At 39.8% G+C, this 144,179-nt stretch overlaps 1 protein-coding gene and 1 long non-coding RNA gene across 5 annotated transcripts; one reads left to right on the top strand and one right to left on the bottom strand.

The window, feature by feature from the left end:
* Nucleotides 1–68,970: 68,970 nt before the first annotated feature.
* Nucleotides 68,971–143,701, top strand: LOC127652401 (serine/threonine-protein kinase LMTK1-like). 4 transcript variants are annotated; one of them, XM_052138520.1, is made up of 14 exons: nucleotides 68,971–69,444; nucleotides 97,991–98,124; nucleotides 111,341–111,482; nucleotides 127,787–127,866; nucleotides 128,110–128,228; nucleotides 128,371–128,458; nucleotides 130,535–130,668; nucleotides 131,075–131,159; nucleotides 131,287–131,408; nucleotides 131,527–131,676; nucleotides 136,393–139,660; nucleotides 139,797–139,941; nucleotides 140,046–140,246; nucleotides 140,922–143,701. In XM_052138520.1, the coding sequence occupies exons 1-14, from the start codon at nucleotides 69,363–69,365 to the stop codon at nucleotides 140,948–140,950; spliced, it is 4,779 nt and encodes a 1,592-aa protein (XP_051994480.1). In that variant the 5' UTR covers nucleotides 68,971–69,362; the 3' UTR covers nucleotides 140,951–143,701. The 4 variants fall into 4 exon arrangements, with proteins under 4 accessions (XP_051994480.1, XP_051994479.1, XP_051994481.1 ...); XM_052138519.1 differs by having other exon boundaries at nucleotides 140,043–140,246; XM_052138521.1 differs by lacking the exons at nucleotides 68,971–69,444; nucleotides 97,991–98,124; nucleotides 111,341–111,482 and adding an exon at nucleotides 126,919–127,288 and having other exon boundaries at nucleotides 140,043–140,246.
* Nucleotides 77,710–79,095, bottom strand: LOC127652405 (uncharacterized). The gene is made up of 3 exons (XR_007971703.1): nucleotides 78,960–79,095; nucleotides 77,994–78,139; nucleotides 77,710–77,881 (listed from the first exon to the last, which is right to left on the bottom strand). It is a non-coding gene; the product is annotated as an uncharacterized LOC127652405 (long non-coding RNA).
* Nucleotides 143,702–144,179: the final 478 nt, after the last annotated feature.

Raw genomic sequence — 144,179 nt, 5'->3', positions numbered from 1 at the left:
AGTTAGTTCACCTCACCTCCTTTTTCTCCGCCTCTTGTGTCATCGGGTTCGAACTTCAAAACGTTAAAAATACTTAGTTGTCGATGTCGACTCGTCAGTGTCTGTGTGTCGGCCGTGTGGTGTGACACAGCAGCCAGTGCACTCACTGACTGCATGCACATGCAGCATACCGGTCCGGATCCGGAAAGATAAATGATTAGTTCAAGTCTCGACTCTCGAGTCTTCGGGTTTGGGTTCGGCCGGGTCCGAGTCTTTCGTTCTTCCTGTCAGTCCCATAGAGACTATGCTGTCAGTACCGGAAAGAGAAATGATTGGTTCGTCTCTTCGGTTCGAGTCGTTCGTTCTTCAAGTCAGACTCACAAACCCATAGCACTATGCAGAGACAGAAATGATTAGTTCATCTTTCGAGTCTGAGTCCTTCGTTCTTTTGTCACGTGACAGCCCTATTAAATACTTAACCTAGTTCATAATTCACATCATTCTTACAAACATGTTGTAGTTAGTTTTTTTATTTGATTTTTACTTTTACAGTTACATGTTACGTTTCTGGTCTCAAATTGTATCTTTTTTCATATGTATTTGTGAATTTCTGTCATGAAGATTCTTTTCTATAACATTGAATGTAGTAATGTAGAATGTAGTAGCCTATTCATGCATTTTTCCATTCACTATGTTTTTTAGTCCATAAAAAATCACCTAAAAAGTCTACGAGTTGTTTTGTGAAAAGTCACAGTATATAACTTAAATATGCAGTTATTTAATAAACCTATGAAACCTACACCTTTGTAACATAGCTTATTACAACACTGTACACACTATATTGACTGGATGTTTATTGTTTGTTTATTTTTTGCCAACAATGCTTTAAAAAAAATTGGATAACTATCCAAAAAGGAATTAAATAAAAATAAATAAAAAATAAATAAGAATGAAAAGGACACTATAAAGCCACAGAGTAACCATATAACTTAAATCACAATATGCAAAATGCATAGTGCTATGGGTTTGTGAGTCTGACTTGAAGAACGAACGACTCGAAACCGAAGAGATGAACTAATCATTTCTCTTTCCGGTACTGACAGCATAGTCTCTATGGGACTGACAGGAAGAACGAAAGACTCGGACCCGGCCGAACCCGAAGACTCGCGAAAGATGAACTAATCATTTATGACTTCATGCACCTTATGCGATGTTGCGCGCATGCGCGGTCAACACAAAATGAACGAATCACTCTCTGAGACAACTCGGTAGTCCCGAGTCATATTAAAGATTCGTTCAAAATGAACGAATCGTTCATGAACGACACATCACTATTCGTATGCGAGAGGTTCGCATGTGGATGTATTTGGATCTTTGAGACAGGTATGAGCTGATTTGAATTAGTAAATTGTTTTAATATGGTGTGATTGTTTTAATATGAATAATAAAGGTGTTTTAATGTTTGTATTTTCAGCTGTACGGAGCCCATTTGTTGCTCTTGTTGTATTTGATTTAATTTTTTTGGTTTGTTTGTTAGGTTTTTTTGGGTAAAAGTGATATTGTCTAGTCCGCCCGGGCACTTGGGCTGGTAATCGGGCCAAAAAAGAAATTGGAAAGGCCTTTGGGGCAGACTAGTTTTTCTTTTCCTTTTGTTTGTTTTTTGTGTATTGTTTGTTCCCCCACTATTCATTACTACAGCATGAGGACGCTACGGGCTCAGTGGTTGAACAGAGGAGCTACTTTTTGCATGTATTTATGTTGGATTAACTGAGTGATTCACAAGGTTTTGTTTAATGAATTTAACTTATGAATTGTTTTTTTACTGTGGTTGGTTTTTATTTATTTATTTTGCTGTGTGGTTTAAAAGGCTCCTTCTGTTCAGGTAGTTTGGGATGAAAGCGTCCTCGTGTGTGTGTGATACTTTTGTGTAAGCCAAAAATAAATCTTGGTGATTTTTTTCTATTTAGCGAACCTGAGTCGTGCTTTTGTCTAATTAAGGGTGGTACGTGTAACAGTCTGGCGTAATCAGAGTTTTTTCCAAAGATAGTTAGTGGCAAAGTATTATAATTGTAAGTGGGGGAATTATTTTCTTTCCTGTTTTTTTTACTTTTTTTTTGGGCTCAACAAGAGCAACATTGGGCCTTTGTGCTTCTACAGCAGACAAGTTCCAGGGTCATGTCTTTGGAAGGAGCTGTAGGAGGCACCATGGATCCTGAACAACATGCACAAGGATTATATTCACCTACTGCTCCATCTGGGCCTTCAAGCAGTAGTGTGGATAGTGTGGGTTCAGCTGCAATTGAAGTGGAGAGAGGGAGATAAGTGGTGTTTATTCAACAAACTGAGAAGGTACCCAAGTTTTCAGGAAATTTGGATAGGTCTGATTCTCTTACCATAGAAGAATGGATTGAATTGGTGGAGATCCATATTCAAACAAAACCTACCGAGAAAGAAAAGGCTCTGTGGGTATACAATCATTTAGAGGGTACTGCTTGAATAGAGATAAAATATCTCCCAAAGGTGGAAAAAGAGTGTGTGGATGATATATTTAGAGTGTTGAGAGAAATTTATGGGTGTTTACATTCTCATATTTCCTTGCAGCGTCGTTTTTTTAATCATAAGCAACAAGAGGGAGAGTCTATTTTAGATTACTCCCATGCATTGATGACTTTAATGGATCAAATTGTGAAGTCAAATGAATTGGCTCATGTTAAATCTCAAAGAGATCTTCGTGATCAGTTTTGTGATGGGGTTAGAGATCATAACTTGGGTGTGAGATTAAGAGACCAAGTACGTGCACATCCTGACTGGACTATTCGTGATGTCCGTAGGGAAGCTGTCCAATGGATGGCACAATGTGAAGGACAGTCTTTTAAACAAAAACAAAATGACCCATTGTATTTTTCTAATGAGGCCCAAGTTAAGGTGCTTAGTGAGCCTAAAAGTGCAAATCAGTTTGAATATTCAGAGCTTAGATCTCTTATTGAAGCACAACAGAGTCAGTTGGACTCATTGATGAAGGCGCTGAGCCCTTTAAAAATTGGAGCAAATGTTTCTACTTTCTCTACTCGTAGAAGAAAGGCTGAAAGTGATTTAAGATGTTTCCGTTGCGATCAGTTGGGGCATATTGCACGCTATTGTTTAGCCCCTCCACAGACTAGACCTGCACAGACAGAAAAAGAGAATGTAACTCAGTCGGAAAACTAGAACCTGCCAGTGTACAGAGCCACACACTGGTAGGGGTATCGTTAGGCTCTGAGGCACATACTACATCCACACTGGTGAGTAATTGTCCAGTGATAGAAGTTAAGTTTGGGGATGTATTGATTTCTTCATTACTGGATACAGGTTCAATGGTTACCACTATAACTGAGAGTTGCTATAATAAACATTTTGCTCACCTTGAGAATGTCCCACTTCATGATTGCTCATGGTTAGATCTTAGAGCAGGAAATGGCTTAAAATTGCCTTATTTGGGCTATTTAGAGTTGGACATCACAGTTCTTGGAAATTGTATGCCTACTATGGGTATCCTTGTAGTGAGAGATCCCAGGGACCCTCAAATGCAGTGTAAAAAAATGAAAACTCCTGCTGTATTAGGCATGAATATCATTAAAGGGTTTTATCAAGAGTTATTTCAACAGCATGGCTCCAGTCTTTTGATATCCCTTCTGTGCAGGATTCTGCTCCAGGATGGAGGCAAGCCTTGAGGCATTGCCAAGTTGAGGAAGCTATATTGAATTCTTTGGAAGCCCATAAGGTAAAAGTACGGGGTGGGTCTTCAGTGTGTGTTGCTGCAGGTGCCTTAACATTTGTTCCAGTCACATGTCCTAAGGTTCCCTCACAAGAACAAATTCAATTTTTAGTTGAACCACTAGACTTTGATGAGGGTGTCTTACCAGAGGGGCTGTTGGTTTCTACGGCTTTTGTTTCTTCCGAGAGGGGGATTGTTTATGTACCTGTAACCAATGTCAGTTTTTCTGATGTTTGGTTGACCCCACGTAGGGTTATAGCAACTGTTTCTGTGGCTAATGTGGTGGCTGAGCAGGATCCACAAGCTGAGTTTTCTGAGAAGGTGGGTGGCAATGAATGTACGGCTTGTGTTACCTCTCAGCAAGTTGAGCACGTGGAGGAAGAGTGGATGGATTTTCCATCTTTTGATGGGTTAGATGAGACTGAGCAACTGAAGGCTAAAGCTTTATTAATTAAATATCGTTCATTGTTTGCTAAGACTGATATGGATGTTGGTTGTACTAATCTGATAACTCATGAAGTCCCTCTTTTGGATGACACTCCAGTTCGCCAGCCCTATCGCCGGATTCACCCTTCGCAATATGAGGCAGTGAGAGCTCACATTAAACTACTGTTAGATAGCCAAATAATAAGGGAAAGTAGTAGTCCCTATTCGTCTCCAATTGTATTAGTACAGAAGAAGGATGGAGGTCTTCGAATGTGCGTAGATTATCGGCAGTTAAATACAAAAACCAGGAAAGACGCTTTTCCTTTGCCACGGATTGAAGAGTCATTGGACGGTCTTACTGGGGCAAAATGGTTTTCGATGCTGGACTTAGCCAGTGGTTATAGTCAGGTCGAGGTTGCTGAGAAGGATAGGGCTAAGACAGCTTTTTGCACCCCATTTGGATTATTTGAATTCAATAGGATGCCGTTTGGGTTGTGCAATGCTCCTAGCACTTTTCAGCGCCTCATGGAGCGTATGTTTGGTGACTGCCGGTATCAGTCAGTTTTGTTATACTTGGACGATTTGATTGTGTTTTCTTCCTCTGTGCAACAGCATTTGGAAAGGTTGGAGGAGGTGTTCTTGCGTCTTCAAAAACAGAGTTTGAAGGTTAAACTATCTAAGTGCCATTTCTTTCAGACTCGGGTTAGGTACCTTGGTCATGTGGTCTCGGCGGAAGGAGTTACTACAGACCCAGATAAGGTGGCAGCAGTACGGGATTGGAGAACCCCAAGTAATTTGGTAGAACTGCGATCTTTCCTTGGGTTCGCCAGTTACTATCGTAGGTTTGTTGCAGGGTTTGCTAAGATGGCAGCACCATTGCATCGAGTGGTGGCCCAGTTAAGCATAGCAGGGAAAAAAGGTAAGACTCCAAGGAAGCCACTTGGCTTATATTGGAATATAGTGTGTGATGATTCTTTCCATCAGTTGAAACAAGCTTTGATATCTGCTCCAGTTTTGGCTTATGCTGATTTTCAGAAGCCGTTTGTTTTAGAAATAGATGCTAGCCATTCGGGTCTTGGAGCCGTGCTGTCACAGGAGCACGACGGCAAGTTACGACCAGTTGCTTTTGCTAGTAGGGGGCTTAGACCATCTGAAAAAAACATGCAGAACTATAGCTCTATGAAGCTAGAGTTCCTTGCCCTTAAGTGGGCAGTCTCCGAAAAGTTTAGGGAATACTTGCTGGGTACATCTTGCATGGTATATACAGACAACAATCCATTGTGATATCTGGATACTGCCAAACTTGGTGCGGTAGAGCAGAGATGGGCTGCCCAGTTAGCTGCATTTAATTTGACTTTGAAGTACCGTCCAGGGTCTCGAAATGGGAACGCAGACGCATTATCCCGTCAGTATATGGAGCCGCAGTTATCTGAAGCTCATAGTGGAGGGAACATGGTGGAGAGAATACCTTGGTGTGGTCAGTCCGAGATTGTTACTCTTCCAGGTTGTTCGGGGGTAGATCTTGCTTTGCTGCAGAAGCAGGATCCAGTTATTGGACCTTCTTTGGTTCATTGGATGGAAGATAGATTTCCGGGTCCAAAGGAGCGAGCTAAATTTGGGCTAGGTACTAAGGAGCTTGTTCGACAGTGGGAGCGGCTTAAGGAGAAAGATTCAGTGCTGTATCGGTGCATTTATGCTCCAGACGGAGGTAAGGAGGTCTTTCAGCTGGTTCTACCTCAGTGTTTGCAACAGAATGTGCTTTCCAGTCTTCATGATAACCATGGGCATCAAGGCGTGGAACGCACTTTACAGTTGGCGCGATCGCGCTGTTATTGGCCATGTATGGCAAAAGATATTGAGAAATGGTGTCATGAGTGTGGAAGGTGCATTCTTGCTAAGGCTGTGCAACCTAAAGTTAGGCCCTTCATGGGGAGTATTCAGGCCAGTCATCCACACGAGGTAGTGGCAATAGATTTTACCGTGTTGGAGCCAGCAACGGACGGTAGAGAGAATATATTGGTATTAACAGATGTTTTTTCCAAATATACTCAGGCTATTCCCACAAAGGACCAGCGAGCTAGTACTGTAGCTGATGTGTTGGTAAAGCATTGGTTTAATTTGTTTGGTCCCCCTAGTAGGATACATTCAGATCAGGGCAGGAGTTTCGAAAGTACTCTGATACAGCAGCTCTGTAAGGTTTATAATATTCAAAAAAGTCGTACAACACCATATCATCCACAGGGCAACGGTCAGTGTGAACGGTTTAACAGTACACTGCATGATCTGTTGCATACTTTACCCCCTCACCAGAAGAGGCGTTGGCCACGGTACCTTTCCCAGTTAGTTTATGCCTATAATACTACAGTTCATCAGTCAACTGGTAGGTCTCCATATTACCTGATGTTTGGGCGAGAGCCTTGGTTACCTATTGATTTTTATTGGGTGCTGAGGCAGAAGAGGTAGGAGAAAGTTCTGTGGAAGAATGGGTGAAAGAGCATCAGGAGTTATTGGAAGGGGCCTATGATCATGTGAGGCAGCGGTTGGAGTCTAGGAGGCAGCTGAGAGATCAAAGTTATGAGTCCAAAGTTACAGATACAGGTATTGGAGAAGGTGCTCTTGTTTATACACGTAATCATGCAGTGAGAGGTCGTAACAAGATTCAGGACATGTGGGACTCTACTTTGTATAGAGTAGTGCGACAGCCTAAAGAAAGGGGGGCTCCTTACTCAATTATTCCAGTAGATCGAGATGGTCCAATATGACAGGTACATAGAACTGAGCTTAGGAGTGTGCCAATGGCCACATTTGGAGTTGATGAGATTCCTAGGGCTGGTATGCAGAAACGAGGGGAAGTTGCAGCCGACGATGATGGGATAGAATTTTATCCTTTGGGAATGGTGCAATTTGAGTCGTCTGAAGACGTGGGCCCTTCCTCTGAACATTTGGGCTCTCCCTCTGAACATTTAGGGTTGTCAGTATTGGAGGATCTAGATCATGTGATTGAAATTGAAAGGGGCCCTCAGTTAATAGAGGGAGGTCCTCGGAGATCCTCTAGAAGGACAGCAGGTCAACATTCTAATCCCTATCAATTGCCAAGATCGGTAGCGGAAGATGATTATGTGGAAGCTTGAATTATAGTTTGTTTACATCGTCGGGTCGTCGATGCATTTTGAGGGGGTGGAATGTAGCAGGTGACATCAAGGGAGTAAAGTTGTCAATCAAGGGGGTGTGGTTAGCCTATTATAAAGAGCAGTGGTAGGAACGAGAACAGTAGGTGCGTTTGTTTCTGGCCGGCGGAAATTAATCGACGTGCATGCAATTCGTATGCGAGAGGTTCGCATGTGGATGTATTTGGACCTTTGAGACAGGTATGAGCTGATTTGAATTAGTAAATTGTTTTAATATGGTGTGATTGTTTTAATATGAATAATAAAGGTGTTTTAATGTTTGTATTTTCAGCTGTACGGAGCCCATTTGTTGCTCTTGTTGTATTTGATTTTTTTTTGGTTTGTTTGTTAGGTTTTTTTGGGTAAAAGTGATATTGTCTAGTCCGCCCGGGCACTTGGGCTTTTAATCGGGCCAAAAAAGAAATTGGAAAGGCCTTTGGGGCGGACTAGTTTTTCTTTTCCTTTTGTTTGTTTTTTGTGTATTGTTTGTTCCCCCACTATTCATTACTACAGCATGAGGACACTACGGGCTCAGTGGTTGAACAGAGGAGCTACTTTTTGCATGTATTTATGTTGGATTAACTGAGTGATTCACAAGGTTTTGTTTAATGAATTTAACTTATGAATTGTTTTTTTACTGTGGTTGGTTTTTATTTATTTATTTTGCTGTGTGGTTTAAAAGGCTCCTTCTGTTCAGGTAGTTTGGGATGAAAGCATCCTCGTGTGTGTGTGATACTTTTGTGTAAGCCAAAAATAAATCTTGGTGATTTTTTCTATTTAGCGAACCTGAGTCGTGCTTTTGTCTAATTAAGGGTGGTACGTGTAATATATATATATATATATATATATATATATATATATAGCATGCAGTTTATCAAGAATAATGATTGATCAAACCAGACAAATTTCCATTTGGTGTTTTAATTCCACATTTCAAAGTACAGTAACTGTCATTGAAACAAGATGTCAGATCACTGAAATATAAATAACAGAAAAATACAAACATTATATATATACACACATACACTTAAGAACATGCAGGTTTCCAATTCAATTTTTTTTTTTTTAAAACACTATTGTAACAATAATTTTTAATAATATAAAGAGGTCAGCTCTGGGATGAAAAGAATTACCAGTAGGCCTAAACACAAGCAATGAGGATATTTGGTACCAAAGAAAGTGCAGGATACCAAATAAATTGAGGTATAACATCATATTTACAAGTCATTTCTAACAATAGGTTAAGTGGTAATAATTTAGAGTAAAGCTCTGGAGTAGAATACACCATTATAACTACAATGCTGACCTGTGGCACAAGGATTTACAAGCTATATTTAACAATAGAATAACAGTTAAGCACTGTGATGGAATGAAAGTATAATTTTTGGTACTAGTTAATGTGCAATATCAAGTATCAGAGGTATGAAATAGGATTTACAAACTATAATAGAATTGTTAAGCTCTGACGGAATGAAATAAGCCAATACTAAAGTCACAGTAAGTAGAATATTTGATACCAGATAATGTGCAAATATCAAGTATTAGATGTATAATCTAGGATTTACAAGCTATATTTAAAAATAGAATATTTAAGCACTGTAACAATGAAATAAGCAGCAAATTGTATATGAAATAATTGAGATCTTTGGTATCAAGGAATGTGCAGGATAACAGGTATAATATACATTTTGACATTCAACTTACACATGACAACAAGTGGGAATAAATATAATTAACAGCAGAAAATCTGGCTGTAGAGAACACAGTCAATCAGAATGTCTGGAGAGGTTGGGGACTGTGTGGCGTAGTGGGCTAAGAATCACCGGTTTCCCCCGACCTCCAGAATGAGGCAGTGCAAATTAGCATATCTTCAGTGATTCCTCGTGCGCCTGTATAAAAGGACAAACCATCCCATATTCATCCAAGGAGCTGCCCTCAAAGCAGGGTCACGAGAAAAAAAAAAAAAAAAAAAAAAATGAGCAATTTCCACAGTGAACAGTGTGGATTGGGTGAGTGTAGTCTGACACTTTTAGCAGGCTTTTTAGGGGTCTTGATGTTACTGACTGCAGGATAAAGAAAGGGTTCCAGTTGTCAGTGATGCTGGGGTGTCAGTAGTCAGCCTAGGTTTAAGGGGTCGGCTGTGGGTCCATCTCAGCTGTGCGGCGCCTTTTCCACCTTCATGTTCAGATGCTCCTTTCAGGTAACGTTAACCTGGATCGCCTCATCAGTGGCATCCTGTGTTGCCGGGTTCTTCCGGATGGCTCCTGTAGAAAATAAAGATCTGTCATTCCATTTGAATGGCATAAGGTCATACACATCTACTTAAATATAAAAAAATATCCAACTTACTTTGAACAATGGTCTTCAGGAACATGTCTCTAAAACATGCTTTATCCCCTACACCAGTCCAGGTTGTATTGATGGAAAGGTGATTAGAGAAGATACTCTGAAGCATTCGCCACACGGTTGTCTTTAGGTCCCTCCCACATATGATTGCCATAAACCGAAGCTGAAAATACAAAAAAAAACATGTTACAAATTACATTTCTCTGAAGCTTCTCATAAATTTAAAATGTGACAGGCTGTGGATTCAGACTGTAGAATATGCAGTACACGATCTTAATTGTACTTTTTAGATTACCCTATACTGTTATAAACGAAATCGGCACACTTACAAATCGTTGCTGGAGCTCTTTATCCTGCCTCAAACTGTTGTCAAGCAACGCCAAATCTTCCTGGGTGTCTAGGGGGGAGTAACAGATCCCCTGGCAGGGATAACTCTCCAACAGACACATTGGCACTGAAACGTTGCAGCATAGCATTTTGTCATCCATGCTATGCACAACATCGCCAAATTCCAAGACGTCGCAGCATTAGGGTTTGATCTGCACATACAGGGGTTCCCAGAATAAAAGAATAAAGTAGTCAGTCCTGGTCCTTCAACTACTAAACTATGACATTTATATCTAGGTCTACTACATGTACAGGTGGCCCCAGTGGGAATTAAACCACCAACCACAGGTGTTGTTTGCAAGTTGTACCTGATTGCCCAGTGCGAGCAAATGTCTTCAACATTGTCCCAACTTGCTTCACCTGCTCTTGAAGCGAGCCGCTGTCATCTGGGAAGTAACAATATATTGATTAGCAATACACTAAATATAATAGTAATATAATATAACCACAATTATCATACCAGTAACTTTCCCTGTAATTTCTATCCACAGTATGTTATGCATGGCATACAAGTTCATTATGAAGAACACATTTGATAACATCAATTTCATTTTTTTTTTTTTTGAAGCAGAATATTTGTTTGTAAAAGGGGAGGAAAAAGAAAATGAAATATTGGTATACAGATTTTGGTTGATATATCATACTGTACAGTGAAATGTGCTATTGTTATATCCCTACTCACCTGAAGGACGGATAGATCAGGCAAATCTCCAGTCAGGCCTTTGTAGAGTGTGTGCTCCTTTAGAATAAATCTTTCATTAGTGGGAAGTTGCATATCCACAGGTATTTTAATTCAAACATGCAACATATTGTAATAAATCTACAATATTCAGCCTTTACCTTACAACCTCGGTTGTTGCTCTACACTTTTATTATATTAAATACTTATTTATATAGCTTGCTCACTGTATAATCATGATAGCCTAATACTTATAACACAAGATTGCATCTTAAACGAATGACTGAGTTGAAAACTTGAATAAGAACGCATTTTACACAGAGGGGACCAGCTAGGGAAACTTACCTGCCTACAATAACTGTTTTCATTTAATTTGAGTTACATTAAACATGAATAACCTTAGCCGAGTCCCCAGGAACATCGGGCTATTAAAGTAACAAGCCTATAACTGCGGTCTTATTAATTCTAGCTTCACCATACACTCAAACTGTGAGGTTTATCTGCTTTTACTTACATTGCTCTGTACATAATATACTGTTCTCTTACGAGAGGTTCTCTCGTATTGCGTAAGCTAGCTTACGCTACGGGAAAGATTCATCTTTTCTGAGATACTGAAGCCAAAAAATTATCCTTAATTTTTGTATCCATTGTCAACGCAGTGCGGCAGCTGCAGACCTTGAGCGGGCTAGCTAGCGAGCTCATAGGTTGCTCTGTGGCAACTGCTGCAGCCTATAGACGAGCTTGGGCTGAACTCAGCATCCAATGAGAGGCGTCCGCGCTCACTGCATCAAAGCCCGCCAAAATGGGCGTGACTAGAGTGCATATAAGCGTAGTTCGTAGGCTGGAACCCTGATTTTCATCTCTTCAGCGAAGCTCTCCGCATCGCTGACCTGGAAGCCGCGTCGCCGTTCGAGGGGCATCTAGCAAGCGTGGACAGCGCTAGAAGAAGCCGGCCGTCTCAGCCACCTTCAGCCATCCTGCGAGCTACGCCATCCGACGACGTATCCTTTTATTCAGCAAGCTAGTTCTCACGAACTATTCACAAAAGAGTACGAGCGTCTTTTTCAAGATGCCTCGCTCCACTTGCGCCTCATGTCGCGCCCTTCTCAGCACAGGAGACCGCCACATCATCTGCGCTCTCTGCCTGGGACTGGGGCACGCAGAGCTCGCCCTCACTGAGGGCGGATGCGATTTCTGCGAGGAGCTACCGATGTCGACCCTGCGGGCTCGACTCGAGCGGTCAAAGCAGAAACCGCCGCGCCGCCTTACCCTCAGCCAGCGCAGGAAGAAGCGCCGCTCACAAAGGCTGCCGGAAACTGTGGTTGAAGCGACTGCCTCGCCGAGCCTCTCCCTCGAGCATCGCTTTCACCCTCCCCGCCCCGGACGCCGCAGTTGCCGACGAGCAGCCGCGACTGCTGCCATCTCGGATGACGAAGCGGAGGATAAGGGCCGCTGTTCCATCATGGCTTCGGACAGCGAGGAGTGGACAGGCTCCCAAGCCTCCTCCTCGGCCCAGGAATCCAGCAGGACCCGCGCCGAGTCGAGGGGAGTTAACACGCCTCCTCACACAGGCCGTCGACCGCCTCGGGCTCGAGTGGTCACCGCCCCTGAGCAGGCACCCAACAGACTCGACGGCTGCTTTCTTCAAAGCCATCGCCGCTCTACACCCGCTGCCCGGGCCGCCCCTTCCTGCCGGAATTACATACGGAGCTTGCAAAGTCGTGGAACGCTCCTTTTCAGCCAGGACCCGTTCACACGTCTCCACCTCTCTGCGTCGGTGGACGGCGCCACTGAGAGAGGCTACTCCTCCATCCCCGGTCGAGGACTCGGTAGCAGCACACCTTTGTCCGCCCTCCGCGAGATGGCGTTCCAAGCCTGTGCTCCCGCTCTAAGGCCTGCAGAGCGACTTCTGCCTATATTGGCGCGCCTATTCCGCCGCCAGCCAAGCCGCATCTGCTCTGCACTCAATGGCCGTTTTACAGATCCTACAAGCAGACCTTCTTCGAGTGGGATGAGAAAGGCAGGCACCCAGAGGCTGTTACTGATCTACTAGCGCGACAGACCTCGCCCTTCACGCTACCAAAGCTGCAGCCCAAGCTCTAGGGAAGTGCATGGCCTCGCTGACTGTGACCGAGAGACACTTATGGCTAACACTAGCCGACATGGGAGAAGCAGAGCGCTCCACGTTCCTCAACGCACCGCTCTCTCCGACCGGTCTCTTCGGCTCCGCGGTGAGTGGCATTGTTGACCGCTTCTCAGAAGTCCAGAAAGCCACCCTTGCCATGAACCTCTTCCTGCCGCGTCGCGCTAGCTCCTCTGCAGGCCGCTCACGTGATCAGCCTCCTGCACGAGCCTCTTCACAGCGCCCAGTTCAACAATCTCAGACTTCTCAGCGTCGACAGGGCGGCCGCCCTCGATCAGCGCTCAGACAGCCGCCGCGAGACCGCCGCCCCGCGGGCCTCGATCTAAGGTAACGCTGAAACCCGAGCAGCCGAAGTCTTCCTAACTGTGTTGAACAAGCGACGGCTCAGTCCGCCGCGGCCGGACCACCGTCAAAGCTTTGCCCCTGTCAGTCCCCTTCTCTCAGGCTACTACAGTGGTGAATTTAGCAGCCAACAAACCGGTGACACTGCCCACTTGCTCTGCACTCAAACGCCGCTTTCACGGCTACCCAAATAAATCTTGTAAAGAGCAAACATGTCTTATGTGTAGAAAAAGTGCCCACAACCCAGTGTTCGCCCCTACACACAAGCATAACACATCCCGTGCCCCTATCAGAGCACGCTGTCATAAAGCGGTTACTGAACCGCTCGAGTGTCAGAGTCAATGAAGGCGCCCACAAATGCGTCGCTGCGCCCATTCTCTGCCCGCTCTGTCACACCGACCAGCCCTATGTGTAGAAAATGTGCCCACAATCCAGTGTTCACTTCTGCACACAAGCACTGCATGTCTCGTGTCCCCACCAGAGCACGCTCACATAAAGCGGTTACTGAACCGCTCGAGCGCTAGAGTCAATAAATGCGCCCACAAATGCGTACGCGCGCCATTCTCTGCCCGCTCTGTTACACGGCCAGCAACCATTCCTCTGTGTGTAAGTCCGTGCTTGACGCATCACGTAACAGATGTGACTCTTTCCCCATTCATTCCAATCGGGAAGTCACTCACAAAACAGCCTGTTCATGCTGTCTGCGAGCAATCATGCATGAACACACTAAACGCGCTCACACATTTTGTTCAGCGCTCTGTGTGCGGCAATCAGAGCGAATTGGCCATTCACCCTCTAGCGTTACGCTTCAAAGCGTGGGAAGCTATTCCAGGGATATCCAAGTAGGTGTTAAGCACAATACAACAGGGCTATTTGCTACAGTTCAAACCACTGTGAACACGGAAGCAGCGAGCATGCTTCGTTCAGAAATAGCAAGCCTTCTGTGCAAAAGGGCCATAGAAAAAGTGCCACCCTCTCTGAGCGAGTCGGGGCTTTACAGCCGTTATTTTCTTGTTCCCAAGAAAGACGGCGGCCTCAGACCCATATTAGATCTCAGGGTTTTGAACAAGGTGCTTGCAAAAGACCGTTCAAAATGCTTACAATCAGGAAACTCCTCGTGCATGTGCGCCAGGGGACTGGTTTATTTCTCTCGATCTGAAAGATGCATACTTTCAGATTTAGATAAATCCCGTCACAGGCCATTCTTGAGATTCGCTCGACGGCCAGGTTTATCAATACACCGTCCTTCCGTTCGGCCTGTCCTTAGCACCCGTACTTTCACGAAGTGCATGGATGCGGCGCCGCACCCCTCGCGGAGTCAGGGTTTGCGAATTCTGAACTATTTGGACGACTGGCTGATTATGGCTCAGTCACATATGGAGCTTCTGTCTCACAGAGCAGTTCTCCTCAGCCATCTGAACAGTTTGGGTCTTGCAGTCAATTGGACCAAGAGCTCACTACAGCCCAGTCAGACCATTTCCTTCCTGGGAATAGAACTAGACTCCGTGGCAATGACGGCTCGCTTATCTACACAGCGCGCATGCCGTGTTCAGCTGACTAGCCGCATCTTTTCAGATGAACAGCCTCACGCCTCTGAAGAAATTCCAGAGAGTGCTAGGTTACATGGCCTCAGCCGCAGCAGTACTTCAGCTGGGTTTACTGCACATGCGCCCGCTTCAGCATTGGCTAAACACCCGCGCATCTCGCCGGGCTTGGGCCACAGGCCGCCAGCCCATCAAGGTGACTCAAACCTGCATATCAGCTCTGCAGCCCTGGACAGTGGCCGAATGGTATCAGCGGGGAGTGACAATGGGAGCTGTATCTCGCCGCAAAGTCATCTCGACAGACGCGTCCAACACGGGTTGGGGCGCGGTCTGCGAGGGCTCTCCGGTTTTCGGCCTATGGTCAGTTCAGGAAAAGCTCCTTCATGTAAATTGTCTGGAAATGGTAGCGGTCGAGTACGCACTCGTGCGCTTTCTCCCGGTCATTCAGGGTCACCACGTCCTGGTCCGTTCGGACAACAGATCTGTGGTATCCTACCTAAACCGTCAGGGCGGTGTCAGATCCAGGAACCTCTTCCATCTGACAAAACGCATACTGAGTTGGTCCCAGTGCCACCTGCGCTCGCTGAGGGCGACGCACGTGCCAGGCCACCTGAACGACGGCCCAGACAGACTGTCCAGAGACAATATTCCCCAGGGAATGGTCCTGCACGCTCAAACAGTCCAGACGTTATGGCACCTATTCGGCAGAGCAGAGATAGACCTCTTTAGCGTCCAAAGAGAACTTTCACTGCCCAATATTTTTCTCGAAGCGAGGACGTGCTGGCCCAGGACTGGCCCAGACGCCCGCTTACGCCTTCCCTCCCGCCTCGCTATTGCCACAGGTAATGCAGAGGATCAGGAAACGCGTCACTCGGTGCTCCTCATAGCCCCGCATTGGGAGAATCAGACATGGTTCCCGGAGCTTACGCAGCTGTCACTGACAGCGCCGTGGCCCATCCCAGTGAGAGCAGATCTCCTCTCTCAAGCTCAGCGGCACAATCTGGCATCCCCACCCAGAGCGCTGGGCTGCATGCGTGGGTGATCAACGACTACCCGTCGCTCTGCCAGAAGGAGTAATAAACACCATCATACACGCTAGAGCCCCTTCCACGAGAAGACTCTATGCGTCAAAATGGTCTGTGTTCTCAAAATGGTGCACCGACAGAGACCTGGACCCGCGGACATGTGGGGTGTCGTCGCTGCTCAGTATTTCTACAAGAGCTGCTGGATAAGGGCAGATCCCCATCCACGCTCAAAGTGTATGTGGCAGCCGTTGCGGCATTCGCTGAACCCCTGCACGGCCAGTCATGGGGTAAAAGCGAGCTGGTCATCCGGCTTCCTCAGGGGAGCTAGAAGGATGAACCCCCGCGCCTCCATCGGTTCCTATCTGGGATCTTTCTATAGTTCTCGAAACTATGAAAGCCCCCTTTCGAACCACTTCAATCCGTGGATTTGAAATACCTTTCACTCAAAACCGCTTTTCTGACTGCCCTGTCATCAGTCAAACGTGTGGGGAGACCTTCACGCGCTGTCTGTCAGCGCTGCGTGTCTTGAGTTTGGACCAAGTGACTCCAAGGTCATTTTAAAGCCTAGACACGGCTATGTTCCCAAGGTGATCGGTACTCCTTTCAGAGCACAGGTCATTTCCCTATCGGCGCTGCCAGCACCGGATAGCGAACGCGACGCCAATCTCCTTTGCCCGGTCAGAGCACTGAGATTGTAGACTGCGCGCTCCGCTGCTTTCAGACGCCCGAGCAGCTTTCGTTTCGCTCGAGGGCGCACCAAAGGTCTCGCCTCGAAACAGACACTATCTAGATGGATAGTGGACGCTATTGCTGCTGCATACGCCGTCAAAGACCTGCCATGCCCGTTGGGCATTAGGGCTCACTCCACTAGAGGCATGGCATCCTCGTGGGCATGGTCCAGCGGAATTTCCATTCACGACATATGTGTGGCAGCGGGATGGACTTCCCCCTCCACCTTTGTCAGATTTTACAATATGGAAGTGCCCGCTCTGCAGGCAAAACTACTAGCGGTTTAAATACGCTACAGCTCCCCTGGTGAGCTGCACTGATGGGACACATTCCACACAGACCGGCACCGCCGCTCTGTCGTTCCCGTCCTACTATGTGCTTATGTATTACACAATCAATGACCCGCATTCTTGCCGGCCAAATATTATTTCCCCACTCATAAGGGCTCCCCGGTCCCCCTTAATTCCCTGGGGCTCATACAGTGGATGCTTGGCGCGACGGCGTTGACAATGGGTTCCCGTAGCATAAGCTAGCTTACGCAATACTGAGAGAACCTCTCGTAAGAGAACGTATCGGTTACCTAACGTAACCTCGGTTCTCTCTAGATGAGGGAACGAGTATTGCGTAGCCGGCCGTGCTTCGCGCCACGCAGCGACTTTTCGCTTCAGTCAATGAAAACCAGGGTTCCAGCCTACGAACTACGCTTATATGCACTCTAGTCACGCCCATTTTGACGGGCTTTGATGCAGTGAGCGCCGGACGCCTCTCATTGGATGCGAGTTCGCCCAAGCTCGTCTATAGGCTGCAGCAGTTGCCACAGAGCAACCTATGAGCTCGCTAGCTAGCCCGCTCAAGGTCTGCAGCTGCCGCACTGCGTTGACAATGGATACAAAAATTAAGGATAATTTTTTGGCTTCAGTATCTCAGAAAAGATGAATCTTTCCCGTAGCGTAAGCTAGCTTACGCAATACTCGTTCCCTCATCTAGAGAGAACCGAGGTTACGTTAGGTAACCGATACGTTTTTTGTTCTTTATATACAGCTTGTATTAGATTTGCACTACGTGTGTGTATGTGGGTATGTATGAAGGTGAGTGTATGTACGTATATGTATAATTATTTATTTTGTGTTCTTTTTTGTTTTTAATTACCCATGTCTTGCTGCTGTTTTTTGGTATTGTTTGTATTGTTGTTGACTGGTAGCTCCTGTCACCTAGACAAATTCCTTGTATGTGTAAGCATACTTGGCAATAAAGCTGATTCTGATTTTCTCATGGACCTGTAACACAATGCCCTGACAGTGACTTCACCGGTGTCCTGATCTTTATTAGAAACTGAGAGGAGACCAAGTTAATATAAATGATATCACAATTATCACAAAAATTAACAAACAGTCTGCTTTAAAACTAAGAAAAACAAGCTTCTATACTAACGTTCCATTAAAAATGAACACGTGGCTGAACTAGCTTAGCCGCTATCTGCCGGCACACCACATTAGATTAAAATACTTACCCTTGTAGTTGTGCAGATAACTCGATATGTAGAGTTTAAAGCCCTTGTCCCTCTTGCTTGTCGGAGCAGGGGACCAGGCATCAACAATGCGATGAACATCGCTGACGCCAGTATTTTCGTAAGATTCTGGAGACATCGAGTAAAAAGACATTTTGGGCGACGCGCAAGTAAACCGGAAACAGATATGGCGACAGCGGAACTTCACAGTTCAGTCTTTGTCATGTGTTTTAGCAATAAATTTTTAACATTTATAATGCGTTTAGATTTTTTTATTGCCTTTACAGGGACTTTAACACTTTCTTAAACATTTGTACAGGTCATAATTGCAAAACCTGTAAAAGGTAAAATAACAAAAAAAATGGAGGTTGGAAAAAATGTAGACTTAAACGAAATTTCTGCGCAACTGTGAAACCAGAGGATAATTTCGCTTTTTCATTGAGTTTATCCTTCGCGTCAAAACAGGGATTTTCATGTTTATGATAGATATCACCATGGTTGCAAATTAATAAAAAATAATTAAAGTATACCCGATATTTTGGCCATGTTGCAGATGTCTTTCACTGTTCACTGATACAGGCATTGGTGAAAAGTCTAACTTCATCAATCTATTCTGCTAAATTGTTCATACCCAGTATTAAATATCTATTTTAAAACCTAATCAGAATCAGAAAGATATTTATTGCCAAGTAAGTTTTACAAAAAGGAATTATTTTTGGTTTATTGCATGTCTCAATGTGCATCAATCAAAGAAATGTAAACAATTTTCACCATATAAATAATTCAATATATTTTACATATATTACTGTATAATCGCTTCAGAGTTTCAAAGTAATTTAAATGTCATTTCCTAAACCTTACCTTATCATGGAATCAAGAGTCAAGAATCTGTTATAAACCCTAATGGCTTTGGAGCAAAAAATAATAATAGCCAACATGGCTGGTCGATTTTGAGAGTCTAAGCTGTCCTTGTAGGCTATTTCAAAGCGGCTTGCCGCCGGCCGGCCGCGGTCGATTGCCGCGAGGCAACCGCCAGAGAAAATGAAGCGGGCGGCCCGCCGTCTGACCGCCGGCGGCATCTCGCAAGAAATGGGAGTGACGAATTCGGCGGCAAACGCTTCATCCCCGCCAGTGGGACGCACCTATAGCCGACAGCTTGGGGACGGCGGCAAAAAGAAGCCGTGCGGACATTTTTTGCTATCTGAGTTAGCACTTGGACCAGCATGCTTCTCATCGCACTTGAAGATAAACAACGGCTACACATTTCGAGATAAGTGTGCCCATTTCTAGAAAAGTGTAGGCTACATAACCTTGCTATTGTTCATGCTGTAGGTAGCCAGAAACACTAGTTTTATCCCACTGCACTGAATACTTTCCTTGTTTATCAGGTGTTGTTTTCTCTAAGGATAACCAATAAGCATTAAAGGGCACCTATTATGGAATTTTGAAAATTACCTTTCATATAGTGTGTAACATAGATTTAAGTGAACAAAAACATCCTGCAAAGTTTTATATATGAAAGTTCACTGTAAAAAAAGTTATTGTCTCTCAAAAGTAGGAGTCAACTCTGAGTCAATTTAATGAATCGTTTTTCCAATTAGTTATTTTCCTTTTCGTTGTGAGGTCAAGACGAAAAATTATCAAATTGGCCGCGCCCACTCATCGCCCACGCAGACACCAGGGAAAACTTGAAAATATCATGTCGACTGTCGACAACAAGACACTGTGTTCTGAAGTGCATATCAAAAGCGACCTTTTTTTCACTGCCCAGGGACGAGCATGTGAAGAATCAGTGGCTAGAGTTTATATTTACAACTATACCACACAAGTATAGCCCGAACCTTGTGCTGTGTTCGCGTCATTTTAATGACGATTGCTTTACGAACATGAATGCTTTCAAGTGTGGATTCGCGAGCCGGTTGATACTGAAGGAAGGTTCAGTACCAAGTTTATTTGGATCAGCTTCCTCCTCCGAATCACAACCTGTAAGTATTATTAATAATTGTTGCTTTTATGTGTTTTCAGCATGGTTAATAAGTATTTGTGTGTGTTGTGTAAGTTACGCTCAGCGCAGCTTCTAGGTCTCCAATGTCAATTTTTTTGAAATATGTGAAATGTTTGTCGATGTTATTGGAGTTGTCATAAAGAATAGAGCAATAACTTGTAGTAATGCAGTGCTTTACCAATATGTTTATGCGTTGGGCTAACGCAAACAATAACTGATTGGGTGTTTACCACCGAACTTTGGGCTATGATCGCTAACATAAATCAACTCAAATTCCTTCTCTGATTTTGATTTTTTTACTACAAAGCGGTGATGGGCGTTCCGTTTCCAATCACAACTGACTGGGTCATCTGACCAATCACCGCAGATTCGCGTCACGCAAAGGAGGGGTTTGGAAAAATTAGTCGTTGAACAAATCATTTGGGAGTTGGTGAGCAAATCAGGTAAACATAAATGCATATTATAAGACAACAAAAGTGTTTTTTGTCATTGCATGCATGTAAAACTGTTGTTGGGGATTCCCAAAACAATATTAGGAACATTTTAAATGCCATAATAGTTGCCCTTTAACATAAAATGTATGTGTGACTTGTTTTGTGATATTAGTTTGTAGTAAATATACACTTTGATTTGATTAAATGGTTTTGTAGAGGGTAGCAAAGATGAGCTACAGACTGAGGAGCAGCAGCAGCTGCTGTGCCAGAATCAGGCATAGAAACTGGTAACAATTAATCAGTCACTTTACTTTAGAGAAAGTTAAAAGTGAAACATTGTTTATCCTAATGATCCTAATGAAAGAATTATATGCAATTCGATGCCATGGTGTGTCAGTGAACTTAGACTAAAGTCATTCATGTATTGCTTTAATTTAGGATTATATTTTAGGATTAAAAATTATATATATATATATATATATATATATATATATATATATATATATATATAAAAATATTCAGATAATTAAAATGCATTACATTCTTGATAAGATCATTGATAAGACAATACAAAAAGCGTATGTAATATATTGTTTACTACAATATTATTGAACATAAGCCAATCATTGACATACAGTTCACAGCAATCCATTTCACAAGTGAATTTGTCAATCAGTTGGAGATTTATTATGAGGGCTTGTTTAAGGACCTGTCAATTTACACCTGCGTTAGACATTTTTTAAATTTTTTTTTTTAGAAACAAGCCAGGGGTACACACAGTACACAATACTACAGATATATTTTACAATAATGCATTATATTCATTACATAGTGCAATGGTTTTCAATGCTTTGGTGTTGTTGGTGGTACAAAGAGTATTTAAATAATATTTCAAGTCTTTACAAAATGTGCAAATAGGGGCTTTATAGACATACATTTACACTTATGTATAAAAAAAACTTGGCAAGAAAAATAAACAGATTAATCAGAAAATATTAACTTATCAAAACTGTGAAAACCAAATAAAACGTCTTTATAAAGCAAAAACAAACTAGCTAAAATAGAGGTACGTACAAACAAACACTTTTCTCCAAAATACTACAGCATGGACACATTCCCAAAAAATTTGAGGGGCAGATTAATCTACAGCATTACAGGAGCAAAGTGGATCTATTTCAGGGAGCATGTTTCTTAAATAAAGATTGACTGGGTAAACGGTGTAACAGTTTAAAGGACACCTCCTTAACCTTGTTGGTAATTAAATATTTGTGAGGTAAAGACCGTACGACCTGCATCAGACATGCTTGTGTCACGTCTCAGGTGCGTTGCATCATAAAAATAAAATGTTTAGGTCACTGTGTCAAGTTAAGTATAGTTTAATACTCAATCTTTAAACACATCTTGAGATCCCTTGGTACGAATTTGCGCTCCTTCAAGTGTTTTGAAGGCAAGAACATAATGCACGTTTGTGTTGTGTGTCCGCTGAAGGGTTGTTAATGTTTTGTTCACTGTAATAAACTGTGTGTTGCTCATACAGCTGAAATTTCACTTACTGCCCTCTGGAGTAAACGGGTGGTACTACAAGCTTGCATTTCTCAGGAAAGAATGTGTCAATTTTTTTAACTTTAAATTAATCGCACGTTATTAACGCGTTAAATCGGCAGCCCTAATATATATATATAATATAATAATATAATAATATAATACAGTATTAACTAACAATAGGAAAAAGAATAGCTGTAAAACAAAAATGTGCATGAAATAAAACAGTTAACTCTTAGCTGACTGGACAATATTTATTCTTGGGCTGTTCTTTTCATGCCATGAAGGAAGCCTGATGTAAGATTAACTAAACTGAGAAAGAGCAGTTGTTGAATGGATATGTGCCAGATCATAACTCCTAATCTAGAGTGAAGCATAGAAATGTATTTTACTTCATACAGAGAATTTATACTTTCAAGAGGTATAACTCTGCTTAGAGTTAGGCAAGGCAAGGCAAGTTTATTTATATAGCACATTTCATACACAATGGTAATTCAAAGTGCTTTACATAGAAGAGATTAAAATAAGAATAAAAAAATAAGAATAATTGAAACAGTTTAGAATAAAATAAAATAAAATACAGTACAAACAGTCGGACACACAGTGGCACAGTGCTCATTCAGTAAATGCACAGCTAAACAGATGTGTTTTGAGTCTGGATTTGAATGTGACTACTGTAGGAGCACATCTGATCTCTTCTGGAAGCTGGTTCCAGCTGCGGCTGGCATAATAGCTAAAAGCAGACTCTCCTTGCTTAGAGTGAACCCTTGGTATTTCTAGCTGATGTGATCCTAATGATCTGAGTGATCTGTTGGGTTTATATTCAGTGAGCATATCTGCAATATATTGAGGTCCTAGCCCATTGAGTGATTTATATACCAGTAATAATACTTTAAAATCAATCCTAAATGTAACTGGGAGCCAGTGTGAAGACCTGAGGACTGGTGTGATATGTTCATGTTTTCTGGTTCTGCTCAGAATCCTGGCAGCAGCGTTCTGTATGAGCTGCAACTGTCTTATGGTCTTTTTGGGAAGGCCAGTGTGGAGTCCATTACAATAATCCACCCTGCTGTTGATGAAAGTTTCTCTAGGTCTTGACTGGAAACAAAGCATCTAATTCTTGCAGTATTTTTCAGATGATAGTGTGCTGATTTAGTTATTGCTTTGACATGACTACTGAAACTAAGGTCTGACTAGAGACACACCAAGATTCCTGACTTGATTTTTAGTTGTTTGACCCCTAGTGTCAAGGTATGCATTCACCTTGAGAACTTCATCTTTGTTTCCAAAGACAATGACTTCAGTTTCGGCACATCCAACTGTTAACTTCATCAATGCATTGGCACAGGGAGCCAATGGGGCTGTAATCGTTAGGTGATAGGGCTAAGTAGATCTATGTGTCGTCTGCATAGCTGTGGTAAGCAATTTGGTTCTTTCTCATTATTTGGCTCATTGGGAGCATATACAGGTTGAACAGGAGTGGTGCAAGAATTGACATGTCATGGACGTCCACTCAGACTTATGGTCTCCTATACTCACGTAATAACCTCTCCCTTCTAAGTATGACCTGAACCATTTTAGGACCATCCCAGAAAGCCCCACCCAGTTTTCCAGCCTGTCAAGAAGTATGTTGTGATCGACAGTTTCAAATGCAGCACTGAGGTCGAGTAGTACCAGTACTGATAATTTGCCTGTATCAGCATTTAAGCGAATATTGTTTATTATCTATATGAGCGCTGTCTATGTGCTGTGATGCGATCGGAAACCAGATTGAAAATTGTCAAAGTATCCATTTGAGTTCAAGAATTTGTTCAGCTGATTGAAGACAACTTTTTCAATGATCTTGCCTTTGAAAGGAAGATTTGAGATCAGTCTATTGTTGCTTAATATGGTCTTATCCAGATTGCTGTTTTTCAAGAGGGGCTTGACAACTGCAGTTTTCAGGGAGTTTGGAAAACTCCCAGAGAGAAGTGAGGAGTTTATCACTTCTAGGAGATCTGCTTCTAAACAGTTGAACACACTTTTGAAAAAAGATGTGGGAAGTGCATCAAGGGCGCAGGTTGATGTTTTAAGGTTAAAGTTTATATCAAAGTGACGAGTAAGAATATTTATATTATAAAAAAATTATCACTTTAAATGATTGAATTCCAATTGGGAAATCACATGATCTGGACAAACAATAAAGCTTTGAGTCTAGTGTATTGCATTAAACTAAAGACAAATAAGTGATTGGATTTTAAACAAAGGTTGTATTTAAGAAAAGTGTTGTTATATTCAAGCAAATGGCAAAAGAGGACCAAAGATATGATGATAAAATAACTAATAAGAAAATTATATTTTGTAACTTATGAAAGTAAACCTTAAATGTGTCCGTTTTATGTTCCGTCTGGTCCAGTTTATGAGAGAATGCTATTTTAACATTATTAAATTAAACACTAGAAAGTTGTTTTAGATTTTTCTATGATTTTAAAAACGTCTGGAGAACAATTTAAATGTGAGTGCAGCGTTATTAAACTAACAAAAGATAGGCAGAGATTTTTTGGGTACACTGAGAAGCTGCCTTTAAAACTAAAATTAAAGGACAATAAATTTAAGAATAATTGGGATCATTTAAAAATGGGTCTTGGGTGCAGGTGAGCCCATGGAGAAAGGTTAAGATTAAATTGAACATCATAACTTCCTCAAATGTGAATGTTATATAATTTCATATTGATGTGTCTATTCTGTTTCTTTTGTCATCATTATGTTGTTTCACAAACTCATTCTGGAACTAGTTTCTCACCATTGCAGACGGCTGGGCAAGATGATTTTATAGAAGTTACTAATACTGCAGGAGGAAATCTGGAGACAAAAATGACTGAAAATGATATTTTATATTGTTATATTTATATTGTTTTATTTTATTTTAGTTTGATTTGATTTGATTTTTGTATGTAAAATTATGTGCTTTGACAATAATGTTAGATGATATGAAGGAGATGTTCAAACAGATTTCCTCATCAATGATTAAAGATTTGATATATTCAGAGGGCAATCGAAAGTTAAGGGTTTAGACTAAAGATAAGAGATTAAGTTGAATGAATAAATGAATAAATGTAGATTAAAAAACTATCTAGAGACTATTATTGAATTAAGGTGATGTTTTTAAATTAAGCTTTCTAGAAGCTTGACAGGACTTTGTTCTGATGTTTTGAACCCACCATGATACATGGTCTTTTATGATGTTTGCTAAAGTAGCAGAATTTAACCATGTTTTGAATTGTCTCCATATTTAAGCATTTGTAGATGTTCCGTTGGCTGTGTCGGTTCTCTGGTGATACTCCCTGAAATAGGAAATATCTGTTTACTGATACCAAATGATTAAGGATTGAGGACTGAGCAGTATCAAGACCAGTGGCAAGAGGTGATGACCCAATGACAGGTAAGACTCTCCAATGGCAAAAAAGGTTGAGCGACCTAAGGCAGGGCTTTACCGCCCTGGAAACCTGCCCAAGAAGGTTTGAAAGGGGGTTAAGGAAGTGGATGAATGCTCTTAGATCAGAGGCATCAAAAGGGAGGTCTAGAAGAGATCTGCCCAAAAATGTAAAGTTCCACTCAACCCGACTGCATTTTAATAACCGCTTTACTAAAATAACTTATAACAGTGTTAAATACCAAGCATTCTGTCACTGTGTTATCAGGGGAGTTATCACTGTGTTATCAAGTATGAGGAGATTAATTATATGTTATATATTTGATCATTCTTTTATTGATTTAATACTCTGAATTACTCTGATGCATTCTGAAACTATGGAAAACAGGTTAGCTTGCAGTTTCTCCATGTAAGGCCTTTCTATGTTAAGGGAAAATTAATTAATCTGATACAGACAGTGTGAGACCTTGGGAAACAGGAGGAAATGGAATGTATGTGATAAGTGAATGAGTAGGGAGTTTTAAGATAATGAACAACTGTGGTAGTTTACCTCCTCTGAGGATAATTATAACCTTTCTGTGAATGACCCTGAAAAATGTTGTTTATAGATACTAAAGTGATTATCTAATGTTTTTAATTGGAACAAAGCCAGGCTCTGCATGGCACCTGTCTGGAGGAGGCAGAGGACCCATGTGTTATTTAATGCTACAAACGAGATGCAACAAATGTATGTGGGTGTGCACACATTTTCTATCTTACAAGAATGTGTGTAGCCAATGACTGTAATAAGGGAAATCATTTAATATATTAATCAAATGAATTCAGAAAGTAATGATTGTTAGATAATATAAAACATGCAACCATATGAGGTGATTACAGTGTGCTTTATGCATATAAACTCAAATAGTCATGCTGTTGCCATCATTGAAGCAAGTTAGGTCAGGATGACCAGCTGAAAGAGAAAAGGTGGAAAACAATTGCAGCCTACATTACCAATGAATTAGAAAGGAATATGTACCAGAGTAAGACAAGTTCAAGAAATAACTATGTTGACATGGGACCCATGAAGGATCTGAAATTCAGACTGCATCTAGAAAAACTGTGCAAAACACACTTTCCTAAGGCCTTCATGCACATACAGTAAACTATATGTTTGCCTGTCAGATATAACTGTGGTACAAATTAACAATGTTTACATTGATTATACCTAATAAAATCTCCTAAATATTCCCCCCTTTGTGACTTTTTTAGAGTCACATCCCTGAGTGCAGTTTCATAATTCAGCCGCTTTAGCTATGCTATCTAGTGACTCAATTAAGTCTCACCATTGCACTACCAATGACCCCATTATGCAACCGCACTCCGGTGGAGATTACAGAACCAAACATCTCTACTCAAATTGTTTCAAGAGCAGAGTAAAAGATCCTGTCTCCATTTTCTTTTAATATACAAGCATGTTATAATCTTAAATGTCCAATTGGTTCAGCTTGATTGTGATGGTTCAGCTTTAATTGTGTTTGCCATAGTCTTGTGGAGTACATAATCAAACCATCCATCATATCATTAAAGTATAATGCAGATGTCTTCAACCCAGATACTTTACGTATCGTAGAGGGCCACCCGTTGGGGAGAGGTTAGGCTAGCACTTTCACCCAGGGTATGGCTCATCTTTTATTCATCTTCTTCGTCTTCATTGGAAGTGCTTGACTCCTCATCCAATGTTTGTGAATCCCAATTTGGCTTTTTAATCCAACCCTGATGCTCTACTATAACTCTACCATTATCTTGACATCTTAATAATTCCATTTGCTTAACTGTGTCTTTAATAACTTATGACCTTAATAAAGGCAGCATACAACAAAATACTAACACTCCTATTACTATTGCAATTCCCAAAAACATTCCTAATTTAGCAAACCATGCTCCCCATGCTCCTAACTTTAAATCAAACCAATCCCACATTTGATTATCTCTTCCAGCATTTGATTTAACTTCGGTTCTTAAGCTTTTTAACTTAATCATGACTTCACTAAATGTTCCTCCTGGTGCTGTATTGTTTGGTATGAAAGTACAACACTGATCTCCAAACATAACACATACACCCCCTTGTTTTGCCAATAACCAATTAAGTCTGTTTTGCCATGTCATTCTACTTGTTTCATGTACTTGCTCTCCTAAAGCAGATAAAGCATCATCAGTGTAATTAATAAATCTTTGTTGATTATAGTAAATATAATTGATCCACTCTGCATTCTTATTTTGTGTAATCCAAATTAATATTGATTCTATCCCTGCTTTGACCTCATCTCTAGCCTTAAATTCATTAGGTATACACCTAGGTTGACCAATTGAGTCTAAAAACACACTAGGGTCTGTTTTATATGCTCTTTTCGTTCTGTTTCTATCTTCCTTTATGAATTGTCCTGCTTCCCACTGTGCCATTGTAATTTCCTGAATCAATCGTACTCTTAATACATATCCCTTTCCATCCTAGTGGTAACGATGCCATAAGTTGTTCTTTCCCACAGACCCAGAAAAAATCTGCCACCACTAGTGTTTGATCTTCATATAATTCTATCGACGGTAATGCTATAGTTTGATTCTCACACTTTTCTTGATTTATTTGTATTCCCTTTCTTAATCCTTGTGCTTGAAGTTCTGGGGCTCTTACAGGTACATCTGAGTTCCAAGCATTTGTTTTATCTAGGTTCCATGTAGTAGCACATTTTCCCATGAATTCTCCCAAATCATGAACTCCTTTAGGTTTACTATAACACTCAAACTCTTGGCTATAATCTATGTCATACCATTTTGGGATTTCTACTTTTTCTTTTTTATTTTAATGTTTTCTTTTATATCCCCATATCTACACCAATCTCCCCAATGCGGTTTATTGAAGTGATCCTTAAGAATGGAATTTCCCAGAAATGCCAAACATTCTGCTGGGCAGTATGGTCTAACATGTTTTCATAAATGACAAATGTTTCTATTAAAGTTGGCACACTTTTGATAGTCATGCTGATTTGGAATTACCGTTACCTTATTTAGGGGTGATTTGGAGCATAGTAGGCAGTTTTCCATACCTATTTCTTTTGCTGTAAAAGTTGCCCATTCATACCATTCATTATTTTGTGCTATTTCCCATAACCTATCTAATTTCCTAATATTTCCATTACTCTCGATCTTATTTTCAATGTTTCTACGTTGTTTTGATATCTTTTGTGTTTTACCTAATTCTTGATTTGTTTGTGTTATTTCTGAATTGCTGCTAGGTTTGACTGAGGGCTGAAAAATCAATGATAGGGAAGTCTGGTTGACTTCCTGAGTAACAATGTTGGCTGTGGCTTGAGCTTGCATTGCCAGATGCAATAGGTATATGATGATTATCACAAATGTTATTGGATTAATTTCTATTGCTTTCTTGATCTTCTCTGCTTTGCTCCACTCCCTGTGTAACTTTTCTGAACTTTTAACATTCTGTACCTTTTCCTCTTGTGTCTCTGGTCTTACCACACTTTCTTTTGTACTGTCGGGATCAAGTTTTTCTCCTTCTCCTGCCTTACTTACTTTGGGTACCCTTGTACAGTGGTTCAAATGATACCAGGTGGTACTTCCTTCCACTTGGACCGCTGTTGGAGTAGCTGTCACCACTTTGTAAGGTCCCTCTCTCCTGGGCTCATTCCATTTTCTTCTGAATACTCTCAAATAGACTTTATCTCCTGGAACGACTGGACAAGATGTCTCTGTCTCTTTTTCAGGCTCTTTTCTCTTTTCCTGTAAATAGATAGCTTTATGTATTGCAGTTAGTTTTTTCATATACGACTTCAGTTCCATTTGCAATTGCTCGAGAGGGGGTCCTTTGTACGGTCCTCTGCAATATGGCACAGGCATGGGTCGACCTGTAAGCATTTTATGCGGTGTTAAATGCGTGCTTCTGTTAGTTTGCATGCGATAACTCATTAGCGCAAGAGTTAGAGCATCAATCCAGTTGAGTTTAGTACTTTCACATATTTTGTTAAGTTTGGCCTTGAGGGTACCATTTACCCTTTCCACCAGCCCTTGAGATTGTGGGTGGTAAACACAGCCTAACCTCTGTTTTATTCTTAGTTGCTGTAATACTTGCTTTACAGTTTTTTGAATAAACGCTGACCCGTTATCTGAACTTATTTCTGATGGTATTCCAAATCTAGGGATTACTTCCCTTGTTAGAAACTTAATAACTGTTCCTGCCCCCTCATCTGCTGATGTTATTGCTTCTACCCATCTGCTAAATCTGTCTATTACCACAAGCATGTATATTTTGCCTTGTACTTGCTTTATCATGTCCACATAATCCATTACTAAGTGCTTGAATGGTCCTTCTGGTACTGGTATGTGGCCTATCGGTGTGGTTGTTCCTTTCCTAACATTGTTTTTGGCACAGATTTCACATGTGGACAGAAATTCGTCTATCATTGCATGTAAGTATGGTGACCAATATCCTTGCTGCTTAATTTTCCTTACTACTTCCCCCCTTGCGCAATGGTCAAATCCATGCACATCTGTAATAAGTATGTTTAATAGTGTAGTTGGTGCTACTATCTGTCCTTCATGTGAACGGCAAATATCGTGTGTCTTTTTTTGCTCCTCTTTGATGCCACATTGTCTGTTCATATGGACTTGCTTGTTGTTGAATTCTAATTATATCCTCCATCTGAGGTTGTGGTTCTATTAAAATTGTTGGAGATAATACTGCCACCTTACATCCTGATGCTTTTTTAGCTTCTAAATCAGCTGTGTTGTTACCCTTAATGATATAATTGTTTCCTTTTTTATGAGCCTGACATTTGATAACAGCTAATCGCTTTGGTAACATCATGGCAGAAATTAACTGACCTATCTGTTGAGTGTGTTGGATGGGAGTCCCATCACTCTTTTTGAAACCTCTTTGTTTCCACACAGCCCCAAATAGATGACATACACCATGAGCATAAGCTGAATCAGTAAAAATATTTGCTATTTGTCCTTTTGCTAATTGGCATGCAATTGTGAGAGCTTTTAATTCTGCTAATTGAGCAGAACATGGCTGTGCACAATGTTGGAATATTACTGGTATAAATTCATCCTTGTCTTTCTTTGTTACTGAATATCCTGTATGAGTTCCTATATAATCTCTAACACTGGAACCATCAACAAAGTAAATTACTTCTGCTCCAGCGATCGGTGTTGACTCAAGATCCGGTCGTAGCCTAGTGAATGCTAATGAATTAGCCACACAATCATGTGGCGCACCTTCAAAATCCAGAGGAATCAATTCAGCTGGATTGATTGTATTACATCGTTTAATGGTAACATCTGGATACGTCAGTAGTGACGAGTATGATAAAATACGGGCTTGCGTTAAAACAAATTTTCCTTGTTCTAGCAACTCTACAATTTTATGATGCGTGTAAATGATTACTGGGTACCCCATAGTCAATGTGGATGTCTTCTCATAAGCAAAATATAATTCTGCAAGGCCTTGTTGGTAACATGGTGGGTAACCTTGTGCTACATTGTCCAACTTAGTGCTATAGTATGCTATGGGTTGTGTTTTCCTGCCACTACATGTCTCTTGCATCAATACAGCTGATGCATAGCCATCAGTTCTGTTTGCCACATACAGGTGAAATGGTATAGTGTAATCGGGATTACAGAGGGCAGGTGCTTGTTGTAATTCTTTTTTTATAGATTCAAACGATATCATTGCATCTGCATTCCATTTTAATTTAGTATTTAAATTTTGCAATCCTGCTTGTTTCATGATCTCCCTTAGTGGAGCTGTTTTTACTGCATATCCCCCTATCCAATCAGAACTGAAGCCTGTCATTCCTAGAAAGGTCATCATCTGCCCTACTGTTTGTGGCAATGGTGTTTTACTTATGCCTTCTAAATGATTTGGAGCTATAGCTTTTGTACCATATGAGATCAGTCATCCTAAGTATTCCACTTGTGGCTGGCAATACTGTAGTTTTGTTTTGGATGCTTTATGTCCTCCTTGTGCTAACCTAGTAAGTACTTTAATAGAATCTTTATGACACTGTTCCAATGAGGTGGAGCAGATCATTAAATCATCTACATACTGCAGCATTACGCTGTCTATTGTTAGGTCTTCTAAGTCAGCTTTGAGAACTTGATTAAATATATGTGGTGAGTGTTTAAATCCTTGTGGCATTCGTTTGTAAGTATACTGTTTTCCAGCATATGTGAATGCAAATAAGTATCTACTTTCCTTTGCCACAGGAACACTGAAAAATGCAGAACATAAATCAATCACGGTAAAGTACTTGGCATTAGGTGGGACATTTGTCAGTAGTGTGTGTGGATTCGGAACATCAGCTGGCCAATCCTCTACTATATCATTTATTGCTCGTAAATCATGTACTAGTCGCCACTTAGATTTGTTTGCTTTGATTACAGGAAAAATTGGAGTATTACAATAACTACTTGTTTCCACCAATACTCCTGCTTTTACTAGACCATCTATAGTGTCTTTTATGCCCGTTTCAGCTTCAGGCCGTAAAGGGTACTGCGATTTTCTTGGCAGACGTGCACCTGGCTTAAGTCGTATTCTTATTTGACTGGCTGACTTTACCAGTCCTACATCTGTGTCATGCTGAGACCATATCTCATTTGGTACCCGACACTCCAATTCTTTAAATAGTTCAGCATCAATAGTCTCTACCAATTTGTGTGTTGTCATCATTTGTGTTTGCATTTTTTCATTGATGACTATTTCCTGTGGATTTCCCAATAATGATGTCCCACACAAAATGTTTATGTAATTTTTGTCAGTAGAATGGAAAATCAATGGATTTACTGTTGTTTCCCATTGGCACCGTTTAGCTTTTATCATCATTGGCCCCAAATCTTTTGCACTTGAATTTTTACCTAAATATAAAGGTATGTGGAGCGGAATCTACAATATTTAACCACTTTTTTACAAATTCATTCTCTGTTATATTAAAAGCTGCTCCCTGTTTACCTATTATGATGTGTTGTGAGGTCATTTCGATTTTTTGTTCTTTAGTTCCTTCCTGCCATTTCTTTTCTATTTCTGCATCTCTCTCAGGATCGTATATCATTGTACAGTGAAATTCTGATCTTGGCAACTGTGCTTCTGGAATCTGTGCTTCAATAAATTTTCCCCATTTATTTATTATTTGTCTCACTTCGTTTTCTATCTGTCCTATCCAGTACACATTTGCTCTTGGCTCAGAAATCATCATTTGAGTTTCTACTCCCTGTAAATCTATATACACTCCATCTGGAGAACACCAAATTTGAAGTTCCATTTTACACAATGCATCTCTTCCTAATAAATTAACCGGTGTCTGATGTGATACCAGGATAGGTATGGTTGCAGTTTTATTTTTAGTTTGTAGACAAACTGGAGAGGTCATTGGAATTAGCTGCATTTGTCCCGAGAATCCTATTGTCTTTGCACATTTTCCAGACAAGGGGAGATGTGAGGCATAATTTGAATTTACACATGTGTAAACTGCTCCTGTGTCTACGAGCATTGGTATTGTTTTTCCCTCTATTTTAACCTGCAGCATAGGTTCTTGATCAGCATTGGTTGTTAAAATTGGAAGCTGACTCTCCCCTATAGGATTCTCTGGGCATCCCTAATATCTTTGATCTGGTCCTCCCCAAGTATTTACTCGGCCTTGACCTACACCCCGGTAGGGCTGATGCCAACTCCCCCCCCCTTCCACCCCCAGGTGACAGTTGCCATGGATTTATTGGGCAATTCCTTTTGTTATGTTCAAGCTCTCCACATCTCCAGCACCCTCTGCCTCTTATTTTATTTTACATATGTTTTGGTCTAGCTTCCCATCCCATCATCTCTGGATGTTGAGCATAAACTTTGATGACAGGCGCAGGGCCCTGGTGTGTATTTTTAGGGATAGCTGTAACTGGATTCCGCTACATGTTTGGTGTTGAAGCATTCAGAGGAGTCACTACTGTTATTTGCTCTGATTCTTCCTTCTTTACGGTAGCTTGAATCTTTTTCTTGTTCTTTTGTATTAAGTCCTCGACGATGTCGCCGAAGAGGCCGAACTGGGAGACAGGGGCATTGAGGAAGCGCACTGTCGGTCTCACGCATCTCGACCAAGTTCAGCCAAAGGTGACGTTCCTGGACCACGAGTGTGGCCATCGTATGCCCGAGTGACTGCGCTGTGACCTTCGTGGCTCTGAGGTCGATGTCGGTTGCTGAGCGCAGTTCCTGCAGCACGTCGGGATCAGGGCTACCCCCGTGCAGATCTTTGAGTGCCTTGGCCTGGGGGACTTGCAGGAGGGCCATGGCATGCAGGGCGGAAGCGGCATGTCCGGCAGCGCTGCAGGCTTTGGCTGTCAGTGACGACGTTGTCCTATAGGCCTTGGAGGGGAGTACAGGGCAATCCTACCAGGGAGTAGGGTTTTCGGGACACAGGTGGAGCGCAACAGCCCTATCCACCTGAGGAATCACCGTGTACCCGTGGGCCACTCCGCCGTAGAGGGTAGCGAGAGCGAATGAACGAATGGCTTTGTGATGTGTGGAGAGGGGTGTCCTCCATGCAGACGTCAGCTCATCATGCACTTCCGGGAAAAACGGGACCTGGGGGGGCGCGGCTGTGAGTGGCACGGAGCCCCCAGGATCCAGTCATCCAACCGCGATGGCTGTGGGGAGGACGGAGGGTTCCAGTCCAACCCCACGCTGGCGGCGGTTCGGGCAAGCATATCGGACATCTGTGCGTCAGCCTCGGCCTGGGCATGCAGGCCCGAAGGCGGCAGCCCAGGGGAGTCATCCGCGTCAGATGCCGCTTTCTCCGATGCAGCGGCGAGCTCATCCACCTTGGGCTCTAGAGGATAGGCAGGCTGGCTATAAGGCGAGCCGCTGTTGCCTCGAGCACGGATGGGAGTCAACGAGCATGCCGGGGGGCGGGTGGTCCGAGGGATGTACTCGGCGGAGCTGCACCCGCTGCCGTCCCCAGATCGCCTCAATCACCAACCGCACCGTCCTCAAACCCGTGGGAAGAAGGAGCAATGCGGGGGGCTGCTGGAGTGGCGTGCTTTCTGTTGAAAGCGAGCCGCGACCACAACGTTGCCATGGTCATGTTCTCGTAATGAGAACATGAACCATTCACAAACGCTGCCTCAGTGTGATCGCAACCCAGACACACGAGACAATGCCTATGGCCATCTGAAGCGGAGAGCACTCTACCACATCCAGGAACTACGCAAGGGCGGAAGGGCATCTTTACAAAGACGCGTCCTGAAAAGGACGTTCAACGCCAGCTGCGTTTTGCTCTTTTAGAGAAAATAACTCTTTCAGAGAAATTTGCTCTTCGACACAACATCGAGAGAGCGACAGACGGGGAACCAAAGTGTGGCAGCGGGGGCGTGGTCAAGCGCCCGTCCGGGAGAGTAAAGCGGTAAGGGCACTTACACCTGAGATAAATTATGTCTAACACCTGAATCTAATTTCAGTGAGCACGGGAGAGCGGCATAAAAGGGCAGCCAGAAGGCCTCCATGGAAAAAGGAGATGACAAGCTAACCCAGTGTGCTTGTGTTATATTGTGTGTTATTGTATTGAAAAGACAACGGGCATTAAAGGCTTACCTTGCAGTGAAGACTTATTTCCTGTCCTACTTCCTGTGTTACACAAAGTTACTAAGGTTTTTGTACTTCTTCAAGAATTAACGGATGAGTTGGCGGGTTAGTAAAACTGGTGGAACTGCACAACATTAATTATGTCATTTCTTATTATGTACACATGAATAGCCTAGTCTTTCATTCAAGCTGTCAAACCACAAAAAGACATACTTGTTACTTAAAATACATTGTGTAGGCTCTATGAAAGAAAAATATACATAATATATCATCCAGTGATGGCTAGAGTAACAATCTTTATCCTTTGATAATGATTTGCGTTGAATTTAATGGAAAAATATACGCATTGTGCTCCATGGCGCTGCAGATTGTTGACTCTAAGCGTTGGGGGTGTGTTCGTAACTTTGTAGAAAATAAATAATTGTTTCTAATTTTATAATGCACCATGTTATCTGCCAGATGCATCCGGTGTGTGCGGTCTCCTTTAATTTAAACTGCCGCTCACACTTTATTAAAGTTGTTCTGAGAAATATGTCTGAAGAAACAAAGACTATAGGCCTTTATCACAGTGCTCGTGTCGTCACTTCCAATGGCGGATAGTAGCGTAAAGCGACTTCCGGTTTAGTCTGTAGCAATGGCGGCGAGCACAGCGAAGAATTGTTGTTGCGTTCCTTAATGTTCTAATAGTTCAACTAAACAGCCGTATCTCAGTTTCCATTCTTTTCCAACCGATGAAAAAGCTAAGAAAATGTGGAACCATCAATAGAACCATCAGCATCGAACCTTGTGTATTGGTCTAAGGCACAGAGACATAGTCTAGAGACGGTTCCAGGACCAAGCCCTAATAGAAAGCTTCAGCTTTTTGATGAGTTTTTCTTTATTGCTGTCGGCGTGTCTGCAGGTCTACGAGAGAAGGTCCTGGCAGATATATTTAATGTGAGTACGACAACGGTCAGTCGAGTAATCATAACATGAGCAAATTTTCTGTACCTTATTTTGGGGTCTTTGCCTATTTGGATGACCAAAGAGCAAGTCAGAGCAACCATGCCAGCAAAATTTAAGGAGTACTGCCCAGATGTCCGTGTTATTTTGGACTGTACAGAGATCAGATGTGAAAACCCCACAGCACTTACACTACAGTCAGAGATGTTTTCATATTACAAAAACTACCCTACCTTCAAAGGCTTGGTTGGTGTTGCTCCATGTGGGGCCATAACCTTTGTGTCACAGCTGTTCACTGGATCCATCTCAGACAGGGAGATAACAAAACAGTCTGGACTTTTGGAACTGCTCGAGCCTGGAGACTGTTGTATGGCAGAAAAGGCTTTACCATAGAGCCACTGCTTGAAAATGTGGGAGCCAGACTTGTTATCCCTCCATTCAGAAGAGCAGCACAATTTACAAAAGAGACGAAACGTACACAATCAATAGCCGTCTAAGGATTGTGGTGGAAAGAGTAATTCGACCGAATTAAAGAAAACCACATCTGGGACTCTACCATTCCTCTCACACTGACAGGCACATTGAACCAAATATGGGCTGAACTGCTGTTTAATGGCTAATTACCAAGGCCCACTTGATGTAAATGTTGTTGTATAAAATGTATATACAGAAAAGAAACATGATTTAAGTTGCCACCAATCAAATGCCTGTCATTTCATAACTTTAAGTTTAGTTTAATTTGTACAAAAATATTGAATTGTGAAAACTTGCATTTAATGTTGCAACATTTTTTTAGTAAATGAGCCTAAAATTTGCAAACTTAAAAATTGGATTTTTTTTTATTGCACCACTTTTATACATATATGTACAAGTATTGACTGCATTGTGACAATTAAAAAGTTAAGTTACAATTTCTCATTTATTCATTGACAATTTACAGAGAACTTGGTTATGAATAGGCACTATAAAAAATTTAAGACAAAAAGTTGTCCAACCAAAATAGACATTTGAAGAATCTTTAAGAGTAGTTTACCCAAAAATTGAATTTATCAACATCAGCACTCTTAAGAGTTAGTGTGTATATATGTATACATACATATGTATACATGTGTGTGTGTATATACGTATGTATACATATGTGTATATATATATAGAGAGAGAGAGAGAGAGAGAGTGCATCATGTACCTCTAGGATGGCACGAGGGTGAGTAAATTGCATACATTACATTTTTGGGTGACCTATTCTTTAACAATAAACAAACAAGCAATCAATCAACACCAGTATTAGTTTAACAACTCCTAGAGTTAGAAAACACATTCATGTATATATTAAAGAAAAAAATGTCTGCTTTGTCCCTCATCAAGACAATTAAACTCTCATCTCTCCAGTCAGACTCTGTGAAGTGTTTCCCGCACACGTACGTACTCCCTTTTAAAACTGCAGAACTTTTGCCTTCATCTCGCCGAATAGCATGAATCCACATTTTCTTCGCTTTTTCATCGGTTGGAAAAGAATGGAAACCGAGATACGGCTGTTTAGTTGAACTATTAGAACATTTAGGAACGCAACAACAATTCCTCGCTGTGCTCGCCGCCATTGCTACAGACTAAACCGGAAGTCACTTTACGCTACTATCCGCCATTGGAAGTGACGACACGAGCACTGTGATAAAGGCCTATTGTGCAACGAGTAGCACTACTTATATCTGAAATAAATCCATATATATATCGATAATCTGGAAAATGTGTGATCTTTAACCCACACAAATAGTTCATATGAATTTAGAAAAGATTAAATATATCACCTAAGTTAAAGGCGTCCATTGACAATATCAGTTGTTGTTTAGGGTGAGGATTACAGACATTTCAGATGAGCAGATAAGAATTGTAATTTTCTGAAAGGTTTAATCTTTTTCTGGAACATTAAACCTAATGCTTTTTCTGAATGTTTTATATGATACATTGTGTATAATTATTTAAGAGTATGCAAAATATATAATTTTCTACTCATCTGTGCATTAATTTGAACTAGTGTATGCACTCTGTAATGTGTTTGTAATGAAACATTACTCCCCAGATTTGATCCCCCCTAATGTTCAGAACAAATGTACGCCATTGATTTGCACATTTGATGGTATGTATGCTGTTTACTCAGAACAGAACTCCTTCCTGTTTTATATGTACGTTTATTGACCTTTTGTACATCCCCAATGGAGGCCTACAAAATGGCAAAGCTTTTTCATAGTTAACTAAATTAGTTTCACTTAAAATTGTGTCAACTGCTTCAACTCACTCAAACTAGCTTGTCTTTTCTCTTGCAAAGTATTCCTCCATGTACAGTATACTCTTACAAAGACACTGCATATAAGATATAAAAAGTTATATACATATGTATAGTAGATGTATGTGTGTGTGTGTGTGTGTGTGTGTGTTTTAAAGAATTTTATACAGTTTCAGGAGCATATTGCAGCAGCGCCTCCTGCAGTCAATCAACTGCCAATAGCTGATACTTTCTAGATATTCTAGATATTATGTAAGTAAAACACACACTGCGATTCTTACCCCTAGTCTGTATTATTCATGCATCTAATGAGAAGTTGATATTAAGCAAGGCCTTGTCTACAGAATGTAATTAAATACCTCAAGTATCAGACATTTCTTATACACTTTATTTACAATCAATTAATGTGAGGAGAATATTATTAAATACAGAAATATAACATGATTTTACACAACTGAAACAACAACAATTACATTTTCTCAAAATGTATGCCTTTGCACAGCAAAATAGAAATATAATATACAATCTCAAAGTTTGTAGTAAAACAATCATAATTGTGTAATTTTAGTTATGCCACCTGATACCATCTGTCTTAACTACAGTATTCTCAGATTCATTGAAAACATCATGAGACTATTTTATAATCGACATTTGGCTGGACAATAAAAAATCTTGGCACAATTAATGCGATTAGACTTTGAATGGCAGTATTGTATATGGTGTGCAATAAAGCTTTGGCTTAGGACCTTTGTTTTTCAGCTTGTATATGCTAACTACACTGGTTACCTGTTAAGCTGGCATCACACTATAGCGTGTAACACTTACAGACTGTTTTGCTGAGATCTTGCTCAGTGCCGGCACTAGCTGTAGGAAGACTAGGCAATTGCCTGGGGGCCTCCAAATTATATTTGAACTTTGTAATTAGCACACATTTGTGTACAAATTTAATTGTTTAAATGAAAACAAACGAGGAGCAAACAATACAGATTAGTGATTGGTCCTTGGTAACACTGTTTGCATATGCGCAGCTCTTTATGTCAGCTGCTGTGGTGTCAACTGAATTTGCTGCTCCTCTCTGCCACTCACAAAACAGAGTAGATGCGGAGAGAGGCGTGCCTGTGACGGGAAAGCAAGAACTTGTGCTTGTGGGGCAGTACTGAAGACTCTCTTCGAAGGAAAGCAGCTAAGGTTTGTCCAAAATGTCACTAGATTTGTCGCTAGGTGCTTTTTTTGAAGAAAATAAAAGTAGCTAAAATGGTCTGAAAAGGCGCTAAATCTAGCAACGAAGTCGCTAAGTTGGCAACACTGCAAGTGACCATTAACTTCTGATGCCTCATGTCCGTTTCTTTTGCGTGGGCTTCATAGACCATAAATCTCTATCAATAGCTGTCCAATGACAGACCGTCTTACATCTCTTTCGAGTGGGGCGTAGCAAGGTAATTGGTTGCTCCCACGAGATCTATGTTTATATTTTATTAAAGTTCATCACTGAGAAGGTTTGCCTGCAAACTTACTAGCACCAAACAGCCTCAAGAATGGATGCAGAGTGGCCGTATCACATCAGGGCCTGATTAAGGGTGTGTTCACACTTGGCAGGTTTGGTTTGATTAAAACGAACTCTGATGTGATTGTTCTGTTAGTGCGGTTCATTTGAACAAGTGTGAATGCTGCCATCTGAACCTTCTAATCATAGGAGCTATGTTGCCCATTACAGTTCGGTACAGGCGTCAGAACCGCCATCAGCCGTCCTTGCAGCATATCTTCGTTTGTGTGTGTAATGGGTGAATTCCTGGCACTGTTTTGACTCTGTGGCAGCGGGGGCGTGGTCAAGCGCCCATCCGGGGGAGAAAGCGGTAAGGGCGCTTGCACCTGAGCCAAATTATGTCTAACACCTGTCTCTGATTTCAGTGAGCATGGGGAGAGCGGCATAAAAACGGCCTCAGAACCTCCAGACGGCAGAGTGTGACACACGTCAGTCCAGTGTTGCTGTGTACAGCGCATAAGAAAAGTGTTATGTTAATTGAGAAGTTTTGTTGAGAACCAGAAAAATGTTATGTTAATTGTGAAGATTTGCTTGTGGAGGGAAATATGAGTTGTGAGCAGTGCTGTGCCCATTAAAAGCTTACTTGTGAAGAACTCTACGTCTTTGTTCCCTCCTTGTCATCATACATCCTTACAGACTCCTTTACACATTTTGTTATCTCTTTGTTTGTTCTCAGCTGTAGCAGATAGCTTGCAAATTATAAGCTAACTCATAAATACAGAGAACACGAAATGTTTAATTTCACTATAGCTTTGATAATACATTATTATTATGTGTAACATATGATTTAAAGGTCATTAAATGTCATCAATAAGTCATATCCCAGTCAGGCCCATGGGACCATTGTACAATTAACCATTTTTGTATTTATTTACGTATTCATTAATCCTTTGATAATGCGTTTTCAGACATTGTGAAACATACAGTAGATGTCTAGTTCTATTGATGTCAAATCTTTAAATTGATCTCAGCATCACTGTTGGAGAACAGACTAAAGAAGGTATAAAGAAGTATTTCTAAAGAATAAAGATAAGAAATTAATTGGACACCGCTTATTTTGAAGTTAGCATTTTCAATGACAAGACTTTCATAATACTTGTTTTGATATCTGATATATATGTGATAAATTCATAGCTAATTGTGAGATATCACACTTTCTCAGTTAAAGATTCTGTACTTTGTTATATGGCTTTTGCTTAGCAAACTTCTAGTAAAACTTTAACATAATGTTAATGATACGTTACTGTGGCATTTAGGCGATAGTTCAACCAAATATGTAAATTTTATTATCATTTATTTATCCTCAAACTCATAGTAGTTTTTTCTTCTGCTGAACACAAAGCGCTATTGTGACGTGGCGTTAGGGGGAAGCAAGACAAAACTAGTATAGCTGATTACGCCACCCTGTTAAACAGGGAAATATTAATATTTAATTAGATAACCCATAAAGGGCACACAGGTTCACTTGTTTCACAAAGGGACCCAAGACGTGGATACCAAAAATACAAAATCTTTATTTTCTACAATTATCAAGCAGTAACTTTAAAAAAATTTAATAATTAAAACTGTATGACCTGGGCAGTAATTGCACACACAAACACTACAAAACAAGAAACTGAGTTTTACCAGTGGCAGGTAGGCTAGTGTAAGGGGGTTAAGATGGGCAAGGAGGAGGCGAGAACCGGCTTGTCAATATAAATGATAATTTAATGAAAACTTAAACCAAAAGCACAAACATAATCACACACACATGACGGACATGCCCGTAATTCTCTCTCTCTCGAACCGTCGTCACAGGCCGCCTTTATCCCTCGCGTGCACCATCAGGCCGATTGGGGACGGGGCGTGCGCATTCCAGCCCGGCCCCGCCCACCTCCGCTGCTCACTCCTCACGGCGTTACCTCAGGCCGGGGTGCCACCGGCATGACCTACAACCCCCCATCTTTCCCTGGGGAGGGGCGTGCTTTGTGCCCAGTCAGGTCATCCCCGCCTTCCTCGACCTGGGAGGAGACAGGAGGGGAAAACAAGAACAACAACAAAAAACAGGCAAGGGAAAAGGCCAACACGGTGCGACAGAGAGAGAGAGAGAGAAGAAGCTCACTCACCGGTTCTCTGATGTACCGCTCCTCTCCGGGCGAACCGGAGTCAAACCTCCGACCCCCAGCGGACAGAACGCCCCTCCGCTTTCCTGGCTGCACCTGGGGACATTCCTCCGCCCCTGGCAGCGGCCCTACCGCTCCAGGCGATCGGGGAGTTACTTCCCTCCTCCCCTCGTGGACGGCGGTCTTCCCTCGACCCCTCCACGTTTCTGGGGGACGGCAGGGCACTCCTCCGCCCCTGGCAGCGGCTCCATCGCTCCAGGAGGTCGGAGAATCTAGTCCCCACTCGCCCCCGCATCCGGGCGGTTGGGCTACTCCTTCACCCGGCAGATGGCAGCGGCGCTCCCCTGCGACAGGCATCCCTCCTCCTTCCCAGGTTCCTTTTTAAAGGGGGTTAAGATGGACAACGAGGAGGCGAGAACCGGCTTGTCAATATAAATGATAATTGAATGAAAACTTAAACCAAAAGCACAAACATAAACACACACATGACGGACATCCCCGTAATTCTCTCTCTCTCAAACCATCGTCACCGGCCTTCTTTATCCCTCGCGCTCCCCATCAGGCTGATTGGGGACCAGGCGTGCGCATTCCAGCCCGGCCCCGCCCCCCCCTCCGCTCCACAGCTAGCTGATGAGCACAAGGTTCCTATCATTAAATCTTACCACCCAGTGCACAAATCTCACCACGCACACATCAGCACACCAATGAAGTCAAGCATGAACACACGTCACTCAGTGACAGAAGTCCCCCCACCACAAGAGGCTAGCTAGCTGCCTGCCCTGGGTTTCGGTTTCCTGTAAACTGAAACAAAAGCTAATCACAAATAATAATAATAAATGAAATCATGAAAAACACACTTCAACAGCACAAGAATGGTAGCAGTCAGAGCTGGCCCAAGGCATAAGCGAACTAAGCGGCTGCTTAGGGCCCCCGTGGCCACCAGGGGGCCCCCAAGAGCACATGAAATGACAGCTTGATTTTGTTTTTGTGATATACTATGTCAATGGACAATGATAATTATACAAAAAAGCAATATTAAGTTCACGGGCTGCAGGATGCACGTACATTAAGACAGCAAAACGAATAAGACAAAGAATAAAACAGAGGAAGAGAAAAACAGCAAGATAAAAGGTATGTTAAGCAACTAGGCTATGTTACGAGCTAACATTAGCTGGCAAGTTAGTTAACATAGCCTATGTAGCATATCTTCTTTTTTAGGAAAGTTTGATTAAACATCCGTAAATAGCGTTGACATCTTAATATGTTATAGTACAACATATTACTTAGCTAGTTTTATATTAAAGTTTTTGTCTTCTGTGTAAAAATAACTTTCCTGTCTATATATTTTTTGTAATAAAAATAAGCTTCTGTTCCATAAACTTGGTACTGATAACAACTTAACATTATTTACATTAGTCTACCATTTTGGGGTCTTTGCTATTATATCCCAATATCATTATGCCTCAGTTAGCTAGTTATAGATTAAGAGTTGTTGTTTCAGGAGTACAGATGACTTGCTGCTGTGTTTAATAGTTTGTGTTGAGAAAATAACATTCTGTTCTGTCAAATATGTACTCTTATGAAACTTCCCTAGGAGCACTGTTGAAATATTTTGGAGGTGGGGCACAACCAACGCCACCTGTCCCAAGTGCCAGTGCTACAGCTGATGATGATTTTTCAACAATCCCAGATCAATATATTTATATGGATAAACCATGCCTTTTGTGAGACCTTTTTTGACAGCTGCATTACCTTCTAATATGACATCTAACATGGCTAGCTTTTATTATTATTATTTTCATCTTTCATCAGGTCCATCTTCTGCAGACGAGGGGCACTTCCCAGCATGTACATCCACTGATCGTACTGTTCCTTCCATGTCTGTTTCAACCTCAGCGGATGTGGCAAGTTAATAGCACAGCAGCCTTTGTATTTACTCAGTTTACTGTAGAATATCATGAGATTAATATTTCTAATTATAATTATTAATGTAATTTCCTTATAGGTCCTTCTACTTCTGTGGTCATTGGGATCGATGTCACATCTACCCACTTAGCAACTTCCAGCTTACACCATGGATCAGCAGCTCCTCCAGTTGACCCAGCGGAGTTGTCATCTATCCTGTCCGACTCAGAAAGGACTGATCTGGTAAGCAGAGGGCCACTGCCTATAAAGGAAAACTTCACATTCTCTGAAAAACCTGATGGCCGAAGCTTCCACTACCACTACACCAGAAAATTAATTAATGGGGAAATAATGTAAGTGGAGCTGGCTCACTTATTCAAAAAGAAATGATGCAGTCTACAGCTTCTGCTCCAAATTGTTCTCTAGGAAGTACACAAAACTGGTAACAGAGGGATAACAAGATTGGGTAAATATAGGTGTGCTACTGTTACAACTAAAACCATAGAAGGGTAAAATCATGCCAGGCAGACATTGGTATGTTGTAAGCAACACAGCTACAACTAATACAATTGTAAACTATCTCTCTCTCCCGTACAATCCTCTGCAGTCGACCTTTATCCCTCTCTGAGGCTTGATTAGCCTGATAAGAGAACGGGTTTGTATGATAACGACCTGGCCCCGCCCTCCACCCTACCACAATAACTATTTAAAAATACGCCTAAATAGCGACAGTTCCACATACCTTCATGTTGTAACTCCAACTGTAGATACAAATCGCACACCCACGCGAATATCAAAAAGGCATCAACACACCTATGAAACTCAGCAGCGGAGGATGAATGTTTAAGGGAGAATGTTGAGGGGCGATCACTGAGGGAATGACAGCCACCAGCTGACCGCAGCTATAAACAGTCCGTACCGAAGCTTATCGACAAAAAAATAAAAATCGGTTATCTCATAGCATATTAGAGTTAGCTAGTTAGCCAAACAACATACCTTAAAAGCGAAAGGGATCAAAACAAGAATGGGCGGTCCTCAGGCAGTGACATACAAGCAGTGCTCTGACACACAAGCAGTGCCCTACAGTTCCATTTTATAGGATCCCTAAAGGCCTATGATTGGACAACCAATGCACCCAGAGGTGTGCTACAATGATTACAAAGAAATAACTTTGCAATACTCACTGTTTGTCCCACTACACTATGTTAGGTAGAATGTTATTCATTTCTTCTATGGGGTGAATTAACCTTTAACCTTGTAGCGTCTGGAGGAATCAATGAAGGATAATCATTAACTCAGCAGGTTCATGAAAACAAGAACTTACTGTTCCAACTCCCCTAATTACTGCAATAGCGCCAACTAGTCTCCACGAGCACAATAAATGGTCTGTGATAGGACAATGAACGATTGACAGAGAGACACTACCGCTATTGACAGAGGATCCTCGTGGTGCTTTCTAAAAACCCCCGCACATGTGACACCCTGTGCTTCACCACGTGAGAAAAGGGCACGTGAGAAGTTGGCAACAGAGAATATGTGTGTCTTTCAGTTTTAAACTTAGAAATGTATGTCTAATGAAATATGTTTTAATCCCTGTGTGTTTATTTGTCTGATGATAGATCAAAACTAGTTGAAATTAGTTTAGTAGTGTAGTAAAACCTGTTATAGTTAATAAGAGGCCTTATATGTAATAGCCTAACAGTGTATATCCACTTTTAAGGGTACCAAATATACTTTTCTTGGTATCAAATTAAACCTTACGACTTGTCCTAGCGGAATATGAGTATAAGGTCACCTTTGAATCATGTTCTGCTATGTTTACCGTCTTTTGAGTGAGTCAAAGCAAAAGTCCTGACCAAATCATAAAGCATGCAAATGAGCCTTGACCGGACAAAGGGAGCAAATTCGTGCCCAAAACGGAGGGGCCTCATTGGGTCACTTCCCCCCAATGGGGGTGTGACCTCCCTACTTTAAAAGTCAGATCCAGCATTGAAATCGTTCTCTTTTGCTGCGCTCTTCAACTCTTCATCCTCTCTTTTGCTGCGCTCTTCATCCTCTTACTTCCCTCATCTCCTTACAGCTTTGCTCTTCTTCGAACGCTCCGATCTTCTTCCTCTCTCTCTCTTGCTTCCTGCCCTCTTGCTGAATGATGCTGAACTAGGAAGCCCTCAAGGACTCCCAAGCGTGCGCCAGGCTACGGCCTTGTCTTTCCAACTCCCAACTTCACTTCTGGACCTCCCTTGGACTTCCCCTGGATCTCTTCAAGCCATCTCACACTCTCTCACTTCTTCTCCCGATCTTCTGCAACTCCCCGGAACACTCGTCAACTATTCAACTCCACGCTCTGGAAACACCGCACCGAAGTCCTCTGTCTCAAGAACGCCACGAGGACACGCAGTCTCGCTCAAGCAACACAAAAGGTCTAGTGTGCAAGTATGATTTCACCTGAAATTCCAACGCGTTAAAGTGTGTAATTCCAGTTGCTGGCTCTTAAAGGGTTAATTGTTGTAATAAGTTTTGCCATACCTCCAATAATTCTTCACTTTCCCTTACTGCATTTATTTCGTTTATTTTATGCTTATTCTGTGTTATATGTATGTTTGTCAATTGTAAGTGATATATCATAGTGCCTTGTATTAAACTCAATTATACGCGTAATTGTCTGTGTGTGTTGGTTACAGAACAAAGCCTCTTTAATGTGCGATTTTAAGCTACGAGCTGATATTATCAAAGTAAGTTAACGTGCTTTTGATGAGTAAGCTTATAACTAGGAATAACCCCTCTGGAGAATTGATCAAAGTACCGAATAAAGTGGTTCGGCGGACGAACTGACTGGTTGCGGTAGCCTACGGGTCAATTCCATTACGGGGTTATTAAAATTAATATAGCCTGTCTGCATAGAATATATATTCCTAATTAAATATAATTCGTTGTGTTTAATTATCTATATATTTTTGAAGCAGAATCTTGGACTATATAAGCCCGTTTGGGGCATTTTTACATGTATGGGTGTTCGGGTCACACTGTATGATTAATCATTGATTTCGGTCAGTAATATTAATTGTACATTCCCCAAACCTGACCTGTTCACACCCTACAACCTCTTCTTTATTCTTTTGATTCAATGTTTTAAATTTTAGGCCACATCCACCACCTGGACAAGATATTTAGCCTGTTTGGTGACTGGGTTGATATCTGCTTAAAGCAGAATGCCATACACTGAGATTGCTTACCTCCAGTAACAATTAACCCTCTGGGGTCTACGGACGCGCCGACGCGTCCTGCTGGATATTTTCGTCATTACAGCGGAAACAACTTAAAATACTGTCATTTTGGGGCATACAGATAAGTGTAAGACATCTTTAGAGACTATAAAGGGTCTACTTTTATTTGTGTACACTCACAATAACAACAAAATCTTGTGCTTTTGTAAAATAAAGAAAATAAAAAGGGTGAGCTTTCAGCAGTCTCTGTGTTCACAAGCATATTTCAGAAACACGTCACTAAAATGAACAAACTCGGCGAATACTTATCACACAAACATGAAACATAAGTCTAAAGAAAGCTTAAGATTTCTACTTTTAAATAAAACAATTCAAATTTAAAACAAATATTCTCCTGCAATGTAATCTATATGAAATAAAGCGCTGTACAGTTTTTACCGGTCTATCTAATCATAGATAATTTGATCCCACATACGCTAACGTGCTGAAGCGATCAAGGTAAATGGGAAACGCCCCCAACAGTGTTCAGATGTTTGATGTAAACAATTCATTAATTTTACTGCGAGTTTGTAACGATACACAGGCGATGAAACTCCTGGATAGGAAGGAAGAGTTAACATTTTCCTCAGAAGAAGAGCGGGACTCTGATGAACATTTGTATTTTGAAGAGAATTGATCCAGCCGAGGATACAATTTCGGACGAGTAAGTCATTTAGTTTTCATTAGTTGAAATGCTATTTTATATAAACATGTACATATTTTACTAGTGGGATTGTTTCCAGACTTGCCAGCCAGGATTCACAGTATTGAAATTTGAAATATGTCCTAATAAGCAAGTTTTAGTTACATTTAAATGCTGTTTCAGCTAAAGCAGGTATTTAAATTGTATGCTGTATGATATAAATATGATATGTAATATGATATAAAATAATATGAATGTTTAGATTATATTTTAACTAGTGTTTATGCTGCCTCATTATCATCAATGCTTGTGCTTGCAAATATGTGTTCAGGTGCAAATTATTAAAATGCACTTTAAATATGCCCATATTAGAAAATCTGCATATTATAATGATTTCTGAAGGATCATGTGACACTGAAGACTGCAGTAATGATACTGAAAATTCAGCTTTGATCACAAATTGTATTTTACAATATATTCAAATAGAAAACTGTTCTTTTAAATTGTAAAATGAATTCACACAATGTTTTTACTGTATTTTGGATCAAATAAATGCAGTCTTGGTGAGCAGGAGAGACTTCTTCTAAAACTTTTAAATAGTAGTGTAGGTATAAAATTAAGTAAAGTCTTTATGTAAAGATGTAACTTTTATGTAACTTTTTTTAACTTAAAACTTGATTTTGATCATTAAGTCTCCTCACATTCATTCTCTGTCACATTCCTCAGTGATAGGCCCAGAGGAGGGGACTTTTGTACCTCAGGTGTGAATTACCTCAATATTCGTTATAGTTCACGCCTCCTCGCATATGAGCTTTCAACAGTAAAAGTGTTTTTCAAAGGTTATAGTACTATATTGTTTTGTATGAATGAGTGATCAGGATGGTTTTCACATCATTTTGTAGCAAAAACTCTAAGCTACAAGATCCAGTTCTCAAAGTATTGTGGCCAAATGTTTAGTATGTGTTATATGGCCTTATTTCAATGACTTAAAACATTTGTTTTTTCAAAAACCACGCATACACATTATTTTCTCAAAACCTGGACACACATGTTGCTCACATATTATTGTAGCCCAGTTTGTGCTGAATACAGTGTAATCAGACTTTAGCCATTAATATGTTTTTAAGCAACTGAAAAAGCACAAATGTCAAGGCATGTCAAAATTCTAAAAATTCCTCAGACCCCAGAGGATTAATCTAATTTAAATAGTTTGGGAATTATGGCATTTGGTGATTATATTTTACGATCAAAGTTCAATCCAACTGAGATAATGAGTAGTACATGCAGGCAAGTTGTTTTCTCATAACCTGTGGAGAAGGAAAATAAAGATTATTATCAAAACACTTTAATATAGTTTCATAAATATCACTCTTTAAAAATAAAGTTTGTAGATACAGCTTGCTTTCTTGGTTGCTTCCTAATAAAAAAGAGAGATTGAAAACAAAACATACATAGAAAACCCAACTCTGCACCATATCAACAACACAAAATCCTATTAGGACGTAACACCCCCACCCCAAAAAATAAACGTATACATTAGTCAACCTAAAAAAAAATGTAAAAAGGGAACGTGACAGAGCATTTGACAATACGTTGTCTTTTACATTCTTGTGACAAATTTCAAGAATTAAATCCTAAACAGACAATGACCATCATTTTCCTTTTTGTTAAACAGCTGACCAGCATATATGTTTATTTTTAGAGGTGGGAGTGTTATATCCCTATAGGAGTTTGTGTTGTTGATATGGTGCAGAGTTCTGTGTATGTTTTTCTTCCTCTCTCTCTCTTTCATTAGGTGCAGATGATCTTGAGAGCGACATCCACGTGATTTTCATCTGCAACTCAATGTTCAGTGGTAAAGACACTGGCTACCACCCCTGGAGTGCGCTAGTTCGCTAGTTCAAATCCCAGGGCGTGCTGAGTGACTTCAGCCAAGTCTCCTAAGCAACCAAATTGCTAGTTGCAAGTTGCGAAGGAGAGTAAAGTCACACGGGGTAACCTCCTTGTGATCTCTATAATGGGGTTCGCTCTCGGTGGGGCGTGTGGTGAGTTGATCATGGATGCTGTGGTGGATGGCGTGACGCCACCACATGTGCTATGTCTCCATGGCAACGCACTCAACATAAGATGCACGGGTTGACACTCTCAGATGTGGAGGCAGCTGGGATTCATCTTCCGCCATCCAGATTGAGGCGAGTTATGTGGAACATTTTTATCAAGTTAATTATAAATTAATCAAATGTAAATATAGCCATTTTATCCTACAATTATTTCTGATGGTCAAGTATGTATTTTACTGTGTGTGTGAGTACAGAGGTCTGTAAAAATTAGGCCCCTCAGAATGCAATGCGTGATCACATATGGTACTCATATATGGTAAACTTGAGTCTTATGGTTTAACACTATAGAAAATATATGATAAGGCCCCTTAAAGAATTTCCAGATGTTCCCTTCTTAAAATTAACAGAATGAAGACACAGAACAAAATTTATGGAAGGTTTTAGCTAAGCCTTGTTACTCAAGAGTGCAAACTCAAGACACATCAGTGGTTTCTGCAGGGGCAACTCGGCTTTTATCTCTGATAATAAAGTCTATTTTCTGGTGTCAAAAAACTTGTAAAAAAAGTATTTCAGAGTGATTTTTCACAAATTGGCAACCACGAAGGGACGGAACAGGGCAGAAGAGTGACCACAGCAGGTTTGCTGGACGAGCAACACAAAAACAGGTGGCCACCTAAAAGGTAAGCATTTTGCTTATTTAATTTTGTGTTGCTTGCCAGTTTACCTGTGGTGGTAAGAACACTAAAGCTCTTCTAAATTTAAATAGTAAAAGGACTAAAAGGGTTTTTGATTCCAGAAGAGAAATAATTGCATGCAATGATCTGTTTTTACTGTTAATATGATGGAGAGTGATACATAAAAACAGATAAATTAGGCCTAGGCATATTCCTCATTTGTTGAGGAATTCAAAATATTCCTCATGTGTTGACTAAGTAGGCCGAAATTCTGTAATGATCTGTTTTATTAAAAGTAGATAAAAGATGCCGGGTAGGCCAGAAATACTGCAGGTCACCTAAGAGGGGTGGTAGAATAGTTGCGTTTTAGAATTTTATTGTATTTGTTTGAAAGCTCTGTGTTTATAAAGGCCTTGTGTATGTAAAAAGTGTATGTGTAATTGTCTGTGGGAGTGTTGGTGTGACTGTAAGTATGAGAGAATAAAAAAAAAAGAGGACAAAGGATGACTGCATGAGCCTTAAGTAATATAAGGACGAAGAATGAGTGTATAAGCCTTATTAATAATAATAAGGATAAAGAATGAATGTATGAGTATTCCAAACAAATGGGACAAATATAGATGAGAATATATATATATATATATATATATATATATATATATATATATATATATATATATATATGAGACATTTGAGCCCCACACAACAATAAAGGGCCTTTTATGAATTTATGGATTGAATAGTGAAGGTGAAACAAATGAGAAAAATTGTTTCAAGATATAGGCTGTGCTGATTAATTGTAGAAGAACTAAAAACTAAAATTTAGATGAAGACTGATCCTAAAAGTAAATTAACAAACATATGGGAAATGTATTCATGTATGGGGTATAATAATTCATATATTTAAAGTGCATCTTATAGAAGATGATAAGGAAATTGTTTTAGAAAGAAATTAAAATAATTGGAAACTTTGAGAAAAAAAAAGATAAGAGTAAAAACAGAAAAAAAAAAAGAATAAAGAAAGAGCTACCAATGTCCACGAAGGATAAAATTCACTGAGAAATATGAGGCAGGCCAGAAAAACACTGAGGGATGCAGAGGAGGGTTAAATGGCAGTATGTGCCATATGTGTATCCGTATATGACCCCAAAGGTCAGCTCCTAATTCTCTGTAGAAGGTTTAAGAGAATGTGGATGGTGGACTTATAAAAAGAAAGACAAACAAGGGTGAAGAGAGAGCATAGGAGAAATGAGAGAAACCTGCCTTTAGATTGTTATGAACAGGAGAGCTATTGTTTTGTTGTGTACTTCTCTTATTGAGGTCAGTAGTTATCAAAGCCACAATGGAAATGCTAACATGTCAAGATAATGGGAAAGAGATATTAAAAAGAAGGATTTTGTAACTGGAGTATGAAAAGTAAACCTTAAATGAGAAAACTTTACATTCATGTGTCTGTTTTAAGTTCTGTCTATTCAACTTTATGAGAGAATACAATTTTTGACAATACTAAATTAAACACTATAATGTCTTGATATCTAAATGTAAGAACCCATGATTGTATGTTTTGTTTTTTGATTTGTTTAAATATGTCTGGAGAGCAATTTACATGTGAGTGCAACTTTATCGGCGTAAACTTGATCAACCAACAAAAAAAAGACAGGTAGCATTTATTATTTTTGCTAGGGAATGTCTGAATGGAGAGATTAAGTGAGAATAGAAACAGATCCTGCACTCTGTAAGGAGAGTGAGGAGGAGGGGTTATATCATGTACTAAATAATCTCGTCACTCTTGATGTCTCCACTCAAACAAAGGGGCGCCCCGAATTTAGAAAAGATAGAAGAGTCTTTTAAGTTTAGATATTTTTCTTACATTTCTTGTTTTATATATACAGTGTAGGCATTGGTTGATCATGGGTACACTGAGTGCTGCCACTGAGACAAGAATTAAAGAAAATAAATTTAAGAATGATTTAGATCATTTCATGTTCTCTACTTTTCAAATTTGCTTTGAGAAGTTTTTTCCTTGGGTTTGTTCTGTGACCAATATTGCCAGAAAAAATGAAAATAAAGTCCTAACCTTCAATAAGGAAGCAGAACTAAGCAAACGCTATAAACAGTTTTGCTCAGATGCTCTGATATTTAACAAAATAGAAGTTTTCTTCATTTAGAATTGCATAAAATCGAAAATGCTATTCATGCTAGAAGTTCTAATTTGAAGATTTAAGAAATATCTGTGATATATTTAATTATAAAAATAATTGAAAATGCTAATAAAAAAATGGTCAATGGTAGCAGGTGAAACCCATGGAGAAACATTGAGATTTAATTGAATATCATAAATAATTTCATGTTGTCATCATTATGTGTATGTTGTTCACTAACTCATTCTGCAACTAGTCTCTCACCATTGTAGATGACCTGGCCAAATTATTTATTGAAGTGGCTAATCCTGCAGGAGGAAGTCAGAGGGGGGAAAAAAAGACTGAAAGATGTGGCCTATTATATGATTGGCCCTCACACTATCATGACTGCTGGTAATCATTACTGAATTGACATTACAAATGTGGATTAAAATTCTCTGGATAAGATCATTTCAGTCATATATGACTAATTTGATTTTTTACTGCTATCCATGCGTTCAATGTCTAAATTGTTCTGAGGGTGTAAATTTAAATCCAGCATCTAACCGCTAAGTTATTGATTTAAAGAGTAAATATTACAAATTTATGGCAAAGTAAGAGAGCTATTGGATTGGTACTCGCCTACATTTTCCAGAGTGTATACCATCACTTTAAAGAAAAAGGGTAGTGGGTGTTACAAAGAGTTACAAATATTTCTATTTTGAGATAAATCTATGAAAGTATCACTTTAGAGGCATACAGTTTCTGCACATTGACGTTTGTCTCTACTATTTATCTGAATAATTTATCGGCAAATGCTGAGGAATATAAGAGAATAATAACTGACAAATCTTGTTAAATGATGCTTAGCATTAGGATATAAAAGATAAGACTCATGAGAAATTAAAAGGATTTAATGTATTTTACTGATCAATTATTTCAAAACACAAGAGATTTGATGAAATTCAATTGTGCCTCTTTTATACTTTATTTTGATTAAACATTTACTTACCTTTCTGTTAGTGTAAAAAGGTGATTTTTGTTGTTTCATTAGATAGAATGGAACTTCCTTCTCATGAGAGAGAGTAAGAAAACAGAGAAAGTAATCATTAGAGAGTTATTCAACAGAAAGTAAATAGAAGGGATAAGATAGGTGTTGTAAATGTAAAGCTCAGCTAACACAACAGTCACCTAATTTCACTAACACAACATTTCTGCCACCACTTACTGCGCATGCGCTGACATTTTTTTAAACAAGAGGATTGGTCTATAGACCTTATTCACAATAGCGCCATGTTTGATTTTGAATGGGAATGGAAACAAGGCTGTGAGGGATAGACTTACCATCTCTTCAATGGCCTACATGGTATAAAGCTGTAAAAAGCTCTTTGATCACATCTGATTTTCCACAACTCATGTTGTCTGGAGTTCCCCGTCTGTCGCTCTCTCGAGACGTTGTGTCGGAGAAGTGACACTAGGGGTCTCTCTTGAGCGCCGAATATGCCTCTGAACTATGAAAAAAGGCCTTTGAGAAGTTGGCAGACCGTATTTGCATACCCTGCCCACGGACATACACGTATAAAAGTGGGGAAAAATGTCAAGATCGTTCAGAACTTTTCTTCGGAGCCGATGGTAGTGCATGCAGTCTGCTGTGAGTCACACACCCTTTCCTGCATTTCCTCTGAATGCTCTGCATGCTGTTGGATCGACGGCGCATTACAGCGACTTTCTCCTTCCTTGCACGGCAGTGCGGTTTGGCCCCTGGGCACTTTGACAGCGCAGAGAAAAAACTCTGATAAAGAGTTTTGTTAAAAGAGTGATTTCCCTTTTGTGTAAAAGAGTATTTCCTTTAAAAGAGCAAAACACAGCTTTTTAAAGATGCCTTTCCGGCCCTGTGTTGTTCCTGGATGCGGCAGAGTGCTCTCCGCTTTAGAAGGCCACAGGTGTTGTCTCGTGTGTCTGGGCAGTGATCACACCGAGGCTGCGTTTGTGGATGGTTCATGCTCTCACTGCGAGGGCATGACCATGGCAACGTTGCAGTCGTGGCTCGCTTTCAACAGAAAGCACACCATTAATTTTATACCCTGAGATTTTCTCAAATGTATCTAAAATTGACAATGGTTGGCACTGATTGTACGGGGTTGGAGTTGTAAACTAACAGGTCATCGGCGTATAATGATACTTTGTGTTCTTTTCCCCTCTCATTATCCCACCATAGGTTTTAGATGCACATAGAGAAATTGCTAAGGGTTCTATTGCTAAAGCAAAAGGTAGGGGTGAAAGAGGGCAGCCCTGTCTTGTAGAGCGACTTAATAAAAAATAACTACAGTAATATTATTTGTTTGTATAGAAGCTTGAGGGTGGGCATATAGTAGTTTAATAAATTAAATAACATTTTTACAGAACGGTGAAGAGGTAATCCCACTCAACACTATCAAAGGCTTTTTCTGCATCCAATAAGTACCTCGGGCTGGGTGGGATTGGGACTTGGTGTATAAATAATATTTAATAATCTCCTAATGTTAAAAAATAGGAGGCGATTTTTGATGAATCCTGTTTGATCCGTGGAGATCACAGATGGAAGAACTTTTTCGAGGCAACATCAAGTTGATAAAAAACATTTTATTATCAACATCAAGAAGACTGATAGGTCTATATGAACTAGGGTCTTAAGGGTCTTTATGTATCTTGTGTATTAAGGAACTATTTGCCTGATAAAATGTTGGTGGTAAACACCCTCTCTCAAGTGATTCATTAAAAACCTTTAAAAGCAATGGTGAGATTTGATCATTAAAAGATTTATAAAACTCGGTTGTGAAACCATCCGGACCTGGGGACTTTGAACATTGCATATTGGATATCGCTTGATTTATTTCCTTAATAGTTAGTGGCTGCTCCAAGACATCCCTGTCTTCCATATTTAAGGATGGAATGTTAAGCGATTCAAAAAACTGCTATATAAATGATGGGTCATTAATAGATTCTGAGGAATATAATTTGTTGTAAAAACTTTTAAAAATGTTGTTCATTTCTTGTGGGTCAGATGTTGTTTGTCCCGTCTCTTTCCTAATTTCCGTTTTCAATCTTGATGCTGCCGTCTCTTTAATTTGCCTAGCAAGGAGTTTACCTGCTCTCTCTCCATGTTCATAATATGTGGCTTTCGCCGCATCATACGCTTTAAATGCCTCCCAAATTGTGGATTTGGAAACGTCTGTTGAATAGTTTGTCTCTAAATACAATCTTATTTGATTTTTGGTTTGTTCTTCAAATGCTTGTCTGCCAATCAACTAATCAAATCGGTCCGATAATACCATTGCTTCATAATCACAATGTGCGACCGCTGACAGAAGTTTATAATCAATTAAAAAGTAATCTACCTAGAATAGGAGTGATGGACTGGTGAAAAAAAAGAATATTTTCATTGGTTTGGGAAGGTAAATCTCCACAAATCTATTATTTTAAAGGTTTTCATAAAGGTTTGTAACAATTTCGCTGATGTAGATAGGGGTACTGTTCCATTTCAAGATCTGTCTATGACTGGATCTAATATGAAGTTAAAGTCACCCCCCATTATCAGTTTATGCTTCTCTAGGCAAAATGTTAAAAATAGACAATATAAATTGTTCCTCATCTATATTAAGAGCATATATATTAACTAACAATATTGGTGTGTTATTAAGTTTTCTTGCTACTAAAACATAATGTCCACTTGAGTCAGAAATAACTTAAAAAGTTACATTTTGAATGAAAGATTTGTCCTACCCACCTTCCCTTCAATCGGCCGTGGTCTTGGTTCATTATATGCGTTTCTTTTAAAAACGTGATATCTGCCCCTACTGTCCCAAAATGAGCTAGTACATTACCCCATTTTAGAAAAAGTGCCAATTCGTTTTCCTTAACAACTTCAAACAACTTGAACAACTTAATAGCTCAATTTACCTCTCTCTGAATTAGAGGTACACAAAAAAAGAACAGAGCAAGTTTAGAAAACCCGTCTTACCATCAGATCAACAAAAAGGTTGGCAAACAATTTGACTTACCACCTAGCTAATTTCTAAAAACATTAAAGAAAGAAAAAATGCTCGATAGACCTATTTACACTAATGTTTCTTTCACTTTAACATTGTTGGTGATTAAGTTACAGTTCTTTTTCCTGTGAACTTGACTAATATATACTTAACTGCTGTAAGAGTCCAGAAGTGCATTTAAATTTAGTTTAGTCTTTACTAGGGCTGTCGAGTTAACGCGTTAATAATGCGCAATTAATTATACAAAAAATAACGCGTTAAAAGAATTAACGCATTTAATCGCAGTACCACCTGTATACTCCAGAGGGCAATAAGTGACATTTTAGCTGTGTGAGCGACACACAGTTTATACAGTGACGAAAACAACACAGATATGCGTTACTAAGGGTTCAAATGCGAACTAAGGGATCTCAATATGTGTTTAAAGATTGAGTATTAAAATATATTTAACTTGACACAGTGACCTAAACATTTTATTTTTATGACGCAACACACCCAAGACGCGACACAAGCATGTCTGACGCAGGTCGTATGGTAGGGTGACCACGGGACAGTCCCGAAATCGGAAGCTTTGTCCCGCATCCCGCAAGTCATAAGCAGTGTCCCGCATTTCAATTTTGTCTGTATAATTTTTTATCTTTATTATTATTTCGGCATCATTTTATTTCATCGTCCTTTAATTACAAAATCACTATAAAAAATTGTTAAGAAAATGCTGAACATGCGCAGCGCAGACTTTTTTTCTTGCTAGAGCGGGAAAACACTGGGGAAAAAAACTGCAACAGAAAAATGGGTCTATCCGGAGCTCCCCGAGAAGAAAAAGTGTCTTTGTTCGTATAATAAAGAATTGGAGAAAATATATACATGGTTAAACCCAGTTACAGGTGACCCTAAAAAAGGAGAGTGCAGGGTATGCCACCGAAGTTTCACAGACAGTTCAGTGCCCCAAACATGACAGCTCTGATATCTTTGACTTTGAGCATTCCTGTCACCAACGTGTTCGTGGAGAGGGTATTTTCACTTATGACCGCTGCGTAGTCAGAGACAAGGAACTGAGCATCTGTGGACCTCATCAAAAGTGAACTCCTGGTGAAAGTGAACACCTACACCTGCCAGGAGTTCTACAGTCATAATGAATGAGAAGGCCCTACTCGAAGGAGCCAGATCAGACAAAAAACAATTAAATTCAAGATGCAAAATCTGGTAAGAATGCATTTAATCTTTCTAGTCTTTAATAATGGAATTGATGTGCTTATTTGGAAATGTGCTTTTTAACGATTAGATTATTATTTTCACTTCATTATATTTACATTGAGTAGGTCTGAGCTGTTCAAATTAGTTTGTATCGTAGACCTTATGCCAAACTGAGTGACGTTCACAGCGCCGTCATTAACCTTTAACATCACCGCAAAAATACATCTAATATAAAATCAATATTTCTTCACCTAGTACAATAATAGTAAGTTATCTCTCCTTCGTGTCCCGCAAAATCAGGTCTGCTGACCTGCAACAGAGCAATAGCCAGGTGGTCACCCTATTGTATGGTCTTTACCTCACAAATATTTAATTACCGGTTAAGTCCTTTAAACTGTTACACCGTTTTTACCCAGTCAATCTTTATTTAAGAAACATGCTCCCTGAAATAGATCCACTTTGCTCCTTCTGTAATGCTGTAGATTAATCTGCCCCTCACTTTTTTTGGGAATGTGCCCACACAGTAGTATTTTGGAGATTTGTTTTTAAATATATTATTTAAATACTCTTTGTACCTTCAACAACTCCAAAGCATTGAAAACCATTGCACTATGTAATGAATATAATGTCTTTGCATTATTGTAAAATATATCTGTAGTATTGTGTACAATGTATTAGAGGTCGACCGATTAATAGGTCGAACAATTAATCGGCCGATTTTTTGAATTTTTTTACATAAACGGCATCGGCCAATATCCAAGTATATCAAGCCGATTATTAGGCAGGCGCATCTGTGGGCAGCCTAGTGTTGTTGTGGAACACGTGTTCGACGCACGCTGCCCCTAGAGTCATTTTCCAGCAGAGTGAGCAGACCTCATCCAGTGCCTAAGGAAGGAGCTAAGTTCCTTGGAGAAAACGGTAAGGATTAAATTCTTATAACTCCTTTATATTTTATGAAAAACTTTTGATATGTTACTGCCAACTTTCGAGAAAAAAACGTGACAAACGCAATAGGCGACATGACGTTCGGCTACATTGGATATTGATAGCGTAGTTGAAGTTGCATTGTCACAGCCGAAGGGTTGCTATCATGTCACAATAAGCAAGCAAGAATTTTGCAATTACAGACAGTGAATCTGAGACTTATTTGTTCTGTTTGTGTGTCTTATATTTGAGAGGGTTATCACTCAATGCAGAGAAATAAGTAATAAAAAATATACCAACGCACTATAGGCTATTGAAGGACTGGCTTTGGTAAGCTCGGATGTTATCGGTTCTGCTGTCGGTACTGGAGAAATTAAGAAAATACATTTATTATGGCTATAAAGAGAAAGTTGTTTTATCTCGCCAGTCATTTCTATGTATAATAATATTAAACCATTTGTCTGTGATGCAATTTAGCTATTCGCAGTGAGAGAGCAAGAGAGAGAGAGAGATCTCTCTCACGCGGTGCCACAGCGAGCACAACACGAGCCCTGCTTAATGAGTGACGACAGAGGACAGAACTGGTTACACTTTAGATCTGTGATATTAGTCTGAAAGATTTCGCTTTCCAAAGATTATAAAAAGAATATTTATACATAAGCCACATTCTGTCTAGCACAACTTCCTTCCCTTCACAGCAGTGCACTGACATTTCTCCCTAAAACTCAAACTTAACGTCAGAATCAGCACGATCGGTGATTGTTGTAAAACGCAGTCTAGCTACTGTTGCTAAATTGCGGGACACGTTTAATAATAAAAAGAGCGCAAGAGATACCGTTCCCAAGGTGGCGCGCACTCCGAAACAGACCGCAACGAGACAAGCAAAGTATAGGCTAAATAAAGTATATGTCAAAAGGACCGGCTTGGAGATTCACTTAAACACAGTTTATGTCTTAAATGGACGTAGTTATGGAAATAGTTGGGAGAAAAAATGGTGCATCAGGAGCCTATTAGACTCGGTCTTAAAGGGGAAGCAGTCTAATAAACATGCTGACGATTGAGCCATTACTGCGAATCAAACAACAAAAGGCAAAGAGAAAATCACTTGCAGCTCTTGAATGAATAACTTCTGCATTAATAAGCATTAATCTATCTATGATAAACTATGCAGTGTTATTTTACAATTGATTACTTTATTAGATTTCTTTTTAGACCACACCTGAACAGTAATGTTAGTAGACATTCCTGAAATTAAATCACTGTGCCTATATAATGTTTATCTTTGTGTAATTGTTTATCTTTTGTTTATCTATTTTTTATCTTTGTTTAATATAACAAAAAGAACCGTTAAGAATACCGTTAATGTACCGGATCGATAAGCAGTATCGGAAAGATAGTAATACCATTAAATTAAAACCTTAACGATACCCATCCCTAGTTATGCCTGTGCTTCTCTTGGATGCTCTGAATATTGGATTACGTGTCTGGATTGCCCCTTAATTAAAGCTGCATTTGGATCTCAACCTTCGTGTCTCGGAGCAGTTCGTAACACCTGCTTTGTTTATTTAATATATTTGTTATACATTATTTATACAATATGTTTTTACATTGTACATTTTTAATTTAAGTGTAGATTGATCAAGTGTTCAATAAATGTTTTTGTTGAGAAATTTTGTCTATCTCAAGTAATTATTTGTGTTACATTTTATATTTCAAATAAAAGGTTAAAATAAGAGGTTAAAAACAAGCACATATCGGCCAAAATAAATCGGCAGCATTTATCGGCCATCGGCCGATCCGGATTTCAAAAGATCGGCATCGGCCTGAAAAAACCCATATCGGTCGACCTCTAGACCCTGCAGCCATTATACCGCTCAGGAAGGAGATGCATTCTGTCTCCTAGAGATGAATGTAGTTTGGTGTTAAAAGTGCAAATTAATCCCAAAACAATGGAAAAGGACCTTGTGAAGATGCTGGAAAAAACAGGTAGACAAGTATCTATATCCACAGTAAAACGAGTCCTATATCAACATAACCTGAAAGGCTGCTCAGCAAGGAAGAAGCCACTGCTCCAAATCTGCCAATAAAAAGCCAGACTATAGTTTGCAAGTGCACATGGGGACAAAGATCTTACTATTTGGGGAAATGTCCTCTGGTCTAATGAAGCAAAAATGTAACTGTTTGGGCATAATGACCATTGTTATGTTTGGAGGAAAATATCTGAGGCTTGCAAGCCGAAGAACACTATCCCAACTGTGAACCATGTGGCAGCATCTTGTTGTGGGGGTGCTTTGCTGCAGGAGGGACTTGTGCATTTCACAAAATAGATGGCATCATGAGGAAGGACAATTATGTGGGTATATTGAAGCAACTTCTCAAGAAATCAGCCAGGAAGTTAAAGCTCAGTCGCAAATGGGCTTCCAAATGAACAATGACCCCAAGCATACCTCCAAAGTTGATGCAAAATAGCTTAAGGACAGCAATGCCAAGGTTTTGGAGTGGCCATCACAAAGCCGTCACCTCAATCCGATCGAAAATGTGTGGACAGAACTGAAAAAGTGTGTGCTAGCAAGGAGGGCTACAAGCCTGACTCAGTTACACCAGTTCAGTCTGAAAAAATGGGCCCAAATTCCAGCAATTTATTGAGAGAAGTTTATGGAAAGCTACCCAAAAACATTTAAACATTAAAAAATATAACGGCAATACTACCAAATACTAACAATGTGTATGTAAATTTCTGGCCCACTACGAAAGTGAAGAAAGAAATAAAAGCTGAAATAAATTATTCCCTCTACTATTATTCTGACTTTTCACATTATTAATATAAATAAAAAAAACTGAGTTTAAATGTATTTGGCTAAGGTGTATGTAAACCTTTGACTTCAAGTGTACATATGTATATACACTCACCTAAAGGATTATTAGGAACACCTGTTCAATTTCTCATTAATGCAATTATCTAATCAACCAATCACATGGCAGTTGCTTCAATGCATTTAGGGGTGTGGTCCTGGTCAAGACAATCTCCTGAACTCCAAACTGAATGTCAGAATGGGAAAGAAAGGTGATTTAAGCAATTTTGAGCGTGGCATGGTTGTTGGTGCCAGACGGGCCGGTCTGAGTATTTCACAATCTGCTCAGTTACTGGGATTTTCACGCACAACCATTTCTAGGGTTTACAAAGAATGGTGTGAAAAGGGAAAAACATCCAGTATGCGGCAGTCCTGTGGGCGAAAATGCCTTGTTGATGCTAGAGGTCAGAGGAGAATGGGCCGACTGATTCAAGCTGATAGAAGAGCAACTTTGCCTGAAATAACCACTCGTTACAACCGAGGTATGCAGCAAAGCATTTGTGAAGCCACAACACGCACAACCTTGAGGCGGATGGGCTACAACAGCAGAAGACCCCACCGGGTACCACTCATCTCCACTACAAATAGGAAAAAGAGGCTACAATTTGCAAGAGCTCACCAGTTGAAGACTGGAAAAATGTTGCCTGGTCTGATGAGTCTCAATTTCTGTTGAGACATTCAGATGGTAGTGTCAGAATTTGGCGTAAACAGAATGAGAACATGGATCCATCATGCCTTGTTACCACTGTGCAGGCTGGTGGTGGTGGTGTAATGGTGTGGGGGATGTTTTCTTGGCACACTTTAGGCCCCTTAGTGCCAATTGGGCATCGTTTAAGTGCCACGACCTACCTGAGCATTGTTTCTGACCATATCCATCCCTTTATGGCCACCATGTACCCATCCTCTGATGGCTACTTCCAGCAGGATAATGCACCATGTCACAAAGCTCGAATCATTTCAAATTGGTTTCTTGAACATGACAATGAGTTCACTGTACTAAAATGGCCCCCACAGTCACCAGATCTCAACCCAATAGAGCATCTTTGGGATGTGGTGGAATAGGAGCTTCGTGCCCTGGATGTGCATCCCACAAATCTCCATCAACTGCAAGATGCTATCCTATCAATATGGGCCAACATTTCTAAAGAATAAGGAAATTCTTAAGGCAGTTCTGAAGGTGAAAGGGGGTCAAACACAGTATTAGTATGGTGTTCCTAATAATCCTTTAGGTGAGTGTATATATATATACATATATAATTATTATTATTTTATTTTATTTTTTTTTTACTAATTGAACAAACAAATGGTATGGTAATACAACTAAGTTGCAGTCTATGGATTTAACCCAAGGTCTAAAAATTCACAAAATGAAAAGGGTTTGCTGGATATGTAGGGCTGTCGCTAAAGTTCACTGGGTCTGGGACAAATTTGTTACAAGTGTGCTCCTTCTCCAGGACCAAAAAGTATATACAAAAGAGCAGACTAGGCATTCAAACTGGGGTATGGGGACCCCAAGCTGGCCACAAGGGAGAGATAGGGGGTCCGCAGAAAATTTCAAGAAAAAAGCAATAAAAAAAACTGTGGCGGCGGGGGCGTGGTGGAGCGTTCATCTGGAGAGAGAGAAAGTGGTAAGGGTGCACACACCTGAGCGCTAGAATGTCTAACACCTGTTCCTGATTGCAGTAGCACTGGGGAGAGCGATATGTGGAATCATGCCAGAGAGAGACAGAGGGCACGCTCAATCTCAAAACGGTGTCCCAGTTTGATCGACATGTTTCCTCGAAACGGTGTGCAACGGGCTTTGATGTATGTTTTCTCTCATTTGGTGGGTGTGTCAGAGGTGTTATCAAATCATCAGCGACATGTATATAAACTCAGCCATATTAAAAAGGCAGTGCACACAATGGATCCAAGTCCTTTACAGATGTGTCCACTGCAGCTTGGTGTATACAACAATTGAATAAGAAATGTTTGCCCTGTCATCATGAAATGCGAGGCAAATGTTGGATCACCAAAATTGGAACCACAGTTTACACATATCCATTCACTCGATTGGGTTGTTCTCTGCTATTCTGGACGGAAAGGGTAGTGACTGTAACATCGAGCGTATTTTGTAGTATTAAACACGTATTTAAACCGATTTCATCAGGCTCCGAAAATTATTCTAAAAGAACGCAAAGAATGGCCTTCTCAGCTGCCATAGTTGCAACGCTTGCGTAACACAACAGGGGATTCAACTCACCACTGTTTAAATAAACATTTTGTTGGGACTGATCGTGCCCAGAGAGTCACTTCAACCAACATAAAGCTACCTGACATTGTTACTGCTGAAAACTCTTTTGAATTTTGACAAATAAAAGTTCCACCTTTTGAGTTTAAGTCCCACTTTTTCCATTTCCTCCTTCCCCATACAACGGACCCCTTCACAAAAACAAATTAAAAAACATAAAACATATTTCAAGATCCTTTCAGCTGTCACATTTAGCTTGCTCACTAGGGATCATGAAGCGATTCTTTGTCAAGCCACTTTGGAACAATAATTATACCTAATATTTCTATAAAAGTGAAAAAAAGAAACAAATTCACTAATTCAATGACACTATATAATAAAAGGGTTTTATGCATAAAAGTAAAACGTTGCATTTATATTTTAGTAAGGAGGACCCAAGGGGGTAATCATATTTGGGGGGTCTCCTTGGCATAGAGGACCTCGTGGGCTGCCCCTCAGCACAGAGTAAATGATGATGGAACTTCATTTTTTATATAATTAACCCTTTAAAGGGATAGTTCACCCAAAAATGGAAATTCTCTCATCATTTACTCACCCTCATGCCATCCCAGATGTGTATGACTTTCTCTCTTCAGCAGAACACATTTGAAGAAAAATGGAAAAGCTTTTGTTGTGAAAAAGAAACATCTTTAAGTAGTTTTTTTTTCTATAAATCATCGCTCCGGTCAGCAGCAGTATGCTCATGATGTAATTGCGTTGAGATGTTCATGCGAGAACAGATGCATGTGCGACACAATCGGAAGTGCAGCGCTGTTTACAACCGAGTAGGAGGAACACTGTACAGAAGCTTTGTTAGTTTTGGTTTAGATCGGTTATGTCAATGGAAGCATTTAAGTGTATTATGTTTGTTTTTTTACTTAACTGCATGCACTGTATGTGTGAAATCCTATGGCAATTGGGGAGTTCTGTTTGCCTTGTGTATGTTCCTGTTTTTCTCTCTCTTTGCAGGCTGACCTACACCAGGTGTCTGCAATAATGACTGCTAATCATTCCTCTGTTGGGATTATTTGGTGGGGAGAGAAGCAAGAGAATACAAATTCTAGCAGAACTGCACTGCATTGGCTCTTTCCCCAGACCTATTAAACTGCACTAGTGGTTTGTTGACTGTAGTTGGTTTTACTAATTAACTTTCTACTACCAGGGTTGTTGTTAAACTCTTGATCTTTTTATTTAGAAAGATTTAAAATAATAACAGATTTAAAATAAGTATTAGGGAGGTGCCATTTTGTTTAGTTTTTCTCCTGTTTTTATTTAGTGATGATTTGTTTGTTGTTTCGGCCTTGCCCCCTCCTGAAGCCTTTGAGACTTCCGTTTTTGATTGAAGTATTGTTTCACTTTTAAAGTTGACTGCTTTTTGAGTGCTGGGACAGGAGAAGAGAAATACCATACCTTTTGTTACTCCTCCCCAATCCTAGACTGCGGTGGGTTGTAACATCTGTATTTGTTTCGGTTCGTTTACTCACAATGGTGCTTTTGTGTGCTCCTCCCGGATCTCAACCTAGAGAATAATGTGAGATTACATCCGTTACATGCCAATGTGCATACGTCACACAAGAAACCGAGGAAATTCCACTCTCTCGTGAATGCGCATGCTGACCGGAAGCAACGATTTATAGTTAAAATAATTTAAATATTGATCTTTTTCACACCAAAGGTGATCGTTTTGCTTTAGAAGACGTATGGAAGATGTTTATGCGGAGTGCCACAGGTTCTTGTTTTGTTTTTTTTGGAGCTTCAAATGTTGGATCTTCATCCACTGATGAAGCCATACACGATTGAAAAAACTCAAGACCCATTGCAAATTCCTGAGGAACACATGGTGAATTAGCCTTCAGGGTTGGTCTACAAATGGACCCTCACAGAGGTTATGATTTCCCCATCCTTTAACAACGCAGCTGAAGCAGACTTTTATATTTCTAGCTTATCAAGCTCTATAGTTTTATATTTTGCAAAGCTGTGAAAGCGTAATCAATTATTATTTTTTTCCTTTTGCTGTTGGAGCAACCGGGTAAGCAACATTTTAATTGGCTGTGGTCCCCCATTCAAGTATAGCCAACTATGACGTCTTCCACTTCGCGCCACTTTTACTTCACATTCAGGAAATCTGTTGTTTCCTTGCATAAAGGTGAAATGTTTACATTGGTTACTCCACATTGTGTTTCTCATTTTGCCACTGTATTGCTTGTATTCACTGCATTGCTATTTTAGTTTCAATTCTTAGTGCCAAATACAGTATATAATATATATACTTTATTCCAATGTATTTATTTGCTTTATTCCTATCTGAAAAATTCTTAGAGGAAAGTACTTCTAGCTCTAGTTGGTTAAAAATGTGTACAGATAGTGAATGTTATTTATCTTATTGTAGCGAAGACGCCGGGGCAGAAGTGTTCAGATCCATGTGCAGTTTAATAATGTAAGTAAATTGTAAAAACAAAGTAAAACAAAGGCAAGCAAGGGATCGGTACACAGATAGTCAGTCCAGAGAGGCAAACCAAGTAAATCCGATAGGCAGAGGGGTAATCCAATAAATAGGCAGTCAATCCAAACCACTCACAAGGAGGCTGGGGAATACGCAGAATAGGCTGGAGTCAAACGCAGGGTAATCAATGGTAGTAATTAGCCTACTCTCAGAATTGTGGAATAGGCAAACAAGATTGAATGTGTGGACACCGGGAACTTATATAGACAGGGTTAACGTGAAACAGGTGGAAGACTAATCGGTCTGACTGGAGGATTATGGGCAATGTAGTTCGTGAAATGTTTTTACTCAGGTGATGGCGTCGTCTGGCGGCGTTCAGGGGAGATGGCAGGCGTTGCGGGTGTATCACTTACCATGAGATGGGTGACTGTCTCTTCATCCAGAAAAAAATTCGATGTTTAAAAGAAATTTATATTGACAACAATGTTAATGGATATACAGTCGGCTACTTAATGTATAGTTGACTCTCATTCTATTTCTCTCTGGAACCACACAGCATTGAAAACAAAACAAAAAAATTCACTTTCCACACTCATCCTGTCTTAGAGCGTCTGCTGGTGGCGAATATTTTCCTGAAAGAACAGCCACATCTGACATTTTATTCTAATAGTTTTCAAAGAGGCATAATGCAGATGGCTAATGCGCCCGGTCATGAAGAGATGAATGACTTGTGATGATTCACCCTGCGGATGAGATGGTAAAACCTCAGCTGAGTAATGGACGGCATCTTCCTAGCTTCAACAGCGGGTGTCTGTTGTTAAAGAGTATTCGTCATTTGTAAATCACTGTACAAACTCTTAAAGCAATTCAGGAAGTTCACATTGTATATATTTAAACTTCTTGGAGCTAATTACCGATCACTTTTAAACTTATTAACCCTAAAAAGGGCAAGCATATAAATGTACCTCTTAAAATTTATTCTGCAATTGACTTTATTTTAAAAGCTTGTAGAAATTATGAAAATAACATTTGAAAGATAGGAGCATTTGCAGTGCCTTTTTACTTTAGATAAAGACTGAGTTGATGCCTGACTTTATAGACAAGTCCACAGTATTTGCAGGGACTTCCTTTTCAATATTTTTCCAAATAAATTTGACCAACTCATTCATTGCACCTCTCCCCAGCCTGTTACATTTTTGAATCCTCCAGGATACAAAAACCTTTTTAGAGTTCAATAATATTAGATTTGTTTTATCAATCATTTGTTCCCCTTTTCATCGATCTGCGCATGCGCTACGAATTTCCCGCCTTAATGTCATCAATTCTGAAGCACCACCTAATAAACTGAGTCAAATTCATTAATACACAAGAACAACGGTCGAAAACCGTTAGTAAAGCAGTGTTTTTTAAATAAAAGTATGATTGTCATTGCATAAATTATTACAGGAAATTATAAACAATAATATCATAAATGATTCTAATTCCAGTTATTACGTATTTGCGCAGCATACCAATGTGGCAGAGCCTACTCTGTTTTAGTTTTGCATGTCAAGATATGTTTCTTTAAAAAAAAAGAAACAAAAAAAAAGAACATTATATTGCAGTGGTAGTAGGGGAAAATGAAGAGTTATAGAAAAAAATGTCACCTCTTTAGGTTCATATACTGCAAGTGAATGGTGACCAGACATTGTTAGCTCCAAAAATCACATAAAGGCAGCATAAAAGTAATCCATTAAACTCGAGTAGTTTAATCCATATCTTCAGAAGCAATATGACAGGTGTGGGTGAGAAACAAATTAATATTTACATAATTTTTTAACTATAAATTTCCACTTTCACTCTGTGAAAGAAAGTGAAAGTGGAGATTTATAGTAAAAAAATAAAATAAATAAATACATAAATAATAATAATATATATATATTGATCTGTTTCTCATCCACACCTGTCATATCATTCTGAAAACACAAGGATTTAACCACTGTCATATGGATTTATTTTATGTGCTTTTTGGAGCTTGAAAGGTCTGGTCACCTTTCACTTACATTGTATGAGCCTACAGAGCTGAAATATTCTTCTAAAAATCTTTATGTTCAGCTGAAGAAAGTCTTATGGCACGTCATGAAGGAGAGTAAATGATTTTTGGGTGAACTATCCCTTGTGCCTTTAGCTCCGTTGTACCCTGCATCATAATAGGCTTCCTGATTTGAAAAAAAAGGGTAAAAATAAAAAGCCATACTAAATTATGCCTGCCTGACCCACCTCAGCACCTACAGTATAAAGGTAGTTCTGAGGCTGCTTTTTTTCTATGTGAATAAAATGCAGCATCAGACCAGCTTTAATCTTTGTTTTTGTCATAAAAGTACACATTCAAATGTTCATAATTTCATATTTCTTTATTCATATTTTTTTAATATATATATTTAAAGCGTTAGAGCAGAAATTGTTAGGTCTTCTTGAGCGGATTTGACTGAGCTGTTTCTGTGGTGTTGTTGTTGTTGTTGTTGATGATGATGATTCTTTTCATTCCTCTCACAGCTGCGAGACGGCGCTCTACCTGTCGTTGCCCCTGTCGCACTATCTATCCTTCTGTCCCACCCGCTTCATCATAAACGCCGTAACAAATTGTCTGCAGGGCGGTGATGATGAATCGCGCGTGTTAAATCCTCCTAAAGCCTACTGCGTGTCCGAAGGGCACAGCTGCAGGCAGAGCAAAACATTTGCAGGAATGATTCTGTATCTGGACAACTGCCAAACACCAAAATCTTGGTGCATAGCCTACACATGGAGTAAAAGCGACACTGATAGGTGGTCTACCCCAAGAGCCATTCAGCAAACAGCCTGATGGACGAGGACACACGGCGCAGGTTTGACACCGAAACGCTCTAAATGCAGAACAGAGACGAGCGGAAATGTTTCTTAATCCGACGCATTTGATGTGAGGCGGAACGACGCGACGCCCGCTCAGTGTTTCATGATGCATTTGACCACCCTCATGCCTGATATTCTTTTATGACTCGATTTTTCTTTTTTTATTATTTATATTCGCGTTGCCCTGCAGTAAATCTGAAGCCCTACGAGGAGGATGAAAGCGTCGGTATTTGTCGTGGTCATGTCCTCGGTTTTTTTTCATCCCAGTTTTGCCTTCAGTTCGCATTTCGACCCAGGTGAGTACAAACATTGGATATTCATATAAATATTCGGACCTCGCAACCGTTTATACATTGAGTTTACACTGATATTTATTTATTCCAATGAAGTTGACATTGCTTGAAACTATAAATGTTTTTTAAGCAACAAAAATAGCACAAAAGCCATTTTTTGGTTACGTAAATAATACATATGATCGTTTTGTGGACTTACATTTGTTGTAAATAATGTTTTGTCTAAAGACGTGTGCGTATTGTGCACTTGCACGCCTTGTGCATTAATGAAGGGGTGTGTGTGTGTGTGTGTGTGTGTGTGTGTGTTTGCACAAACGAAGGTGGGTATGTGTACTGTGTGCATGCAGTCAGACAGAGCTGACTAATGCCAAGTCAGCCAGAACTGTTGTGTTCCTCTTCTTCTGTGTCCTGTGTTCCCAAGGCATTTCCATTGCACAACATCTGTATGTTTGAGATATCAGAAGTCAGTGGTGTCTCTGCAGGCAAAGCTCAGCTGTTGAGGGATGATCTATGACAGAGATTCATGTGCACAGTGTATACTGAGGAAGCAAGCAGCTTCGAGCATCAAGCATGCAAACCTGGAGCCTAGTGACAGAGGTCCAGCCAAGCAGAGCGCGGTGGTGGGGGGATCTTGGCTGCATGTCTGCAGTCAGATCACATTGATCATTAATATCAATGCTGTGCTGTACATGAACAGTGTGCAATCAACATGGGGAGACCAACTAAAAGCCACATGAACGTCATGATCATTTCGGTGGTGCCATAAAACAGTGAAAAGTGTCCCTGGCCTAGGTGATGCACGGCATAATAATGAATCAGCTACTGTTCAGCTGCCTCAGAATCTGTGCTGCGGAGGGGCTCAACTTCTTTTGCTGCTTCATTCTCTCTCTCTCTCTCTCACTGTGTTTTTACCAGGGTTCTTAAACTGGTCTCGTAGATGTGCACACAGTGAACTGAACTTCGCATGCAGATCGGAGTGAATGGCACTCTGATTGGGGAGTGGTGACTAACTATTATGTAAAGCTTACCAGTGTAATTAGGTTGAGGGCCACAGACTGAATGGCCGTGTTGATGGCGCACAGTCCTGTGCTTGATTCAGTTGTACACTTGCATTCCTGCTTTCAGAAGGAAGTGCTGCCAACTGTAACAGAGCTTCCCTCATCTTTCTCTTGTGTTTGTAAAAACAGTCAATAAGAACCTGTTCAAATGTACTTAAAGACGTTGCAGTAACGATATTAGAGAATTTGCTAATTGCTGTAAACATGGTCAGAAATTAAGTTAAGCGAGTTATATCCTAGCCAAAAATATTTATTATTTGCCATGAAACTGTATTTTGGTTCGTTTTATTAAAAATATACACTCACAGAGCATTTTAGGAACACCTGTACAGCTACTTATTCATGCAATTATCTAATCTGCCAATCATGTGGCAGCAGTGCATAAAATCCTGCAGATATGGGTCAGGAGCTTTAGTTAATGTTCACATCAGAATGGGGAAAAATGTGATCTCAGTGATTTCGAATGTGTCATGATTGTTGGTGGCAGATGGGCTGGTTTGAGTATTTCTGTAACTGCTGATCTCCTGGGATTTTCACGCACAACGGTCTCTAGAATTTACTCAGAATGGTGTCAAAAACAAAAAAACATCCAGTGAGTGGCAGTTCTGCAGAGAGAAATGCCTTGTTGATGAGAGAGGTCAATGGAGAATGCCCAGACTGGTTTGAGCTGACAGAAAGGCTATGGTATCTCGGATAATCACTCTGTACAATTGTAGTGATCAGAACAGCATCTCAGAATGCACAACACAATCAAATCTTGAGGTGGATTGGCTACAACAACAGAACACCACGACCATGTCGATCATAGCGTTCCTAATAAAGTGCTTAGTGAGTGCATTTTTATATTTGTATGACAATAGGTTTATTTAGCGGTTGCTTTCCTTGTATATTCGCAACAAAGGACATTTTGTCAATTGTGGCCTCATATTCGAGATTCTAGTCTCTGTTTCCCAGTAAAATAGCACCAGTCACAAAAAAAACATGATTTTGTTCCTAATATTTTCATTTTTGAATGATAAGTGTGGATAAATCTAAGGAATATTCCACATATGTGCCACCACACAACATGGAGTTGTGACGAAAAATAAATTAAAGGCATTCTAGACTTCTAATAGACTAAACATTTAAAATTTTCCTGGTGAAAGTTGTTTGAAGATGTGACATATGTTTCCTTTAGAATATGTTTTTTATGTATTTGATTTAAATTGCTCATGTTCCTGAATGATTGTTCTGTGAGTGTGAACTCTGCAACAGAATGTCAAAAGTTCTTCAGATAACATCGATATCGACATTGAATGTGCTTATCGAAATTCAAACCACTAACCCCAGTGGCCGAAGCTGGAGTTGTTCTTGAATGTTTGGTATGTTTGAGCCCCCCTTTTTTCAGGTGAAAAACAAGTTGAATTTGTAGTTGTAAATTATGTAATACAGTGAACAGGAATGCAAATTTTATTAACACTACCCCGTAACCAATACCCAACCCTAAACTTCAGTCGAGTAAAAATGTAACTTTAGAGTGAAAATGCATATTGTGTGATTTCAACGTGATTTGTTTTCTGGTTTCCATGGGACTAGAGTCCACGTCTCTGAGAGTGCTCGTTGCAGGCTATTTTGAGCACCAGAGCTAAAAGTAAACACACACGAATTGATGCAAATATGTCTGATGGGACTTGTCAGTAACTCGGCAGAATGGGGTCAATTTCAGGGTATATGAACATTCTGTAGTTACATATCAATATGCTGTGTGATCATGTTACACGCTCACATTAGCAAGAATCAGACACAGAATCATTCTTACGGTTAGAATTAAATAATTTATTTTGCTGTAGTTCCTAATAAAGTAAGCATCCTTTGGCTATTTAATATTTTTAGTTACTCGCCAAAGACAATTCGCATTTTGCATTTGTGTTAAGTTTAGATCATGGCTATAAAGAGTCCCTTTTGCTTTATGAGGGAATTTTTAGGGTGACTGTAGGCTGCCTTCCTCTGCCAGGATGATATACATGCCCTATAACAGCCTGGAGTCAGCAGCAATCTGTTACTTTGACTGGCCAAGTAATGGGATTGAGAATCAATGTTTCAGTGCGATTGTGTGGCGTGTGACAGGAGGCTAATAAGTCTCCCACCCTCAGTATCTTGGACATGAACAAGGATGTGGCAAAGTCATCTGGACTATAATGGGACCAGGCATTTTCCTTCATCACATTACAGCAGTGTTAATGTAAAGTGCTGTTTTAGGGTTAGGTCAGTATTAATATGTCTAGGTTTGTCACATTGAGGCTTTTTATGTGTAAATTATGAGTGTTGAAATGAGGTGAAGATAGAAACAGGATGACTAGGACGTCAGAGAATTCAAAAGTGGTGGACAGGTTGTCCTCTAAGGGCAAGGGTGTAGATTTGGCTTGAACACTGGGTGGGTTGCAGCATGAAACATTCACCCATGTTTCCATTGATCATGGTATAAATATTGTGCTTATTTTACTTGCTTGATTTTTGGGAGGGTGACCTCCCCTCGATCCCCTCTGGAATCTACACATCTGGCCTTCTTGCTTGTGTGAAAACATGCTGCATGCCATTGGTTATTTAAAGTGCTGGGTTCTCAAGGCCAGAATCTATTCAAGTGTCCTGTAAAGACATATGGACCAAGGATGTGGTTAGCCTCAAACTGTCTGTGAACTGGCCTTTACTTCTCCCTAGTTAGGCAGAACAGAATTCTCCTAAGAATCATTGCAAAATTCTTTAAGGCATGCCTGTGGCCTTAAGTTTATGATCATTTTGTATTGTCCTGCATACTCTCTCTGACTCTAATTCACCCTCAAGTGTTTCTTTTTTGGGCAGAATGATCTCAATGTAAATTCAGCAATAGTAGGTTGAAACTTCTTCAGGCAGAAGCGTTGCGCTGTTCTGAAATGGAACCACTGCCCCCAGTGGCCAAAGCTGGAAGTGTTGTTTGAACGTATGGGCATGTGTGAGCACCAGTTTTCACGTAAAATTTCCACAGAGTTGTAAAGCAAATAGACTTTAGTTTTAATTGATGTAATACAGTAACAGGAATGCATATTTGTTTTTAACAATACGCCTTAATCTAAACCCCAACCCTAATCATTATCTTACTTAAAAATCTAATCTTAGGGTGCAAATGCTACCTTTTATATTAAATAATGTTGTTCTATATGTTAAAATATGATATGTTGTATTTTTGTGTTCTGAGATCCACTTATAATGTTAGAAAGGTTTTTGTGTTGTTTTCATGACCATTTTCTACCCTCTTTCTGACCTTTAGATTTAAATGTTCCTGTTTTTTTTTATGCTGCAGTGCTTTTAAGAAAGCAACAGTATTTAGGGGCTTAGTTTATTTATTTACTTCTCCAGCCTCTTTGCAAATTTTGCATTACACATTGTGAAAGATTCATAAAATAATCCACACTAAAATGTGCAGCATAAATGGCTGAAGTCAGACTGAAATGACCACGAACCTTGTTAAAAATAAATGTTAGCCAAGCTTTCTTAATGTTGGGGTACCGCAGAAGGAAATACAGAGTTCTAGGTGGCACACAGCCAGAAATGGAACAATGTTTGTCTGATTTTTACTCGTAGGAGTAATAGTAGTTTTTATTCTGCTTTCTCCGAATTACCTCGCCATGACTAGATGGGACGAGTTTCTTATCACCCAGTAGTCATCACTGACGTGTAAAAGTCAGTATGTCTGAATGTTGTGGAAGTTCAGAACGTGTCATTTTTTTGTAATATCTCAAAAGATCAAGGAAAAGTTCATTCCTCTTAATGTGAATCCTTTAAACAGATAAAACTGGAATTTCAGCATTTAATGAGCATGTCAATGTAACCAAATATACTGCAGGAATGAGAGAAAAATATATTCAGGTATATAACTGATAAGATATAACTGATCATATTTGATCTGTTTTTTAAATTAAATCTTTTTGGTCAGTTCACCAGCCTCAATGCAACATCCACAATCTTGAAACATTTTCTTTCAGTTCTGTATCAAGTGATACATCTGTGGTTTATGGAAATCAGAGTGGTGCCAAATCAATGTACAGTAGTTTACTGATGTATCTGCAGAACCAACATAGAGAAAGCTAAAAAATTACCTCTACCATACCACTTGCTTGCCTTTATTCTATCCCTTCACATGCCCATCTTACAAAAGCTCTTGTGCAGAGTGAGAAAAAGATAGATAAGTAATTCTACAACCATACACAGGCAATCAGTTCCAACAAATTAGTCTCAGTAAGCAGTTATAGGATATAGGCTTGTCAAATATGAATGATGCAGATTTCTCTTTTATGAAGATATTTTTTGTTTGATTGCTGTCTGTTATGAAGATGCTGTTTTTGTCAACAGATCAATACTTAGTCGATAGACCTATTAATCATCTGTGTGACCGTCATGCGACTGTTCAAGCAAACTCTTTAGACTGCAGTCTACATCCTCTGTTACGATGGTCTGCTTTTCTATTATGCTGAAGAAATACCCATGCAGGAATTCAGTAACATGGCGAGTGAAGGTTTTGGTGGACTCTTCACCTGTGCACAGAATCAGCACCATGGACAGGATCGTTTGAATATGATTATTATTGAAAGTCACATGGCAAATTGCAGATGTACAGAGAGTCATAGGTATGCAGTGCAAGAGCCCAGATGTATGTTTTGGCCTCTTCTGAAATTTTTTTTTCTTGAGTTTTGAAGACAATTCTAAACAACTGCTATGTTCGGGAGAAAACATATCCAGTACAGTAGAAATACAGACCCTCCCTTTTGATTATTAACATAAACAATGCCACAGGCTTGTTTTTCATACTAACTGTAAAGTTAAGGATTATAAGGAGGACACGAAAGACGAGTTGCTCCTCTCAGGTAAGGATTTTTAATGGACCCACTGCAGTGCTCACAGCGTCACAATAATGATGATTCTTCAGCTTCACAATAATACTTTTACAGCTTCACAATACAAGATTCACAATAATTGTTCAGGCCCCAGACTCTCTCTCCCAACTGCTGGTGGCTTGGGTGGTTTTATCCGCTCTCCCGTGCTCACTGGAATTAGAGACAGGTGTTAAACATAATTTAGCTCAGGTGTAAGTGCCCTTACCGCTTTCTCTCTCTCCGGACGGGCACTTGACCACACCCCCACTGCCACACTAACCATGCATTTATTTTAAATGGCATTTCATCTGGAAAGAACACCAATATAAATCGGGGTACTATTGTTTTACAGTAGATACACAGTAAACCCTTCATTTTGAGTAGATATATTATTTGAATACTTTATAATTGTATCCATTTTTTTTTTTATTTGGAACAAATAAAATAAATATATATTTTCATATATAAATGTCTGAATGGTAGATGAAAAATGAGCAAAAACCCAGTAGACTTCAATTGAAAAGGTATCCACACATATCTAGGGATCAGGATATCATAGAGACTTGGGGATGGATTCTTTTCACTTAGGCAAGGAAGCAACCATCTTCAAACCATTTAGTAATGCTACCATCCTGCCACCATTTAGGTTTTTACTGTCTTTAACACTTAAAAAGGTCAATGGTTCTTTGGAAATGTAAAAGGTTCTTGATGTTACATTAGGTTCCTGAATTGGTTGTATAGTAAGTAATGTTCATTAACAGAAGAAAAGTGAAGCCCTCCTGTGTTCTTTGAAGCGCCAGTGCAAAATGTAAATATGTTCTCCTATAGGAACATAAAAAGGTTTTCTTGTGTTATCAGGCTTTTAAGGGCCATGAAACCACAAAACATATTTTTTGAGATGTTATCAGATGTTTCTTAAAATAACTGAAATACTGTTAGCATCCTGCTGAAAAAAAGTGCCTTTTGAAAATATTTTTGAGTAATTATGTGTTTGTTTGTGTTGTATTAATGTGAATATGTGTCTTAGTTTCTAAATTAATTTTGTGGTTGTTCTTGTCTCTGGATGTTGTTCTCTTATCTGTGTCACACATGTTCTTCCTGGGAAGGAACAGTTACAAAAACACATTGCTTCCCTCCTTCCTGAATGTCTGTCACAGAAACACACACACATTGAGAAAGAAAGTACCCATAAGTGTTTCAGCAGGGGTGCTAAACAGCACTGCAAAGATACTCTTCACTTAAAATAAATGAGTTAAGAGTAATTAATTATGATTTATACAGTGAATGGGACAACCCGAGCAAGCTGGTAGTCTAGTCAAAGGCTCTGTTTCAACATAGGCAGCATTTGAAGGCAACATATGTACAGTACACTCCTGATGTGAAGGCTGTTCCAAAATGTGAACAGTGTAATTATACCAAAGATACCTTAGTCTATTGTCTTCAACAAGGCAGCTCACAAGGTTTTGGAAGAGAACCAAGGAGTCACAAACATCTAAAGATGAAATCTTATTGCGTCTTTGTATTTATATCTTTTTAATGGTTGTTTGGATCTCATATTCAAGAATTAATTTCCATCCAGTAGATGTAAACACCTCCAGAAATAAAGCTTCTGAGACTGGCTGCTAATGATTGCTCGGACCCCATCACCCGCGACAACTCGGCGGATTACTGTGGTTATGAAAAGCATAGGCTGCCATCTGTGCCGAACTAATGGTTAGGGGCTTTGCATGCCACTGAAATAAGCCAAATGATGTTTACTTCTATTTTTTAACAAGAACAAAAAAATATTCCTTCTCTGAATTATCATATGGCTCAATGTCTTCATTTACTCATACATTGCTACACCCAGTAGCAATTAGGCAATATATCTCTCTCTGTTTGTCTTTCTTTTAAATCTTACTCACTCAGTTGTTGACAGAAGGCAGCTGTCAGCATCAATCCATCTCTAGCGCAGTGAACAGAGGAACAGAGGAAGACCAGAGCACTTTTACACTGATTCAGCACTGGCTGTTTAATGAAAGGAATCATTTTTGTTTGTCAGTGTGTTTGTGAGAATTTCTGCATAAGGGATCATAAGGCCCATATGAAATTTGCACTCTTTTTCATATTTCTGCACTGATTGTAGGAGAACTTCTGCAGAACCTTGTGGATTTAAATATAGCAAAATATGTTAAATAGAGCCTAGAGTACTACACTCATTGGCAGAGGCGTTTCCAGCATTGAAGGACATCCGGGGCTTAGCCCATACCATTTTATACAAATATATATATATATATTTTTTTTTATACAGTAACACTTTACTTTCAGTCAAAGTACATCTTAATTGTGTGAGACTTTAGTAGAACATAATATGAACTGTTGTGTATTGGTATATTACATTTTAAGTCAACAAAACAACTGTCCTAGAGAGTTCAGTCAATCTCTTTTCACCTGCTCCTTTCGCTCTCCCTTCTCATCAAGTGTTGCTGTCTTTTTCTCTCTCCTTCCACCAGAAAGCTACCAGAGAGACACAATGTGTTTAATGTTAACATTAGTTTAACATTATGTACACACACATACACACACTCTCTTTTTCAACACACACACACATTCAACATACACCATTTACCTCTTGCTGTCTATCTGGTGTCCTTCTCATAACTTGTTATATTTCACTCTCCCATCACTTGCTGTTGTTTCTCTCATCACTTGCTGCTGTTTCTCTCTCTCTAGTACTATCCTCGACTAACTCATCCTCTCTCCCCCATGAATCATCTGTGATGCAAAAGAACAGATACGGCACATAACTTATTGCAAATCAGCTTCAAACAACTAATTCATCAAATGCTACATATTTCAAATTGTAGACCAAAACCATTGAAGAAAATGTATTGGGAAGAGCAGATCAGTGGGATTGTCCTAAGATCTATCATGATTCTTGAATTTTCATGTACATTACCATAAAGTCATCACAAAAGTTTATATTATAGTGAGTAAAGTGAGGTAAAAAAATATTTAATATAAATAATTTATATTTTTTGACATAAAGATCCTAAGTTAAAGCAATACATGAATGACTTTAGTCTAAGTTCATTGACACACACCATGGCATCGAACTGTATATAATTATCAATGAATATCTGTCAAAAACCTTTCATTAGGATCATTAGGATAAACAATGTTTCACTTTTAACTTTCTCTATAGTAAAGTGACTGATTAATTGTTACCAGTTTCTATGCCTGATTCTGGCACAGCAGCTGCTGCTGCTCCTCAGTCTGTAGCTCATCTTTGCTACCCTCTACAAAACCATTTAATCACATCAAAGTGTATATTTACTACAAACTAATATCACAAAACAATAAAAAAATGAAAAATTATCTCTAGGTTCCATAGGCCAATATTTTTTTTTTACATAAGGACAGAAATAATCTTTTTTTGAGAGGGTAATTGATACCTCCACAATCAGTTGGGTATCATCCATGGTTGTGGTCTTGCAAATCCAAATTGAGTTTCCTAACAAAATTCAGGAGGAGCATGTTCATTTAATCCGACTAATCTCATCTCCAGAGCAAGCATATATAAACAGCTGCTTACCTCCATGATGGTGACGATTCTTCCAGCATTTGGCCCCGCCCTAACCTGAAGATGTCCCTCAAACTTTTCACCTATGATGAGGAATTCTCAACTGTCCCTGAACCTCCACAACAGCCTGACGAGTCCGGGATCATCTCTCCTTCTCCCAATGTGGTTTCTCATCCTACAGACGCAAATCAGGGTCACCGATTTGCACTTGGAATCACCCCCCACCAGCATCGCAGCAGGAACACATCATCTCCCCCCTCGAGATCTTCTCAAACATCCAAGACTGCCGCCACTAACATGTCAGAATACCCAGATATTGCAAACTTTTCCAAGTGGCTTGCGACACGCTTTAGAAGCTGCAGTTCATTCATAAAAGTTCATTCTGGCTTTTTTCGGTCGCCTCCGCTGCTCTGAATTCACCACCACAGCAAAATTACAGTATTCATCCCACTATCTATGATTTGTACATCTTTGACAATGATACCATCAGATACCATTTGAACAGAACAAACTTATATTTTCAACCTGCCAACCCCCATCCATCCCTTTCATTCACTCGCCCACTACCATTTCAGAGGTTCCCAAGTCAAAACCCCTCTCGACCCACTAGTCGTGGATGACAACAACCAGGCAGCATCAAGATTCTGGTTCCAAAATCACCTAGAATTGATCCTCCTCAAATCTGGCATCCCAGCAAATTTTTCGTTCCATACTGCCTTGCCCATACACATGGAGGGCCCTAATATTCGGATGTTGTGAGGGCCCCCCCAGCTAGAATGGAAGCCCTTCCGTCCATTCGTTGTGAAGGCCCTCCCACTTACACACATTCAAGGGCTCTCCCATATGAATCACAATGACTGTTCTCCCTTGCGAATGCTGTGTGAGCTTACTCACATTTATTTGTATCGTGGGCTCCTGTTCATACCGCTGTGGGGGTTAGCCCGTTTGCAGCATGGGCCCCCCTCTTCGAATAACTTGTGCCTGGAGTTGGCATAAGGTTGAGTCTGGAGTAGGGAAGGCCCACCAGCCTGAGGTGACGGAGGCCTACTCTCACCATGGGCAGATTTGCCCGGACGGTGTGAGGTTTGCCCCCTTATTCCAGAGGGGGTGTAGGGCCTCCCAGCCTTGGGCTTTGGGCGTTGCTAGTCCTCTAGCCCAACAGCCTAATTTCCTATTTTCACTGTACCCATTCTCTACCTATCCTGCAGCTCCCAGTTTCCTATCCCCCAAGCAGACCCAGACCCTCATAGAGACTGTCATTCAGCATCTCAAAATTCCTACCCAAACACATTGGCTCCAACACTTGCGACTCCCTGCCCGGTCTTGGGCTCTTTTGGGGGTATTCGAGCTCTGGTCAAGACTCGAGCCCTACTCCAGGGACAGCGAGCCAAACTCATTTACACTTTTCTTACTACAGGATTACATTAACCTGCAAACTACTGAAATGGATTATCATAATAAAATTTCAGGAAGAGCATGTTCATTTAATCCGACCAATCTCATTGCCAGAGTAAGCATGTATATACAGTTGCTTACTTCCATGGTGGTGACGATTCTTCCAGCATCCCTCCATCCACCCCATCTCCTCCATCCTCTCATCAATAACTCTACAAGTCCTGGGGGGTATTCGAGCTCAGGCCAAATATTGAACCTCAAGCCCTCCTCCAGGGACAGCAAGCCAAACTTGTTTATACTATCCTTACTACAGGATTACATTAACTTGCGAACTACTGAAATTAAGTTAATTGTTGCTTACATGACAACATGGTCAGTGCTGCGCACTTGTTTATCAGCATACTTGGTCATGATGTGTTACTGTTGTAAAGCTTATATACAGCTATAAATAAATAACACAAGTAAAAGTCCTCCAGGTTATCTTTTCTTTATTTAGTTATTTTGTGTTCAATTGTATGCAGACCTATACATTTTAGTGTATTGTAGGTTTGTTTTTTATTTTTTGCCATGCGGCAAAAAATAGGCTCAACGTCGAAATTATATATTCACTGCCGTGTATGTGACGCTTCTAGGACGCAACACCACACAGCTCACGAACACAATGTAAAGGCTGTCATATAACTTGTTCACCAATGAAAACACGCTGCTCACGGTGTGTGTGAATCATGCATTATTCTGCGGAATTCTACCATCACAGATTCTGTACAGGCTTATGATATCCAGACACCAGATATCTCCCATAACACTCTTTTAAACCCAATTTAAAAATTCTATGCTCTGTTCAAAAAGTAAGTAAACTGCTTTGCTGTTTGCTATGATTTGAAAAGCTCTGCATAGGCAACAACTCACAAATAACGCTCCTCACACAAGGTGCACAGAAGACTTGATTTCAACAGAGTTTGGCACTAGCATGATGTTAAGCTAATGTAGCGATACTCTAACAAGCATAAAATTACATAGCACACACACATATGTGTAAAATAGTCTATTTTTAAAAGAATTTAAAAAAATGTATGGATATTTTTTGGTATGAAATGAATTCTAAGTATATATTGGGACACTCCCCCAAAAATCTAGAGTTCTGGCAAACTAGCCGCAAATTTGCAACGCATTATCGCATGCAAATGAGCTTGTGATTTGCTGCACATGTTTGCCAGAAGTTTGTAGCTCTTTACAGGTAGTGGTGAACCTGCAGCAAACCTTTGGCAACAATGGACAATTTGCTGTGAACTCTTGATTTTTGAAAGGGTCATTTTTGGTCCAGATCTATTAAGTTGTTCAAAAATACAAGAATCATATTTTAATATAATTTCCAAAAAAAGCAGTGATTTTCTTTTAAAATGTTATTCATATTTGAAAAATATTTGTCTACCAAATCAAAGTCAGGTGGTGTAACAAACATGCAGGTAGCCATTCTGTTGTTGTTATTATATAAGTAAGATATTTTGACTTTTTTGTTGTTGTTTTAAGAAAAAGCACATTGTGTTGAGGTCAAATGAGTAACCCAAAGAAAACTTCTTAATAATCGTGATTAAAAATTCATGACATTTGAAACAAAATAGTATATTTTTCACTTTGAAAAGTATGTTTGAATATGTTTTTGGAACTAATAATTAAGTTACTCTCACAAGTCTTCAAGGTGCAAGACAAGTATTTTAATACCTTTTACTTTATGGGTGGACCACTTGACATTTATTATTTGTCAATGGCCCATTTTTGTAACAGCCTTTACGCAGAAAGCGTGCCCATGATGTTTTAAAATGCTGTCTACATACAGTAGATAGCTCACTATGAACAGAGCCTATATTTTATCAGGATTATAACCTCTAACAATGTTCCTTATGGATTAATAAAGTCAAAGCGGGCAAAACTGGGAAAAATGTTGTCCTGCAGAATTGTGAAAGAATTACTCCTCCCATGCTACCCCTTACTGGGGGTAGTATTGTTCTCTAAATGTCAATTGTCCTGCTTTTCTTGTCATCTCAACCAGTGTCTGATGCATTCTGCTCTATATCAGTGTGTAAAGGTCAAGACTGTCAGGGTTCTGAATAAGTACCTCCATCGACGTTCAAGTGCTCATTGTTTATACTCTGATTCCAACTGATACAGGCTTATCCACTGAGGCAAGTGGGGCTGAATGTTGTTATTTAGAAAGGAGGGATGTGCTGCCCATCCAGATGAGCTCAAAGCAGAAGAGTCTGTTGTGTAATGTTCCCTGTCTGGAAGAATGCATCCCCCATGTGCTCTTCATCTCTCCTTTAAATCAAGCACACACTTCAAAACTCAAGCTCATCATCTTTGATGTTTTAAAGCAACACTTGCATCACCAAATGGAAAAAAAAAACCTTAACAATCTTTAATCAGATCCAACTCCAACATTGTGTCAGGCTTGTTGTGCCACTCAAACAAACTGAGGAATTTTTGAATTATTCTAAAGTGTAATAAATCAACCAACACATAGTTTAATTATAGCCGACTCTGCTTAGGATACGAGAACATTGAAAAAACTTCACACATCAGCTGTAAGTCATTTGACTAGTCTGCGACAAGAAGTCCCAGATTGCAGCGCATGCCCAATGCCTTTGCTCATCTAGTCTGTAGTAAGACTGTGAGTGTTTAAGTTCGCATAGGGTGACGATCTTGAGTCATGTATTGCATTTGTGTTAAGGTTAGCACATTACCAGCTCTGCAGAGCTGTCAGCAAATGGTCATGGAGGCAAAAGGGTTTGTGGGTATGTTATGTCAACGCTTGCATGCTTTTAAGGTGTGTAAAAAATGGGAAAAGGACAGCTCAGCTGGATAACTCATGCCGTGCTAGAATGTTTTTGTCTATGTGCTGTGCCAGGTTCCCTGTGTTTTGCTTTACCTTTTGCTCCGAGTTAACTTGTCTGTTTTTCAGTTTAATAAAGCTGCGTTTAGATCCTTATTCCTTGCCTGCCTCGTCACACCTATAAAAAGGAACACATGTGGCATCCTCTTCCCTCTTTGCTTCCTTCCTATCAGGAATTAGCACGATTAGGATCTTATGTTGTGAAAATTTGCTTTCTCAGAGAGCATGTTCACCACTAGCAGAGGACGAAGTGACAACTTATTGAAGCAACAATGATATTGTGCGACGATTTATAATGCCAAGCATACTGCTCAGATTCAAAGCTGATGGACTTTGGAATGAATGTTTATGTCTGAAGGTCTCTGGGGACTCATATGTCTTTTTGACAAAAGCTCTGCTACAGAGTTACAAGGTTGTTATTGGTAGATTGTGAAATATTCCCTTAGAGAGTGACACTTACCACAGCCCATAGGGATGATGTGACAGTCAATGATGCAGCTGTCTAGACTAGTTTTTGTAAATAACTAAACATACAAAATAGTTGTCTTAAAAGGTCATATCATGAGGGATACAATTTCCCTTGAACATTTGGGATACAAGAGCTCAATGTTCTATGAAAACTGTATGTTTCAGAATTCAAAATGTTTCTAATATTTATTGACAGTGCTGCAAAAACGACTCGTAATGCACTTCTGCAAGCTTGTGACATAATAGACATTAATGACCGCACCACACAACAACACATCGACACCTACATTTACAATTCATTGTCTACTTGGCCCGCCCTGTCTCTGTGTAGTAGTAGTAAGGTAAAAGTAGAAATACAGTTATTAGAGTTATTTATCTTATGATAAACATAAGATGTTGGGGAACATTTTGCTGTTCCAGGCTGTCAAAAAACTGTATCCCTGCTTGGACTTCACAATATGAAGAAGGCTTTGCCGGGATACTACAATTATAACAGTGGTGATTTACATTTCATTTTTAAAGGTAAAGTAAAAAGCCCATAAAATGGCTCAATTTTTATCCAGGGTTCAGAAAGAGGGGGAGCATAAAACTAAAGTATGACTTATATATGTATTTGGTGCAAAAAATTATAAAATGATAAAAATATATCACATGACCCCTTTAATAGTTGGTCAAATGTATTTGGTCTGTGAGACAGCGGTGATGAAATAAAGCACAACCTTTGCGATACTTATGTTGTCAATAAAAAAACTTAAGCCTTTACAGTCAATTATCTTCAATATTAAAATGTTTTATGTAATAATTAAAAAATATATTAAAAATAAGTTGATTAATTTCATAAAAATTATTCAATTTAAAATAATTATTTTTGGACCTCATTATAAAAATTATAAAAGGTATGAAATGACCCCTTTAAGAGTTAGTACAATAAATTTAGTCTGTAAGACAATGAGGAAATGAAGTACAACCCATGCTACACATTTGTTGTCAATAAACAAAATTAACCTTTATAAATCAATTACATAAATTAATTTAAAAAGAAACTTTTTTTAAAAAGAATTACATTTTAAATAATAATTTTTAACTTCATTATAAAAATCATACTAATGTATGATATGACTACGGGTGCCGTTTGTAAAATAAAACACGTTACATAAAGATGAAATGCTTATTGACGTAAATCTGGCCAAATTGAGCAGATTTTGTTGTTAAATCTGACAAAATTGAACCCGTTTTTGTAAGACGTTTTATTTTACAAATATATACCCCCATGCATGACCACTTTTAAGAGTTGGTAAATGAATACATTTTGCTATACATATGTTGTCTTTAAAAAATAAGCCTTTATAAATAATATATTGTAAAATATTTTAAATATTAAACTTTTGATTGTTATAATAAAAAAGATTAGTTTTATAAAAAAATAATATTTATTACATAAAAATAATTAAATTTTAAATAATTATTTTTGGAACTCGTTATAAAAATTATAAAAAATGTATGGCTTGACCCATTTAATGGTTGATTAAATGAATTTGGTCTGTGAGACAATGGTGATAAAATGAAGTACAACCTTTGAAATACTTATTTTGTTAATAGAAAAATTAAGCCTTTATAGATAATTTCAAAATAATGTACAGTAAATTATTTAATATTTTAAACATTTTAATGTGATAATTAAACAATAATTATATAAAAATAAGTAAATTCATTACATTTAAATAATTTAATTTAAGATAATTATAAGTGGACATCATAGTAAAGTGATACAAATATATGACATGACCCCTTTAAAAGATGATCAAATTAATTTGGTCTGTTAGACAAATAATGTTGATGAAATTAAGCAGTACAATAAGTAATGCGTATTTTGTAAAAATAAATAAATAAATAAATAAGCCTTTATAGATAATTTATAAATAATTTTAATAATTATTTATATTAACATTTTAAATATAAATATTTATATAATTAGCTACATTTATATAATTACATTTAAAAATAATTATAAGTGGACCTTTTAATAAAATTATAAAAAAGTTATGACATTACCCTCTTAAGAGTTGGTAAAATGAAATTTAAATATTAAATGTAATAATTAAAAAATAGTTATATGATTATATAAAATAAGGCATTACAACAACACTGCTATCCTGACCTAGATGGCACTGCTCCATCAACTTTCTCATACACACTCTTTACTCAGCACACATTCATTTTAACCATTCAATTCTCTGTCCCGGTTTCATTTGTACCACTGCATCACCAGCTAACCTCCCTATAACCTCTTCTTAAAGCCTACATGTTCTGAAAAAACAAATTGTGTAAATTTATCACAGTCTACATTTTTTTCCTGTTTTTTTATTTGATGTCTTGTACTCTGTAAGCTAAAATCCAAAATGTTTAAATAAGTCTGTGTTTTTTAAACTTGCAAGCATATGGATACCCAAATCAATCCAATTTCCTCTTTTTTTTTCTTTTTGTTTTCCATCTCACACAAATTTTTTCTCTGTTATGCTACTACAGATGGGCACTTACTTATACAAACATGGTGCTTGATTGTAGATTCCCCTGTCAAGAACCAGCACAATTATTGAGTGAAAGATGAACAACCTTGGAGAACCAGAGGAGTGTGGGCCCTTATGCTGGGGTTAAATTGGGGTTTTTGTAGGTGGGGGAATCCTTATCTGAAGATCTGTTGGTGGTCCTGTAGCCTTAGTAGCATAAGCACTCTTTTAAAGCAAGACATTTCACAAAAATAAGTTTGTTAGGTTTGAAATTATAAATCAATGGATGTGTAGGACAAAGTATTTGGACACTTTCTGGATGTCAAACTTTGAGAAACATTTTCAAAGTTATTGTGAAGAACTACACCCTGTTTAGACACCATGAATTTGAGGGGAACTAAATTTATACATCCAGAGAATCACCATGACACCAGTTTGTTAAAAGTAATTGCAAACATGGCTCAGAAAATTGTAATTAGTTCTGAGAAAATGGGGTATGCAAATAGATGCACATGCAGTGACAGTCACAAATTTTGTGTTACTGAAGTGCCCAAATACTGTTTTGGTCCACTGTTCTATGACTATGCTCTGATATGCATATAATCCATATTGTTTGAATTTTAGATTAGATCTTATGAATAGCCACACTGCACCACTGTGAGTCTCCTTTGTAGTTTGCATATAGAGGACAATCAGACAGCACAGGTTAAGATGAGCTGCACATGGGTCTCTCTTCAGTCAGAGTCATTTAATAGTATCATCTATTGCATTGTCTTTCAACAGAATGCAGCTGTGGCATCCACACACTCCACATTCCTCTCCACTAGGGGTCTAGGTGTGAGACTCTCATGTATGCTGTGAGTTCACTATAGAGGTAGGGACGTGCGAGGTTGTCTCTGACATTGGGGTATTAAGGACAGCTGAAGATTTAGTGCCTATTTTCTTTTTTTACTCTATTTCTTACTTGCCCTTGCATCCTCCTAGTGCCCCATTTCCATTTCGAAGAATGCTGAACTGGCACTGCAACCTTGAGGAGAAGAAATATCTCCAACTTGCCTCAAAATATGATCTCAGTGATTTCGACTATGGCATGATTGTTAGTGCCCGACGGGCTGGTTTGAGTATTTCTGTAACTGCTGATCTCCTGGGGTTTTCAAGCACAACAGTATCTAAAGCCGTGGCCAAAAGTATTGGCAGTGACATACATTTTGTGTTTCGCAAATGTTCTGCTTCAGTTGTTGTGGTGTTGATTCACATTGTTTCAGATTATTGTGCTGAATGATCAGATGCATTTTAAATTATTGCAAAAAAGCTTAATTGACAAAAAAATTGGTCCTGGCACAAAATGACCAGCTAACATAATTTCACGAATCATATCAGCGGCACCTGATAAAATGTGAACGAGTACTAGTCAGGTGAAATCACTCTATCAGTCTGATTGGATTATAAGAGCAGACTGATTTCTATAAAAGGAGGGAAGAAGTGCTTCCAATCATTGTGTTCTTGTTAGCAGTGGTTACCTCTAAAGAAAGACGTTCAGCCATCATCACTTTGCATCAAAATAGCCTCACATGCAAGGAAATTGCTGCAAAGAATATTGCACCTGAAAGAACCATTTACCGGATCATCAAGAACTTCAAGGAGAGAGGTTCAACTGCAGTGAAGAAGGCTTCAGGACGTCCCAGAGTGTCCAGCAAGCGCCAGGACCATCTCCTCCTGAGGAGTCAGCTACAGAATTGTGTCACCACCATTTACATTTATGCATTTGGCAGACGCTTTTATCCAAAGCAACTTACAGTGCACTTATTACAGGGACAATTCCCCCGGAGCAACATGGAGTTAAGTGCCTTGCTCAAGGACACAATGGTGGTGGCTGTGGGGATCGAACCAGCGACCTTATGATTAACAGTTCTGTGCTGTAGCCCACTACGCCATCTGCACGCACAGTGAGGCGAAGACTTTTGGACAATGGCCTGGTGTCAAGAAGGGCAGCAAAGAAGCCACTTCTCTCCAAGAAAAAATTATTCTGTAGGAAGTACAAGGATTGGATAGCAGAAGACTGGTGCATCCTGAGACCATCCATTTGGGGTTGCTTTTCCTCCAAGGGAGTGGGCTCTCTCACAATTCTGCCCAAAAACACTGCCATGAATAAAGAATGGTATCAAAACGTCCTGCAAGAGCAACTTCTCCCAATGATCCAGGAGAAATTTGGTGATGATTCGTGCATTTTCCAGCATGATGGAGCACCATGTCACAAGGCAAGTGTGATAATGAAGTGGCTCGGAGATCATTACATTGAAATTTTGGATCTGTGGCCAGGCAACTCCCTGAATATTAATCCCATAGAGAACCTGTGGTCAATTCTCAAAAGGCAAGTGGACAAGCAGAAGCCCACAAATTGTGATCAACTAATAGCACTAATAAGGCAAGAATGGATCGCCATCAGTCAGGATTTGGCCCAGAAGCTGATATCAAGGACGCCAGAGCGAATTGCAGAGGTTATGAAGAACAAGGTTCAACACTGTAAATATTGACTCTTTACATATTGAATGTTTTTGCCAATAAAAGCCTTTAAAACTTATGAAATGCTTATCATTATTTTCCAGTATACCATAGAAACATGTGAAAAAATAATCTACAAATACTGAAGCAGCAAACTTTGCAAAACACAAAATTTATGTCACTGCCAATACTTTTGGCCACGGCTCTAGAGTTGATGAGAGAGGTCAACGGGGAATGGCCAGACTGGTTTGAGTTGATAGAAAGGCTGTCATTGGGTAGCATCTTAAACGTTGCTCTGGTTATTCTGAAATGCCAAAGCCTGTCATCAAAACGACTGGCTATTTTTTCCTCCCAGAACTACCTGACATGCTTTTGGCACCAGACATAAGGCTAAATGGTAGCAAACATGTTTGTCAAAGCGTTTTGGATTTATTTGCAAATTGTTTTTGCAATATTCCGATTTTTCACTCAAATTGAATTCACAACATGGTTGAAAACAAATCAGATGAGATGAATAGGAATGCAAACAAATAGTTTTCTCCAGATATTATAGACTTTCTTCTTGACAATGGCCATCAAATACAACATTTATGGAAGGATCAAATCTCTTAAGATCTCCCAGAAGTGTTACTTTGTTAAAAAAATGATGCTGGTTTAATTAAATTTAGAACTACTTTCTAGTGTCATTGCATAAAGATTGTAATCTGTTCACCCCAACCCCCCCCACACACACACCTACCTTTTTTTTTTTCTTCTTCACTTTTTTCTCTTATGAATTCTTACAAGAGCTGTGAGTACACTCTGAGTCACACTTTTGTATGATGCAGCGAGCCAGATATGTCATCTCCCCAGCGACTGCTGTCCTCTTCTTGCCTCCATCTACCTGCATATAACACATACAGTACACAACACATGTTTGTTTTTTCTACCATGGTGGCAACTTTCCATTGACTTCTATTGTTTTTATACTGAACTACTATTTAGATACTTTCTCTACTCTAACCGTATCCCTCAATGTAACCCTCATACCTTTTTTACATTTTCATCAAGACATTTGGTTTATTTAACTGTTTTCTATGTGGGCAGCGGTGGCTTGTGTACAACACAATAAGTGCATTTACAAGAACACCAGTACACTGATAACTATCAAAAATTATAAAACAAATCAGATAATGCAAAAAAAAATAAATAAATTGGTATGTACAAGAGATTTGAAATAATTGGATTATTCTCTAATTTGATGTCAAATTAAATGACATCATTTGTGGGTATGCACACAACACTTGCACACATTGGATAAGCCTGTAAATACAGTGGCCATTTAAAGAGTTTACATGAACACACACGTTTTAGGCTCATTAATTGTTATCAATTCAAGATTTATAGAGTTCCTGTAACTCAACTGGTAGAGCATGGTACTAGCAATGGCAAGATCATGGGTTTGATTTACAGGGAACCCAAACTGAAATGACGCATACCTTGAATGCACTGTAAGTCATTTAGGATAAAATTGCCAAAATGCTTAAATGTAATGTAGATACTACTCAATAATATATATATATATATATATATATATATATATATATATATATATATATAAAATGATTGTTTAGAGTCCTTAATAGGCATGCACATGAGATGCTTTATCATGTTGGATTCAGTTGTCAGGCTTACTTTTTGGTTTAAAACCTTTTGGTGTGTTTTCTTTTGAAAAATCTTTTGAATTTTTCGCTTCAGTTCCACCTTAGAATTATCATAACCAAAATATGTTTTCACATGTTAAACCACCCCCAGTTTATGATGATTATGGCATTTCATGGGAGCATTTTTATTGTTTGCATTCTCAAGCATCTTATTGTTGAACATTAGTATTTTTGTCTTGCCTGGAATCCCAGCCTCTCTTTACACTGATCAGCCACAACATTAAAACCACCTGCCTATTATATTGTGTAGGTCCCCTTTGTGCTGCCAAAACAACGCCAACCCGCATCTCAGAATAGCATTCTGAAATGCTATTTTTCTCACCACAATTGTACAGAGCGGTTATCTGAGTTACCGTAGACTTGACTCAGATAACAGCTCTGTACAATTGTGGTGAGAAAAATAGCATCTCAGAATGCTATTATGCTACTTTTTAACTGTAATTATAACAATAATTTACCATAAAAAGTACATGTACTGTCTTATTAAACATAATGTACATTTTTACTGTAAATTAAAAAATTAACAATAAAAGACTGTAGCATTTTTACAGTCTTTTACTGTTAAAATTATGGACATTTTTTACAGTGTATGCTTGAAAAGCACCAGCCACCATTGATGTCAACATAGTACATAACCTCTTTTATTTTAAAAGAGCAATCATATTTTATTGCCCCTTTAATTCCGGATCTCTCTGTCCTGCTGCTATAGTCATCTCAGCTTTGATCAACTGTGTACTCGTACACTGCAGGTGAGACAAACTGTGTGTTTAGCAGACAGTGAGGCGATTGAATATGAAGGGGAAACCTGATGTTAAAGCATCAGCAGAACTGTGATGTCATTATGAAAGGCGTGGGCTGAGGAGAGATTTAAAAAAAAGCAATGTGCATTCCAACGTGATGGGTCAACCAGCCAGGCTGTTACCATGGAGATTCAGGAGTGGGTTGGAGAAATGCCTTTGTACACTCAACATGTTACTGACTGTGTCTTTGCATTTGTGTTGTTGTGTATACATGCTCCAGTGCCCAAAGTCCTGGGTGACATTGGCTCTGTTCCCTAGGAGGCAGCTGCCTACTGTATGTAGGCATTGACCTTACAATCTTCATGACCCATGTGTGGAACATGGTGTTCAAAGCCACATGTGTCAGCATATCAGAAGAAAAGAGACTTCCTGCATTTCAGGACATATGGCCAAGTGTTATGTTTTGCTGATCAGGATGTGCAGTGTTGACATGTCCTCTTATTGTAAATTACTTTGGGCTTGTTTTCTTAAAGTTTCTTATAAATATATGCAGTCATGAGTTAATAAAGTATGGTCGATTACTAATAGCGGATGTCAAATATCACATATTTGACATATCCTGCAGTTGAAGCTACACTTTATTGTACATTCATTAACCATGCATATGCGTGCACTTGTGCATAAAAACCTGTGTGAACATTTTCATGCAGAAATCATTATTCATTGGTAAGTTTGCACTGACCATATTTTCCAGAAATAAAGTCCCACCTGTTTAAAATCACATTGTTGAGAGAAAAAAAAGCACAGATAAGTCACACCCATATAAAAGTCGCACTGACTGCCCAACAGAGGTTTCATCAAAGATCCTTTCAAGGCAAGTCAGTCCACTCTGCAACCATCTTGGGAACACTCCCAGGCAGCTATTTTCTAGAAAGGTGGCATAAAAGTTCAGCTCCTATCTACTTGAAAGGGGAAAGACTGTAATCTCCATAATGGTGGGTCAAGGTTACGATCAAAGAACATATGTCAAATCAGCAGTTAAATCTGACTACAATGATATTATACATTAGGCTTCTTTAGCTCAGATCATGCTAGAAAGCTCTATTTTTCAGGCTGGTCCATCTAATGCGCAATGTCTGTATCTAAAAGGTAATTGAATCTTTTAACATAAACAGGACTTCCGTTTCTACATCCACCATATTGACCGTTCTAATTTTTCCCATTAAATTTGATACGAGTGCTCTTTTCTGAACTGAACAGTCTTTATTACTTAGGAGTCTGCAAATTCCCTTAATACACTCAGCATGTAAAGGCTTTCCATGAAGATTACCACAAGAAAGCACCATATCAAATTGTATTTTGGCTCGTTTTAATCAGAAGCATCTGCTGTTGACCAAGGATGGTTCTGAAATTTGCAATTTTGTGCTATGTACTCCAGTTCAATGACTGAAAGTTTTTACTGGTGAAATGTCATTTTGTGGGGATGTGAGGAGTTGATTGAGAGACTATTTAACAGAGACGGGTCACTTCTATTAAAATGAATGGGAGAAATTGGAACATCCAATGGTCAATGGATGAAGTAAGGAAGTCCCGCCTTACATGTAAAAGAGCCAATCACCTTTTAGATACACTAATCGCCTGTCAATCAAGTCTAATATGTGAATTAGCTATACAATTTGGGAAAATTTATATTTTTTAACGTAATCTGGGGCTAAGAAGTACAATGTATGATTTGTGTTGTCAGATTTTACTGCTGATTTGAAATATGTTTTTTGATTGTAATCTTGAACAACCATTTTTGAGATTTCCCCATTTAAGTACAGCCGTGGCCAAAAGTATTGGCAGTGACATACATTTTGTGTTCCCCTTCTGTCACTCACTCGACGTTGTGTCGAATGAAGCAGCCAGATGTCCCAAACAGTCAGAAGGGAAATATCTTTGCACCAGTCTTCTGCTGTCCAATCCTTGTACTTCCTGCAGAATTTCAGTCTGTCCTTGACTTGTTTTTGGAGAGAAGTGGCTTCTTTGCTGCCTTTCTTGACACCAGGCCATTGTCCAAAATTATTCGCCTCACTGTGCATGCAGATGCGCTCACACTCACACCGATATTGAGCAAGATCTGCACTGGTGGTGACACGATTCCGTAGCTGACTCCTCAGGAGGAGATGTCCTGGCGCTTGCTGGACACTCTGGGATGTCCTGAAGCCTTCTTCACTGCAGTTGAACCTCTCTCCTTGAAGTTCTTGATGATCTGGTAAATGTTTTTTCAGGTGCAATATTCTTTGCAGCATTTTCTTCGCATTTGAGGCTATTTTAATCAAAGCGATGATGGCTGCACATCTTTCTATAGAGGTAACCAAATGCTAGCAAGAACACATTGATTGGAAGCACTTCGTCCCTCCTTTTATAGCAATCAGTCGGCTTTTAATATCCAATCAGAATGATCGAGTGATTTCACCTGACTAGTACTCATTCACACTTTTCCAGGTGCTGCTGATATGATTAGTGAAATGATGTTGGCTGGTCATTTTGTGCCAGGACAAAAAAACTGTGAAATTTGGGTTTTTGGCCAATTAAGCTTTTTGCAATTATTTAAAATGCATCTGATCACTCTGCACAATAATCTAGAAACAATGTGTGTAACGAATGAAGCTCGGAAGCAAGTGCAAGTAAAAGTCAGTTTATTAACTGTAAAGTTGAAACAAGAAAGTCCAAGGTGACGGTTTAGTGGCGCAGGAACTCCAATGGTCAGATGAATCCGGTGAGAAGCGTGGTGAGGAGTGCTGAACAAACACGACGAATCCACATAACATCCACACGAACACAAACAGGAACAACGAAGGCACAGGACTGGAGCTTAGAGGGATCAACACAACCGGACATCACAAAACAAAGAGATGAGAAAGTGGTGAGTATTTAAGGGTAATGAAATGGGTAGCAGCTGGTGAAGGGAAGTGATTACAGCTGATCGCTGAACACGTAACGAGCAGTCACGCCCACACACATCCACACACACACACACACACACATGTAAACAACAGAGCACGAGACGAGGAAGAGACAGGATTTATGAACCGTGACAGTAACCCCCCCCCCCTCCCCAGGCTCCCTTACCTGCCGATTGTAATCATCGATAACGGAGTGATCCAGAATGTCCCTGGCCGGTACCCAACTTCTCTCCTCCGGACCGTAACCTTCCCAGTCCACCAGGTACTGAAATCCGCGTCCCCTCCATCTTGAGTCCAGAATGCGATTGACCGAATAAGTAGGTTCCCCATCTACGAGTCGGAACCGGCGGATTAATGCGGGAATAAAAAACGGGTTTTATTTTGGATACATGAAAGACGGGGTGAATTCTCCTGTACGCCGGAGGAAGGTTGAGGCGGACTGCCACCGGACTAACAATCTTGGTGACAGTGAATGGGCCGATGAATTTGGGTGCAAGTTTATTAGATACGGAGCGGAGAGGAATGTTCTTAGAAGAAAGCCACACTTTTTTACCAGTGACGTATATGGGAGGCCTAGACCGGTGGCGATCGGCTTTGGCCTTGGTGCGCGACCCCACTTGGAGTAGAGTCTCACGGGCCTTAGTCCAAGTGCGGTGACACCTCTGGATGAAGGCGTGAGCGGAGGGGACAGCGACCTTGGATTCCAGACTAGGAAAAATTGGTGGCTGGTAACCTACACTACACTCAAACGGAGATAGGCCCGTGGATGACCCTGGCAACGTGTTGTGGGCGTACTCCACCATAGAGAGATGTTGACTCCACGAGGAAGGATTCTTGGATACCAAACATCGTAACGTTCTCTCCAAGTCCTGGTTGGCTCGCTCAGATTGACCATTGCTCTGGGGATGAAACCCTGAGGACAAACTGACAGTCGCTCCCAGTAGTTTACAAAACTCTCGCCAAAATTTGGACACAAATTGGGGTCCTCTGTCAGAAACCACGTCTGTCGGGAGGCCATGTAATCGAAAGACGTGGTCAATGACGATCACCGCTGTCTCCTTGGCTGAGGGTAATTTGGGCAAGGGAATGAAATGAGCCGCCTTCGAGAATCGGTCCACCACGGTTAAAACTACTGTGTACCCCTGGGAGGGTGGGAGGGCGGTAATAAAATCTAGAGCGATATGGGACCATGGTCTCGAAGGCACCGGCAGCGGTTGAAGTAACCAGTCTGGGGGTCGATTGGAAGTCTTACCAGTGGCACAAACTGAGCACGCCAAGACAAAACTGTGAACGTCGCGAGCCATCTGAGGCCACCAGAATCGTTGCTTGACTAAAAACTAACTCCCGGATGACAAGCCACATTGGAACAATGTCCCCACTGAATAACGCTGGACCGTAACCCCTCCGGCACAAACAAACGATTCGGTGGGCACCGAGCTGGGGGCGTTACCCCTTCTAAGGCCGTCTTGACCTTCGATTCGATCTCCCATGTGAGTGAAGAGATGAATAGAGTCTCTGGTAAAATGCACTCGGGAGTGGACGGGCGTTCGGAGCGATCAAAAATACGCGATAAAGAATCGGGTTTGATGTTCTTGGAACCCGGGCAATACGAGAGAGTAAAATCAAAATGACCGAAAAAAAGAGCCCACCGAGCCTGCCTGGAGTTTAGTCTTTTAGCTGTGCGAATGTATTCCAAGTTCTTGTGATCGGTCCAGACGATAAAGGGTAATGAAATGGGTAGCAGCTGGTGAAGGGAAGTGATTACAGCTGATCGCTGAACACGTAACGAGCAGTCACGCCCACACACATCCACACACACACACACACACACACATATGTAAACAACAGCGCACGAGACGAGGAAGAGACAGGATTTATGAACCGTGACAATGTGAATCAACACCACAACAACTGAAGCAGAAAACTTTGCGAAACAAAAAAGTTATGTTACTGCCAATATATTTGGCCACGGCTGTAGATAGGAGCTGTACTTTTTGTACTGTACTTTGCTAGAAATAGCTTACCAGGACCATTCCAAAAATGGCCACCAGTGGACTGACTTGCTCGAAAGACTTTGGTTGTGTGTGACAGCGTTACAGAGTACTGGGAAACCCTGTTTGTTTGCACAATAATTTTTTTGTGGACAGAAAATTTAAACTGGCTGCATAAAATACATAAAATACTTTGTATTAAAACTACCTTCTCTTTTACTGACGTTTTCAACAACAAGCATGTGTTTTGGTGTTCAGTGTATTGAATTATGTATAATTAGTATATAAGTCACTCTGCACTAAAAGTGACTGTAAAGGGATTTAGATGGACTAGGAGGAGGCAGAACCGGCTTGACAATATAAATAATAGTTTAATGAAAAACTTAAACAAAAGACACAAACACACATGACAGTCAGCAGAACGATCTTTCTCTCGTCGCACCAACTTCTGCAGTCGGCCTTTATCCCTCTCAGAGGCTTAATTAGCCTGATAAGGGACCAGGTGTGTATAATCATGACCCAGCCCCACCCTCCGACCTGTCACATTCCTCCCTCGTTCTCTCAGGCTGGGGAGCCCCCGGCATGACGTACACCCCCCCCCCCCACCTCTTTCCCTGGGGAGGGGTGTACCTTCCGCCCCATCTGCCGGCAGGTCTTCCCCATCTACCTGGATGAGGGTGGGGACAAGGGGAGGGAAACAGAAATAACTAAAATAGGAAGGGTACTTCCTGTAACAATGTAGTACCCCCCCCCCCCCCACCATTTTTTTTTTAAAAAGAGGTAAACACTTTAAAATTTAAAAGACAGGTAAAAGGCCAACGCGAGGCAGCAATGAGAGAGAGAGAGAGAGGAGAGAGAGATGAAAAAAAACACTTACTCGCCAGTTCTCCGATGCACCGTAGCTTAGTACTCAGCCACTCCTCCACCCTCTAATGGACGACAGCCGTGCCTCCTCGGGCAGATTGAGGCAGTCCTCCAGCCCCTGGCGGACGGAACGCCTCGCCGCATTCTCGGGGAACAGAAGGGGTCTCCCCGACCCTGGCAGCTGTCCTCCCACTCCAGGCGGTCAGCAGCGAGCCCCTACCCGCTCGTGGTTGGTGGTCTCAGACCCTGGCGCGTTTCAGCGGCTGGTACGGGACTCCTCCACCCCTGGCAGCGGTCCTGACCGCTCCAGGCGGTCAGTTAGGAGCCCCTTCTCCCCTCACAGTCGACGGCCATTCCTCCACTTCCAGGCGGCCAGGCTCCTCCGTCCCACGGCAGACGGCCGCAGTTGCTCCATTGGGGGGATGGTAGTGGCGAGAACTCTACTACGCCGTATCCCTCATCCTTCCCGGGTCTTCGGCACCAGTGTAAAGGGATTTAGAAGGGCAAGGAGGAGGCGAGAACCAGCTTGACAATATAAATATTAGTTTAATGAAAAACGTCAACAAAAGACATAAACACACACATGACAGTCAGCTGACCGTAAACAATCTCTATCGTCGCACCACCTTCTGCAGTCAGTCTTTATCCCTCTCAGAGGCTTAATTAGCCTGATAAGGGGTTTGGTGTGTATAATCACAACCCGGCCCCACCCTCCGCCCTATCACAGTCACAGGGCATTTTGGATGACAAAAAAACAACAAACAAAAAAACTGTAAATATATTGTTAAAATGAGAATGAACAAAGTTTTTATTGATCACTATTGGTAGTTTCCTCTTTGTCCCATCATTTTTGCATTTCTCAGCTTCTCCCCTTTTTCCAATGATGTATAATGCTCGCAATGCACAATTTTTTCCTTTTACCACTTAGATGTAAAATATCCTTATATTTTACACCACCCTTATGCGGTGATGTCTGAGGTTTGTAGGACAGTAACAGTCGGTATTTGATACTGATTCTCTGTCTATGCACTGCAGGTGGCTCCCCACTGAGTGAACTGTCATGGCCGTCCTCTCTGGCAGTAGTGGCTGTCTCCTTCTCTGGTCTTTTTACATTCGTCTTCCTCATGCTGGCCTGCCTGTGCTGCAAGAAGGGGGACATCAGCTTCAAGGTGAGCGCTCATTCCTCATTAGTCATTTCATCCATCAAAACAGCCCTCCAAATTAGAGGAAGATGAGGAAAGAATATCTTCTGCACCTCACCCTAATTTTTTGTAGGCTCATCACACATTTTTACCACAAACTGTTATCAGCTTTGTTTGATGTCACCTGTTTTAATTACTTAGAATGATCATGTCAATCAGCCAGTTAAGTTTGATTTGTCCTTATAGTCATGTATGAATGTACCCAGAGGAAAAAAAATATTCTCTCATAGCTCAGTCTGTCATTTCAGTGCAACTAGCATGGAATGGAATTGCAAAAATAATGGTCATTTGGAATAGGTTTCCCAGGGGGCCTGGGTAGCTCAGCAAGTAAAGATGCTGACTACTACACCAGGAGTCACAAGTTCAAATCCAGGGCGTGCTGAGTGACTCCAGTCAGGCTTCTTAAGAATATAATTGGCCCGGTTGCTAGCGTGGGTAGAGTCAAGTTGGGTTAACCTCCTCGTGGTCACTATAATGTTGTTCTCGCTTTCGGTGGGGTGCGTGGTGAGTTGTGCGTGGATGCCGCATAGAATTGCGTCAAGCCTCCACATGTGCTAGGTCTCCATGGTAATGCGCTCAACAAGATTTAAGGTCTCAGAGGCAACTTAAATCCTTCTTGCGCCACCCAAATTGAGGTGTCACTATGCTGCCATGAGGACTTAGACCGCATTGGGAATTTGGCATTCTAAATTGGGGAGAAAAGGGGAGAAAATACAAAAAAGAGAAAGAAATAGGTTTCCTAAACACTTCTGCCATATTCCATTGGACAACAAACATATAGTGCCACCCCAAATTCACACCATTATTTGTACCATTGTTACTGGTCAGGTTGCTCAAACAAACAGAGCATTATATAGAGCAATTTTAGGGGAACTAATCTAGAAATGGCTTTTTTACAGTAATGGCATAATCAGCTGGGACAGTTGAAAATATTGTATCATCCTATTAGCATCCTGTCTCTGTTTGGGAAATTTGAAGACACATTGATGAACAATTATTAAAGAACATCAGTTTTGGGGGTAATTTTTCATTTTCTTACTCCTCTTTCATTGTAAATAAATAATTATTCCTGATATAAATCCATATTTTGGGACATGCTAGGATATAAGGTCACTTAGAATATTAGGCAAACATGCGGTTGGTGTAACACTGTATTAAAACTGTACCCACAGCATAAGACAAATGGTAGCAAATGCTCCTTCGAGAGTTTTGTTAGCTTTTATTCATTTAGAAATCTTAAATTAGTAAGCCAGACAAATAAACTAATGAATTAAGTGGTAGAAAGTCAAATAGACAGACATACATGATAGATAGGTAGGTAGGTAGGTTGGTAGGTAGGTAGGTAGAAAGACAGACATTGCCTGTCAGTCAACTCGAGACTTTTTTTGGCTGGACCAGCCTGAAAAATGTAATTATTTAGCAGGATCTAAGCTAAAGAAGCAATTTATGACTCCATTGTTGTTAAATTTTACTGCTAATTTTAAATATATATTTTTTATCGTAATCTTGACCAACTGTTTTGAAGATTTTGATCTTTCCCCCATTCAAGTACAGAGGAGCAGCACTTGTATGATGCTTGTTTACATAGAAAATAGCTGTCGGGAGCATTTCCAAGATGGCCGCCAAATGGACTGAATTGCTTTGAAAGGCAACATTGACTTTTGGCATGAGTTTGGGGCGGGAATATTTGTTTTTCGACCAATGGAAGACAGAAGGAGTATTCTGTAATCTGTTTTAAAACAGTGATTTTTCTTACAGTTCCATTTGGTGACACAGAAATTAAATACTTAGCTTTAAATTGGTAACAGAGATGTTTGACTGTGCTAAATACATGTTTTTGGTTACTGTATATAATGAAACACTCTCAACAAGTGGGTCTACCAAATCTGATAATTAGCCTAATAAAGAAACAGACTGTTCTGCATTAGATGGCTTTTCATTTTCATTGAATTTCTTTATGAAGAATGGCACAGTAAACATTGCACATTCTGGGACATGGGGATTTTCTGCTTGGGTGGTCTTTCCATTTTGCACAGCAAGAACAAAAATTTTAGTGAACATTTGATGTTCGACAGAAAATATGAACAGATGGGAACATAAGGAACAGTTATTATCAGATTTTGTTTTTCCACACACAGTTGAGGATTAATGTGTCAGAATAAGCAGACTGTGTGGTGCAGTGTGCCTCCACATTCACTGCAGCAGAAGTGTGACACAACAAAAAAACACTGCAGCACACAGTCACTTAATATACCCCCTATAAAGCAAAGCCTTTTTACTATCTGCTTTTAATAGGATTGTCTGCTCCAAGTGAGTATTTTTAAGTGGGTAGATGGTTTGTCTATGTCTGTCTCACACTGGGCTGTTTGTGGCAGACTGTGAAAGTGGTTCTAGTCCAAGGTGTCACCGTGGCACAGATAATTACAATGGCATTTGGTATTCTGTAGATATCACAGGGATGCCATCCCATGGAAAGTCTGTCCATGTTTGTATGAGCGTTCGACAAAAAACAAAGCTGACCACTGCAGACTGACCTGGAGAAAACACAGGCTTTTGAGTCTTGTGAAGAAAAGATATATGGGTAGAGTCTGTTCCAAACCTACAGTAGTGTGCTGTCTCACTGCCTACATAGCCACCTTTTATGGCAGCATCCTAACTGAAATAGCACCTCATTATGGAGAGATGTGGAATGCTCTACAAAGGCAGCAATTCCACATGCCGTTCGATTAAAGCTCCATGCACTGTGAGACTTTACTTGCTGATTTCAATACAGGACATGTAATTCATTAACTACCCACTTAGCAGCAAGAAGAATGACACTAATATACTCACTGAGTACTTTATTAGTTACACCTAATTATTCATGCAAATAAGCCATTCATTCATCAGCCAATCATGTGGCAGCAGTGCAATGCATATCCATGCATATACAGTCTGGAGCTTCAGTTAATGTTCACATCAACCATCAGAATGGGGAAAAAATGTGATCTCAGTGATTTCTACCATGTTGTTGGTGCCAGACGGGCCGGTTTGAGTATTTCTGTAACTGCTGATCTCCTGGGATTTTCATGTACAGTCTTTAGAATTTACTCAGAATTGTGCCAAAAACAAAAAACATCCAGGGAGTGGCAGTTATGTGGACTTAAACGCCTTGTTGATGAGAGCGGTCAACAGAGAATGGCCAGACTGGTTCAAACTAACAGACAGGCTACGGTAACTCAGATAACCTTTCTATACAATTGTAGTGAGCAGAATAGCATCTCAGAGTGCACAACACATCGAACCTTGAGGCGGATGGGCAACAACAGTAAAAGACTACATCAGGCACTTAATAGGACCAAAGTGTTTCTAAAAAAGTGTTCAGTGAGTGTATATTGGGTACAATACTTCATTTTGTATAATTTAAAACCATTTTTATCTTCATTTCTTGGCACTGGATGAGTTTCATACTGTAAGTTTATGTATAATCACCATTTCTCTCAGGTGATGATCACTATATATATATATATTATGGTATTGCTCAACAACCACTTGCTTGATCTGCACAAAATAGGTGTAGTTTTAAAACATAGTCTCTCATCTTTACAATGAATATAGCTGATCTGACCAATTGTCAATGAGACTGAACTGTTCCATTTTCATAATTCACAAATTTGCGATAACTCCAATCATATTTAAAACCAGTAAAAAGATCACACAGCCATAGTGAGGTCTTGATTAGTTGAATATAACAAGCAAATGTTCTTTGTTTCACTCAGAGACCAAACCACAGTGAGTATTAGCTTGTGAAATGCACATGTATGATAAACAGAGAAAACAGAATCATCGTCTCATTTTGGTTTATAACTTCATTAAAAAATTTACATGATTTTCAGCAGTGTTATATCATGAAAGTCTCTGAGCATGATCACAATATATTTTCTTCAAATATTGAAAGTTTAAAAAAAAATGTATACCATGTCTTTGACCCTCTTTGCTATTTAAAACATTTTTTTTTAGTTAAAAGCTCTTACTTTTGGGTATGCCATTTAAAAATTAAATCCTTATAAATGCCTTCAGGGTGTAAGCGGTTAAATCAATGCCAAATTTCATTTACGTTGAGATCTTTGGACCGACGTCAAAACATCATTAGTTCTCATGCGTGCCATAACTGAATGTGATGCACCAGTTGACGTATGCTGAATAGAGAGTGAGATTTAAGATCTGGCAACAGATTTAATGGCAACTTACATTTTGGTGAATCATATGGCGAGCTGGACAGGCGTGATAACTATGAGTTGCATGAATATAATCAATAATTCTCTTTTTGTGTTTTCTGTTGAATGGAGGTGGCTAGATGGATTAGTGATGTCCCACATTGAGAGCATCAGTTCAAAAATCTGTCTAGTTTGTGCGAACAGGTTTGTGATTGATGCCATGTCTCTTAAAGACACAATGACAGAGAGCAAACAAGATGGACAGGAAATCTATGAGCTCAAAGTATAGAATAGATAGGAGCATCTTATTTTCTTCTCCTAACCTTGCAGAAAGAACAAGAGGAACAACAGCTGACTTAGCCTGCCTTAGGAAAAAAACATCTTAATCCTGCCTAAACTGGTCTCCCAGCAAAGTCAGACTTGTCTGTGTCCTGATTTTAGATTTATTTTGGACACTTACTGCAGTCTGACATTTAATCCCAATCTTGTCTAAGATTAGGAGATCTGCTAGACCAGAAAAGCATTTTTTTTCAGTAGAGTAATAATCTAATTTGACTTTCAGTGATGCCTAACAACAAAGTTTTGATAGGCCCTGGTGAATAAAAAGATATTACTCTCTCCTCTCTTCCAAATATGTCCTGTAAGCACTTCAGTAATGCATCCATAATGCATAAATATCAGATTTGAAATACTTAAAGCACAATGGGAATTAGGAAAATAAATTACTCTGCACCCTCAGGTGGTACTAAGTGATATTGCATTTATTTGTCTCAGGGCCAAGCCGTTCTTATTGTTAAACTCCCCATTAACAGAAGCATAGATTTGTTTTAAATTGGAAAATGAGATTACATTTTACAAGTGGATATTTATGCAACTTCATACCCAACCTTTGTGTCGGAGTAACTTTTGAAAATATACAGTGGCCTTTATAAAGTATTTAGATGCTTAATGGAATAGTTCACCCAAAAATGAAAGTTTGCTGATAATGTACTCACCCTCAGGCCATCCAAGATTTCTTCATCTAAGCAGAATTTAAGATTTCATTTCAGGTCTCCTCCTTTAAACAAAGTAAATGTACTCAATTTTTTGACGGTCCAAAATGCATATTTAAGGAGCATTAGAATAATCCACATGACTCCAGTCGACAAATAAAGTTCTTCTGAACCCAAACAATTGATTATTTTTTAGAAACAAAACAATACGCATATAATATTTAACAACAAATGTCGCACGCTCATTAGAGGGATGACGTAAGCTTGTTGGTAATGTCACGCATCATGTGGAGGAGGAGGCAGGAAGCGTGTCATTGTTTACAAGAGAAGGGGCACTGTACAAAAGTTTAATTGTCTTTGTTGTAGAATTGTATTTGTATAAGTGTATTATTCAAAATGGTCATTTGGTGTGTGTATCCTGGATGCTTCAACCATCAGAAACCCCAAAGAAAATGCACGGCGGGAATGCTTTGGCTGTACCCGTGCTGTTTTTCCAGCGAACTCGGGTATGTGTTAAAACGTTGTTTTGTCACGCCTCCCTCGGGCTCGGCACCTCCCTCAGCAGTCTGCTCCTCATAACCCGAATTGTAATTCACCTGAAATCAATTCACTTTGCTTCAGTTTGTGAAGCTTGTCTTCTGTGTGATATCACCTGTACCATTGATCTCACTGTGCAAATCCTGTGAATCTCAATATACGCTCTCTCACTTGGTTTTATTAATGACAACTTGTGTGGCGTGAATTCCTGACAGTCATATAGCCTATATATTTCTGCTAAAGAAAAAAGCACAAGTAGATAATGCAATGGCATTACTCCAAAATAAATGATGGTTATTTACTGCAGTAATGTTTTTTTATTTTTATTTGGAAATATTTTTTTATTTTATATTGTTTTGGACTGTTTTGGTTTGTGAACGGCGCTTGGTCTGTGCAAGTTTCTCTTGCATATAATGACGCTCTTCCTGCCTCCTCCTCCACGTGACATTACGTCTTCCCTCGCATGAGCGCGCATCACAGGATGGACGGAAGCGAACATTTGTAGTTAAAAAATATAAAAGCATTGTTTTGTTTCTAAAAATAATAAATCGTTTGGGTTCAGAGGAACTTTATTTGTCGACTGGAGTAGTGTGGATTATTTTGATGCACCCTAAATATGCATTTTGGATCATCAAAACATTTAGTACACTTGCATTGTTTAAAGGAGGAGGCCTGAAATGAAATCATAGAAATCTTAAATTCTGTTTTGATGAAGAAATAAATTCAGATACATCTTTGATGGCCTGTAATTTATCAGCAAATCTTCATTTTTGGGTGAAGTATTCCTTTAAGCCACACTTAAACACGTATTAATGACTTTGCATCATACAGTATAACAAAATATAAAATCGAGTGGCATTTATTTTTCAGAAAGCTCAAGCCCTCTTTTAAAGAAAAACATTTCACAATAAGAAGTTAGGTTTAAAATGATAAAACAGTAGTTCTAATGCTCACTTTCTGGTCACCGGTATTCTGCTAGGTCTATGTGAACCTGAGGAGAATTAACTTCAAAGTTCAACTGAAAAGATTAAAAGAAATTGCAAAAATGGCTCCAAAACGTTAAATTAGTTTTGAGCACTGAGAAAAGTGCTACCAAGTGTTTGCAGATGCCACTTGGTTTAAAATTTAGTTGTTACTGCAGTGAAATTTCAGACATTTTTAAGTGGCCTAAAGGTAGAGGTCGACCGATTAATCGGCCGATTTTTTGCATTTTTTACATAATCGGCATCAGCCAATATCCACGCATATCAAGCCGATTATTAGGCAGGCGCATCTGTGGGCAGCCTAGTGTTGTTGTGGAACACGTGTTCGACGCATGCTGCCCCTAGAGTCATTTTCCAGCAGAGTGAGCAGACCTCAAGGAAGGAGCTAAGTTCCTTGGAGAAAACAGTAAGGATTAAATTTGTATAACTTCGTTAGATTTAATTAAAAACTTTTGATATGTTACTGCCAACTTCAAGAAAAAAACGTGACAAACGCGATAGTTGACATGACGTTCGGCTACTTTGAATATTGATAGCGTAGTTGAAGTTGCATTATCACAGCAGAAGGGTTGCTATCATGTCACAATAAGTTAGCAAGAATTTTGCAATTACAGACAGTGAATCTAAGACTTTTATTTGTTCTGTTTGTGTGTCTTATATTTGAGAGGGTTGTCACTCAATGCAGATAAATAAGTAATAAAAATATACCAACGCAGTATATGCTAGTGAAGGACTGGCTTTGGTAAGCTCGGACGTTATCGGTTCTGCTGTCGGTACTGGAGAAATTAAGAAAATACATTTATTATGGCTATAAAGAGAAAGTTATTTTATCTCGCCAGCCATTTCTATGTATAATAATAATATGAAACCATTTGTCTGTGATGCAATTTAGCTATTCGCAGTCAGAGAGAGAGAGAGATCTCGCTCACGCGGTGCCACAGCGAGCACAAAACAAGCCCAACACGAGCCCAGCTTAATGAGTGACAGAACTAAACATTCAAACGTAGCCTGGTTTAGATCTGTGATATTAGTCTGATTTTATTTTAGATTTCGCCTTCCAAAGATTATAAAAATAATATTTATACATAAGCCGCATTCTGTCTAGCACAACTTCCTTCCCTTCACAGCGGTGCACTGATATTTCTCCCTAAAACTCAAACTTAACTTCAGAATCAACACGATCGGTGATTGTTGTAAAATGCTACTGTTGCTAAATTGCGGGACGCGTTTAATAATAAAAAGAGCGCAAGAGATACCATTCCCAAGCGGCGCGCGCGCCGAAACACACCGCAATGAGACAAGCAAAGTATAGACTACTTTGGGTTTCATGCGTCTAAACGATCAACTATACACAAAAATATGTCAAAACGACCGGCTTGGAGATTCACTTAAACACAGTTTATGTCTAAAATGGACGTAGTTATGGAAATAGTTGGGAGAAAATATGCTGCATCAAGAGTCTATTAGATCTGAACTCTGTCTTAAAGGGGAAGCATTTGTGTTACATTTTATCTTTCAAATAAAAGGTTCAAATAAGAGGTTAAAAACAAGCACATATCAGCCAAATATCGGCCAAAATAAATCGGCAGCATTAATCGGCCATCGGCTGACCCGGATTTCAAAAGATCGGCATCGGCCTGAAAAAAACCAATATCGGTCGACCTCTACCTAAAGGCATAGTTAACCCATAAATAAAAATTCTCTCATCATTTACTCCATCCTAGATGTGTATGACTTTCTTCTGCTGAACACAAACAAAGATTTTAAGAATTTAAAATGCTGTGTGCCTGCACGTCTGTCCCGAGGGGAGCCTCCGTTTGGGAGTACCAGAGCGGGTAGTGGAAGGTCTCCAAAGAACAGCATCAAGGCTTGGACCGTGGCTCGCCTTCAGCGAGCTCTTAAGGATAAAGGCATCCACTTCAACCGCTCTGACAATAAATCAAGATTATTTCAACTTTACATAGCATCCAACAATACGTCTGCAACTATAAACTCTGAGCTCTCAACACATCCGGCATTCTCACGCGATCCTCCCACCGTCATTCATAACGTCAGCACGCATCCTCCACAACGGCCTCAGCCAGCAGCATCTGTGCCACCTAGAATTACCTGCTCCTTCAACCTCAGATCTATCCCAGATCATTACATCCTTCTTTTCATCCCTATGTTCACAAACAGCTCCAAATCCTCACGCACTTACATCCTATCATCCCACCATCCATTCCTTTACCATTCCTTCAGCTGTTAATAGCAGCACGGCTCCTGTCATTCCTAGTTCCTCTCTATCAACCAACCCAAATCAAGTTTCCTTTGCAGTAAACCCAGGAATTGTACCTCTCAATGGATTTTTTCAACCTCATCCTATTTCTTCTTTCTTTCCAAATAAACATTAGCCCATACACCCTGGCTACAGCAGCACCGCCTCCTCGCCCAGCTTCATCAATTCATCATGTAAATCCTGACTCTTTTCTCTTCAAATCCATTGTCTCCCATAACCTCCATTCTGCCCTCTCTGAGCTAGACACCGTTGACACACTAATAGCCAAAGAAGTCCAGCAAGGTTTCATGATAGGCCCATTCAAAGAGCCTCCGTTTTCTCCATTCCGCATTAGCCCCATTGGCATTGCCACAAGGAAATACTCAGGAAAAAAGAGATTAATCACCGACCTCTCTTCTCCTGTGGCACTAACGTTCCTAGCATCAATAGCATTATTGCAGCCCCCGACTTCTCTATGCAATACGCAACCATCGACCACGCCATCACTCTCATCCGCAAGGCAGGCCACAGAGCATGGCTCTCTAAAGCAGACATCACCAAAGCTTTCAAAGTCAGGCCCATTTGCCCAGATTTCTGGCATTACTTCGAAATATTCTGGAAAGGAGCTTATTATTTCACAGTGCGCCTCACCTTTGGATGTAGAAGTAGCCCCAAGATTTTTGACTCCATCTCAGAGGCCTTATGCTGGATCATCATCAGTAACTACAAGCTTCCCTACGTCCTCCACCTGTTCAATGACCTATTAAAACTATTATTTATATTGAAAAGCCGGTTCTCACCTCCTCCTTTCTGGATTTCGGCACCAGTGTAAAGCAGTCAATGGAAAGGAGGAAGCGAGAACCGGCTTTTCAATATAAATAATAGTTTTAATATAAAAGTTAAACAGACACAAACACACATGGCGGACATGTCCGTAAACAATCTCTCTCTCCCGCACAATCCTCCACTGTCGGCCTTTATCCCTCTCGGAGGCTTGATGAGCCTGATAAGGGACCGGGTGTGTATGATCATGACCCGGCCCTGCCCTCCGCCCTGCCACAATGATGTAACGTGGCAGATCAGTGGGATGGCTTCAGTTGAATATCTAAGTAAGAGACCCCTCTGTCCTGACGAAACCTAAAATATTATGGAGGACGCAGGATAATTTTATCATTATAATATGACTGCGTAGTGAAATAAGTCTTCTGTGCAAACATATCCTTTAAAAGTAAAATTTTGGCTCTGTTATTTGTGTCCCTTTCAAAAATGGCCATGGCATGCACATAGCCAGTTGTGTTCTACTATTTCTGCTCGTCTTGAATACAATGAAGTGACGGCTGCACCCTGAACATTAGTCAGTGACAAATGCTGTAATATAGCAATATATCGGAAATGTGTTTAAAAATCATATCACCGTTATTGAAAAAAATTCAATTGAGATACATATTGATATTGAATTATGTCCAGCCCTAGTTGAAGTAATTAAAATAAATTTGTTTAACCACTCCACAGATTTAATATTAGTATACTATAGTTTTGGCAAGTCGTTTAGGACATCTATTTTGTGCATGACACAAGTAATTTTTCCGACAATTGTTTACAGACAGATTGTTTCACTTTTAATTGAGTATTTCACAGTTCCAGTGGGTCAGAAATGTACATTCATTAAGTTAACTGTGCCTTTAAGCAGCTTATAAAATTCCAGAAAATTATGTCAAGCCTTTAGACATTTAGCCAATTCACCTATGATAGGAGATGTACTGAATTGGAAGTGAACCTGTGGATGTACCTTCAAACTCAGTTCCTCTTTGCGTGACATCATGGGAAAATCAAAAGAAATCCACTGTAAAACGAGTCCTATATCGACATAACCTGAAAGGCTGCTCAGCAAAGAAGAAGCCGCTGCTCCAAAACCACCATAAACATATCCAGACTACAGTTTGCAAGTGCACATGGGGACAAAGATCTTACTTTTGGAGAAATGTCCTCTGAAAAATGTTACTTTTTTGCCATAATGACCATCATTATGTTTGGAGGAAAAAGGGTGAGGCTTGCAAGCCGAAGAACACCATCCCAATCTTGAAGCATGGGGGTGGCAGCATCATGTTGTGGGGGTGCTTTGCTGCAGGCGAGACTGGTGCACTTCACAAAATAGCTGGCATCCTGAGGAAGGAATATTATATAATATATATTGAAGCAAAATCTCAAAACATCAGCCAAGAAGTTAAAGCTTGGTCGCAAATGGACAGTGACCCCAAGCATACCTCCAAAGTTGTGGCAAAATGGCTTAAAGACAACAAAGTCAAGGTATTGGAGTGGCCATCACAAAGCCCTGACCACAATCCGATTGAACATTTGTGGGCAAAACTAAAAAAGCGTGTGCGAGCAAGGAGTCCTACACACCTGACTCAGTTACACCAGTTCTGTCTGGAGGAATGGGCCAAAATCCCTGCAAATTATTGTGAGAAACTTGTGGAAGGCTACCCAAAATGTTTCACCCAAGTTAAACAATTTAAAGGCAATGCTATCAAATACTCACAAAGTGTATGTAAACTTCTGAACCACTGGAAATGTGATGAAAGAAATAAAAGCTGAAATAATTCATTCTCTTTATTATTATTATTATGATATTTCACATTCTTAAAATAAAGTAGTGATCCTAACTGACCTAAGACAGAGAATGTTTTCTACCATTAAATGTCAGGAATTGTGGAAAAACCGAGTTTAAATGTATTTGGCTAAGGTGTATGTAAACATTCGACTTCAACTGTAAGTAAAGAATTTAAGAATTGGCTCTATTTTAATTCATGAGTTGAAATTTGATTTGATTTGACCACGGTCCACAGAATTCTGAATTGGAATGTCAGGACGGGGAAATGACTGAATACTACAGATCCCCAAAACAGATTCTCAAGACCCAAACAATAGTAGTCAGAATATGGTTGTACAGGACAACATGTGGATGAGCTATGGGAATGGAAAAAGTTATTTGTTGAAGCAGATGGATTCAAATACAGTAGATCTACATCAAGAAACACTTACATCCAAGGGACATTAAGTGACATTCGGTAAAATATATTATCCAGCATTAAACAAATGGAAATATAAACAAAGGGTGTAAACAAATTAAAAAGCTACAATGACTTCTCAAATTAGACTAATTATTGGGAGAATGGCCCCACTTTCTGCTTTGCAGCTCTTCTATGTGGGAAAAAATCTTTTCCCACATTGCCATAACAAAACAAATATCTGTGCAGTTATATAGCATCTTAAAATCCAGCACCTCTAATCCACCCAATTAAACAGTCGTTCAAATTCAAAACTGTCTTCCTAAAGACAGTGCTTGCCAGCCGTAAAAGCAGAATCCATTGGGCCACATGCAAAACTCAAGTAATTTTCTTTACTCCATATTGATTGCTTTTTTTTTACTTGCTTTTTATTATTTTACTTAAGGGTTAGACCTAATATACAAATGGAAATTTGCCCTTGCAATCTCCAGAGAAAACTATTAAAAAAATATTTATGCAGTAAACATAAACAACTGTGATTGGTGCACCTGAACAGCCCTGGGAAAAGTAGCAGGTGACAAGTGACTATGCCGTTTTTACGCAGCTACAATATTTTACACCTGAATAATGAAACTGAGAAATTTTAATTGCCATTACAATGAAAATAAAAACATAGTATAAAGTAGAAGTAGTTTTTATGAGGTAAAATTGCCCAAATGTTTGTCAGGACACATCAGATTTTCTGAACATTGGTAGGGACATTTACCTATCATCCCTACCTAAATCTACACCTATGAATTCAACCACAGCCTAAATTTAGCTGTGCTGATGGTACTACCGCACTTTCTTTAATACATCAGTTGTATAAGAAACAATTACGTTTTCAACTGTGAAATAGAAACCTTTGTACTCTATTATGCATAGTATGTACTCTGTATGTGCATATTGCGTTTTTTTTATTATTTAGTATAATCTTTTTGCTTTGCTGGTGATGCACCATAATTTCCCATGAGGCATCAATAAAATTACTTAAGCTTTTATCTGCAAACATGCATTGACAAAGAAACAATCACAGGGATTTTTATTTTATTTTATAGATATTATGTATAAAGCAATAGTGCATGAATCAATAACTCTACATGGTACATCTGAATTTTCTTGCTTGTGTCTGAATTGTTTCATTGATTCTCAATGCTTTTGTTCTTTGCAGGAGTTTGAAAATACAGAGGGGGAAGAGTGCCAAGCTGACCTTTCCACTTTAGCCTCTCCCAGTTCTCAGAATGACCCTGAGGTTTACATCCTGCCCCTCACAGAGGTCTCACACCCTCTGTCCAAGCAGCCACGCAAATCATGTAAGAATCTTCCGTTAGACCTTCTATTAATGCAGTTTATATCCAAGTATACAGTGATTATAGAAATTTACTATGCAAAAGGTTCTCCCAAAAATGAAAGTTTAGTTGCATTTAATAATTTACTCAGTTCCAAACCTGTAATATTTACTTTCTTATGTGGGACACAAAAAGAGTGGTTTTGAAGAATGTGTCTTGAATCTTAAGCCATACAATGACTTGAGCATGTGAGCAACAAACCAAAATGTAAATCTTTATTTACTAACTATAAGTATATTGATAGTACTGCATATCTACCTCAGAAATATTGAGCTACACCCAATTAAAGCTTCTGTATTTGTATTTTTTTTTCCCTAATTCTGTGTATTTTTTTCCTCCAAATAAGTTTTCGGCTGGTCATGCGATATCAACATGGCGGCACCAACTTTTTTTTACAATGGGTTCTATTTTAACTGTAAAAAAGCACCTACAGCATGCCTATTCCCTAATGAATATACATGACACGGTTTTGTTAACAGTGGTATATACAGTTGAAGTCAGAAGTTTACATGCACCTTAGCCAAATACATTTAAACTCAGTTTTTCACAATTCCTGACATTTAATCTTAGAAAACTTTTCCTGTCTTAGGTCAGTTAGGATCACTACTTTATTTTAAGAATGTGAAATATCAGAATAATAGGAGAGAGAATGATTTATTTCAGCTTTTATTTTACATTCCCAGTGGGTCAGAAGTTTACATACACTTTGTTAGTATTTGGTAGCATTGCCTTTAAATTGTTTAACTTGGGTAAAACTTTTTGGATAGCTTTTCACAAGCTTCTCACAATAAGTTGCTGGTTTTGGCCCATTCCTCCAGACCGAAATGTAAGCGCAGTGTAGCGGGAAGTCTAGCAACTGTACATCATTGCACCATTAGCTAGGTATCTCCTAGCCAATCACATGTAAGCCATTGCTTACAATCTATCTCATTGCTGTTTCAATGTGCTTAAACGGCAACGTCCACCACCCAACCACCACCAGTTGAGTCCCGTCCTGCATGAGGGTAGACTCCTTGCCCCTGCCTCCTATCTCCGGCAGGATCTGATGGTTCCGAATACAACAACCTTGGACCGCCAGACAGGGCTTACGCCAAAGAGAGACATTACATTCCTGTTTTATATTCATCAAATAAATGTCATCTAAAAATTTACTCAAATCTGCGAGTCTTCCTGATAGAACTGGTGTAACTGAGTCAGGTTTTTAGGCCTCCTTGCTTGCACACACTTTTTCAGTTCTGCCCACAAAGATTGAGGTCAGGGCTTTGTGATGGTTACTCCAATACTTTGTTGTCCTTAAGTCATTTTGCCACAACTTTGGAGGTATGCTTGGGGTCATTGTCCATTTGGAAACCCATTTGCGACCGAGCTTTAACTTCCTGGCTGATGTCTGAAGATATTGCTTCAATATATCCACATAATTTCCCTTCCTCATGATGCTCATGATATTTTGTGAAGTACACCAGTCCCACCAGCATCAAAGTTCCCCCACAACATGATGCTGCCACCTCCATGCTTCACGGTTGGGATTGATTTGCACTTCTTGCATCAAACTACGTTCCTCTCTAGGAGACAGAATGTGTCTCCTTGCTGAGCGGTATGATGGCTGCGTTGTAGCATGGTGTATATACTTGCATACAAGTGTTTGTACAGATGAACGTGGTACCTTCAGGCATTTGGAAATTGCTCCCAAGGATGAACCAGACTTGTGGAAGTCCACAATTTTCTTGGGTGATTTCTTTTGATTTTCCCATGATGTAAAGCAAAGAGGCCCTGAGTTTGAAGGTAGGCCTTAAAATAAATCCACAGGTACACCTCCAATTCAGTACACCGTCTATCAGAAGCTAATTGGCTAATTTTCTAAAGGCTTGAATTATCCAAGCTGCTTAAAGGCACAGCTAACTTAGTGTATGTACATTTCTGACCCACTGGAATTGTGATATAGTCAATTAAAAGTGAAACAGTCTGTCTGTAAACAATTATTGAAAACATTACTCGTGTCATGCACAAAGTAGATGTCCTAAAAGACTTATTAAATCTGTGGAATGGTTAAAAAATGAGTTTAAATTACTTCAACCTAAGTGTATGTAAACTTCTGACTTCAGCTGTAGCTCATTGTATCTGTAAGCTAAGGACACCATAGCTAATGTGCTCCCACACACTGCAGCCATATAGCTGGTTTCATTCCTCATAAAAAAGTCTTGGGAGTGGTGCCACAATACACTAATATCCGTCACTTAAATTTGTAATGGCCTTGTGACAGGAAGGCTAAAGTACAGGACATTTATCTTTGCCCATTGTGAATGGATGGTTCTGGAAAAAAAGAGTAGTGGCCTTGTTTGTTTTCTCACAGTGAGGAGAGAGCGAGCCATCTCTGGCAGCCAAACACACATCTGTCAATTGCATAACATAAGGCCGGCCCACAGGACACTCTTCTGTGGCATGATGCATGCGTGTGAACTGGGCTGTAGAAAGGAATAGAAAGTCTGTTACAAATACATGGAGCACTTGAAAGCACAGATGGAAAGAAAAACCTGTTTAGTAAGTAATCTAAAATGAACAGTTCAGCCAAAAATGAAATTCACGTTGTTCCAAACCCTTGTGACATTCTTTCTTCAGTATAACACAAAAGAAGATGCTAGGTGGAATGTAACATCTAAGTCACCATCCACTTTGATTGTACTGAAAGGAGGTGAACAATCTATTTCTAGGGACCAGTATATCATAGAGACCTGAATGACTATTTTCATTTAGGGCAGTTAGCAACCACCCAGGATGGCCACTTAGCAATCACCCAGAATAATCTAGCAACTGTATAGCAATGCACTAAAAAACACACAGAACACCTTAGCAAATACATAGCAAAGCCCTGGCATTCACCAACAAAACCATACTGTAGCATCATGGCGGTAACAAGCACCACTTAGCAACCATTGTACATTGTTTTTACATGCTTGTAATATGTTATTTTGCTTTACAATTGAGACAATAGCTCAATAACTATCTGTGTGGAAGTTCTGGGTGAAGCTGTGTGAATCAGATTTTCTCCCTATGACTCACCCACTCAGTCCAAGTAGAGCATCAGGGAAAGGTGGGGGAGACAGCAGTATGCTGGATTGAAACACATGCAGTGATTGGATAAGAGAGTTTTAGGCACCAGCCAATAAGCTCTCAACTGTTTGTTGCCAGTGGCTATAGCTGTGTGATTGGTCCAGGTGTTGCAGAGTGATAGGGTATCACCAAGTCCCTCATGATATTGAGAAGGGCTCAGTCATGGTCGGGCTAAATCCTGCCTCTCTTCTTCCTCCCACTCTTCCTCCTCTTCATCCCAGTGCCTGCCTATTGCATTAATGCAAAGAACTGGAAATGAACACTTGACTGAATGCAACAATGTAAAACCCCCACACTTGGATGTCCTTGCCGTATATCTGTATTAGTTTTTCACTCCTAAGCTATATTTGCAGGTTTTCATGGCCTTAACGGACTATGACACAGGAAGAGCTCGGGCACAAATCAGAGTAAGAGGGCTTCTGCATTTTGAGTTTGTGGAGGGTGTCACAGTCATCTGAACAATAAGGCATGTTTCACACATAAGCACATGCAAGCATATTTCTTTTGGGGCCCATATTAACAGGCTACAGCATTCACACTGTGCGTAAGCAGTGTGGCACTGCGAAAATGAAGCAGCACTGCAAGGTTGGTTTTGGCACTCTGTTGTCTCTTTGCAGCATGTAAGAAAAATTTATATTCTAGAAAATATTAACAACACGCACTAAAGACCTATTTATCAGCCCATGTTTTTGCAAAGATGCTTTTATGTAACATATATACATATACTGTATATACCAGGGACGTGCTGTCTATATAAGCAAGGTAACCAGTTCTTACTACTAATAGTAGGGTGAAAAGAAAAATTACACTATGAAATATTTTAAAATAATTGTTAATATAAACAACTGTTTTCACTCTATTAGGTTCAGGTAAAAGCACTTTATGTTATTCTTTCTTTAATTCAGAGCATTGTTTACCGTAATTTCATTCAACACTGCATTCACGCCTGCTACTATAAATGGCCAAGGCAAGCATGCTTACCAAAATGAGTAAGCCAATCAGAATGCTCTTTTCTTCAGTCACACTATCTGATAGGCTATATTTTTGTTTCACGTCAACATGTTCAAGTTCACATAACTAATGCGTTAAGCACTAAAATGGATATAGTGTAAGCATCTGCGACCTACCGGGATTTCGCAAAGTTGATTTCAATGGAATTGGCTATCAACACTTCAACAAGTAGGCGACATTTACAACAAAGTGATGGAGATGTTCATTTGTAAGGAGAGATGGATTTTGTGTTCCAGTAAAGTAAGTTAATGTAAGTTAATATATTTATTAAAAATCTGTGTTTTTGATACTAGGTCATTGATTCTGGTTAGTCTGAGGTTGTGAAGTGGTGACTGGCAATCGCTTCCTTCTTGTGGTATGCTCTGTCTGTTTTATAGTTCTAACGTTAGGGCGGTTAGCAGTGTCTGATTAAAAAAAATATATATTAATGTATGCAGGCCCGGATTAAGAATTCAGAGGCCCCTGGGCACAATGTCTTGTAGGGCCCCCCACCCCACCCCACCCACACAATCAAGCTTTTGAATTTTTGGATACTATTTGCTGGTAACACCTATAGCGAGCAACTAGCTGGCATATGCAAGCACATAGTGCCTCACCTTTACCAATCCAGTTATATGAATCAAATTCTTCCATAATTAACACACAAACACGTACACACACCCATTAATGTAGCTTTCCTGTCTGTCTCTCTCTTCCTCTCCTGCCCTCTACTCCTCGGCTCTACAGGGGCTGCCGCTCTTTGTCTCTCTCCCGCTCTCCTCTTCCTGTGATGAAAAGGATGCAAACAGTATAGGTCATCTTAACTCAACTTTTTTACTCTTCTTTATACTCTCTCTTCTTTATACTAAAAAAATTCTGCACTTATGTATTTAGCACTTTATTATTCATGGCCCCTTATGGCACTTTGTTTGATGATTGAATGATAGTGAAATGGTAGTAGACACATTACAAGATGCTGTAAGTATTATGGTATAATATTGGTTGCTTACAATACAAATTACAATTGCTGGTGTATGACCTGTCCAACTATTGACAAATGTACTACATGTAAGTCGCTTTGGATAAAAGCATCTGCCAAATGCCCTAAATGTAAATGTAAATCAAATGTAAAATAAAGCAGCTTGTTTTTGTTTTTTTTGATAATACTATATTTCATGTAAGTTGTTCTCTCTCTCTCTCACACACACACACACACACACACACACACACACACACACACAATACCTCCTCCTCTCCTCAGGGTCTGTCTGTCTGTCTCATGCTCTCCTCCTCTCCTCAGGGGCTGTCTGTCTATCTGTCTGTCTTTCTCCTCCTCTCCTCAATCTCAGGGTCTGTCTTTCTCCTCCTCTCCTCAGGGGCTGTCTGTCTCATCCTCTCCTCCTCTCCTCAGGGGCTGTGTGTCTCATCCTCTCCTCCTCTCCTCAGGGGCTGTCTGTCTCATCCTCTCCTCCTCTCCTCAGGGGCTGTCTGTCTCATCCTCTCCTCCTCTCCTCAGGGTCTGTCTGTCTGTCTCATGCTCTCCTCCTCTCCTCAGGGGCTGTCTGTCTGTCTGTCTGTCTTTCTCCTCCTCTCCTCAGGGGCTGTCTGTCTCATCCTCTCCTCCTCTCCTCAGGGTCTGTCTGTCTGTCTGTCTGCCTGTCTTTCTTTCTCCTCCTCTCCTCAATTTTGTCTGTCTGTCTGTCTTTCTCCTCCTCTCCTCACTTTTTTGTCTGTCTGTCTGTCTCTCCTCCTCTCCTCTCTCCGGCTGCCCTTAAAAAGACTTCTTCCTGGCTTTCCTGTTAGCAAACTCAGTTACAATGTCATCAAAATCCAAGTCCATGACCAGCTGAGATTCAATGGCCATCAGTGACAGTGCACTGAGGCGCTTTTGTGTTTGTGTTGTTCTAAGTTCATTTTTTATTCTTGCCATTTTTGAAAAAGATCTTTCTCCTTCAGAATTTGTAACCGGCAGTGTCAAAAAAATATGTAGGGCTACAAACACATTGGGGAAAGTTGATTGCAGACCATGTTTCAAGAGCACCTGCAACAGTTTTTGAGGAGACTTATCCTGCTCGCTCTCTATAAAGTATCTGAACTGGATAATTTCATCTGCAAGGTTCTGATCTAAATCAGAAGGATATGAAGCGCAGAGTGCATCCGCCTGTTTATGAACAGTGGGCAAATCCTCTGATTCCATGTTCAGTAGAATCCCAAAGATGTCATTAATGTTCCGGTATGCATCCACTCTATGGTCTAAACAGCTGACAAGCTTGTCAATAATGACATTGAATGTTTCTACCTGGTATCGCTCCCTGCCTTTCAGAGTTACTTGATGCTCTGTACATTCATCTGAAAATGCTTTGCGCTTTTTGACCCTCTGCAGTTCATCTTTATATGACTGGCACACACTGGGAATGTTCTTCGCAGATCTTTCAAAATGGTCAAATTGGTCTCGAAGTGATTCAACCCATGATCTCAAAGACTTGAACAGATGAATTGCAGTCATCAGATCCATATCAGCTTTTTGTAATGCCTCACTTATCACTTTGAATCTGCTTAAGACACTGTGCCATAAATGACATGTCAAGAGTGCCCAATTTTGAGCACAGTGCTGCTGCCTCATTGCGTGTGTCACGGTTTTCTCCTGTATCAGAAGATATGCTCTGAAGTATAGACATGATTTGTGCATAATTTCCACAAAGGGCTTTAGATGCATCTGCACGGCAACTCCAACGTGTTGATGACAGCGATTTCAACGTCATATCTACCTTGATGTCTGCATTATTGAAGAATCTGTTCCATCTACGAGTGGAACCCGCACAAAATGCATAAAGGGACTGCATGAGGCCGAAGAACTGACTTGCATGTTGACAGCTGCCTTCAATACTGTTGACACCCACCAAATTGAGAGAATGTGCTGCGCAGGGTATGTAATGGATTAATGGATTTATTTTCTTCAAGTGAGCCTGCAGCCCGTTATAACGCCCTGACATATTGCTTGCATTGTCGTACGCCTGGCCTCTGCAGTTTGCAATATCTAAGCTTAAATTGTCAAGCATAGCCATTACAGTGTCAGCCAGACTCGCCCCTGTGTGGCTCTCAATGGTACAAAGCCAACAAATCGTTCAATTATTTTCCCCTCTTTACTCACAAATCTATAAATGAATGTCAGCTGGTCGGTATGTGACAGGTCAGGAGTAGAGTCCACTATTACAGAAAAATACTTTGCCTGCTGTATCTCTGCAGCTTTGATAGCTTTTACTTTGTCACCCATTTGCTGAATCAAGTCCTCAGGATAGCCTGTGCCTACTATCCACAAACAAATTGCTTTCAACTTATGTGTGCAAAATTCAGAATTCAACGAATGTGCAGCAATTTCTACAAATAGAGACATTTTTGTGAATAAAATGTTGTATTTTGTATTAGTGATCATAATTTGCGCATGCAACAAAGAGGATGTAGCAGGTGACGCGTGCATTTATTGACGTCTTTTCTGAGTCGATCTCATTTGAGTGTATTCGGCAATGCTTATAACGTGTAATTAAACACGTTGAGTTTATATTCTGGGCTCATCAGATTTTTTTTACATAGTATTATTAGTATGATTTTTACTGTCTGTTAGCAGTAAAAATCTGCTAACACTGTCCGTCTCTTTATGTTAAGGTTTGTATTAATTTCGATATGCCAGAGGGCAGAATAAGACAGGGAATTAAAGAATGCATTGTAGTTATGTTGACCTACTGTTTTCATAACACTGGATATTCTGCTAATTCATACTTTTCTAAAACGTTGCATAATGGCAATTAACTTATTTAGCAATTACACTAGTGCTAGTTTTGTTGCCAGTGTTGCTCAAATGCACGCGTACGTGTCACCACCAGCAGTAAGTACCTGCATGTGTTGGGAAAAGGGAGAAGAGCGAGTTCGGCAAAAGGCGGATTCGAACTCTGGCCGAACGCGTCAAAAGCTACCATCATGCACCTCACGCCTTACGCTACAGTAGTTATTTTAGTGTCGAGCGTCTTTTTGCTAAAAAGACAGGCACCGGGCCGGCACGTAGTGCAAATATACGCTCCGTTTTCGGAAATGAAAAAAAAAAATTAAAAAAAAAAATAAATCTTCCCCTCGCTTGGGCCCCAAGTGCGCATGGGCCCCTGGGCCCATGCCCATAATGCCCATTGGGTAATCCGGGCCTGAATGTATGTAAACTGCTGTGTTTACGTTACATTTGCCTTGTGCATTCAGATTAAGATGGTTGCCTTTGGTGGTCAGATTAATAATTTCAGATTAAAAATAGTGGTTCTGAACTGTGGGAAGAGTGATGTGTGAGGCCTATGATGAAGCTAGTAACTGGCAATCTTTTCTTTTTCTTTTTGTTGTATGACAAAACAATCTCTTCTGGCACTGTGGTTAATTGTATGATTCAATGGACATAAACATGATCAATATATGACAACATTTAAATTGTGATATGACCAATATTACTGTCCTGAATAAAAAAATGGCACCATCAGCACTCGGACACTTCACTGTGTGTGTACCTCTGCTTATGTTTGTGCCGTTCTAAACTAAAGTGTAAGTGTCTTTTTTTGACATTACAGATGTTAGCCAGCAGGTGGTGGCAAAAGATAAGTTTTGTGTGTAATATGAGCCAGTTAAGTGATGTGAAGTGAATCCGCATCAGTCAGTGTTTACAGAAAACATCTCTTTGTGATCGCTTGTATCACTACTACATTACTAGAGCTAGGAAATAGCTTTGAATGGCTTTAAGTGAACAACTTCAACATTACGGCTCATCACAGCTGAGAGATACAACAGACTGATTAATTACACAATGGGTGCTGTTTAAAATGGCAGAGGACATTGCGGTTTCTATAGTGATCTACTCTTGTGCACCGACTACCAGAAAATAGGGAGAAATACCCCCCACTTGGATGCTATTTTTCCCCTGAGAAAGCTGATCTTCAGAAAGCTGACAGCATCAATGCTTGGGAGTTGCAACAGGTGATCGCACATGCTCCATCTCTCTCTCTCTCTCTCTCTCTCTCTCTACACACACACACACACACACACACACACACACACACACACACACATCCATCCTTGTTTATCCAATAACTTGTTTGAAACAGCACAAGCCGTTATACTATTTCTGAATTGACATATTTAATTACTAATGGAGGCTCGGATGCATCATTTGTTTTGAACCAGCAATGGAAGATACCGATCCGTCATGTAATAAAGTAGTTCCAAGCACAAATGACCTTACTCAGTTTTTACTGTGTGTGTGTGTGTGTGTATATATATATATATATATATATATATATATATATATATATATATATATATATATATATATATATATATATATATATATATATATATTAGGGCTGTCAATCGATTAAAATTTTGAATTGAATTAATTACATCGCGATTAATCGCATATACAAATATTTGCTGAGAACGCCCTTATATAACAATAATTCAATATATAATGATTATACATATTTATATCAATATATAATTATAAATAGTTATCTTTAAATATTAAAAAATTATATATATATATTCACTTAATTAAAATGCTTTACATTCCTGTAGCAGAAGAGTTAATATTGATAAGGCCATACAAAAAGTGGCTTTAGAATACAATGTATTGTTTACTACCATATTATTGATCATAAGTCAATCATTGGCATACAGTTCACAGGTGAATTTGTGGAGATTTATTATGAGGGCTTGTTTAAGGGCCCGTGAATTTACACCTACATCAGACACAGGGTGTGTTGCGTCATAAACATAAAATGTTTAGGTCAATGTGTCAAGTTAAATATAGTTTAATACTCAATCTTTAAACACTTCTTGATATCCCTAAGATCGCATTTGCGCTACTTCGAGTGTTTTGAACTTAACGCGTGTTTGTGTTGTTCTGCCTACTGAAGTAACTTATTCACTGTATAAACTGTGTGTTGCTCATACAGCTGAAATTTCACTTACTGCCCTCTGGAGTAAACAGGTGGTACTAAAAGCTTGCATTTTGTAAAATTTTTTAATGCGTTATTTTTTGTAAAATTAATCGCGCTGAATTAACATGTTAAATCGACAGCCCTATATATATATATATATATATATATATATATATATATATATATATATATATATATATATATATATATATATATATAATGGTTGGCTGTGTCACATCCTCCTGATCTGTTCACACAAGATCTCCTACCCCTGAGTATTATCCCATACCGGACTACATTTCCCAGAACCCCCTTCTTCCTGCCATTGACTCTCACACTTGATTGCCATTCATTCATCAAACTCCCAGTGTAGATAATCCCTGCTTAAAATTCACTTCACTGTGAAGTCTTGCCAATTCACCCGTTGTCTTGCATTTCTGAGCATTATCTTTATCTACTGCCTGCCTGTGTTGATTATTGCCTATCCCTTGGATTACCCCTTTGTTTACCATCTTTGATTACTTTGGTTACTTTGTTTGGATTGTTTACGTGGTTTTGACCTCTGCCTGTTTAACTACGATTGCCATTAAAATCTGCACATGGATCTTCCCTCTGTGTCTGCCTCTGACTCATTACAGAAGACTTTGCCGATGTCAGATCAAGCAGAGTTTTATTCCCTTCAAGCTGATTACACATTTCAAGCTGAACAGCTGGACAGTTGGCATCTCACCACTGTCAACTGGGACAAATTTCCTCCGCCATGGAAGAGGTGTTAAGTTATTTGCACTCCGCTTCTCCAGCAAGGTCTCCAGCACCAGTCACAAATCCAGCCCTCACACCATCGTTAACCACTCCCTCTGAAGCCTCTTCACGTTAGCCGAATCTCCATGCCAGGTCAGTGTGATGGTTTTTTGCTTCAATGTAGCATTTATATTGCTCAAACTTCCTCCTGCTTCCCCACTGAGGAGACCAAGGTAGACTTTGTCACCTCCTTGCTTGCAGGTCGAGCACTGGACTGGGCTACGGCAGTATAGAATCGGAATAGCAAGATACGTAATTCTCTTGAAGCTTTCTTTTCCCATTTAAAGAGTGTTTTCTAGAATCCAGTTGGTGGCGAAGACCAGTTTATTACTCTCTCCATCAAACTGGACAATTTGAAGTGGAGCCGCACTCCAGCTACCCTGTCTTCACCTCTTCAACTACTGGCCATAACAAGTTGGGTTGGTTTGAGTTGGGTTGCTCTCGTCTGTTGAGAGAGGAACATCAAAGACGCATCCAACACAAACTGTGTCTGTACTGTTTCACGCTCCTTCTGTTCCTCACATTCCTTCCTATCTTCTAATACTTCGGTGAGTACTGACGAGTCTTATTTGTTGGAAAATATAAATTTACTATTTGAGGTAAAACTCTGTTTTACTCAGAATTCCATTCCCGTCAAAGCTCTTATTGACTCCGGGGCTGCAGGCAATTTTATTGACTCTGATCTCTGCAATCAGTTATCTTTGGATATTGCTCCTTGTGTGCCTTCTCTCTCTGTTTTAGTCTCTGTACAAGTGGGAGCTCTTCATCATGAGACACTACAACTACTCGTTACCAACACTCCCAAGAACCCTCTCATCCTTGGGTACCCCTGGCTCACTAAACACAATCCTCACATTTCGTGGACAGACAGAGAGATCATTCAGTGGGGGACCTCTTGTTTTACCTCCTGCCTATGTTCGGTGGAGCCTGTTTCCCTTCAGACCACTCACATCAGCGCCGCTGAATCCTCTGTGCAAGCCACTATCCCGACAGCCTACCAAGACTTCCTGCCCGTGTTTAGTAAAACCAGGGCTACTGTTACATCCTCACCGCTCTATTAATTACGCAATCGACCTCCTTTCAGGCACGCAACCCCCTAAGGGCCGTATCTAGCTCCTATCTATCTATCTAGCCATGGAGGGTTACATCAAAGAAGCACTTCAACCAACCCTCCATTTCACCTGCGGTAGCTGGCTTCTTTGTGGCTAAGGATGATGGGGGACTCCATCCCCGTATAGACTATAGAGGCTTAAACGCCATTACTGTCAAGTTTCCCTATCTTATTCCGCTAGTGCCCACGGCACTTGAACAGCTACAAGATGCCAAGGCCTTTACCAAACTCGATTTGTGTCATGCTTACAACCTAATTCGCATTAAGGAGGGGGATGAGTGGAAGACTGCCTTCATCACACATTCGGGGCACTACGAATACCGGGTAATGCTTGCCAACTCGCCTTCCATCTTCAAATAATTAGTAAATAAAATGATTTTTTCACTTGTTTCAGTCTGGACTTGAATGTGGCTACTGTCAGAGCACACCTAAACACAGCTAAATGCTGTCACACATTGTTTTGAGTAACTGTGGCAGGGCGGAGGGCGGGGCCGGGTGGTGATTCTACACACCCGGTCCCTTATCAGGCTAATCAAGCCTCCGAGAGGGATAAAGGCCGACTGCGGAAGATGGTGCAGGAGAGAGAGATCGTTTACAGGCAGGTCCGTAGTGTGTGTTTGTGTCTTTTGTTTAAGTTTATCATTAAAATATAATTTATTTTGCCAAGCCGGTTCTCACCTCCTCCTTTCCACTGAACTGCATTACAGTAACACTTTGTATTTCTAACTGACTTGATCCTAATGATCTGTGAGGTAGATTTATATTCAGCAAGAATATCTGCAATTGTTTAGAGCCTAGGCCATTGAATGATTTATAAATTAGTAATTTTACTTAAAAATCAATTCTAAATGTAAATGGAAGCCAGTGTAAAAACCTGAGTACTGGAGTAATATTCTCAGATTTTTTGGTTCGGGTGAGAATCTTGGCAGTGGCAGCTGTCTAATGATCTTTTTGGGAAGGCCCGTGAGGAGTCCATTACAGTAATCCAGCCTACTGGTAATGAATGCATGATCAAGTTTCTCTAGTCTCAAGTCTTGACTGGATACAAAACATCTAATTCTCCATTTTTTATATTATAGTAGGCTCATTTAGTTATTGTTTTGATGTGACTATTGTAACTAAGGTCTGCAATGAAGGACTTTTTGCAATGAAGGACATACCTGGACTGAACTTGTTGCAGTCCAGGTATGTGTTCAACTTGGGAATTTCACCTATTTTCCCAAATAGAATGACCTCTTTCTTAGGCACAGAGAGTCTATGGGGCTGTAGTCACTCGTCGATATGGCTAGGTAAATCTAGGCGTCATCTGCATAGCTATGTTACTCAATGTGGTTCTTTGACATAATTTGGCCTAGTGGGAGCATATTGTGTGTTAGTTACTCGCCAGTCTCTCTCTGCCCTAGTCGGTCCTGTTGCGTGTTTTCTATATCGGTTGCCAGTCTTCGCTGTAGTGCCTGCATTTGCAATTGGTTACCATCCAATTGGTCACTTCACTTGCCTTGACACTTCACCTGAGTATTACTCATCGGTTAACACTCTGCACTGGATCTGCTCTTCATGCTACCATGATGCACACAGACCTACGAACACACTATCCTCCAGAGGATTCCTCATGGATCTGCGCTCTACATTACCACAAAGCACACAACCTACGAACACACTCTCCATCTCCACGCTGCAGTCGGTTTCAGCCGGGTTCCCCATTATGACCACAGTCTCTGTGCTGTGATGCCATCGGAAACCAGACTGGAAATTGTCCAAGTAGCCATTCAAGTTTAAGAATTTGTTCAGCTGAAAGAAAATGAACTTTTCAATGATCTTGCCTATGAAAGGAAGATTTGAGACTGGCTTGTAGTTGTTTAATATAGAGTTATCCAGATTGCTCTTTTTTTAGAAGTGGCTTGACAACTGCAGTTTTAGGGACTTCAGAAACATGCCTGAAAAGAGTGAGGCATTGACTATTTCTAACAAATCTTATCTAAACAGTTAAACCCATTTTTGAAAAATTATAATATCATGCATATATTGGTCAGGAGATTCAGTTGTTGTTCACATCAACCATTAGAATGGGGAAAAAATGTGATCTCAGAGATTTAGACTGGCATGATTATTTGTGCCAGACAGACTGGTTTGAGTATTTCTGTAACTTCTGATCTCCTGGGATTTTCACACACAAAAGTCTCTAGAGTTTACACAAACTCTACAAAACAGTTTACAACTATTTACGGTAATTTCTTGGGCAATGAAAGTTGGACAATATACAGCTTTAATGTAACTCCATGACAGCTATCATAAAGGCTTTTTTTCTGAAAACTGATGGCATACAGTGATATGTTTTAAAAAATGTTACTGATTCTAACCAATCATGTCAGGCAGTTATGCAGAATAATGTTCCATTGGAGATGTAAACAGCATAATTCAGAGCTACTATATTCAACACATCACATAAAACCAAATGTTTAACTTTGCTTGCCTTAAAAATACATACACTTGGTCAGCAAACAGAAGAGATTGTTACAATGCAGTACTGGCCCGACAGGGCAAGTGACGGTTGTGCCAAATGGCCTAAAACTCTCTCACACTGGCCATCCTTATTGTTGAGCTCTGGTATATTTAATATTTTCATATTATAGTATATGTAATATTTTCACTTTAGAAATCCCTTTGTCCAGTTAATATTACTATTTTACTTAATCTGAAATGTTTTGTTGGCAGATTAAGTTGTATTCCCTTTTAAACCATGTGTAATCGTAGGACAGCCTGTCTTTTCACTTGCAGTTGTGCTGCGTTTTAATAAATTTTTAACATGGCCTAGGGCTGCTCTGGGAATGCCAGGAGTGGGATGGGAATGCACAACTCTCAGATTCCACAGAAATTATATAAAAGACCAGTTCAAGTCTGTGGAAGAAAAGAGAGAGATAGTTGTGTGTTACAAGTGTGGTGGGTGTGCATTTATAGCTGTGACAATCCTCGCTCTGAGCAGCAGAGAATGGGCCTTGTGTCTGGGCTGGTACTGGGGTACCAGGCACTGCTGCTCTGCGGACAAAAGCCACGATTTAACTGTGGCAGAGAGTGTGAGGGACTGGAATTAGTGGCTTCTGGAACTCTGCAGAGGAGGGGAACAGTATAGTGCATTAAAACAGAAATGGGTCTGTGAGAGCACACACACACACACACACACACACACACACACACACACACATATACTTGATATTGCAGGAGGAGGTGTGTGGGGGGATTGTGTTAATAACAGAGGGCTTTCTGCTTCTCACAGTACTTTATCTGTTTACAGTTGCCCCCATAGTCTTGCTCAGACCCAGAGATAGGGAAGGGGGCAGAGGAGAGAGGGTTATTATGTGCTTATGTCATTGCTGGTGCATGCAGAAGCATTTGGCGTGTGCAGAGCTCCGCAGCAGGACTATTACGTCCAGAGACACTTAGCACTTTTAACACTGACCTCACAGTTAGAGCTGCTCGTTTGAGTTGAGCTTAAAGCTGGGTCCGGAGATGTAAAGTTTAGAGCGAATTGTGGAAATGTTGTGGAAAGGCATATCTCAACAAGAGGAGATGCGCTCTGTTGCTGGGATGGAAGAAAGCAAGCACTGCTTTCTGAGCTGTGCGAGGGCTTGGAGGGTTAAAACCCTGGAGCGTAGATGGAGACATGGAGAATCAGAGAAGAGCTGGACATTCATCCTATGGTTTCCTTCTCGACAAGGACAGCTGCTCATCATCTGCGCTATTTGTTTCACTACTATCATCTTCTCTTATCTTCGGAATCATGAGGATGTGTCAAGGTATTTGCCACTTAGGAGTCTGACTGAAAAAACTGAAACTGAGGAAAATGTCTTCTAAGTTACTTTGTTTTTGTGTGGATGTATTGTTACTGCAATTTTTCTCTGAATGTGAGTGCATTTGAGCCAAACCTTTCGGTTTCAGGACAAATCATAGTCTGAGATCAGATTTCGGTCATAACTCTCATAATTTTGACAAAATCTTTATACTTTGCAGGACAGTATTGCTGTCTGAGCAGATAATCACAGTTCTTGTGGCTATGTTTCCCTATTTAAAAAGGTTTTGGAGATCCGTGGGCCAATTTCAATGTCCCTTCAGAGGTTGCTTGGGCTGAAATTATCTTCCATCTGCAGAAATGATGTTGGATTGACTGTCTCTTTCAAATCACTCAAATCAACCGTTCTTATTGACAAATGGCGATTTGTTCATTTGGCAATTCGAATTGACTATTTTTATGTGTCTGCTATCTCTAAATGCATATTTTCCCTCTTTTTGTTCAGTTCAGCTGCTGAAGTCTGTCGATCTTGGATGCCACAGCCTACTCTACATAAAAGAAATCGGACAAGGCTGGTTTGGCAAGGTGAGACTTTTTAAATAAACACAAGTGATAATGTGGTCATTAGAAAATATCAATGTTTTTCTGTACCCTCCTCATGAGGTTGATATAATAAGCTACTTTTAATGTTGTCAGATGAGATGTATGATTCGTTTGATCAAAATAGCATTTGCAGTCTACATGGTCTGTTAATTTCTGCTGCCAGTTTCACATGGTGGCAGGTGTGAACCAATTCTCTGTGTTTATGTGTGTTTGGGCTGTCTTCAGGTTTTACTAGGGGAGGTGAATGCTGGACTCAGTACCACACAGGTCGTGGTTAAGGAGCTAAAGTCAAGTGCCAGTGCACAGGAGCAGAGGCAGTTCCTCGAAGAGGTCCAACCTTATCGGTATACAATTACCCTCACACCTTATCCTCATATGCTCTATTTAATTACATTTTAGTGAATTTACATTTCACAAGGAAGCAAAACATCTAATATAATTAATGATCTCATTTGCAATGGATAACAGTGTATCTGAATCTCACAGGGTGCTCCAGCATCCTGCCCTGTTGCAGTGTTTGGCCCAGTGTTCAGAAGTCATGCCTTATCTGCTGGTTATGGAACACTGCCCCTTGGTAAGTCACTGAGTGTTGCCTGGTTGCCTCTCCATATTTAGATCATACTTGGAGCTGGTCTGACCACTTCTAGTACTGTTTCCTTTATACCATGGGCAAGCAACCCATTCCCATAAATTGCTATTTTTAAGTTTTCTTTGTAATCAATGTGCATCCAGTAGGGCTGTTCGATTCCAGAAATGTTGGACTATGAATGGATTCCAAGGGTCGATTCCAGGCAAATTTTCTCAATTATTTTTCGATTCCCCAAAAAACTGTTAAATAACTGTTAATAAACAGTGCAATATAAAGCATTATTTGCACTATTTATGATAGATGATTGACAGAAGATCTTGACATTTTCTTAAAATCGGTCTAGTCTAAAAAGAATTGTTCCTATTTATGCACAACCCCAATGTGTGATGCTTCAGTCTTATAGGATGAATCTGAGGGAAGTGTAGCTGAGCTGATGCGCCTGTATTTCGAAGAGCTCACGCAATAAATATTAAAAGCAACATTTTGCGTACAGTGAAATTGCCTTTTACCAATCATCAGTTGTACAATTTAGTTGTAAGATTTTAGCTATTAAAAAAGCCAGGTTCTTGTAGAACATACAAAGTTTATTTGATACAATGCATTTGCATTTATGTAATTGCGTATAGTATGTTTCGGCCTTAAGAATCTCGATTTATAAGTGCAATACATTTGTCATTTAAATTTTAACCAACCAGTTTATTGATGACAACTGGGGAGTTAACTCAATGTTACTTGATCCTCCTTTGTCATCTCCTGGACAGGTGTTGTAACATCAGGGAAGATGTTATTGTAGGCCAATTTTTGGTCACAAATATGACATTTTACTTGATTATTAATTCAGTCCAAAGGAAAATACTGTCAGACTATATTGGTCTGGAAAGCAACTTGATTGACTCCAAGCTTTCTAGTGGTTGTGAGTCCAGAGTGCAAAGGCCAGGTCCAATGGTTCTCACTGTGTGGTTCATAGCATGTTTTTTTTCCCTTACATTTTTTCAATGTTTGACTTCCCATATACCTTATAATTAAATAAGACAACCTGCATGGCTATGAAGAATAATTGCATTAAGATGTTGTTTTCATGCAGATTTGATTGACTTTATTTATAAAATAAATAACTAGCCTAAATAAAATGATCAACATATAATTTTGCTTATTGCTGCTATATATCAGTGTTTACATGTGTCCCAGTGGTGACATGTGCACCTAATATTGCAGATCCCTGCTCTATAGACCTTATTCACAGTAGTGCCGTGCTAGATTTTTTAAGCAAATGAAAAGGAGGCTGTGAGAGATACACTTACAATTGCAATTTTCTTCAGTTGCAGGCACCGTATTAAGCTGTTCAAAGCTCCAAGATCACATCTAATTTTCCACAACTCATGTTTACTGAAGTTTTTGTCTTCTGAAATTTAAAGGATTTTTTTAGTGAGCCAAAACGCTTTAAACAACAGTACAACACATTGAAGAGGCCATAACTGTACGCTTCCACTGGTGTGTTTTAAATGGAGTTGAACGGGCATTATCAATTAATTCCTATGGACGTCGAGCGACACGCACGCACAGGAGATTGTTAGGAAGACAACAAAACAGATCAAGCCTGGAGAATGGCAAAGGGTGTCAAAAAAGTTGAGAAATTCTTGACGTTATTCAAATGAGAAGTTGAATGCGCCAGGTGGCAGCCAATCACTACCAGTGACATCTTTCATAAGCACTTCAAAATATAAAGTAGGACTTATCCATTTGCACAGTTACAAACTGACAGTCTAAAAAGTAGTGATTTTTCACTATAAAAAACATTAGTTAACTAAAATTGTTACACACGGTAACCTTAGAGCAGGGGTGTCAAACTCAGTTCCTGGAGGGCCACAGTCCAGCAGAGTTTAGCTTCAACCCTTATTAAACACACCTGAAGCAGCTAATCAAGGTCTTCAGGAATGCTTGAAGATTACAAGGAGGCATTTTGGAGCAGGGCTGGAACTAAACTCTGCAGGGCTGTGGCCCTCCAGGAACGGAGTTTTATACCCCTGCCTTAAGAGTATGATAGGTGCTTGGTTTTCATAGGGAGATGTTAAGGGATACCTGCGCAGCTGTCGGGCGGCAGACACAGTGACCCCTGATCCTTTGATTCTTCAGCGAATGGCATGTGAGATTGCATCTGGCCTTCTGTACCTGCACAAACACAATTACATTCACAGGTAAGGATGCTTTGGCCTTTGGCCCTTTCACCCTATGTTGATTCTCTTAGTTATTTTTTACCCAGCAGGTCACTGGACCTCTGGATGTGGTGTCTCCTGGCAACAATATCCTGGTGCTGCCTGAGTGCATGTCACAGACTCCAGCATCAGTGATTTTGTTGCTGGGGGAAAACCCCTTGCTCATCGAACTCCATCAATTATTTATAAGCGACCCATGAAGAAAATGTGAGATGACACTGCAGTCTTCCCTTGAAACCCTGTCATGAAAGCTTGCCAATGACTGGAAAGAGTGTTTCTGACAGAGTGCAGTTAGTGTTGTTGCATTAGACAATGCATTAGATAGACAGGTTAAATTTCTATAGCCAATAAACTATACAATCATTGCTCCATTTTGTCCTGTTCTCAGTGACCTGGCTCTCAGGAATTGTTTGTTGACCTCAGAGATGGCAGTGAAAGTTGGAGACTATGGTCTTAGCCACAGCAAGTACAAGGTACATCTGTAAAGTTTTTGGGATTGTTCACAACTCATGCTGATCCTATTGTTGTGACGGCTTGCTTCTATATTTCTTCTCTGTTTTCCTGCTTATTTAATATCAATACTTCCTCTTCCCCTGTTAGGATGACTATTATGTGACAACAGATCAAATATGGGTTCCACTTCGCTGGATTGCACCAGAACTTATTGATGAAGTCCATGGCAATCTCTTAGTAGTGGACCAAACCAAGGCCAGCAATGTCTGGTGAGAAATCATTCAAAGAAAAAAGCATGGCATTCAGTGCCTATTCTTTAAACAAAGATTGCTGCCGACCAACAGATTCTTTTCTGTGTTTTTAAAAATTGGTTCTCTGACCCTGCAGGTCACTGGGTGTAACAATATGGGAGCTGTTTGAACTGGGTAACCAGCCTTACAGGCACTATTCTGATAGGCAGGTTTTAACATATGCTGTGAAGGAACAGCAGGTCAAACTGCCAAAGCCCCTGCTGAAAGTGCCTCTGTCTGAGCGCTGGTGAGTCATCTCGATAATCATAATCATCATCATAAGCTGCCCATCCCCTCACGTCAGCCAGTCAGGACTCCCCATTCACAACATCCAAACCAATCAATGTTTCTCACTACAGGCACACCCACCAATCACAATCACTTCTAAATACACATACTGCAATCAATGTTAACCAACCACAGGAGCTTCCACCAATCATTACCCTTTCCCAAGACAGGACCAACAAATAAAGACAGCTCACATCCTGTGTGGTCAGTCATTAATTCTCCTCCTCTGTAAGCCTATAAATCATAAATTCATCCAGTCCTGAAAACACACAGTTATTATTTATACCCCACACACTACCAACCATTGTCCATTTAATCATGAGCACTTATGCATACAATTATACCACTCTCTCCCCTAGAAGATTCTAAATTATGAATGACCCTACTTCAAGCCTGCAAGGCTATTTTCCTGCTAAACTGCATTTCAAGCAGACCATAAAATAATAGAGCTCCATTACAGTGCTATTAATTTTCTACATTGATATCTGCATTTTCTACATTGATATCTGAGGTTTTAAGGTTTTAAGACCACATGAAATTGCTTGACAAGCATAGTTCTCTACCATGTTGACACTGGTGGCAAAAAGTTTGGAATAATGTACAGATTTAGCTGTTTAGGAAGAAAATTGATACTTTAAATCACCAAAGTGGCATTCAACTGATCACAAAGTATAGACAGGACATTACTTATGTTAAAAAAAACAGCACCATCACTATTTGGAAAAAAAGTCATTTTTATTAAAGCTAGACAGACCCCATTTCCAGCAGCCATCACTCCAACATAATATCCTTGAGTAATCATGCTACATTGCTAATTTGGTACTAGAAAATCACTCGCCATTATGTCAAACACAGTTGAAAGCTATTTGGTTTTTTAAATGAAGCTTAAAATTGTATTTGTTTTTGAGTTGCCACAGTATGCAAAAGACTGGCATGTCTTAAGGTCAATATTAGGTCAACAATGGTAAAAAAGAAACAGCTTTCTCTAGAAACTCGACAGTCAATCATTGTTTTGAGGAATGCAGGCTATACAATGCTTGAAATTGCCCAAAAACTGTAGATTTCATACAAAGGTGTACACTACAGTCTTCAAAGACAAAGGACAACTGGCTCTAACAAGGACAGAAAGAGATATGGAAGGCCCAGATGTACAAATAAACAAGAGGAGAAGTACATCAGAGTCTCTAGTTTGAGAAATAGATGCTTCACATGTCCTCAGCTGACAGCGTCATTGACAAATTCACAAAAACCCACTTTTGAAACAGAAAAAAAGGAAATGTTAGAGTTGGCAAAGAAATACAGACATTGGACAACAGATAATTGGAAAAGAGTGTTATGATCTTAACCCTCTGGGGTCGACGGACGCGCCGTAATGATGCTGAAAATTCAGCTTTGATTACAAATTGCATTTTACAATATATTTAAATAGAAAACTGTTCTTTTAAATTCTAAAATGAGTTCAAACAATGTTTTTACTGCATTTTGGATCAAATAAATGTAGTCTTGGTGAGCAGAAGAGACTTCTTCTAAATGGTAGTGTAGGTCTAAAATTAAGTAAAGTCTTTATGTAAAGAAAATGTATAGTCAGATTACTTCTTTTAACTTAAAACTTGATTTTTCTCATTAAGTCTCCTCACATTCATTCTCTATCCCTCACTGATAGGCCCAGGGGAGGCGTCTTTTGTCTCTTCAGGTGTGAAATACCTCAATATTCATGATCGTTCACGCCTCCTCGCATATGACCTTTCAACACTAAAAGTGTCTTACAAAGGTTAAAGTACAATATTGTTTTGTATGAGTGATCAGGATGGGTTTCACATCATTTTGAAGCAAAAACTCTAGGCTACAAGATCCAGTTCTCAAAAGTCTTGTGGACAAATATTTATTATGTGTTATATGGCCTTATTTCAATTACTTAAACATTTTGTTTTTCAAAAACCATGCATAAACATTATTTTCTCAAAAATACAAACATGTTGCTCACATATTATTGTAGCCCAGTTTGTGCTGAATACAGTGTTATCAGACTTTAGCCATTAATATGTTTTTAAGCAACTGAAAAAAGCACAAATGTCAAGGCATGTCAAAACTTCTCCAGGGCTCAAAACACCCTCAGACCCCAGAGGGTTTAAGCCCATTGAGCTTTTGTGGGATCAGCTAGACTGTAAGGTGCGTGTGAAGTGCCCGACAAGACAGCCACATCTATGGCAAGTGCTACAGGAAGCAGGAGTATCTGGACAAACTGACACTAGAATGTAAAGGATCTGTAAAGTTGTCATTGCTGCACGTGGAGGATTTTTTTTATGAGAACTTTCTGAACTAGTTTGAGAAGTTCTGAAAATTGTTTTCAAATTTTAATATACATTTTTCACATTATTAATGTCCTGACTATACATTGTGATCAGTTGAATGCCACTTTGGTGAATAAAAGTACCAATTTATTTCCATAAGAGCAAAATCTGTACATTATTCCAAAATTTTGGATACCAGAGTAATTCCTGTTGAAACAAGACTTTTGTGTGGGACATACTGAAGGACTCATCGCATTGTTTTAAATAGCCTATAGGCATTAGTTTAGTTACAGTCATGAACAGTAATTTGATACTTGCTGGTTTGTTGCAGGGGAGGGGCATTCTTATTCAAGAGCACATTGATTAGACAAAAATCTGTGTAATACATGATTCATTATTATTTTTGGTCTGTTTTTTCAGAAGACAAATGCTAAAAAAAATATCTAATAAAAGGGAATTTTGTCAATGTTTAGGAGTACATTAGCACATGGGTCTTCAACAATTTTCAGACCAAGGACCCCTTGGTGGGTAGAGAGAAAATTGAGAGTTGCATTTTATGCCTACTAAAATGTGTATGGTAGCTATTATACTATTGTATGTTCATATTTTATGATGTCTATATTGTAAAGCTATTGAAATAATGTACAGCAGGTGTCTGTAACATTGTTTACATGAAGTGAATTTTCCTTGTTAATCACTGTTCCATACCCCCACCTTAATAAAAAGAAAAAGACAAATAGACACAGACAGACAGACAGATAGACAAACCCTGTCTGTGCAGAATAAAGCTAATTTTATAAGGTTACTTGTAAACCTTGTGAGCGATCAATTGTCACGAAACCCGCTCCTCTGCCCCATCCCCGCTTCCTCGAGCACGCACACGCGCTCCCCTTCGTCCAGCTCACGCGCACGCTCGGCTTCACCGAGCACACACATGCACTCCGTGAGCGTACTCGCTCGCTTCCCGCTCCCTCGCTCCGCCCCCTCGAGCTTCTACACTCGTTTTGCTCGCTCGAGCTTGCACGCTCATTTTACCCCTACGAGCTCACATGCTCGTACACTATCTCCCCCCCTCGGGCTCACATGCCCACTTCTATCGCCAGAACATTATGTACACCTGCACTCGCGTCATCTGCACTCCTGTTCATTGTATACACCTGCACTCGTCCCTATCACCTGTCATTGTTTACACCTGCACTCGTCTCTATAAATATCACAGCACATTCGTCTCCCGTGGGTTGGTTATTGTATTTAGTTTCCCGTGTCTTTGCCCCCCGCTAGTCTCGTCTAGTTTTGAACTCCTCTTGTCTTCCTCTTAGCTTGCCAGCTCCCCTTGTTCCCCTGTCTTTTGCTCCCTCTAGTCCCCTCTAGTTGTGTCTGTATCCCGGCTTCGACCCCCCGCTCTCGTTGACCACTCTCTCCCGGATTTGCCCCTTTACTCCACTTTGATTCCCCGGCTCTCGACCCTATGCTTACATCGACCTTTCTCCCTCTGGAATATCCCTACTGTACCTTCGCCTGCTCTTTATTTAATAAAAGCAGTTTTTTGACTTACATTGTGACTGTCTCTTCTTGTGCGGGTTACATCAATATTATACATATATTTAAAGTAAAACTTTGCAAAAAGGAAAACAAAGACTGAGTGTACCTTTAATGATGTTGATTTGAGAGTCACCATCTTGTGTGTGTGGAAAGTTAAGGACCGTGTATGCCAGCTTGATAATCTCAGTGGTTACTATTTATTTACACCAGGCAATTATCCTGAATGCAAAAAGCAACTAATAATAAAAGAAAGTGTAGGCTGTCATCTGCTCAACCGCACAGCATGACCAGTGCAATTCAGATGCGTTTACTCACACAACCCTCTACTGCAGCATCGCTAAACCTGACTTGTGTCACGCTTTGTGCGGCTTGTGATGAGCAGTGGTTGCGCAAATGGTTTATCCCCTGTGGTACCACCGCAGACCCTCTGTTGAAGACCCTTGCACTAGCATATAGATGACCTCAAAGCATACACGCATGGACTAAGATCATATTCACAATATTTGAATGTATTGTTTTTGCTACGTTTACACCTCTCATTCACACTAGACTTTCAAAAACGCTCTCAATAACCACATACTTTGAAAAACGATGATATTAGGTAACTGAAAATTATGTTTTCAAACTGAAATGCATTAGTGTGAATGTGGCCTATTTTGGATTTCATATGGATTTCATAGGGTCTAGAGTGAACAGAACCAGAATTGCCTATTTACACATTTAGAAAAAAAAAAATGTGGTTATCATAAGATTTTAAATACATAAAATATAATCTTTTTTGGGTCTTACAAAAATTACTTTTTTGTCTGAAATGGCTTTTTCTCTCACTTGATTGTGAGCAGGTTTGAGGTAATGCAGTTCTGTTGGCTGCAGCCTGAGCAGAGGCCTGTGGTGGAGGAGGTTTATCTACTGCTGAGCTACCTGTGTGCTAAAGGTGCCACTGAGGCTGATGAAGAATTTGAGAAACGCTGGACCTCTCTTAGGCCGAGTCTGGGCTTTAGCAGCTCTCTCAGAACCCCTGCACCTGAGGCAGCCTCTACCAATTCCTCCTCATTTCCTCTACTTGAACACTTCTCCATGGCAGACAGCTTCCAGTCTGAGAGTGGGGATGACATATTGACTGTAACTGAGACCAGCCAGGGGCTCAACTTTGAGTATAAATGGGAGCAGGCCCGAGCTGAGCAGCCCTACTGCTCCTCTTCAGCTAATGGACCACTGGGAAAAATTAATCCACATTACCAAGATGTCTATTACCCTCATAGCAATTCCACAGGTAGCTGCAAGGATGGAAGCCTCCCTCTTGGGGTCTCTCCATCCTACTGTGAGACAGACCATCCTGGGGTGGTTCCAGTGTTGAGTGCACACAGCCCCTCAGTAAGTAGTGAGTATTACATACGTATTGAGGAGCCAGCTGAGTGTAATATCAACTTAGAGGACAGCACACTCGATTACAGTCCAAGAGTTGAGGCCAGCAACAGCAGCTTGTCCATCATGAGTGGGAGGAGCCCAATTGGGGCTCAGCCAAACACCTACTGGTCAGCTGCTAAAGAACCCATCAGTAATGATTATCATTCAGATAGCAGCCCAACCATAGAGCTACTCCAAAGAAGAGTGCCAAACTCTGAAGCGACAGACCAGTCTGAGTATTTCACTTCAAATGACCAAATTTTCCAGGGTGAAGAGTCACCACAAGATGTTCGTTTGACTGGAGGTCATGGTTCAGACTCTCATCAGCAGAGAAGAGAGTCAGAAGTCCTCTGCCATAAATTGGAGGTGGTACAGGATGGCCAACTTGGCATTTCTGTCTCTTTTAGTAGTCCCAGTTTGGCAAGCTGTGACCCCTACATTGAGTATAACCAGAGAGCTGCAGAAAAGAGTATAGCCAACGAGGCCTACTATGACATGATGGGCCCCCTACAAAAGAATGTGCCCAGACCCCACAACATGAGTATTGATATCGATGCTGGGGATGGCCTTCTTCTGGGCAGTACCAATCCAGAAGACGAGGATGATCTTTTCTCTCAGAATGTGTTAACTAACTGGAACTCAAACCACTCGGCAAACAACAACAGTTTAAGTGATCGAAAGCAAGCTTTTGGGTTTCAAGATGCATACTTTGATTTACGTCACCCCACACCCTCCTCTTATGTCGAGAAACTGAAATCAAGAGTTTTGGAAACAAGCAACAGTTGTACCTATAATTACAATGATTCTCTCAAAATTCACTCATACATGGAAGCCACACATAGTACACCCATCGTTAGCAATTCTCACTCACACTCTGAGGGTGGAGATTACCTACATCTGTGCCCTGAAACTAGCCAGGATGTTGAATCAACTTCCAAATGTTATCCTGTCACAGAAAGTCAGCATATTCATACACAGCAGAAGAACATTGCTCATAAACATATCAAAGACAATACATCTGGCCTCCTTGTAAGTGGTTACAGCAGAATTAATCCATCGACTCTTCCACTGGAGATTGTAGTGACTAAAGAAAACATGTTATTTGAAACAAGGATGTCACCTGCACAAAAAATGAAACTTGGATCAGATGGTTCCACTGGAGTGCTTGTAAAGATGGTATCATGCCCTAAGGATCTCTCCGAGACTGTCTCAGAGTGTAGCAATTTGACAGATGGCACAATGGGACCCCTCAACTCCAGTATCAACTTGGTGGAAATTAATGACTGCAGTGATGATGTCACTGACATCACCTCTGGAGTCTTTGCAGATTATCCCTTGGACTATGCAGAGGTGGGCAATATTGATGTGACTCATAGACCATTGCAGAGGGAAACTGGGTCTAGGCACTATGAGGACACAATTAACCTTGCCTCTAGCAGCAGTCCATGTGAGGCCTTCAGCCCCGACAGTTACCACAAAACCATTCAGCCCAAATCCCTAGATAGTGGCTATGACACTGAGAACAATGAATCCCCAGAATTTATCATAAAAGACATTGAAGGCAATCCAGGCCTTAGCACCAGTGTGGAATCAGAAGAGTGTGACATTGTCCTCCAGATGGACTTAGATGAAGTTAATGTTATGCTCCTAGATTCCTCCAACAGCAATCATATACAGCTAATTGGCCTTTTTGAGAGAAACCAGTACAGAGACTCTGCTTATTTTTCTGACTATGACACAGAAAACGACAAGAGCCCTAGTAAAGGGGGTCGAAACTTCTTTGTTCGCCAAGATGAGGATGATTTTTTTGAGCTCAAAGCCGAAAAAGAGGACTCAGGAAAGATAGTTGGGAGAAATGGATGTAGTACAGAAAGAGAGGATGGATTTACCATTCCTGCATCAAAGGACAACAGTGTTGTGCTTCATGTTAAACAATTTTGTCTTAAAAGGGCAAATCAAGATATGCCAGTGATTTCCATGCTTTCCCCCTTTCCTCCAGAAATGGGAGGATGCTTGACCAAGGAGCCCACCCCAGATGATGGTATTGGGCTTGAATCTGATCACTCTGGAGATGATCCAAACTCTGAATGCTACTCCTCCACCATGTACGAAGGGTCCACTTCAATGCAAGAGGCCACAGGAATGGAGCACCAGGCTAATGGAGATTATTTGTCAGCAGAATCACTAGGCTCGGACTCCACCATTGTGGAGTTTAGTAGAGAGGTAATCCAAGCAGAGGAGCAGGAGGCCTGTAATAACAAAGGAGACAATCCAGAGCTTCCAAATGAAGGGAATAACAAAGAAAGGGAAGATGTAGTCAATTCAGTGGAAGATAAAGACATAGGCCAGGCACTTTCAAGAAAGCGAGATGAGTCCCTGGAAAACATTCTACCAGCTTTGCCAGAAGATATAGATGTTCCAGCTCCATTGGGAAATGGGGAGGAGGCAGATGAGGAGGATTCAGGTGATAGTGATGAGTCTGATGAAGAACTTCGTTGCTACAATATACAGGAGCAGAGTGATGAGAGTGATGAAGAGTTCCCCATGGTGCCTGTCATTGTGAGTGACCGTAGCAGTGCACATCATCTGCGCAGCCTCCTCAAAATACCCTCTATACTTACACAATCCTTCTGCGATGAGATGGAGAGCAAGAAAAAAGCTGTGTCATTCTTTGATGACGTCACTGTTTTTCTGTTTGACCAGGTTTGTTGCATTATCTCTTGAAATATTGAGTAATGCATTAGATAACTTGTTTCTTAACTCTTAACTTCCTTTCGAAAATAAATGTATTTGTGAAGTACTGATATGACTCACAATGTTTTGCTGTCTATTGCCTCAGGAGAGCCCCACTGGTGATCTTGGAGACTATAGTTTTCCTGTGGAAGCAGAATCCTATTGTCAAACTTTAGAGATAGAGTCACCACAATCCAAGGATAGGGTCAATGCCACAGAGGATTCATCAGGCAGGAATGTCCCTCAAAGAAGTAAGTGTTCAATAGCAATTTGTACATTTAAGACTTTTATACATAGACTTTAGCATAGGAGCTACCTCTCTCACAGTGTTTCATAAACCTCTCATACTAAGCAGGTGGGGCATTTGGGTGGCAAGATGATTTTTTATTGACGACAAGCCCCTCAACATCAGAACCTGGATATGAAGAAATTACAACACCCCCCAACTCTCCAGTCAAATCTCCAGATGAAAAACCAGCACAGCCGCTCTCCCGATTTAATGTCTCTCGTTTTTCAATCACGCATGTGTCTGACTTCCACATGAACTCCATGGAAGGTCAGTCCTAAAAGATAAATGTAGAAAGACTACATGGCCAAACATATGTTGATATTCCCTTTTGAATAATGGTTTGGCCAAGGTGGTAACCAAATACAGAAGACTGGAGGGGACTAAATGTAAAAGTTTAGATTTGGTAATTGAGCAACCCATATTGATAGAAAGCCATTAAGACCCTGGGTTCTGCTATTCCAATACAAATCTTAATGATTTAACATATAATTACATTTTAGAGAATTTCTTATGTGGAATAACTTAACTGGCCTGCACAAAGGCCATACCTAAACCCCACTGAACCTTTTAGGGATGAATTGAACACAGACTATGAGTCAGCCCCATCAACCAGCATCAGCACCTGCCCTCACTGATGTGCTTGTGTATGAATTGGAGCAAATCCCTACAGCCATGTTACAACATCTAGTTGAAAGCCTTAACACAGAAGAGTGGAAGGTGATATAGCTGCAGTGGGAGGAATAAATGCCTATGGTTTTGAAATGACATGATCAGCAAGTACACATGTGTTTGGCATTCGGATGTCCACATACATTTGTCCAAGTAGTGTATACAGTATGACAGGTCTAACAAGATCTGTGCTAACTCTAATGTTATACATTAAAGTTTGTTGCTCTATGCATGGTTTAAAAATTGCAATATTCTTTTTTTTTTGTCCCACAGGGAACAGTGAAAATGGAGACCAGAAGTGAAGGGGACATTTTAACCTATTAAATGATGTGTTTGGTTTGATTTGAATGTAAATGTAAATGATTTGGCCTGATCAGGCTATGAGTTCTCCTGTATTGCTTTTTTATTTTTATTTTTTTAACGTGCTGGACGAAAGGGTCCCGTGAAACTGATATGCTTTTTGGACAGAGTGCCTCATATTGTAATGGATTGACAGTAGCCTTCTTTGTGTTTCTAGACATATGGTGGTTAAGTGACAGAGTCTCTTGATGACAACCATTATAAGAACAGAACATAAATCTATGTATCAGAACATATTTATTATCTATGTATTACAATCATGATGTATGAAGATGATAACTTATTTGCACAATTCAATGTCATTAACATGTTTATATCATACTTTTTACACACACACACACACACACACACACACACACACACACACACACACACACACACACACACACGCTGTAGGAAACAAAGTAGGTGCAAGGCTGCTCTCCTCATTTGCTTGTCGTATGCCCCATGTTGTCAATCTGTGGTTAGAGCCCCAAAGATCTTAGTGCTTTAAATGTTTCAGGTCGAGCCCCCTACACTGTAAACCCTGATGTTGACATTACTGGAAAAATTAAGTTGTCTTAATTAAAACATTACTTGAAATGTCAAGTTTTGGGCTCATAACTCAAATATCTATGTTATTAAGAGTTAATAACTCAAACTATTGAGTCTTGGTCAATGGGAACATATTAGGGCATTTAAATAGTTGTTCTTTATAATTCATAGCAATTTTAGCTCTTTTATAGTATTATTTATGTTGGAAATGGTTGTTTCGTGTGATGTCATCATTATGGTGATCTGTGTCCCCTTTGGTCAGTTTGGACTCTGTTGACTATGTCTCAGTTCTCCTTGTGCATGTGCAACTGAGGTACAGGTGTCTATACATAACTGTGGAGAAATACGTTTATTTTATGATTGACCTAAAATCTGTTATAATCTTCTTTATTTAAGCTATTGTATGATCTAAATTTGAGTCCATTCAATTTAAATTATTAAGTAAAAACAACATTTACATAGCAAATCTATATTAAGTCTACATGCATCTAGTTAACTTGACCTAAATAGTTATGTTCATTCTATATGATCACCAAGTAAAGTGAACAAGTTTTGGAAATGCCATCAATCAATTCAAATGAGGGAATGTATTTACTCAATCAGTTGAGTTGTCAACTTATTAGGATTTTAAGTTTATAAGGATTTTAAGTTAAAATTGCAAGCTGCTCAAGTAATTATCGAAATATTTTCTGAATTGAAATCATTTAGCTTTGGGGAGTTAAGAGTGTTACAACAGTAGATATTGAAGATATAAACAATCAAAAAAAAAATTAATGACAAACAACAGTAAATACAATTTGTTTGTTTGAACTGAGAAATGTTCTATAAATCTCTTTCTTTATAATTTACTACTCCACACAAATCAAGAGCATATTTATATCTTAATAAATGTGCAGTTAGCAGGTTAGTTCCTCTCTGGCTAGATATTCATTTCTCTTATAAAATAGATAACTGCTATCAGTCTCTACATGCATAAAACATTTGACAAACTACAGTTATACACTAGAGTAGTTGTTATCTCTGAGACGTAATGAAAGTATTGCAGAAGAATAGGCACTAAAAAAAGTAGATGGCATCAGATGGTACTTGTGAGACATTGAATGGTGCTTGTCAAGATCAACATTTTAGGAAGGAGTGTTGCCTAGCAATCAATCTCAGACATGAATAACATTTGCTTTGAATACGAGAGCTACAAGGAATGAGTGAATAAACAGGGCTACTGAAGTTCTGCACTTTAAAGTAAACATTCATCAAAATTTAGCTTATTTACTTAATGCACTTTCCTTGTCTTACTGTGCACAATTTGTTGGTGCATATGATTCCAAAAATGTTTGTCTTCATAATCTTTATTCAAAATGTAGTTTCAATTCAAACAATTCCGATGGATAAAGTCAAGTTCCGTCTTACATTTTTTTATTGAATGTCCTCTCTCACTCAGAAATACTTCAGATAGCATTGAAAGGATTGCGAATTGTGTTTCATGTTGAATTTGTGGTTTTCCAAAACAAGAAGCATAACCTCAAGTTAAAGAAGGAAGAATGACCATTACGTCTGTGAATACAATCTGTTATAAACAGTGGCAGCTCCTACAGATCTTATCCTCCATCTGTGATTATGGTTTGCCTCATTACAGAAAAGTTATTTCTATAATCGCCAATAACAAAAACATTACAGATGCTCCAGATGGCATGTGGACCCCATCTGTTTCCACAAAGTTCTTAGTATATTATGTATTTTGCCCCTATATGATTTGATGTGTTACACAGAAAAAAGTACATGGTTTACATGATAAACTGTTTAAATGTAATGTGCAGCTGTAACTGTCATGCTCTGCCTTGAATTACTTGAGCCCATACACATTTGTGCCAATACTGTAAGCGTCACAATCACTGCACTGTAACCTTGCTTTGTCTATGTATGCCTTTCAGTAGTTTTATACTGTGCTAAAACTTGCAGAAGTAGGTTCTTTATAACATTCAAAACATCAGTGTTTCTTTTTGGCGGTTAAGGTTGCCAAAGTGAGGTAAAATTAAAAAGTGAACTGAATTGTTCTTGAATGTAGAGGTGAGAGTCTGTTGTTACTACTGCCTCATATAGCTGTCGAACCGTATTTCCTCACGATTCATGCCTAATGTACAATTCTAAAAAATAAACCAAATCCATAGTTTGTCCTTGTGTTTATGAGAGTTATTCCAGGTTCATAATGTATCTCATTGCAAATAGTATATACAAATGTGGTAGCGATCATTTGGGCCAAGTACTGAAGGTGTGCATTTTGTATCTGTAAGTTTTCTTATTGGACTACTCTGACATTTCTTTGGGGCCTTTTCATTTCAAACCCTCTAGTGCCACCAACAGTTCAATATGTTTCTGCTTATAACTTGTGAACTGAAAACATAGTTCGAACTCCTATAGCTTTCATAAGATTCTTTTTTACAACACTTAGGTATATTAAAATGATACTTTGTATTTGACATAGGGACCATGCCCTGAAAGTAACCATTGACGTTAATGACCACGCAAATGCTTGGTGCCACGGAAAGGTCACTGTTGGTGTGGAGAAGACTCATGGTCGGTATGTCTCCAACACGGCTTACCTGTTCTTGGAAGCCCTGCAACAGTACACAAAGTGAATCT

The sequence above is a fragment of the Xyrauchen texanus genome, chromosome 12, assembly GCF_025860055.1.
Source record: "Xyrauchen texanus isolate HMW12.3.18 chromosome 12, RBS_HiC_50CHRs, whole genome shotgun sequence".
Taxonomy (NCBI): domain Eukaryota; kingdom Metazoa; phylum Chordata; class Actinopteri; order Cypriniformes; family Catostomidae; genus Xyrauchen; species Xyrauchen texanus.
Note: the sequence above shows the minus strand (reverse complement) of the source record. Positions and strands in the feature narration are given on the sequence as shown.

Coding starts and splice junctions, on each gene's coding strand:
- LOC127652401 (XM_052138519.1), top strand. CDS start 69,363: ATGAAAGCGTCGGTATTTGTCGTGGTCATGTCCTCGGTTTTTTTTCAT. Junction 127,867..128,109: donor GACAAGGCTGGTTTGGCAAG/GTGAGACTTTTT, acceptor GGCTGTCTTCAG/GTTTTACTAGGGGAGGTGAA. Junction 139,661..139,796: donor CTGTTTTTCTGTTTGACCAG/GTTTGTTGCATT, acceptor CTATTGCCTCAG/GAGAGCCCCACTGGTGATCT.